General features: G+C 38.3%; 2 protein-coding genes and 2 non-coding genes across 4 annotated transcripts; 2 read left to right on the top strand and 2 right to left on the bottom strand.

The window, feature by feature from the left end:
- Positions 1–6,361: 6,361 nt before the first annotated feature.
- Positions 6,362–68,116, bottom strand: LOC134669310 (adipokinetic hormone/corazonin-related peptide receptor variant I-like). Its single transcript, XM_063526816.1, has 9 exons — positions 67,812–68,116; positions 51,157–51,278; positions 43,058–43,163; positions 36,471–36,560; positions 35,776–35,890; positions 31,635–31,782; positions 30,918–31,105; positions 26,837–26,901; positions 6,362–6,436 (listed from the first exon to the last, which is right to left on the bottom strand). Exons 1-9 carry the CDS (start codon positions 68,097–68,099, stop codon positions 6,362–6,364), a joined length of 1,197 nt encoding a protein of 398 aa, XP_063382886.1. The 5' UTR covers positions 68,100–68,116.
- A 20,637-nt stretch (positions 68,117–88,753) lies between these two features.
- On the top strand, positions 88,754–143,669 carry LOC134669430 (AP-3 complex subunit beta-2). Its single transcript, XM_063527007.1, has 25 exons — positions 88,754–88,982; positions 89,722–89,829; positions 90,400–90,538; positions 91,634–91,794; positions 92,623–92,766; positions 93,115–93,220; positions 93,994–94,100; positions 96,987–97,078; positions 99,593–99,702; positions 107,483–107,641; positions 113,706–113,814; positions 115,731–115,839; positions 119,033–119,144; positions 120,032–120,193; positions 120,675–120,753; positions 121,397–121,560; positions 123,869–123,963; positions 124,747–124,809; positions 126,501–126,615; positions 127,841–128,012; positions 135,314–135,513; positions 136,561–136,699; positions 138,347–138,456; positions 139,703–139,806; positions 142,793–143,669. Exons 1-25 carry the CDS (start codon positions 88,876–88,878, stop codon positions 142,938–142,940), a joined length of 3,114 nt encoding a protein of 1,037 aa, XP_063383077.1. The 5' UTR covers positions 88,754–88,875; the 3' UTR covers positions 142,941–143,669.
- On the bottom strand, positions 100,543–100,624 carry Trnas-uga (transfer RNA serine (anticodon UGA)). Its single transcript has one exon. It is a non-coding gene; the product is annotated as a tRNA-Ser (tRNA).
- Trnas-uga (transfer RNA serine (anticodon UGA)) lies at positions 107,128–107,209 on the top strand. Its single transcript has one exon. It is a non-coding gene; the product is annotated as a tRNA-Ser (tRNA).
- Positions 143,670–144,179: the final 510 nt, after the last annotated feature.

Below are 144,179 nucleotides of genomic sequence, written 5' to 3'. Positions count from 1 at the left end.
CTCTTCGGTCAACCGAGTCAAAATCAAAACGTAGACCTTTGCTATGCTTCGGTCAATAAAAGGCTACCGTTACTCTAACAATACCCATGTCTTATCATAATCATAACTATGATGACACTTTAGCAAAAAATACTGGGAAAATGATTACATTCCCAGAAATGTAAATATTTCAGCAATACATCACTAGTTAAGGTTAAGCGATAAGCCACGCGTAATATCGCAAGCACACACGACTCACCCAGTCACCCAGTGTGGCATGTTGTGGCTAAGGGCTCCTCTACACGATGGGCCAGCGCCGGCCACTCCAAAGGACGCAGCCATGCTGTAGAATGAGATAGCAATATCACTTGCTCCCTCTAACGCATAAATGCGTCCCTTGGAGTGGCCGGCGCTGGCCCATCGTGTAGAGGAGCCATAATATTTTGAAGTTTTTCGGGACTAAGTACCTACACATTGGATACGGATTCGTATGTGTCGCTCCAGCTCTGGTTTGAAAGAATAGTTATTTGTTTTACAAAGTTGTTGTTTAACCGCTCGTGCTAATATTGATACCCGAGCAAGCGAAAGATTCCAAAATTGGTTCGAAAAATGGAATCTTGTTTTACTTAACAATAGACAATAGGATTAGCCGTCGGGCTCTGTTTGAAAGCTACACACTATAACTCTGGGCACATTCTAGGGATTTGACATCGATATATAAGACTTTATGACTTAAGGTAAATTTCACTTTTAATGTACTTTTAACAATAAATGAAGATGGAATAATTTTAAGGAAATAATAAATAACGATATAAAATGATTAGAATAAAACATATAGTGCCAATGTGGAAATACTGATCTTTTAAAAATAAAATAAATTCCTCAAAAAAACACCTTTTTAGAATTTAAGGTGGTTCGCTTTTCATACAAAATTCAATCAAAGCTCATTAAGTAACTACACACTATTAGTACACAAATATTTCCGCATTTATCTTCTTTCGAATATTCGTTTGCGCGAAATTAACAGGAAAACAATGTTTCATACAGAAATCATGCAAAAATCATAGTTAACTTTTCATCAATTTTACGTATGTGTGTGTCACAAATGTCGTGTACAGATACATTTGCGACGTTGCCATACCATTTCCGACGTTGCCGGGCTGACCACGGCTCGAATTTGGAGTGCCGTCATGTTTAGTGCAATTTTGTTGACACTGATATTTGACAGGTAGTTAATTGACCTAAGCGAGAAGTTCGTCAGCTTAGCTAAGAACTATGATGGCGTGTTATGCAAACAGTCGCTTTTTTGCTTGCAAACGGAAGATTCCCGGTTCGATCCCCAGTCATTGTATGCTGGAACATAACTTTTTGTATTTTTGTTACACCTAAATTTCGTATTGTTTTTTTATTTTTATTTAATTTTTCTTATTATCATAAATCGATTATTAAGTATGGGCTACACGTATTCTTTTATTTTTACAAAGATAATTAGAAATTATCTCTCTGATTTTTACAATCAGGACATCCTCACTGCAACAAAAACCGGGCAAGTGCGAGTCGGACTCGCGCACGAAGGGTTCCGTGCCATAATGCAAAAAAAAAAAAAACAAAAAAAAGCAAAAAAAAACGGTCACCCATCCAAGTACTGACCACTCCCGACGTTGCTTAAGGTGGTTCGCCTAGGTTACTCAAAACTTAACTCTCGCTAGATGGCACCACTTTTGCAGAATTTCAGATTTTATTTTTTTGTGAAATGGTCTTGGTATTTGTATACTTAAAAGTATGTTTCGCGCACTCTTTAAGTAAATATTGAACTATTAAAATAAACATTGAATACTTCATTGTGCAAAAACCACCTTTTTAATTCGACGGAGTGTTGCTGTCACGCTTTTTCCTACTATTACTCACACATGCAAACAGTGTTTCCGTGATCCTTGTAGTAGACAATTTCACACAACGTAAGTATGTTGCAATAGCGTAACGGTATGTTCGTGGAAATACGTGCAAGAGGATTGGGGTTCAAGACTGGTGCGAGTAGGTAGGTAATTTCTTTTTGTTTCTCCTTTGTGTTATCTTACCTTTAAACGAGCAATTATTAGATATATAATTATTTATTTATATATTTGGATGGTATCAGAAACGGCTCTAACGATTTAGATGAAATTTGCTATAAGGGGTTTGATCTCTTAGCTAGGTCTATGAGAAAACGCGCATTTTTGAGTTTTTATGTTTTGTAAGCTTTGGTCGGTCTCCCAGATATTCAATCTCCGCTTGGCAACTAATCCCAGAATTGGCATGCGCACTAGTTTTTACGAAAGCGACTGCCCTGACCTTCCAACCCAGAGAGTAAACTTATTTGGATTAGTCCGGTTTCCTCACATTGTTTTCTTTCACCGAAAAATAGGTATCGGTGTATAAATAGGTAGGTATCAAATGCTATTTCGTACAAAAGTTCGAAAAATCATTGGTACGAGCCGGGGTTAGAACCCGCGACCTCCGAATTGCTTTCCGTAACACGCTCACATACTCAGTGTTATCAGGTTTTTTAAAAATCAAAAACTATTACTTATGAAAGCAGAAGAATATAAATGATCGTATTAGATTTATAATTGTTACATATTTGCCGTAACTTATTTTTAAAATGTGTTTTACAATTAAAAGACACGTCAAGATTGTTTACCTTATTTCTAATGCTAAAAAAAACAAACTATAGTAATAATTGTGTTTTTCATTCATAGACAAAATCCATTATTTTTAACCACAGGAAATTTTATACACTTCTTTTTAGGGTTCCGTACCCAAAGGGTAAAACGGGACCCTATTACTAAGACTTCTTAGGGTTCCATACCCAAAGGGTAAAACGGGACCCTATTACTAAGACTTCGCTGTCCGTCCGTCCGTCCGTCCGTCCGTCTGTCACCAGGCTGTATCTCAGGAACCGTAATAGCTAGACAGTTGAAATTTTCACAGATGATGTATTTCTGTTGCCGCTATAACAACAAATACTAAAAACAGAATAAAATAAAGATTTGAATGGGGCTCCCATTCAACAAACGTGATTTTTGACCAAAGTTAAGCAACGTCGGGAGTGGTCAGTACTTGGATGGGTGACCGTTTTTTTTTTGCTTTTTTTTTGTTTTTTTTTTTTGCATTATGGCACGGAACCCTTCGTGCGCGAGTCCGACTCGCACTTGCCCGGTTTTTATTGCAGTGAGGATGTCCTGATTGTAAAAATCAGAGAGATTAGGAAGAGTATAATTTCTAATTATCTTTGTAAAAATAAAAGAATACGTGTAGCCCATACTTAATAATCGATTTATGATAATAAGAAAAATTAAATAAAAATAAAAAAACAATACGAAATTTAGGTGTAACAAAAATACAAAAAGTTATGTTCCAGCATACAATGACTGGGGATCGAACCGGGAATCTTCCGTTTGCAAGCAAAAAAGCGACTGTTTGCATAACACGCCATGATAGTTCTTAGCTAAGCTGACGAACTTCTCGCTTAGGTCAATTAACTACCTGTCAAATATCAGTGTCAACAAAATTGCACTAAACATGACGGCACTCCAAATTCGAGCCGTGGTCAGCCCGGCAACGTCGGAAATGGTATGGCAACGTCGCAAATGTATCTGTACACGACATTTGTGACACACACATACGTAAAATTGATGAAAAGTTAACTATGATTTTTGCATGATTTCTGTATTAAACATTGTTTTCCTGTTAATTTCGCGCAAACGAATATTCGAAAGAAGATAAATGTGGAAATATTTGTGTACTAATAGTGTGTAGTTACTTAATGAGCTTTGATTGAATTTTGTATGAAAAGCGAACCACCTTAACTTTGGTCAAAAATCACGTTTGTTGTATGGGAGCCCCATGGGGGATTCAAATCTATATTTTATTCTGTTTTTAGTATTTGTTGTTATAGCGGCAACAGAAATACATCATCTGTGAAAATTTCAACTGTCTAGCTATTACGGTTCGTGAGATACAGCCTGGTGACAGACGGACGGACGGACGGACAGCGAAGTCTTAGTAATAGGGTCCCGTTTTACCCTTTGGGTACGGAACCCTAAAAAAAAGTGTATAAAATTTCCTGTGGTTAAAAATAATGGATTTTGTCTATGAATGATAAACACAATTATTACTATAGTTTGTTTTTTTAGCATTAGAAATAAGGTAAACAGTCTTGACGTGTCTTTTAATTGATAAACACATTTTAAAAATAAGTTACGGCAAATATGTAACAATTATAAATCTAATACGATCATTTATATTCTTCTGCTTTCATAAGTAATCGTTTTTGATTTTAAAAAAACCTGATAACACTGAGTATGTGGGGGAAGCGCTGCTGGCCTAGCGGAAAGCAATTCGGAGGTCGCGGGTTCTAACCCCGGCTCGTACCAATGATTTTTCGAACTTTTGAACGAAATAGCATTTGATACCTACCTATTTATACACCGATACCTATTTTTCGGTGAAAGAAAACAATGTGAGGAAACCGGACTAATCCAAATAAGTTTACTCTCTGGGTTGGAAGGTCAGGGCAGTCGATTTCGTAAAAACTAGTGCGCATGCCAATTCTGGGATTAGTTGCCAAGCGGAGATTGAATATCTGGGAGACCGACCAAAGCTTACAAAACAAAAACTCAAAAATGCGCGTTTTCTCATAGACCTAGCTAAGAGATCAAACCCCTTATAGCAAATTTCAACGAAATCGTTAGAGTCGTTTCTGATACCATCCAAATTTATAAATAAATAATTATATACCTATATAATAATTGCTCGTTTAAAGGTAAGATAACACAAAGGAGAAACAAAAAGAAATTACCTACTCGCACCAGTCTTGAACCCCAATCCTCTTGCACGTATTTCCACGAACATACCGTTACGCTATTGCAACATACTTACGTTGTGTGAAATTGTCTACTACAAGGATCACGGAAACACTGTTTGCATGTGTGAGTAATAGTAGGAAAAAGCGTGACAGCAACACTCCGTCGAATTAAAAAGGTGGTTTTTGCACAATGAAGTATTCAATGTTTATTTTAATAGTTCAATATTTACTTAAAGAGTGCGCGAAACATACTTTTAAGTATACAAATACCAAGACCATTTCACAAAAAAATAAAATCTGAAATTTTGCAAATGTGGTGCCATCTAGCGAGAGTTAAGTTTTGAGTAACCTAGGCGAACCACCTTAACAAGCAGTACCTATACAAAGCGATTTTGTATAAATATATTTATTTTGTAGAACATTTAGAATTTTAGATGTTGACAGTAACATCGATATATTTAATCGTCGATAAAATAATTTGCTACGTCACTTTATCCCGTTGGAGTTGCCCCGAGTTATCCCGTTGAAGTTATAATAATCAAAACACCGGAAAAAAAACAAACAAAGGGGCATAGTTATTATGGCTATTATCATCTATATGCATCAAATTGTGCAAACATATTTTCTGTTATGTCAACATCCAGAGACGAACTTGATGACTACGGCAGGGGAAGCGGTCGTTTCCTAGTTGACTAGTTTCTTAGTTGCTTAGGACAGCGATGTTGACTTGCGAAGGTCGAAAACTACGAGTAGACTTTGACCCGTATTGGCTGTGTTACCCTAGTTAGATGTGCAGGCTGTATAATTAGGTTATTTCGGTATACATTGACGAAGCAATTTGCAACGATGAATTTGCAAGAGAATACCGCTGATCTTTGCCACGCTATCAAATAGACAAATAGGTCAGGTACATTAAGATGGAAAATAGGTACCTAATTATAATTATAACTATACCTTATATATATTACGTCACAATGTATTGTATTGCAAAATTTATAAATTTATCCTGTAAGTCCTCAAGGGCTTTATCATAACTGTGTGTGTGTGTTTTTCTTCTTTCAAAAATATAATATTAAAGGGGGTATAACAACGAGAACAAGGAAATGAAACAAAATCTGATATCCAAAAATATAATATTAATAACACCTGTAATTCACATTTACTTAATAATATAATATTTACACCATGCAATACTTTACTATTCACATATTTACAGCATATTTCAATCATTTATAAGATTATGGAAGAAATATTATAATATTTGAAAAGTAGGTTCCTCTAGAACATGTTAATATCTGGATAATATGTCTTTTACAAGCCGCGTATCCATTAGAACATTTTCAGGCCGAGCAGCCCCGGCTTGAAACAAAGAACCTCACTGCCTGATTCGAACTGATATGTCAACTAATAGATGTAGAACGACCAGTGTGCGTTGTTAAAAGTCTATATCTGAACAACGGTAGTTTTATCCCTGTTATACTGCGACAGCACCCGGCTCCGCTCGTGCGCGGCGCACGTGAGGCGCGGCGGCGGGCGTCAGGCCGGCGCGCGGGGCGGCGACGCTGCATACAACGCTGTTTCGGCGAAACGCACGCGCGTTTGTCGCCCGTTCTGTGGACAATAGTTTATTATTCAAGTAGCCATATTACAATGAGCTAATGAACGTCAAATAAAGCTACAGCGGCCCCAACCCTACACCTCTGCCTCGAGATTTAAGTCACCCCTCAGTTGGACTGCAATTATCGGCGCGATTCGGAAAGTGAATTAGAGATTAACTAGATACGATATAGTAAAGATATGTGACGTCCCACGGTAAAGGTAGCTTATGGCGGTTGGCGCTTACGATTATTAACGTCGCTCCAATATTATTGCGGCGTTATGCGACGTAAGCGCCAGCCGCCATCAGGTACCTTTTGTCGTGGAACGTCACATAACTTTACTATTTCATATCTAGTGAATTTCTAGTTAATTTTCCGAATCGCGGCGCCAGAGCCGCCATAAGGTACCTTTTGCCGTGGAACGTCACATATCTTTACTATTCCATATCTAGTGCATCTCTTATTCATTTCCCGAATCGAGCCGACTGTATTTTAATCCATATATGTACATATATATTATTGGTACGGTACCTACGTAAATATCGGAATAATAGGAAACTTGTTTTCCGTTTCGGTGAAAACTAGTTTTAACTGAGATTACGGCTCGATTCGGGAAATGAAATAGATCTCTACTAGATCTCAACAAGTTACGATATGGATAATTTAAAGATATTTGTAAGTTAGATATGTCAAATTTGACGTTTTCGCGATTCTGGAGGTCCTCTTGAACGATTTCGCCAAGTTATGACTTAGATATCCAAGTCACATCTAGTCGATATCTAATGTAAATCTAGTTGATCTCTATATCGTCTCTAGATCTTGTGATTATCTCGTTTCCCGAATACGCGTGTTAGTAAAAAAAAAAGCAAAAAAAAAACGGTCACCGATCCAAGTACTGACCCCTCCCGACGTTGCTTAACTTTGGTCAAAAATCACGTTGTATGGGAGCCCCATTTAAATCTTTATTTTATTCTGTTTTTAGTATTTGTTGTTATAGCGGCAACAGAAATACATCATCTGTGAAAATTTCAACTGTCTAGCTATCACGGTTCGTGAGATACAGCCTGGTGACAGACGGACGGACGGAAGTCAAAGTAATAGGGTCCCGTTTTACCCTTTGGGTACGGAACCCTAAAAACTAGTTTTCGTTCTCGCAGAAGTCCCTTGGAGAAAACTTTTCAATTATTAGATAATGAAAAAAGTTTTTAATTACTTATATATTATAGTTCGTTTTTTTTAGCATTAGAAAGAACTTGCAAGAAGGTAAGCGATCTTGACATGTCTTTTAATTGAAAAACGCTTTTTAAAAACCAAAAACTATTACTTATGAAAGCAGAAGAATATAAATGATCGTATTAGATTCATAATTGTTACATATTTGCCGTAACATATTTTTAAAATGTGTTTTCCAATTAAAAGACACATCAAGATTGTTTACCTTATTTCTAATGCTAAAAAAAACGAGGTATAGGTACCTATAAACCAATTCTTCTTTCTTTTCATTTTCGTTTAAACTTAAATTGAGTTATCCCTTGAAAGATAAGTATTAGTCTCGCCTTGTACGAGTAGTAGGTATTCAGGGGCCCATTTTTCAAACGGTATTTAGATTAATAATATTAGTCCACAAACTGTCAAGTGGTATGGAGTTTCCATCGCAACACACTTAAAATATTAGACTAACAATATTCGAGAAATGGGCCTCAAGAGGCGAAAATTAGCCGCATAATTTTTTAATAAGTAACTGGTTAAAGTTTGTGCTTCTAATGTTAAAGTAATTAAATGCTGCCCAGAATTTCTGACATTTTAATGAACAGCTTAATGCCGCAAATTAATTTTCTTCGTGAACGGGGTAGGTAAGTGAAGAGTTGTTAAATTTAACAAGTTGTCAAATTGATTTGCGGCATTACAATTTCAAAAGGCGCAAGGTGCAACTTGATTTCTTATTGATGTCGGCGGCCGATCGTAAGATCAGGCATATCGTGAAATTCCTAGGCATATCGTGAAACGTGAAAATCTTTGACTCGTTCCCTGAGTCGACGGAGCCCCGGTAGCGGGGCTCCTATTTCTAGGCAGTTCCCTTCGGATCTGAAGCAACCTAACGAACCTATCAAAGTCAGTCGTTTGAAACTAGAAAACTTTTAATTTAAAATATCTAAATTTAGAAATTTATCATCGTACATCGCATGCTCTTCTAATGAAACCGTTTCTCGCGTATGTAGTTCAACTACGAGGAATATACCGGGTGTGGCCTGTAACACGAGCAAATAATTAAAACATAGATTGCACTCCTCAAACGGTGACACTTTGGTTTAACAACTTTTAAAAATTATGAAGTATTTAGAGTCCCTATTTTTCATACAAAATAAATATTATCTTCAATGGACGCCATCGCCACGCCATTTATAATTGTGGTTGACGTTGCTTGTCACGCCTTAAACATAACAAAATTCGCAATACATTGCGTCTTAGAATAAAATTTAAAGTCTATTAAAAATCAAACCACAAGTTATTTTTAAAAGTCGCTGAACAAATGTTAGTCAGTATAAGGAGTACAGCCTACAGTTAAAATTTTTGCTCATATTACAGGCCACACCCGGTAAAATAGGTTCTTTTTAGGGTTCCGTACCCAAAGGGTAAAACGGGACCCTATTACTAAGACTTCGCTGTCCGTCCGTCCGTCCGTCCGTCCGTCCGTCCGTCCGTCCGTCCGTCTGTCACCAGGCTGTATCTCACGAACCGTGATAGCTAGACAGTTGAAATTTTCACAGATTATGTATTTCTGTTGCCGCTATAACAACAAATACTAAAAACAGAATAAAATAAAGATTTAAATGGGGCTCCCATACAACAAACGTGATTTTTGACCAAAGTTATTTTTTTTTTAATTAAAGTTACAAGACTATATGGTTGGATTTGGGGTTGAACAAAAGATATTAAAATTTTACAGAAACGGTTTTTTTTTCATCTCTCTAGCTCTAAAAATAAAGATTTTAGACCCGGGTCAAATTTTAATTTTTCTTTTTGATTTTTTTTTGTCCAAATCGGTCCCAAAAAAGGTCTATGTATACGGAAATGCATTAATCGTTTAGTACTTCGTACTAACGTCAGCTCAAAACTGAAGTCCATTTTGCTTTATCTCTTACCGTTTTCGAGATATATCGTTCTGAAGGTACGAATTTACGAAAAAACTTTGCTATTAACTCCATCAGGCGCTGATGACTTTTTGTATGGATATATTGAAATCCGACTCGCACTTGACCGTTTTACATAGACTAAGTTAGCATATAGTAAGTGACATTGGCATAATAGACCAGCGGTGGAACAAAAATGGGTTTTGATAACATTAAAGTTTTTTCTTTTTTGATATGTTATTGTAAGCATGTTAAATAACATTCATGTAAAAAGTTAGAAAATTTTAGGTGGAGCGTTCGGCCATATTTAAATATTTCAATTTTTGCTAAATAACTATGTAAATATAAAATTAAAGTTACAAAAAACTTTAACATATTCAATAACACTTTAATTTATTCACAATATTCGGTTTTTAGAAATCTGGAACAGCTGCTTTCTGGTGAACGTAAAAACATGAATTATTATGCAAATACAGAATTAGAGTAGCTGATATTGCAAAATTACGATATTATCTATCAACTTAGTATACATGTAAAAAGTTAGAAATATAGACAATGTGCTTGTCTAGATATTGATTTCTGGTTAAGCAGTATAGCCAATATTGAATTAAAGTTTGTAGAGATAATATTACACGGTCATAATAAAGATCTTACTTCTCACACAAAAGATTAGAAATATAAAATCACGGCGACACTAAATACTGATACGTAAGTATGCATTCCGAGCTTATATTAAGTTACATTTCAAACGCGCGGCGTTTTCGCGCGCCGCGCTGTGCGCCGTGGCAGGAGGCAGCGATTGACGGTCGCGGGCTAGCGGTTAGCGCGGTGCCCTTAAAAATACGCAAAGCGTTTATAAAATTATTATCAATGGTAAATAGTTATTTTACACAGTACACTAATGCAAACTTACCTTCCCTTATTTATTTCTATACTACTATTTTTATACTATTTATTTCTTTATATACTAGGGATTGCCCGCGGTTTCGTTTACGTAGAATTCGTTATCGTGTTAAGTATAGAAATAATAGATACATTTGAAAATTATTTTAGGTGCATTGTCATACAGATAACTACCCTTGTTAAAGTATTCTTCAAATTCAATACACAGGTGTCATTTCAATATAATTTTGCGTAATTTGGCGCTTTTAGGTTATAAATGACTAGCGACATATATTTTTTAAGAGCCCTTTAATGTGCACACTAGCGCCACTGCTAAATAATCGTGATTATTTAAATTTAACGACAGGTATACTGCGTCAAGCAAATCTTGTCAGTAGCAAACGGCGGCAAATTTGAAAAATCGCGGGTTAGCAACACTGTGTTCGAATAATTCGAAAATCGCGTGTCATCTTTGTTTTATCTGTGGAATGTGGATCGCGAATGACAGCCATCATCTTTGTTTACAATCTGAATCGATTCTATTTCCAGAGATATTTCTGCTGTGTCGCCATTAAATACCAATATATTAAATAAAATTGTGCTTAATCAAAGATAAGGTGCCTACAATGCTTACAGTTCCAAGATATAAATCTAATAAAATATTAAAATCCAATAGGACATCTACCTGCTGAAGCAATGATTTTATTCATTACATTCTTGTTTAACGGCATATTCCACTTCTAATTTTATTTTGAGATCTTCAAATTCACCACACACCGCTTTTAAATTGTCCGTCCATACCATTTAAATGGCATTTAATAACAATTTCAAACATTTTCAATAGAGAATCCACGAGTGACAAATTTGAATTGACGTACGTAACAGGGCGCGCTCAGCGGAAAAAAAAGTTTTAGTTCGATGTACATTGTACATTGCTGCTTTTCTTAGCGCAATACTACTCTTTGAGTGTTGCCCTACTTTAGTTTGCTTTACATTGCTACTGACAAGATTTGCTTGACGCACATATTTAAAGATTGGGGCCGCTACCACAGATTATATAATAGTTCTTACGAACAGATACTTATCTCTCAAACAAAACGCAAATACCTACCGTTTTGATACCTACACAAAAATACAATGGAGTGACCTTCAATGCGCCGCTCCCCGCACCGCGCGCACCGACACAACGCTAGGGTTGCTGACGCTTAGAAATGATTACCTACTTAAAACAGCGGAGTGAAATAAAAGGAAAGCTAAATCTTAAATTATACCTAATATTCCAATTATGCGTTAGTGTTTGCGAAACTTACTGTCGTTAAAATAAACATTTACCAAAATAAATTAACAATTTGCTACCTATTTCAGATAGATATATATCTAAAACTATACATTTGTCATAGGTAAATAATAAACATTACATGTTTAATTAAAGAAATTTAATAGTAGATAGGTACCTACTACGTAGCTTGTAACTATCGTAAAGATTGTCAGTGCGGCGCTCGGTGATGTGCGTACGTGAGCGCTTGTGGCAACCAACTGGCTTGCTTTTCTACCGTGAACGGGAGCAGATTCGTAGGTAAAAATCCGAGCTCGCGCGGAGAGTTCCATAGGCCTGCCGCTACGGACTGTATTGTGTATTTAAGTACCTTTTGAATACATCAAACTAGTTTTTATGTTGCTGGATTCGTCAATCTGGGAACTCAAAACAAAAACGGCCGTTTTTACTTTGGACGCATAGATTGACAAATCCAGCAACATAAAAACTAGTATGATGTATTCAAAAGGTACTTAAATACACAATACAGTCCGTAGCGGCTCCCTTTTTTAAATATCTTTCGTGAAATTTAAATAATCACGATTATTTAGCAGTGGCGCTAGTGTGCATGTTGAAGGGCTCTTAAGAGCGATCATCTCCGCTAATATTTACTTTATCATAAAATCAATTTCAAACTAACGTTATTCAATATTTATCATTTTAACGTCAATATTACCAACCAACTGATCCAATTTACCTACTGAAACAACTCAAAATTTGCATCAAATTAAATGCCACTTTTCTTATCCGTTCCGAACAATCAAGAGGGCCTTTATGAGCTGATGTGGTGAAAATTTTATTTAACCTTCGTCCCTTGAAACCTTCACTACGCTCAAGGTTCAACTTTACGAACCACTCGCTACGCTCGTGGTTCAATTTTAGAATGTTTGAATTTGTGAATGTACTTCCTGCCTCGCACAGCCAAACTGTGGAATGAACTGTCCGATACGACCTTCAAACCTTCAAAGACCTCCATCTTAAAGGTCGGCAACGCACTTGCAACCCTTCTGGTGTTGCGGGTGTCCATGGCCGGCGGTAATCGCTAACCACCAGGTGATCCGTCTGCTCGTTTGCCTCCTATTTATTAAAAAATAATTTTTCGCTTGTTTGGGTATCAATATTAGCACGAGCGGTTAATCAACAACTTTTCCCCTTGTAAAACAAATAAATAAGGTAGGTGAGGTGCAGGCATATGAGGCCCGGCGGGTAACAAGGCCCAGCATTCAAAAATAGCAGTTGCTCCCTATTATTCCCAATTATTCTGAATTTGTACTTGTTGCTAAGAAGGCCCACTGTCAGTGCAGGTAAAAAGGTCCAGTCCCGGGCCTTATTGAACGTATGAGATGAAATATTAGATTAAAATATTTTAAGATAATTTTGAATATTTTTAATCTCTTATTAATAAGGTCGATTTGAAGAAACTTCTATGAAATTATGACTTATAAATAACACTTGCGCTGCGTGGGCTGTCAAAATTGCTGCAGACTTTTCTTGGTCTAACTCTAATAATTTTTCACTTGCTTTATTGACCTAAAGACGTTTTAAAGAATCAAAAAGTCTAATAACATTGAGGCACTTATACTTTTTAAAGGCAGTGACTATTTACGGGTCTCTATTGTTTCCCAAATAGTTTTAAGTCATAATGTATTAATTGTCAGAATTTTCGTTAGTCATAATTGGTTTTTCTCAGAAACGCGTAACTTTTCAGGATTGCCACAAAACAAACCTAACCTAACCTAACCTATCTATAGCATAACCTTAGGAAAATCAGTTTTATGACTAACTGAATGACTAACGATAATATGTCAAACAATACATTATGACTTAAAACTTTATGGGAAACAAAAGGGACCCCACTATTTACAAGTGACTTTTTTTTTGTTAATACATAGGAAGGTATTTACGATAGAAGTGCGAAAAATAGATATTTTGCAACGAGTGACGAATTTTAAAACACGGCCAAAGGGAGTGTTTTAATGTGCTTATTATAGCACCGGTGTCGTAATGTAGCACCAGATGTACTGTAATAATTATGTTAAAATATAATACTTACTGTTATGAATAAATATTTATACTGTAAAAAATTATCACGCCAAACACATTTTCATTTAAATTCTTGCTAAGACGAAACCATAAGACTCGCACTGTCAAAAAGTTGTCAGATCTATTGTCGAGCCAAGCTTCAATCTCTACAAGCCCTAACTTCACTAACTCTACACCTTAGTCAAAATATGTGGCTTGGCTGTTTCGCTACCGCCACATGGGCATAAGGTGAAAAATTTATTAAATTCATTTTTTTTAGGGTTCCGTACCTCAAAAGGAAAAATACTGAACCCTTATAGGATCACTCGTGTGTCTGGCTGTCCGTCTGTCACAGCCTATTTGCTCCGAAACTACTGCACCAATAAGTTGAAATTTGGTATACACATGTAAGTCTATAACTCAAGGACATACATGTAAAGTAAATAACAGAAATTCAAATAAAGGGGTCACTTTTGAGATGAATGATAAATAGAAGAAAAAAAACTATATCTTGTTATATATCAAATGAAGGGGCTCATTGTGAGAATCTCAGATATATTTTATATCTGAGATTCGCAGATATATTATAATTTTAAAATAAATAGTTTAGAAGTTATTTAAAATACAAAAAATGACCATCCCCCTTCCCCCTTATCTCCGAAACTACTGGGTCTAAAATTATGAAAAAAATACACATATTAGCTCTTTTCCTATAGATGACAGGAAAACCTATTAGAAATGTGCAGTCAAGCGTGAGTCGGACTTAAGTACCTAGTTTTCCGATCCCTACGGGTTTTTTAATGGCATTTTACTCACTTTTCTCTAAAAAAAATATATTGTTAAAAATTGTGTAATGTACGGAACCCTTGGAACGCGAGTCCGACTCGCATTTGGGCGGTTTTTGTATTATACTTACATGTTACAATAGTTCTTGTAGAAACGAAACAGCCAAGCCACATACTTTTGGTGTAGAGCTAGTAAAGTTAGAGGGCTTGTAGAGTTAGAAGCTTGGCAAGAGATCTGATAACTTTTTGACTGTGCGAGCCTTATGGTTTCGTTTGGGCAACATTTTACATAAAAATGGTTTTGGTGGGATTTCACTTCTTTTTGTAAGTTGCTTATGACAATCTTCCATCCCCTAATTTAAAGGGTTGGGGTGATTTACTATTAAAAATCCTGAAATAAGTATCTGGGAGCATCTGTTACACGATGTCCTTCTTACTGATTCCCCATATAAACCCTTCACTCCGTAAGGGTAAACTTTGGGGTTGAAATCTGCCTTCACCCCGTAAGGGTAAACTTTGAGGTTGAAATCTATTCTATATCCTTCCCCATACCAATACCTATCTACATACCAAATTTCAAATAAATCGGTTCAGCGATTATTGATTCCCCATACAAAATTAAACCCCCTCTTCGTCCCCTTAGGGATAAAAAATTTCAAGTTTTTGAATTTATTTGTTGTTTGTGTACTAAAACTATCTTACATACCAAATTTCAGCTTCTTAGAGGACTTCAGGAAGTAAACGGTATTGATGATCTTCAAGTGAGTGAGTCAGTGACGAAATCGAAGTTTTTAGATATGAATAAAATCTAAAGTAAAAGAGCTATGCAATTGATATGCTTATAAGTCCGAGAAGTTTGTTTATCTGGTATAATCCAACCCCAAGTTATGAGGGTTCCAAAAAACGACAAAGCGCTTCGAGAAAAGGTAGATAGTGCCCTTGCGCTTTGCTCGTCTTGGCGGGGGCACTTCCGTGCCCCCGGATGTTAAAAGATGATACTACTGTAACTAATAAAGATTTATGTTTAGTTACCCACTATTTTCGCGTAAACTAGCCAATTTTTATATCTTTAGTTATTAAGGCCCAAAATAATTATTTTCACTTATTATAAATAAATCCTCCTCTTAAGTTAAAAACAATAAAATCTGTTATTACCTACTGTCAAAATGATTCTTTTTTACGGGATTAAGTAATACACTGCTAGTGTTCAATAAGGCCCATAATAGGACTTTTATAAAAGGTATATATTCCAAGAGTATCGTAATATTTTTATAACTATTTTGGTATAATTAAGAAACTTAAATAAATGAGAAACCTATTTGAATGAGTTTTTCATACTTCATATCCTGTTCATTAAAAAAAAAATACATTTTAATTTAAGGTGGGCTGTATATAGGCATATACGGCCCACACGGAATATACAATAAGGTAAGTGAGGCCACTTACCTTATTGTATATTCAGGATGTACTTATACCGTGTAATATTGAGCAGTTGGTTTATAATATACAAATAATGATATTGACGTTGAATAGGACAGGACATGACAATAGGAACCAGAAATAGGTATAGTTGGTCAAACTTTTCCAAAGCTTATTATACCACACAGGACTACATGAATGATAATACAACGTGGGATTAATTGTTATTCGAAATGATTATTTATTTATTAGGTATATTTGATTATTGATGAGGAAATGGATATTCCGATGTAATACTATCTACTTACTTGTTTGTTACTTATGCTTTTTTTTGACATTTAGATTTTATTCTAGAAATTCTAGACTAGTATTTTTTTATACAATTTTTTTTTTATGTTTGACGATCCTTTTGTGAAATTCTTAGTGTTAAATTTGATATGTATAATAATCCAATTTTATTATGGAATAGTATTAACATCAATAAATTGCTCTGATAATTAGATTAAGATTAATTACGATTCATAAGAGCTTGTTGCTAGGCCTACATGAATAAAGTATATTTTGATTTTGATTTGATTTTGAAACCAATTTGCCAGTAAATAACAACAAAAAACTATATTCATCCTTTTCTTTTGGGTGCTAGTACTAGTGTAAGTCAAAGATAGTATGATGATTCTCTTTGTCTATGTTTGAAATGAGACAGTCCTTTGACAAACTATGTATAGTAAAAAATAGTTGTGAATATCTTATACATTTTTATTACAATATTAGTCAAGATAATGAAATATAGCTGGTCAAGCAAATCTTCTCACTAAAAAAGGCGCGAAATTCAAATTTTCTATGGGACGATATCCCTTCGCGAATACATTTTTCAAATTTGCCGCCTCTGACAAGATCTGATTGACCAGATGTAGGTATTTTTACGTAAAAAGATATTTTAATTTCACGTAATGTCCGCATCTAATTTATATATGTGCACGGTAAACCAACAAATGAATGATAAGAAAAGACAGACAGTGTTACTGAGCGGGAGGTGGGGCGAGGGGCGAGGTATAGGTAGGCTATGATAGGCTCTCGACCGCCGCGCCGGCGACTGACGGACCAGCGCGGCGTATGTATGAATTTCGCGCCTTTTAAACTAGATTTTACTATTACAATGCAAGCTACACACAGAAATTTCTTACTTTCCATAATATGGCTGCGTATATTATTTTATAGTAATAGACTTATTTTTACAGACTCTAATTCAATATTAGATATTATAGGACAAAAAACGTATATTAATTCTAAAGCATATATCTTATTCTTCTAATTTTTTAGCTTGCCTATTAACTTTAAAATTTAGATATGTTGTTGTGGATTTATTAAACTTTAATTCAATATCGACAAAATAATAAGCTAATTGTAGTTTGACAAAGAAGCACGTTAAAAAAATTTCTAATAATTTTACATTATAAAGCGTCATACATATTATTAACAATGGAACTTAAACATTGCACTTTAATTCAATATTAAAAAAACATTACTAAAAATATATAAATACCTCATTTATATCTAACGCTCGTTCTAACTTTTCATCGTATACTGCAAATATGCTTAAAAATATGTCCCATATGAGATAAGTATCACTTTTTCAACTTTAGAATTATCAAAACTTTTAGTGCAAAAATCCGGTCCCACTATTGAGCTATAATGTATATTGACATAATCTGTCAAACTGTCAAATTTGTTTTTTTTTTTGTCAAATTTAGTGTAAAGTATTATATTTTGTCATAGTTTAGTACTAAATGTCAATGTTGGGTAATTTTTTGTAGACTGCATTTCTCATCTTAAGGGCCGGCAACGCACTTGCAGCCCCAGTGATCGCTGTGCTTATGTATTTTTGGGCGAGTTTTTGGGTTTCGTATGGGAATATTTGGTACAAAGGGACGTGTTACAGTGTCCCAGTGTATATTGACATGATCTGTCAAACTGTCAAATTTGACAGTTTTTGTCAAATTTAGTGTAAGATCATATTTTGTCATGGTTAAGTACAAAATAAAATTACTTAAATATTATTATTGAATAGAATAGAATAGAATAGAATAGGTAATTATATGGTAATCATCATCATCATCATTTTCGCTTTCAGTCGCCCACTGCTGACCTATAGGCCTCTCTTCGTGTACGCCACTTATATACATGCATTTATGTGTATGGTAATATTTAGTACAAAGTGACATGGCATAATGTATATTGACATAATCTGTCAAACTGTCAAATTTGTTTTTTTTTGTCAAATTTAGTGTAGAGTATTATATTTTGTCATAGTTTAGTACTAAATGTCAATGTTGGGTAATTTTTTGTAGACTGCATTTCTCATCTTAAGGGCCGGCAACGCACTTGCAGCCCCAGTGATCGCTGTGCGTATGTATTTTTGGGCGAGTTTTTGGGTTTCGTATGGGAATATTTGGTACAAAGGGACATGTTACAGTGTCCCAGTGTATATTGACATGATCTGTCAAACTGTCAAATTTGACAGTTTTTGTCAAATTTAGTGTAAGATCATATTTTGTCATGGTTAAGTACAAAATAAAATTAATTAAATATTATTATTGAATAGAATAGAATAGAATAGGTAATTATATGGTAATCATCATCATCATCATTTTCGCTTTCAGTCGCCCACTGCTGACCTATAGGCCTCTCTTCGTGTACGCTACTTATATACATGCATTTATGTGTATGGTAATATTTAGTACAAAGTGACATGGCATAATGTATATTGACATAATCTGTCAAACTGTCAAATTTGTTCGTTTTTGTCAAATTTAGTGTAAAGTATTATATTTTGTCATAGTTTAGTACTAAATGTCAATGTTGGGTAATTTTTTGTAGACTGCATTTCTCATCTTAAGGGCCGGCAACGCACTTGCAGCCCCAGTGATCGCTGTGCTTATATATTTTTGGGCGACTTTTTGGGTTTCGTATGGGAATATTTGGTACAAAGTGACATGTTATAGTGTCCCAGTGTATATTGACATGATCTGTCAAACTGTCAAATTTGACAGTTTTTTTGTCAAATTTAGTGTAAGATCATATTTTGTCATGGTTAAGTACAAAATAAAATTACTTAAGTATTATTGTTGACAGATACTGTCAAATGGGATGTTGTTTGACAGAATCTGTAAGAATCTTGAAAGTTGAAAGTTTTTTAATAAATATGGATCTTGCTTACGCAGCGTCTTATGTAGGCGAACATCGCGCGATCTCGAAGCGAAACGGCGGGACGCGGCGCGAGGCGGCTCAATCAATCCTTTGATGCCCATAGAAGTGTCCTATGTAAGCGATCTCGTTGTGACCGCGGTGCGGCGCGATTTGATGAATGCTGATGGTCCTCGTTATTATGCTCAAGGCATTAGTCTTAAATAGTAGGTACTTAAGATAAGGTGTTGTATAGTAATCAAAGTGAATGAGGTTCACTCGGCACGCGTTGATGTCTTTTTAAATTTTGTTTGTTTCATAGGAGTTTCTTTAGGAAATTTTGTTTTTAGGGTTCCGTACCCAAAGGGTAAAACGGGATCCTATTACTAAGACTCCGCTGTCCGTCCGTCCGTCCGTCCGTCCGTCACCAGGCTGTATCTCACGAACCGTGATAGCTAGACAGCTGATATTTTCACAGTTGACGTATTTCTGTTGCCGCTATAACAACAAATACTAAAAACATAATAAAATAAAGATTTAAGTGGGGCTCCCATACAACAAACGTCATTTTTGACCGAAGTTAAGCAACGTCGGGTGGGGTCAGTACTTGGATGGGTGACCGTTTTTTTAGATAATGGTACGGAACCCTTCGTGTGCGAGTCCGACTCGCACTTGGCCGGTTTTTTCTACATGCTCGCTCACAACGACGGTACTCTAAAGCAGCGATCGGCAACCTTTTAGAGCCAAGGGCATTATAATAGTAGTTAAGGAAGTTGACGCGGGCCGCACTTCATTTAATATGTGTGACTTTATCAGACATTGTTGTTTGACAATGTTACATACGAAATAGCCAGGAGGACTCGCGGGCCGCTTATTGCCAACCGCTGCTCTAATCTAAAGAAAAGGCGTTCTTGAGCGTATATCGGCCTGATTCGAATTTTAAGATACGTCAATTATTACAATTATTACGTTTTTTTTTCAAACAAAAACCTCACTTTTTACACTGACATATCTAATCAATATCGTATCTAGCCGTAATATTTGACGTATCTTAAAGTTCGAATTGGGCAGTGTATCTAGGAAACGTGCAGACGAATCGCTCCGTGAGGAGTTGCTAGTGTTACCCTTCTTTATAAGGCGAGTGCGCTCCTTTCAGGAGTTTCAGGACGTATGGGTACAGAAATATAGTATGAATCTTATGAAATGATTTTATCGGCTCGGACCCTGTTAAACAAAAGGTATTGTTTCCTTTAGGCAGTGAGTAAACGGGAACAGGCCGTTTAAAAATCAATTTTACCGACCTATTTATATGGTTCAAATTCAAATTTATGGAACAGCTGATTCGGAAATAACAAGTTTTGTTATTTCCAAAAAGAATGGCCTATTGTTTTTGCCAACCGAGTGACACGAGTGAACGATGACCTTGTCATCATTTTTATAAAAAATATTCTGTTTTTCCGTTTCTTATCGAAAAAATTGTTTTTCGAAACGGTTACGGAATAAAACGCTGAGCTCTGCCTTTAACGATAATTGGTGCTCACGGTCAAGGTCTTATCAAAATAAGATTAAAATAAATTAATAATTATTCAGCCTATACACGCCCCACTGCTGGGCAAGGGCTCCCCTCCTGCGCGAGAGGGCTTAAGATATAGTCCCCCCCACCCTGGCGTTAATGTGGATTGGGGACTTCACATACAGTCATACACCTTTGAATTTCATCAAAGTATGCACGTTTCCCACAATGTTTTCCTTCACCGAAAAGCAGGTAGTAAATATCAAATGAAATGATATTCCGTAAACATAAGTCTCGAAAAACTCATTGGTTCGTAACCAGGATTTGAACCCTCGACCTCCGGATTAAAAGTCTGACATCATATCACTTATATTCACTCGGCCACTACCGCTTAATAAGAAAAATAAGATAAGATTAAAGATTACTCGCAAAATAAGATTAATCAAATCAATGTTTGAAATCAGAATCGGCCCCCAGTTGTACAGTGGCGCTCAAAAGTGCATGGACAGATTACGACAGTAATGCCTTAATATTACGGTTGAAACATCTCCATGCACTTGAACGCCAGTGTACATAGGTAGGTAATGGGTGTCAGCTCAGTTCAATGGTTCTCAAATTCAGACAGCTTAATAAATGTTGCTCGAACTGGCATGCAAGTTTAATTAATTTTAGTGAAGCCTGAAACCACTTCCTAGTAAGTATCACGACAGCGACAAACCGACAATAGTTTAGTATTTAGTAGTAAACACTTTATTGCACAAAACAAGTACATAACACAGAGAGAATACAGTAAATGTGTACAAAGGCGAACTTATCCCGTTAAGAGGCGTTTAGAGATTGAGATTTAATTTATCAAATTATATTGTTATTATATTACCTTCAGCTGAAGCTATAGCTTTTATAATTAATTTGAAAAATCTATTATAGTAACAACACCAGTCATGGGACATTTAAGAGGAAATTTGGAGTATTTATGATATTTCCCTTATACATGTAAATGGTCTACCGCTTAGCGTGTTAAAAGATGAAAGTCCTATCCGTCTTTCATATTTTAGGCGTGTTGTATCAAAGATACTGCAATTAGTTTCCACATATTCAACAAATTAAAACTATGCTTTTTTTCTCCAGTCATGGACACCAAAGCTCCAGTAATGGGCCCCCGGTAATGGACGTGGATCCAGTAATGGGCCCCCTATAACGGATATTGCTCTATCAGTATAAAATATTGAAATGGGGAATAAGTTACGGCAAAAAAAACAATTTTTGGTATAAGCTGAATGTATTTTTCTTTCCACAGCCAATTATTATTGTATTAGATCCATCGAGACAATTCTAATATACCCAAACACAATTAGTTAGGGTTTAATGCGATAAAGTTCCCATGGCCACCTCCTCTCTCCATCATCAGATCAGGTCCATGTTATCATAATATTGCATTATCATCCGATTTGCATACTTAATTACGTACTTACACAAAATTTCAACTGAATCGGAAATCGAAAAGTGGCTCAAATTCAGCTACCAAGATTGGACCCACACTAACTCATAGGGCAAGTTAAATAAAAGTTTGGAAAAACGATATTAATTTATCTGAAGTCCGAGAATACCTCCTGATTGTCATATTTCGTAACTACATTTTACTTCTGTATTGTTTAAACATGAAATTATGGCATGGCAAGCATCATTCTGTCAATTGTCCCATCATAGGAGGTACGCAGTTTTACAGCTCATAATGGGATTGGGCCAAATACCTCTATTATTTTACATCTGTGGAGTCACAACATAATGTGTTGTATACCTTATCTCATGGTAAATGCAATTAACAAAACACATTCTAGTTTTCATCAAGTATTAATTAATTAAAATTTTATAAATTAACTCACCTCTCTTAGCGAAGTTGTTAAGAATTCGTAGTGGTTTTTTTTTTCAGTGACACGACAACTTTTGGGTTGACGCCAATTTCTTAAGAAACAACCAAATTTAATGAAACTTCAAACTGAAACAGCTCTAGGACTCTTATGTATGATAATATACAGCCGGTGTTTATAAACTAGTTTTAGATACATATTTTAGAGGAATTATGTTTTTTTGTCCCATTACTGGTTCCACGTCCATTATAGGGTATACTACTATATATGTATATAATAATATGTATTTCGTAATCCATTTTTCGTTTCTAAATATTCATTTTAGCATCTTGCCAAATCAAAGACTTTCATTATTCGTAGAATTAAAGTAATCTCATAATCCTCTACTGAATTTATTGCTTTATTTAAGTAAGTACCGATAAGCCCAATTATCAGAAGAAGTATTCATAGCTCGGTTGTACTCATAAATAACCTACTTATTTCTAAAATATCTCATTTACTCGGAAAACAAATTACCCACTTAAGTAAAACTCCGCAGTTTTTTTTGTAAACAAGGTCAGTTTGAAAATGGTGGAAAATAAGAGATACTGCTCCTAAAAATACTTATTGATTAACAAGTTATTGTACTGCCATTTGACACAACAATATTTTGACTAATACAGATTTCCGCAAAGTAACACATCGTCGGGTGATAAGCAAAAGTCACTAAAGTACTATCAAAATATTTAAGTAACAATGCACTTTATTACACTTGTAACACGGTTTATTGTCCAATAATTTCAATGGTGTTAGTTAGTGACTTTTGCTTGTCACCCGACGACATGATTCAATAGACAAAAGACATTTCTTCGAATGCCACTGATGACAGATGGCAGATCATATCTACAGCAAATTGATGGCAAAAATTACTATCCGAATAGGTTTTGGAGGTCCAAGGGGCCTAATATGTTCAGCAGTGGACGTCTTATGGCTGAGATGATGATGATGATGATGAATAGGCTTTATGGTCGTTGGTCGCAGGCTTTTATCTCGCTGAAAGTAATATCATTTTATTAACTTATAAAAAAAATCTGAGTAAGCAATTGAACCCCAGTCAATCATCTATCCTATAAAAGTTTTCATGTCAGTCAGAATAAAATAACTCCGATTAATTGGATTTCGTGCAGTTTGGATGACCTTTAAATCATCATTCTTAAAATTTTGATCCCGTTTTGATTTGGCGATCGAAAATGTTTTTATATTCGTCTATGTTTCGCTTACCGCACTCTACGCATAACAATTAACAGCCATTGGAAAAAATAAAATTCATACCATTTTAATATTAAAACATTTGCAAATGACTGAGTTTTTTTAATTACAAGATAAACTATACCATGAGAAAACAAATAACTTTTGTACCAGTAACCTCGGACCGCGTGGAAAGAATGAAGCTAAGTTTAGTTCAGGCGCTACCCTTTTTGTCTTCCGATATGAGTCCTAATAGTATGTATAATTCATTCTTTCACACTTTTATGAATCTTTATAATGCGATATTCACCTCAAAATCGGTCGTAGTTAGTGGTGCATCAGTTTTTAGTGAGTGGGCTACTGCGGACTTACATCAAAGAAGACGTGAACTGTACGCCTTATATGAGGAACGGCGGTTTAATCAGAGTGATGAATTTAAAGAACATGTGAAGGCGTATTCGAAGAAGTTTAAAGTAGATTGTCATATAGCTAAGCGAAATTATCTAAGTCAGAAAATAAAAAGTAGTTCAGACATTATTAAAGCAACCTGGAAAGTAATAAATGTGGAGACTGGTCGTTCGAAACACACAATTAAAGAACTTAAACTAAACATTGATAACAAAATTATAGATTCTAATTTAGAAGTAGCTACAGAATTTGATAAATTTTTCACCGAGGTACCAGTATCTACAACTAAGGATTTAAATTCATCACCCTCATCTGCTGTTACATTATTAAAAGATAACGCTCCAGAGTGTTGTGGAGACCTTCATTTTGAACATGTTTGTACCTCAGATGTAATAAAGGCGTTTAAATCAATTAATGTCAAAAAAACTAGTGACCTCTGGGGAGTCTCTGTCCATGCTGTCAAATCCTTAGTAGAAATTGTAGCGCCTGACTTGGTAGTTATATTTAACAACAGTGTTGATTGCGGCGAGTTTCCTGATCTAATGAAACATAGTAAAGTAATTCCTTTATTTAAATCTGGTAGCAGCTCTGACCCCACTAACTTTAGACCGATATCTGTGCTACCAACATTTAGCAAGATTTTTGAAAAATTAGTTCTTTCTCAATTAGTACGACATTTTAACGTTAATAATTTGATGCATAATAAGCAGTTTGGTTTTACACGGGGTCGCTCAACAACCGATGCTGGTGTTGAGCTAATTAAGCATATTTTCGATGCCTGGGAGGAGTCACGAGATGCTTTAGGTGTCTTCTGTGATTTATCTAAGGCCTTCGACTGTGTTTGTCATGAAACATTAATCAGGAAACTTCATTATTACGGCGTTAGAGGATCGGCACTGAATTTACTTAAGTCCTACTTAAATGGTAGAATACAAAGGGTCGATGTGAATGGACAGCGATCACCTGGGTCATTGGTCTCTATGGGTGTACCACAGGGGTCAATATTGGGGCCTTTCCTGTTCCTTATCTACATAAATGACTTGCCATTCCTTGTTAAGACCCACCATGATATAGTATTGTTTGCAGACGACACCTCACTTATTTTCAAAGTCAAACGACAGCAACAAGCTTACAATGATGTAAACAATGCTATTTCAAAAGTAGTAAATTGGTTCAATGTTAATAATTTAATGTTAAATGAGAAAAAAACTAAATGTATTAAGTTTGTCACTAGTAGTAACGTAAGGCATGTGCAAGCAAGTGTCATTGTGAAGGATGAGGAATTGGAATTAGTTGATAATACAGTTTTTCTTGGTATAACTTTAGATTCTAAACTCCAGTGGGGTCCCCATATTGCTACTCTTTCGAATAGACTGAGCTCTGCAGCTTTTGCAGTGAGCAAAATCCGTCAGTTAACTGATGTGAAAACAGCTCGATTAGTATATTTTAGTTACTTCCATAGCATTATGGCATATGGTATTTTACTGTGGGGCGGTGCTTCAGAGATAAATACCATTTTTGTTCTGCAGAAGAGGGCTATTCGAGCAATATACAAAATGAACCATAGAGACTCACTTAGAGATAAATTTAAGGAAATTGACATAATGACAGTGCACTGGCAATACATTTATGAGAATATTCTGTATGTACATAAAAATATTGTAAATTTTAGGAAAAATTGTGAAATCCATAATATTAATACTAGAAATAAACATAAGTTCGCAGTGCCCTTCACTCGGCTCCATAAAATTAAAAAATCATTCATGGGTAATTGTGTAAGATTTTATAATAAACTTCCAAACCATATTACTGAATTATCTATTAATAAATTTAAAAATTATGTAAAGCGTAAACTTATTTCCAAAGCTTATTATACCACACAGGACTACATGAATGATAATACAACGTGGGATTAATTGTTATTCGAAATGATTATTTATTTATTAGGTATATTTGATTATTGATGAGGAAATGGATATTCTACTTGTTTGTTACTTATGCTTTTTTTTGACATTTAGATTTTATTCTAGAAATTCTAGACTAGTATTTTTTTATACAATTTTTTTTTAATGTTTGACGATCCTTTTGTGAAATTCTTAGTGTTAAATTTGACATGTATAATAATCCAATTTTATTATGGAATAATATTAACATCAATAAATTGCTCTGATAATTAGATTAAGATTAATTACGATTCATAAGAGCTTGTTGCTAGGCCTACATGAATAAAGTATATTTTGATTGATTGATTGATTGATTGATATACTCGGACCCCTATTCGACAAGCGACGTTTGAGAATCGTGTTGATATCCCGTTGATGTGGGAAAATAAGTTCTCGAATACGTCAATGTCAAATTTCGACATTAGCAATCCACAGTTAGGTGACAACCAAACCAAACCGAACTACCCCGAGTTTAGGTTGTACCAAATAAAATTATACATAGTTGATCGAATCAACACTTGATAGAATCAACATGCAATAAAATCAACTGTTGAAGTGTTGATTTGACGTGATGCGAAATCTGTCTAATTTGGCCCCAGTTGGTTTATATGCCACGGGTTAAACTTTGCATCTATGAGTTACACTTCTCAAACAACTTATCGAAGTCTGGAAAGTTTCTTAATTAAGCAGATTAGATTAGAATTAAGACTAAATAACCTTTATCACAAGTGGCGACTCCAGATTAATATTCCTCTTCATCGAACTCGAAGCCGCGGAGTTGCCTGCGGGCAAAGAAATTAAGGATTAAATTCTTGCCTCCAGTTCCAAGCGAAGATGCCTCGAGAATAAAATCGAGAATATAAAGTGGAAAGTTGCAAAATTGCAATCAGAAAGCGATTGGTGAGTTTAGCGATTTGCTGAGTTGTTTCCAAGGGTATAGAACTTGTACGAATAGGTACCTAATACAATTACACAATAGAAGTGATTGTTACTCGTTTAGGGGGAAGTCCCCTAACGCCGGACAGCATCTAGTGCCGGACACACGTAACTATCGCGGCAACTAACAATGCTAGCGATTCAATAAACTAGGTTAATCCTACTTACCTATACATAGACTAAAATTGGACAGGTAGGTATTTTTAACCCTTTACCGCATACGAAGTCATATATGGCGTATATGCAGCTTTAATATTTTCGATTACTGTACTGGCCGCGTAGCCAAGATGCCAATCGCTTACGCTCCGTAGCGATCGAAACGCAACTGTCACTGTCACGCTAATTGGGAAGAGTGATAGAGAGACATAATGCTTTTCGTTGTCGAAGCGATAGCGATTGTAACCTTGGCTAGGCTGGCTGTTCGGATTCAGACTACCCCAGACTACTTTTAAGCTTAAGCGCCTTTCTAATTCTGTGAAGAGCTGCGTTGAGTTTGAGTGTTGAGCTGCTACTTTGATTTTCACCGAGATGCAAACGCCCGGATGCAGCAAACTCCTTAGGTTTTGTTGCTTACCTTTTTTCATAGAGGGCTCTCATTTAGAGCTGTAACACACTGTCGACTAGTCGCCGGCGACTTTGTCTCTCGGCGACCAGAACATAAGGGACAAACGATTATTAACGGCTTGTCAACTTTAGTAAACGTATGTGAATAAGGGGGTAACAGCGTAAACGCCTATATAAACTATAGAAAATGACGGTCGCCATCGACTGAGTCGACAGTGCGTAACGGCTCTTAAGATTAGAGGGATTCACGAGCTAGAATAACCAGTATAAATGTATCTCCAAACGAGCATAGTTGTCAAGTATCTAGGGGTCTAGTTACATTGGTACACTTTCCCCGGCTTTTGATTCTAAATACGGGACACGTGTACTTATTTAATTCTCTTTTGTCAGCGTAAACCGGATAATGATAAATGAAAAATTTTCTTTGTGTAAAATGAAAACTGATATTGGAATATTTTGTGTAAAATGAAGCTGAATTTAAATGGTAAGGAAAATATATATACTTAATAAATATAATTAAATTTGGAGGCTGAATGAAAATGTAGGTCGACATACCGAATTATTAAAAATCTAATAAATGTAAATTAGCATAATTACACCATAAAGTATGAAAAAAAAAAACATTATCACTATAATTTTTATACAAAAAATGTTTAGTTTATGAAATGCCGATGTCGATGCGTTCTTACGAAGAGTCTGTGCGGAAAGAGAAGAGTCGTAGAAAGTATGGGCTCCCATATTTCACGACATTTCTCTTTCCGCACAGACCTTATAAGGGTCGATTTACATTTATATCTACAGACATTGAGCGTGCTAGACACGTGCCCTGCATTTTTTTTCTATACAGTTGTCTGTCCCGTCTGCGCGGCCGTATAACGATAGATATATTATGAATACGTTAATAGACACTGTATAGAAGAATGCGGCACGTGTCTGATACATTCAATGTCTGTAAATATAAACCGGCCTTAAAAGGTGCTGTTTTAAAGGCGGCTATCTAAAAGGACCCCGCAGCAAACATAGGGAAAAAGTGGTTTCAGTTAAATCTCACGAAATTTTAGTATGATGTTAATTTGGCTCTCCTGATTATTTTTTTGTATGGGCACAACTCTCTGAGAAGTATACTTTCAGAAATAATCAAGAATATAATTTTCTATTTACACGACATGTTTTCTAAAATCGATATATTGTTATGACACGCACTGACAGTTATTGACGTTATAAGGTGCAGCCAACAACTGTCAGAAGGAGGAATTACGTAAAAATGGTTAACAAACACATATTTTGTATCAAACAATTACATTGATTCTTTCTGAAAGTATACTTCTGAGAGAGTTGTGCCCATACAAAAAAATTATCAGGAGAGCCAAATTAACATCATACTAAAATTTCGTGAGATTTAACTGAAACCACTTTTTCCCTATGTTTGCTGCGGGGTCCTTTCAAGTTGGGGTATTGTACTTATATCTTTCAGCAAAGTTGAATGCACAGGAAGGTTTTCTCTAATGGCGGCGGACACAAATCAAACAATCCTCTGTCATGCACAATTATTATATTCATGGTATAATATTAAGGTCACACAACGACTGTGAATTACTGAATTCGGAGTTGAAGATTAAATTAAAATTATTTAGGGCGACACAGGCGACTTATATCTTAACGCTCCTCTTCACGTTGGGCCAACGCCAACGCCAACGAGGGACGAAGCCATGCGGTAGAATGAGATAGCAATATCACTTGTTCCCTCTAACGCATAAATGCGTCCCTCGTTGGCGTTGGTGTTGGCCCAACGTGAAGAGGAGCCTTTAAGGCGCTATACTTAGATGTGAAAGAGAATTATGGTCAGGTGACCATAATTCTTTTTATAAGGAAGGAGCATAGACAAAAATGAAAAAAATATTTTTCTAACAATATCGACCGGGATATGGACCGTGATTGCCTTTTGTATTATTTTCGAGCTCCCGATATTACGACGCAGTTAACTGCAGGTAACTGAAGAAGGTGGGTGAGTGAAATTAACCATGAATCATACAAAACTGGAATACAGATGTTACCTAATGAATGATCTGTTGAAATGATGGAAGTATCAAGTGCCTGGGCTATAAGGTTTTAGGGAAAATAATCTAACCCACTAAAATCTGTCAATGACTGAACTTCCTGTCAACCAAAAGTCATTTTGAATTACAAAATGTTCAGATGGACTCTTCCTTAACCCTTAAATGCATGATTTAGATAATTGTGATGTATCAAAAAAGTTATAAATGTCATTTTGTATACCTGCATACGTTGAGCCAAGGGCCATAAAAATATACGATGTAGATCTACATAATAAGGCATAATTTAAGGGCTAAATCAGGGCTCTCCAAACCCCGGCCCGCGGGCCAAAATCGGCCCGCGACGCGTTCCAATCCGACCCGCCGACACCCAAACTATCCGCCCCGCGGGAACTAGGCTCCAGGGGTTCAGCCCTAACAGCAGCAACCAGGGCTATAACCGCGAAAATCGAAGTTCGCAAATTGCGGGGATTTTTCTCTGTCACTCTAATTACGCCTTCATTAGAGTAAAAGAGAAAGATCCCCGCAATTTGCGAATTTCGGTTTTCGCGGTAGTCGCTCAAGGCTCCTCTTCACGTTGGGCCAACGCCAACGCCAACGAGGGACGCAGCCATGCGTTAGAATGAGATAGCAATATCACTTGCTCCCTCTAACGCATAAATGCGTCCCTCGTTGGCGTTGGCGTTGGCCCAACGTGAAGAGGAGCCTTCAGACACACACCCTCTGCGACGTTGGTCCTCAGGTAGGTATTTATGTATGGGCCACTACTTGCCTGAAATAAAGATTTTCATTCATTCATTCATTCATTCATTTCATTCATTCATTCATTCATTCATTCAATCATTCATTCATTCATTCATTCATTCATTCATTCATTTATTCATTCATTCATTCATTCATTCATTCATTCATTCATTCATTCATTCCATTCATTCATTCATACATTCATTCATTCATTTCATTCATTCATTCATTCATTCCATTCATTCATACATTCATTCATTCATTTCATTCATTCATTCATTCATTCATTCATTCATTTCATTCATTCATTCAGGCGCAATATGGCCCTCTGGTAAAAAAGTTTGGAGACTCCTGTGGCCTATTTTATAAAGCTACAAGTTACAGTTTACAAGCGGAAGTCTCGTTCTAACACATAGGGTTAGAAAGAGACTTCCGCTTGTAAATTGTAACTTGTAGCTTTATAAAATAGGCCACTGGGCTAAACTAAGTCCTGTCCTCACCTATGGTATCAGAAGCGCTGGTAGCTACACAGCACCCCTTGCAGAACCTTCGCGCCATACTCCTGAAGTTGACGCGGTAGGAACCGTAGACCAGCGGGTTCATGCAGGAGTTGGAGACGGCCATCGCGAACAGCAGGCTCTGGACGCGGCTGGGGATCTGGCGGGCGGAGTCACGGTCCACCATCCACCTGGGGATACGGAGATCGGTTACTACTCTTCCTAAGTTCTGTTCTGTAAACAATAGGGTGAGCTTTCGTTTGGAACCAAATATATGCCTGTGTGTTGTTCAATGAGGGCCACCCACATTTAGCGTCTTTCGAGCGTCGGCGTCTACAACTCTATGGCCGCTGCTCGACGCAACGTCGACGCAACTGCGCAGCGACGTCATTTTCCATAGCGCTGACCAGACGCCGACGCTCGAAAGATGCTAAATGTGGGGTGGCCCTGACATCAGCACGTGTGAAATTAGACAGAATGCGCGTGATCATAATTATGTGCACTTCAGTTCATTTGTGGTGCGCGTGCCGCGGCCGGTATAGGAGACCATCGCAAGCGCGGACTTCTGGCCGAAGAGTGTGGTGTTTCGGCGGTTCCGGGGCATCCTGGAATCCTACACCAAGACAGACGACGCAACGGAGCCACGCTGTTATGTCATCCGTCGGCAAAAGGCTCTAAAACACAAGTCATTTAATGAGCTCAGTCCGGATGGTCACTAACCACATGCACATGGTGGCGTAGGGCAGCCAGCACAGCGCGAACACGCTAACGATGGTGACGGTCATTCTGACTGTGCGGCGCCGCGCGCGCTGCAGCACGCGCCGGTCCGAGCGGCGCAGGCGCACCGGCCCGCCCGCGCGACGACTGCCTGCCAACAATACATTTAGAATAACAATAGAATTTTGAATAATGTTCTTCATCTTGTTTATGCGTGTATAATATGTACATTGTACAGTTAGCGGCAAAAGTTGCTAAGCGACCGAGGTGTTCAAATTACCTTGACGCGCTCTTATTCTCTTAACAATAAAGTCGCGTCATAAGATAATTTTGAACACCTGGCCCGCTTAGCAACTTCTGCTGCTGACTGTACCTATTAGTTTATATTTTTATTACCTATTAACTACTATAGTTAAATTAAACTAGAAATGTTGATTGTGGAGGTAGATTTATGTTTATTGTTAATTATATTGGTTACGGTGTCCTGCCTGATACTACTTGGAACGGAAAACTGCTGATAAGATTCTAGTTTCTGAGAGGAAACTGAGATTTCCCAGTCACTCACAGAAGAAAGTATCTGTACGGCGTAAAGCAAAGAATATAATACTCATGGCGTAAAGAGTGATCTAATAAAACCCCTTCAGTTTGTACCAAGGTTTGCACTGTTTGCGTACGTGTCCACGTTGATATGATAGCAGATTTATAACTTATAACTAGCGGTGCGATTCGGGAAATGATTTAGAGATTCACTAGATATGAAATAGTAAAGTCATGTGACGTTCCACGTCCAGTGTTGTCAACTCGGATTTAAAAAAATGCTAGACTAATGTCTAGATTATGTCAAAATTATACCACAGTTTTTTTGAAATATATGCTGAAAAAAATGCTAAAATGTCACTTGAAATTAGACACTTAAAACACACATATTTCAAATTAGCCGCCACTTTTTTCTACTGACAAGATCTGCTTGACCAACTTTATATAGTCCGTTGACGTCCATCCATCCACAAAAGTCAAAATTCATATGAAAATAGAACCACATAAGGCGATGGCGCATATTGTTGCGGCCAAGTTGGTGCAAAGTTGGCTTAGACTAAATTATGCTAAAAAATATGCCAGATGCTAAATGGAAAATTTTGGTGCCAAAGCGAGTGAAAATATGCCAGATCTGGTATCATTTATGCCAAGTTGGCAACACTGTCCACGTCTTTACTATTTCATATCTAGTGCATCTCTAAATCATTTCCCGAATCGCGCCGTATAGGTTTGTTAGACTTCACGATTGGCTCGAATTCGTGTGCGTGACTCTGTTGTACTGGCCCGACTCTTATTTCCCGTAAGGCCCGTCGTTGAATACATGTCAATGTGTGTATTATTTCCCCTGTTTGCTGTGGACACCCCTTTTGCTACCTTCTCGCTTTCAATTTCAACTCTTTGTGTTTCAATTCGTCCACCACAGAAGGAAAATAGATTGGACAGAAGTCGGAAACGAATAGAATGCAATATAAAAAATCTTTCAAACGACACCAAAGGAAACAATTCTCTATTTGGGTATATTTTTAAACGGTTCCAGTTTGTGGGAAGTGTGTTAACTGTTCGTTAAGTTAGTTCAACTAGATATGAATAGGTATAAGGTATAATAAAAATAGTGGGGATTCTACAACAATACAAACAAAGTGACCACCTTGTTTGTGAAAAAGCGCTGGTGGCCTAGCGGTGAGAGCGTGCGACTTGCAATCTGGAGGTCGCGGGTTCAAACCCCGGCTCGTACCAATGAGTTTTTCGGAACTTATGTACGAAATATCATTTGATATTTACCAGTCGCTTTTCGGTGAAGGAAAACATCGTGAGGAAACCGGACTAATCCCAATAAGGCCTAGTTTACCCTCTGGGTTGGAAGGTCAGATGGCAGTCGCTTTCGTAAAAACTAGTGCCTACGTCAAATCATGGGATTAGTTGTCAAGCGGACCCCAGGCTCTCATGAGCCGTGGCGAAATGCCGGGATAACGCGAGGAAGAAGAAGAAGACAAACAAAGTGACCACCATATGAAAGCCAAGAAAATTGTGTTGGATGGTGTGGGGCTTTCAAACGCAAATAACGCTCCGTTTTACAGATAACTGAATTATCCGCACTTATCAGTTATCCCTGATCGCATAATAAATGTTGCTGGAACTAGAATGCAGGTTTAATTAATTTTAGTGAAGCCTGAAACCACTTCCTAGTACTTCAGTATCACAACAGCGACAAATCACTTGCCGACATAGTTTAGAGATTGAGATTTAATTTATCAAATTATATTGTTATTATATTACCTTCAGCTGAAGCTATAGCTTCTATAATTAATTTGAAAAATCTATTAAATATTCATTTTAGCATCGTGCCAAATCAAAGACTTATTATTCGTAAAATTAAAGTAATCTCATAATTCTCTACTAAATTTATTGCTTTATTTAAGTAGGTAAGTACCGATAAGCCCAGTTATCAGAAGAAGTATTTAATTCATAGCTCGGCTGTACTCATAATAACAGTGATCGCAATTATCCCAACATACCTTACTGAAACGGAACGTAGTTATATTCCTCAGTAATTATAAAAATATAATTTTCTGCACAAAGGCAAGTTAAAGCAAATTCCAATCTTTGCATAGCGGAAACGGAACCCCTTTCTTTGTTTCTTTTGTAAACAATAAAGTTAATACTTTATTGTTAATACTGTTTCCAAGTTCATTTTATAAAGTTTTGTGTTTGTAATTTATAATAAAACAGTAATCTTGATTGAGGGTTGTTTCCAATAGATAAATTAGATTATTTACAGTGGGCATCATCATCATAACTTAGGAGCTTTGCTCTTGTCGGTGGAGCAATCGCCAATTATTTCTTTCTTGTGCCAGTCTTTTAATTTCCTCATACGACGCATTATTTTTTATTTGGCTGAGATAAGTGATTCTAGGTCTCCCTTTTTCTCTTGTCTTTGCAGTGGGCATTAAATCAAAATAGTTAGAAAGCGCGTCACAGAAATTAGTTAACAAAAAAATCATTTTTCTATGATCTACAAAAGCCCTACGATTTTTCAAAAACTCTAATGAGTGAACCTACTGCACCTTATTTGGCTGATTTTGATGGAAATTGGAAATAGAGTGAAGGCTTGAAGGACGTTTTAACAAGTTCCTTCGCCTCTCGTAGCTCGAGGCATAATTCTAACAAGAATTACTCAGAGAGAATTTGGGGATTTCTGGAGGCTTCGCCGCGAGATAACGCAAGTTTAATTTGATATTTATTTATTCAAGGATAATTTACAGCATCACAGCTAGGGGCGCCAATGCGCTGTGAAATTAGGTAAATATGTAATAGTAAAGCTAAGTAGGTAGGTAATTAAATTATACGATAAATATGACAATAATTAAATAATTAAGCTATAGTAATGATGACTATACTTATGTTGATTTACGAAAACGTCAAAAAACTTCATAAAGTTTATGATGTTTTTCGGTCGGCAAACAAGTGAATATGGTGCTCCATTAGCCATAAAAATGAATAATGCAATATTTGCCACAGAAATTTGAATATTTAGTGTAGGAAATAAAGTTGATTTTGCGTTGTTCAAAAACTGAATAAGTACGACAGGTAGGACATTAGGCTTTAGGTGGTTATGATACCCTGTGCTATAATGACCCCATTACTCACTCCGGTATTGTATTAAAATTCGCCCCTCGGTGCTAATTTCCTATTTATCGCACTTCTATCGTAAATACCGTAAAACGGGGTGAGTAGGTTTCGCGGGGAGAGTTGGGTTATGAATGGGGAGAGAAGGTTTGAGAGGGGGGTGAGAAGGGATTTTAAGGCTACTGCTACAAAAATAATGTATTCCAATTTAAAATGGGGCTATAGTAATACGCATAATAAAAAAAATCGATCCAACAATCTTCCAAAATCACCTTTGTATGAAAAACCCTCTCACCCCAAATACTGTCAGGAGCGCCACCGTGACCGGGCCGTTCCGGGGCCGGGGCGTCAGGGCCACCCGAGCCCCGGTGATCACGTGATGCTCTCCATAGAAAACGAAGCTCCGGAAACTCCGGCCCGGCCACGGCCCGGTCTAGCGTGAGTCATCCTTTACTGTTGTGGTATCAGTGGTGTATCTCACCTTCGATCTCCTTGCTGCTGTGGTGTATCTCAGCAAAGATGCGCACATAGCACGCGGTGATGACTGCCAGTGGTAGAAAGTACATCGCGCACAGGCAGAACACGTTGTATGCCACCTGTTCAAAACACATAAATTAAACTACCTAATTAAAAAAAATACTTTTTAAAAACAGTCTTCATAAAGGATAAAACAAAATATTATCCCTAGGAACTGACATGTTTGAAGTCAGTGCCAAGCAAAGTGCCAAGTGACAAATCTTAAGAGCATCGACGCACTGTCTGGCCGCCCTTGGTGTGGCTCGATCATAGACAAAACATCATCCAGACTTAGCATTAGCATAGTCCCGCTACCCCCTCTGCCACGCATACGGTAATTCTATTCCATGTTCGAGTCGAAAGTGACTTTGTGTGACGTCCGTGTCTTTGAACGGACCAATCACGGCACGTGACTTCGCTCACCTCGTCCCCCGCACCTCCGCATTTTTGGCATCATCGGTTGCATGAAATAATTGCTCTAAGCTCGGTCTAGAGGATTCCTAGTCTATGGGCTCGATAAAAAGGAAAAAAGCTGTCCGTTATAAATGTACAGACTATAATCCAGATTTAATTCATGCCCTATAATTAAAATGAAAAGACGCCCGTATTTGTCGCGGTTAATTTAGAGTATTTCTTATTTTATTTAGAATATGACTGTACCTCTTGGTATGGCGAGCTGAACGCTTCGAAGGAGACACACTGGGAAAACCCGGGGACAACCGGATGCTGTTTCACGCTGAATACCACGCTCTGGAACAAACGGGATTTATTTATTTAAACTGCCGTATTCGAACTTCAAGATATTCACAAGAGACGACACATACTATATCCATTCTAGATACGTTATATAGTTTAGATATCAGCTAGTTCTCTTTTGCAGCGCAATTCGGGCAACCAATGTCACTTTTACGTTAGATAGAGTAAGATATCTATTAGATGTGAATTGGATTTCTAGGTCATATCCTGTGGGAATCGTTCAAGAGTATCTCCAGAATCGCGCAAATGTCAAATTTGACAGGTTAGTATCGTATCTTGGTGATGTCTAAAAGATGTCTAATTGATGTCTATTTCAAAATCCGAATCGGGCCCAAACTCTATTGCACAAACAAAAAACAACCGGCCAAATCGCGCACGAACTTACCATTACGCAAAAAACGAAAAAAAATCACGTTTGTTGTATGGGAGCCCCATTTAAATCTTTATTTTATTCTGTTTTTAGTATTTGTTGTTTTAGCAGCAACAGAAATACATCATCTGTGAAAATTTCAACTGTCTAGCTATCACGGTTCGTGAGATAAAGCCTGGTGACAGACAGACAGACGGACGGACGGACGGACGGACGGACGGACAGCGAAGTCTTAGTAATAGGATCCCGTTTTACCCTTTGGGTACGGAACCCTAAAAAAAAGAGATTTTTTATTAGAAAAATTGTTATTTTTGTCATATATAACTAGGCTAGATTTGTCTACACTAGTTCTGGACAACAATAGTTATTTCGTAGCAAATGTTGTGCTTTGTAGACCAACAGACCAATAAATGTGACTGAAAATGTACCTACGCATGCTATGTCGAATAATCGGCACAATAGGCTGAGAGAGTCGGCGAATATTCATTATTCGATGAAAACCACTATTGGTGGCATCTCAAGAGAACCTCCTCATTGGAATCGGTAGAAAATTGGCATCTGGTAATATAAGGACAAGGATTAGCAAGTAAGCAGTCGCAATAGCAGTAAGTTATCTCTTATTTTTTGTGCTAATAAATATTTCTTATTCTTATTCAGTAGGTACCGTCCTACATACATTCCTAACCGTGCTCAAATCGCATCAATATCGTATTTTCCGGTTTAGTTACGATTTACTTTGGAACCTCCAATTTCCTGGAACGTGTAATTGGCAAACGTGTCCAAGAATTTCTATTTGCCCGGATATTTATTAGGCCCGATCACTCCACACGTCGTAATGTATCGATGTAGTTATAAAAAGTTAGGTACTGAGGGGCTACCGCGAAAACCGAAAATGGCAAATTGCGGGGATTTTTCTCTGTCACTCTAATTACGCCGTCATTGGAGTAAAAGAGAAAGAACCCCGCAATTTGCGCTTCGATTTTCGCGGTTATAGCCCTGTAACCTTAACACGTGTCGTTGTTTGGTTCCAAAGAGAAGCGGTATCATGGCCGCATTTTTATCACTTGTCATGCCATGCGTCACTTTCGTACTTACTTATTTGTTAGAACGTGACAGGCATGTTGTCAAATGATAAAGAGCTGACCACCTTAGCCCTACTGTAACTTACATCTTTGTAAGTTCTCTACAAATAATGGTGAAAAAATAAAAGTGCACTATTTCGTAATAATAATACACGCTCGATTACGGCTGTGTTTATTCTTATTAATGGGTCAAACAGATCACTGTGTTACGTTCTCTCCTGTAGACATACACAAGAGTTAAGGGCTATAAAGGTTAATTTTCTTATTTAACCCTGACCCACGTAAAAAGGTTCTCTTTTTATTTACAGAACTATGATAAAATCATTACTTACATGGCCACAAGCTGTTAACTATTGCCCACAGTAGAGAAAAATGTACAGTTCGCGCGAACACGCTAGTTTTCTCTCCTGTGGGCAATAGTTAACAGCTTGTGGGCATGTAAGTAATGATTTTATCATAGTTCTGTAAATAAAAGGAGAACCTTTTGACGTGGGTCAGGGTTAAATAAGAAAATTAACCTTTATAGCCCTTAACTCTTCTGTATGTCTACAGGAAAGAACGTAACACAGTGATCTGTTTGACCCTAATAATAGTGGGTAAACCTGTGACGTCCAGGCTCCGTTGTGTACTGGGTGACCAAATGAAACAACTGTTACTGGTCGTGCACTCCGCCAGCCACCCGCACGCCATGACACTTCCCCACGGAGTCAAGTTAGCGGGTAGTTGCGTCGTACTGTTTATTGTGTAATCACTACAAAACCGTTAAAAATAATCTTAATATGTTCGAATTTTACGGGAGATTTATAGTGAAAATTGCACTATTTCCGAATCATCCTCAGGCCTTGTACATCTTTTACTGATAAGCAGCATCTGTGAATTATATTATCTAGATTCTAGCGACAGCGTCGCTCATGGCTATATAATATAACCCTTGAACGGCACAATCGCCTACATTTATGACAAATAAAAGTACATTGAGGGTCCGCACTGAGGCGACCCTCATCGCGCATGTGTTTTATTGCCCAGCGGGCCAAGTCTTGAAACCAGGACCTATCACGGGTTTCACGATCTCTTAAGGGCCAACCCCACACTGGCGTCTCTAGAGCTCTAGAGGTCTCGCCAGTGGTCTCGCCAACTCTATGGCTGCTGCTCGACACAACGTTGGCGCAACTGTGTAGCGACGCCATTTTCCATAGCGCTGACGCTTTTTTTATAGACGCCGACGCTTAAAAGACGCTATATTGTGGGATCTGGCTGGAGAGACGAAGTTCAAGACCTGCAGCAAACTCGGTGTCGTCGACTGGACAGAAATGGCTTTGGAAAGAGTAGCCTATATGGCAGGCCAAGATCCACTTCGGGTCGTTGCGCTACAGCAGTAAAGTTGTATCCAGACGAGACAATTTTTCGCCAATCTGGTGAAATTCTCCGATCGAACAGGGCCGTGCGGACGCAAATACCAATTTGATTTCTCGATCACATCAGCAGGTGCGGACACAAAAATGCCAATTTTCATAGTAGAATGCAAATTGGTGATTTAATTTGTGTACGTGTGGACGCTAGATGAGATTGACCAATTATTTTCCTGAACAAATCGACTGAATTAGTCAGTCCCGTCTGGATACCCCTTAAGTAAGTGGGGTCGCTCTAAAAGGCTGTTCCTCCACTCCTGTTGCTATTCCTGCGGCTGTTGTTTGACTACTGGCTATGTTGAATACCAAAAGTACAAAACGAGATTATACTTTAAAGCCTCCTCCACACTCGTGCGCGAATCGCGGCGCGAAGCCGCGAACGTGAGTGTGGCGTCGATTTTCGCAGACAGCGAAATCGATTCCACACTCGCGTTCGCGGCTTCGCCCGCGATTCACGCGCATAGTCTGGAGGGGGCTTAACGATTAGACGATAAGTACAGCTTCGCAAAAAAGAGTAGAAATTAAAAAGTGGCAACCTTGTAGTGTCGTCCCGTTTTCTTATATCAATTGGTTTGAAAGGGACGACACTACAGTGTTGCCACTTTTTAATTTCTACTCTATTTTGCCAGGCTGTACAAATTAGAAATCAGTCTCCATTATTAACTACTTTTTTTTTATTTTTATTTATTAAAGTTCTAAACAATTAAATGAATCGCAGAGTTTCATGTTTCTTAACTGCTAAGCCAAAAATGGCTTGTTTACAGCTAGAGTTCGGACTAATGCACTACATAGGTATGTTATAGAATTGTACACATGTTACATTAAAGTTACGTTTTATAAAATGTATTCATAATTACTAGATGATAACAGGTATTCTTTTACATCTTTAGTTGATTCAGGATTGGTTAGGTATAAATCTTGTAAATGTTTCGGAAGGGTACTTGCAAGGATACATAAAAAAACTTTTGTTACCGCGTGTGTTTGACCCACTTCCCAACATAAATCACTAACGATAGATTGAGTCCCCATTAATAAGCGGCTAGAACAACTTGCCTATTAGCCACAGCCACCCTCTAAGGCTAGGTTCACGCAGGGTACATTTTTCCCGTATACCGTATCCCGTATACGGGATTTTATCGAATACCGTAGTGACAGCAAAATTTGTATAGAGACGTTCAAAATCGTTCAGACGGCTAGACGGCTTTCCCGCATAGACGCTGTGTGAACGAATTTGATCGTTTGCTTACAAATTTGGCTGTCACTACGGTATTCGATAAAATCCCGTATACGGTATACGGGGAAAAATTACGCCGTGTGAACCTTTTTTTTTTTTTTTTTTAAGAGGGGAAATGCTTTACGCATACCACCCCGGCGCGGGGACGGGCCGGGATGGTTATGTGGGACTCCCTGTTGTGGGCTCATGAGACCCCAGGTTTACCCACTAAAACCCCTCTGTTGCCGCCTCGCTGCTATACGGCGAGGTCCCAGGAACGCCGAAGTACTCTTCCGCAACCTCGCCAGACGCCGTGTGAACCTAGCCTAATGGTTTTATAAATAGTACTCGTGTGTATATCACTATTACGTTCAATATTTGTGGGAATTACCTATATTGAATGTTTAGGTCAACTTTAATTTGTCGGGTTATGTTGGGGAAAAAAATTACGTGACGTACGCGTTTGCGTTAACACGAAACAGGAGCTGAGTTTTAAATATTTTAGGTAAATATACCCGTCTCGCTAACGAAAGCGGCTCCTAAAACTAGTGCGATAAGGACAAGGCGAAAAATCTCAAAAATCGAGGTTTCGTACTCGACTGTTTCCTCCTCCAAAACTTAACCAATCGGATCGTAACCCAATTTGAAAATCTAAATGATTATGAAATTATCTGTGTCGGACCGTTTTGCTTTTTTGGCTAATTGATATCAGTTTTGAATACTACGCCTCTCATTGCGGCGTAGTCAATGAGGCCATTTTGGCCATTTTTGAAGGGCTCTAGCGCCTTAAAAAACAAAAATATCAATAAAAGCAAAACGGTCCGCACAGATATTGACAATATTAATCTGTGTTGAAAAAATCATTGCTCTAGCATCAAAACCCATGGAGGAAACAGTCGAGTAGGTACGTTTGCATGGAGAAATGACTACTTCTGTTGGCTCTTAAGTGTCATTATGTATGGAATTTTGAATTTCATAACGTCCCGATTCGTCCCGAAAACAATACACTCCTTTTTTTGGGCAGCCAAAAAATAAACATAACAAATAAAAATAGACATAACGCAAACGCGGAAGCTCGTCACGCTATCGAATGTAATTCCCTACGGCTCTGGATAACCGTGAAGAAAAGTTAGGTAAATCATGTTAAAGAGGTTAAATATATTTAAGTTACGAAACCTTTCGGTATGAAGGGAAGGAAATAGCATTTTATTTCGTAAAATTCTTTTTAATACAGTTGCTCAAAAAGTGCTACTTTACGTAGCTGTTTAGCGTGCGGAAAGTTGGTTATCTCGAACTAGTGCTTTTTACTTTTCCAATTTTTTTAAATTTATACTTGTTCCAATTCACGACTACTTATTGATGAGTGTTAATATTAGTTTCCTTTAAACGTCGTAATCAGCATAAAAACCTACCGTTAATGTAAGAATACGAAAAATATTACATATTTCATATTTAATTACTTACCTCTTCATCATTATAACACGTTTATTTTTTAATATTCAATATTGAAAATTCCGTTCTTAATAAGTTGACTGAATGGAACGGAATAGCTGCCAAACGCCCATAGATATAATATACTTAAAGACGACGTCTAACCGAGCTGTCACTGTTACCACTTTTGTTTAGTGTACGATTAACAATGTTTTTCTTATTTTTTCGCAACTGTATTAAAAAACGTCGTTCGATACACGTGCGGAAATGTCATTCTTCACTCGTCCCGAGTCTTGCCACTCGCCTGCGGCTCGTGGCAAGATATCTCGGTACTCGTGAAGTAATAACATACCTTCCGCACTAGCATCGAAATGTACTATTTCGGTGTCTCGGTTTTCATCCCCAATAAATGTGACGGGGTGGAGCTTTGAGTATGGGGTAAAATTTAGTTTTATTTTTTTCTCAAGAGAATTAGAAAGACATGCAATAGCACTCAACTTTTTAGAGCCTTGCTTTTCCAAAAGTAGGAAGTGTGATAATTATGTTTCCTAAAAACAAAACTCAGGTAGGTATAACCTATTCTTAAAATAGCTCGCCCGAGCTTCGAGTTGTCGAGGTTCCGCTTTGCCTTAAGGTTGACTGGTAGACCGGCCTCAATCTCTCTGCTTTGCCTTAAGGTTGACTGGTAGAGAATGCTTTAGGCATTAAGCCGCCTTTTGTACGAAAAGATTTTCTTTTGTGCAATAAAGATTGCATAAACCCGTTTTGTCGCCTAAATAGTGTTTAATTTTTAAGTTAATAAAATGTATGTATATGTTAGTTTGTAAGGTATTTGTAATATGGGCATTGTTGCCTGATTTAAAATGTTAAATAAATAAATTAATAAATGAATGAATGAACGAACGAAAGAACGAACGAACGTACGAACGAACGAACGAACGAACGACCGAACGAATGAATGAATAAGTAAATAAATGTATATTAACCTGAGGCAAGCTGCAAGCTAGGGCCATGGCCCACGCGCAATACAGCATTTGCTTGCTCCTTCTTCGGGCAGCAGGCAGGCGCAGCGGGTACAGCACCGCGAAGAACCTGTAAAGAAAATCGAAATTTCGATATCTAACCTCTCTATTACTCTTGTATAGTATTGATAGTGTTTTTTATTATGTTGTCCCAGTCACACGATGTTATATAACAAAGCCAAAGTAAGAGCACCATAAGCGTGAGCGAGATGGTTGTGTGACTTGTGTGTCTCGGGACCGCGGATATCATTGTTTTAAATTGTTATTTTTATTTAGTTTTACCACAAAAAAGTAATCGGTAGGTAAGATCGATCAAAAATACATTTCCGCATTTTTAGTAGCAATTTTCATAATTTAAATCTTGTGTGCAAAACATGCTACCGTAAAATGAGGTGAGTAGGGTCAAAACTGAAATTCAAACCTCGATAACATTTTATTTTTACATATGAAAACTGAGTGGTATTATAATAAGTGTTCCGGACGTTTGTATTTTAGTTTTTATTTTATTTTGAGTAGTTCCATTTCATAACTTTGACGATAAAGAGGAAAACCCACCTCACCCCGTAGTGCCTCGTATTTGGGGTGAGAGGGGTTTCATACAGGTGATTTTGGAAGATTGTTGGATTGATCTTTTTTTATTATGCGTATTACTATAGGTATAGCTCATTATTTTTGTAGCAGTAGCCTTAAAATCCCTTCTCACCCCCCTCTCAAACCTTCTCTCCCCATTCATAACCCACCTCTCCCCGCGAAACCTACTCACCCCGTACAGTATATTCTATTATTTCTACGTAAGTAGGTATCTGGAAATAATAAAAAAAAATGATAGCTATCTGCAAATACACAGAGTAAAATTCGTAAACGAGACCATAAATATAATATATAACGTGAAGCTGATGAAAAAATAATTAAAACAGACAAGTTATAAAAATCCAGTATCTTTCCTCGATTTATTTTTAATATTTCGCGCCTTTCCTTTACAGGAAATTGCATAGTCATCATCATCATCATCATCATCATCATCATTTCAGCCTATATACGTCCCACTGATGAGGACCCGGGTATGTCCTTAAACTACGTCCAAGACCACTGGTGGACGGGCAGCAGCGTCCCTCAAATTCGGTGTACTCGACTGCGATCGCCAACCCGCCTGCCAAGCGTGGCGATTATGGCATACACCCCCCAAAAGGGGGAGGCCTATGTTCAGCAGTGGACGTCTTATGGCTGAGATGATGATGATGATGATGATGATGAGCACAGGCCTCCTCTCATGCGCGAGAGGGCTTGGGCTATAGTCCCCACGCTAGCCCAATGCGGATTGGGGATTTCACATACACCTATGAATTTCTTCGCAGATGTATGCAGGTTTCCTGACGATGTTTTCCTTCACCGAAAAGCTAGTGGTAAATATCAAATGATATTTCGTACATAAGTTCCGAAAAACTCATTGGTACGAGCCAGGATTTGAACCCACGACCTCCGGATTGAAAGTCAGACGTCATATCCACTCGGCCACCACTGCTTCTAATTGCATAGTAAAACTTACTAATTTACCTAAATTATAGCGTTCATGAGACAAGGTCAAAAGAAAAGAGGGTTATGAACTTGGCAACCAACTTTAAGTCCTAAGTTGCTTTAGTATGACTTTATAATTACCTATATATTATATTTACCTGCAAAGTATGACCCCCAATATATTAGGTACTTACATATGTAAATACTCTGCGAAGCAATTGTAACTTAGGAAACAGCGCAGCGGCTTGATTCGAACTTTCATATAGGAACGTCAAAAATAGCTCTGTATACGATATGGATCGGATATCTGTGTCGAAAGAGTTCTTATTTATCTATCCGTGGGTGGCACGTGGCGTGGCGTGGGATTGCGGATACGGAAATACTAATCTTACCCATATATTGGAAAATCCAGTCTCAAAATAACAATTTCAGCGATCTCTGGATAAACCCATTCAAATGTTATAGATACGTCTCTAATACGCCGCCGCTAATACGTTCCTGTTACCGACTTGGTCGACATCCGCATCATGAGGATGCTCCGCATCGATTTTATGCGGATGCGGATGCAGATGCGGATGTTGAAAATAATGCGGATGTTCTGCGGATGCGGATGCGGATGCGAATATTCGCAACATCCCTGGTCTCTAATTACCTGTACCTACGCGAAACAATTAGTAGCCATTTCAAGCACGCGTACTGTAGGTACCGTAAAAGTACAAAACTTTGCCCTTTGACATAACTTTGCCCACCGCATCACAGTTCAGAAAGTGTATCAGTACTTTTGAGTTATTTCGTTTTTACAAAAAAGTTATGTTAAAGGGCAAAGTTGTATACTTTTACGGTATATTCCTTACACATTACAATGTCCCCGTGTTTAATGTATATTTCCGATAAACTCAAAACCTACTCAACGGATTTTCATGCGGTTTTCACCTAGCAATAGAGTGATTCTTGAGGAAGGTTTAATTAGTTTTGTGTGTGTGTGTGAAGCGGGGGCGGGTCGCTAATTTACTTATAACTTTAGGATAGGTCCACCCAAGATGGACGGACGACCTTGTTAAGACGAAACAGGAGCTGAGTTTTAAATATTTTAGGTAAATATACCCGTCTTGCTAACGGAAGCGGCACCTAAAAGTAGTGCGATAAGGACTAGGCGAAAAATCTTGCGTAAAAATCTCAAAAATCGAGGTTTCGTACTCCTCTGTTTCCTCCTCCAAAACTTAACCAATCGTAACCAAATTTGGAAATCTAAATGATTATGAAATTATCTGTGTCGGACCGTTTTGCTTTTTTGGCTAATTGATATCAGTTTTGAATGCCACGCCTCTCATTGCGGCATAGTCAATTAGGCCATTTTGGCCATTTTTGAAGGGCTCTAGCTCCTTAAAAAACAAAAATATCAATAAAAGCAAAACGGTCCGACACAGATATTGACAATATTAATCTGTGTTGAAAAAATCATTGCTCTAGCATCAAAAACCACGGAGGAAAACGAGGAGTACGTTTGTATGGAGAAATGACCACTCCTGTTGGCTCTTAAGGCCGCCGGAACACGCTGGATGCGGGTTACTTCCAACCGGTACGAATGGAGGTCCAAGGGGGAGGCCTATGTTCAGCAGTGGACGTCTTATGGCTGAAATGATGAATGATAAAGGTTAGATTTGGATTAGGACTACACCAGCGTTACTGCTGCAGCATTGCTGTTATACATTTTATTTCAGGTTCATAAGCGCATTGTAATATGCCTACTTACCTACTTGAATAAACTATTTTTTTATCTTTATCTTTACATTGCTACTGGAAAATTATATGTATTAACCCTTTACCTACGGGCTATTTAATCGCTCCGTCACCGCCCAATACGGGCATGTTTTGGCGAGAGTCAGCGGTTAGGCATTATTTCACTTACTTGTAACTTTTGATGTATTACAGCTACACACTTAAAACTTCACACACACAATAAGTATAATGTGCTTAATCAATAAATAATCACTTGGAGTAATAATATTCACTATTTTTTCTGCTATCAAGCAATATACCAGTCACTAAGAAATTGAAGATTTTTAAGTTACTACTCGCGGATCTCACAAGTTTACGTTTAAAAACATTAGTTTATAATATACTTAACACAAATAAACACTTAAATAACGATAATTATGAAATTAATGCATAAAAATCAATCACAAAAAACGTTGCACGAAAACAATTTGCCACTTATGGAAAATAGTGATGTGCGTCTATCGACACATTTGTCGATATATCGATAACCTAGTAAATGTTAAACTGAAATTTATAAAGTTAGGATTGTGGTGAAATTATTATTAGGTACAATAGTACCTAATAATGATTTCATAACATGTTAAATTCCAATATTTGAACCAAAAACGGTAAAAAACACTAAAAATAACACTCCAAACACTCCCACGCCGTACTCTCATATCGACAAGAAGTTGACGAAATTTGAAAACAACACTATTGTCCGCCATATTGAATTCAATTATTAGCACCTCTGTAGTACGGGTGTCAACTCCAGTTGCCAGCAAAAAAGCGGTAATTTTAAAATTATGTTTATGTCAGAGCCATCTACCGAAATATTATGATATTTTTTTCTTTGTATCTATACTAATCACAGTGCATAATGTGACCGCTATTACCAAGCCACAAGGTCTCGATTTGTTTAAAAAAAATGTTGAACATGACCATTACTTCGATCAACTATAGTTGACACCCGTACTGCAGCGGTGTTGCCTTACTGGCAACTCTGGTTGACACCCGTAGGTAAAGGGTTAAGTATTGCCACGTGCCGCCTACCATACAAAATTATAGCCAAGGAAGTTAGAATCTTGTTGTATTTTCAATTGGGTTGAATTTCATTTGTTCGAAACTTTTACGAGACAAATGAAATGCTACCTGCTTTGTTTTGAATTAAGGTTGACATTCTATCGAAACTGAGTGTACATCCTAATGTACATTGGGCGGCACGAGGATAGAGGACATCGACATATAAATTCGTCTGCTGCTAACTGCAAACTAAATTGCTTTAGGACACGCCAAAAAGATTATTACAATAAATGCCTATGAAAATATAAATTGCGTTTCTTACAATAATTTATCAAAATATTGCGTCACTTCCACACAATTACCTACGGTGACAAATTCTGTGCAGAGTTAGCTTAGTCTTACTTTTACTACGATACAAAAGCATACATAAGCGCGAAGCGAAGGCGAAGCGCTGGTGGCCTAGCGGTGAGAGCGTGCGACTTGCAATCTGGAGGTCGCGGGTCCAAACCCCGGCTCGTACCAATGAGTTTTTCGGAACTTATGTACGAAATATCATTTGATATTTACCAGTCGCTTTTCGGTGAAGGAAAACATCGTGAGGAAACCGGACTAATCCCGATAAGACCTAGTTTAACCTCTGGGTTAAAAGGTCAGATGGCAGTCGCTTTCGTAAAAATTAGTGCCTACGTCAAATCATGGGATTAGTTGTCAAGCGGACCCCAGGCTCTCATGAGCCATGGCGAAATGCCGGGAGAACGCGAGGAAGAAGAGACAAAAGCATACCTACATAAAATGTATTTATTAGACCCATCTGGCAACCCTTATCTAAAGTGTTTGTTTCGGCACAATCGTGGCGTAATTTGATAAAACATCCCGACCCGACAAGGACCCGACGACAAACTCAGAGGGGCTTACCGCGAAAACAGAAATTCGCAAATTGCGGGGATCTTTCTCTTTTCCTCCAATGAAGGCGTAATTAGAGTGACAGAGAAAAATGCCCGCAATTTGCGAACTTCGATTTTTGCGGTTATAGCCCTGGGCCTACCGCGAACCACGTTTGACGTGTTGCCTCCCTGTCACACTTACGTACGAATTTACAGGTGAGTCGCTTAACTTCAAACTCGGGTAAATCCATCTGTCAGATTATGCGATTTTGGTATTAAGAGCCAACAGGAGTGGTCATTTCTCCATACAAACGTACTCCTCGTTTTCCTCCGTGGTTTTTGAAGTTAGAGCAATGATTTTTTCAATTCAGATTAATATTGTCAATATCTGTGTCGGACCGTTTTGCTTTTTTTATTATTATATGATATTTTTGTTTTTAAGGCGCTAGAGCCCTTCAAAAATGGCCAAAATGGCCTAATTGACTATGCCGCAATGAGAGGCGTGGCATTCAAAACTGATATCAATTAGCCAAAAAAGCAAAACGGTCCGACACAGATAATTTTATAATCATTTAGATTTCCAAATTTGGTTACGATTGGTTAAGTTTTGGAGGAGGAAACAGAGGAGTACGAAACCTCGATTTTTGAGATTTTTACGCAGGATTTTTCGCCTTGTCCTTTATCGCACTACTTTTAGGTGCCGCTTCCGTTAGCGAGACGGGTATATTTACCTAAAATATTTAAAACTCAGCTAGTCAGCTCCTGTTTCGTCTTAAGAAAACGTAATAGGGTAGATATTTGCTGAGAGGGTCCAATGGATTTACCCGAGTTTGAAGTTAAGCATCACGTCGAACGGGGTTCGCGGTGGGCCCTGGGCTAGCTGTCACAAAACGTTTCGTCACGACTTTGAGGCCGTAGCTGTTGACTCGCAACAACTACGAATACGTTCAATACGATTTTGCGAAATTTAGAATTTTTAGGTTATACCTACATTTTCACAGAACACCTCATTTTACTATTGAAAAATACGGTGGTCTGTGTAAATTTCCATACAATCTATAACATAAACCTATAACATTTACATATTATTATAATCTCCGATGGCGATGACACCTGTCAGCATAAAATTTCCAGTTTGAAAAATACTATAAGTAGTGGAAGCTATGTACGAAGTGCGTGGTACTTAGAGGATATAACCAATTAATTAATGTTAATTACTCCGAGGCGTGGTAGTAGAAATACAGGCGACGACAAAGAAGTCAACGAACAAATGTAAAATTTTAATGTTACTTATTAAACAAATGTTATTTATAGGTACGTCATAATTTCATAGAAGTTTTATAGAATCATTCCCAGACAAGCCATACTTTTACTAAAATTATCGTTTACTCTAAAAAAATACATTCCTGTTATATAGAGGTAAATATGCAGCATTCACTGTGTAGTTTTGACGCACAATATGCCTAACATTTAACCAGTAGAAAGTAGCCATAAATTTGTTTATTCAGTCGTGTGTGTAGAAAGACGGAGTATTAACTGGACGTAGTTTAGCGTAAAAGATCCATCCTCTAAAATTTGTCATTTAAATGAATGACTTTTCCCTTTGACAGAAAGTTCAAATTTTACTAACAGATTTTTGTGGATTGGATCTTTTACCCTAAACTACGTCCAACTTACCTAATCACTGGACCGTACGCCGGATAAAAAATATGAGAGTCCCTAGTCCCTACACACACATACACAATATCACATTCAGTGCCTTTCTTCAGAAACCTTTCCTCGTAAAGCTAAACTGTTGAATGAACTGTCGCCCGCGGTATTTCTGGATCGATAATGCCTTCAAACCTTCAAGAAAAGACGTGTTCCCATCTTTGCCGGCAATGCATTGAAACCTTTGCAACTTCGTATTATGTCACAGTAACAATAAATATAAAGTCGCTAGGGATATATTACTCACTGTGACAAGGTACGAAGTAGCACAGAAACATTATACAGACGAAATCATAACTTTTCACATTTTCACCCGTAATGAACACACGAAGTTATCCTACGCCGAGTAGGAAAGTTTGCTCGTGACCAGAATTAAGTAGAAAGAGTTACGGTTGCGGGCGTATATTTTATGAGATCACCGCCTTATCCACTTGAAGGATGGTTACATCATCATCATCATCTCAGCCATAAGACGTCCACTGCTGAACATAGGCCTTCCCCTTTTTTTGGGGGGTGAATGCCATAATCGCCACGCTTGGCAGGCGGGTTGGCGATCGCAGTCGAGTACACCGAATTTGAGGGACGCTGCTGCCCGTCCACCGGTGGTCTTGGATGTGGTTTAAGGACATACCCGGGTCCTGGACGTAGTTTAAGGACATACCCGGGTCCAGGGAAGGATGGTTACGCTTAACAATAACCTGAGATGTGCAAAAGGAAAGTCATCACTATAATATATTTAGCATGACATGAGTGCGAAAGATATAAGTAACAGAGTTTTCACACCGTCCAATCCGATTTTGAATGTCGGATACGACCACACAAAAAGCAAAATTAATAATTTTGCTTCTTTGTGGTCGTATCCGACATTCGACCGGCCAAGTGCGAGTCGGACTCGCGCACGAAAGGTTCCGTACCGTAATGGTAATTACCAAAAAACGGCAAAAAAATTTCGTTTGTGGTTTGGGAGCCCCACTTAAATATTTATTTTATTTTGTCTTTAGTATTTGTTATTATAGCGGCAACATAAATACATCATCTGTGAAAATTTCGACTGTCTAGCTATCACGGTGTATGAGTTACAGCCTGGTGACAGACAAAAGGACAGACGAACAGAAACTCTGCAGTCTTAGTAATAGGGTCCTTAGTAGGGTGTTTAAATTCAATATCAGTTACCTATCAACCGATATACAGACGAGCACGTTAGAGGAGAGGTAGAGGCCGAAGGCTCGCAGCACCAGGAGCAGTTTGCAGCAGAAGTTCCCCGCTAGCCACGCGTTCGTGTACTTCCAGCCGATCTGCGGACAAACACACACTTTCACATTAGACATACATTTTTTTTTATAGGACATTTTTTACACAAATTGACTAAGCCCCACGGTAAGCTCAAGAAGGCTTGTGTTGTGGGTACTCAGACAACGATATATATAATATATAAATACTTAAATACATAGAAAACAACCATGACTCAGGAACAAATATAAATAAATGCCCTTACCAGGATTCGAACCCGGGACCATCGGCACAGAATAAATAATAGTACTACCGTACAGAAAGGAAGCTTCCTACAAAACCGAAGTTTGACAGCGGTTCAGGGTCGAATCATACTATCCCTTTCTAATATATGGCACTATCCCTTTCGGCTATTTAGGGTTGTCAAAATTTAAGTGATTATCTTATCTGTGGTCGTGCACGCAAAAGGAAGTCAAGTGGTGCCAACCCTAAAAATTGCTCGGAGCAATGCTGAGCCGAGCGGAGCCGAGTTAGGCCGAAGTCAGGAGCTTCGCACCCCTCGGCTTCATAGGCAGGGTCACTACCCACTATAGTTCGTTTTTTTTAGCATTAGAAAGAACTCCACAGAAGCAAGCGTGCAGTTTTTATCAGGCTCTTTAATTGTTAATAATTATTGAATTATCTAATGTAGCATGGTCAATACATATAATTTACTTCAAATTATTACCGCTAAAAGTGCCGGATTTGGAACCACAAGCTTACTTCTGCGAAGTTCTTTCTAATGCTAAAAAAAACGAACTATAGGCCAGAGTGGTCGTCAAAAATTACGTCGTAAATTTACGTCGTTCATTTTGGTGTCTCATCACATCTCAAGAGTGACAAGAAGATTTGGCAATAAACGTGCGGTAAAAAATACCTAGCATATTTACTTCATGGGAGCTTTACAATTTTGAATGTTAAATAATTAATAGCATTCATTTGGATTCGATTTGGTTTTTTGTTTGATATCTTACAGACCGAATGGGCACCATAGATCACCCGAGGCAGAGGCAGACCAAAAATGAGATGGCGAAACGACCTGGACTCATTTTGTGGCGACTGGCGGGAGCATGCACAAAGCCGTGACAAGTGGCAAAAGACAGGGGATGCCTTTGCCCAGCAGTGGGACACAATATAGGCTACAAGGGAAAAAAAAATCTTAAAGTTAATATTTTCTTCGGGTTGGTGTGGTGAAATTTTTTTCAGTCGGGGCCAAATTTTGTTTAACCCTCGTGCTTTGAAACCCTCGCAACTCTCAAGATTCTATTTTTCGAACTACTCGGAATCTTTCGCTTCCTCGGGTATTAATATTAGCACGAGCGGTTAAACAACAACTTTGCCCCCTTGTAAAACAAATAACTATTGTTCCCTACTCCCTAGTATGGCACATTGCTTGTTTAGATTAGAATCACATAGGCTCGTTCCCAATCCCACTCGCTTTCGCGAAGCCGTCTTAGCTTGATTGGTATTTAGAATTTAGGGGCCCGATTCGGATTTTGAAATAGATATCTATTAGATATCTTTTAGACATCACCAAGATAATGTGTCGGAAGCCGGTGTTGCTCGAAGCCAAGATACGATAACGATATATTTAAGATCTAACCTGTCAAATTTGACATTTGCGCGATTCTGGAGATACTCTTGAACGATTTCCTCGGGATATGACTTAGAGATCCAAATCACATCTAATAGATATCTTACTCTATCTAATGTAAAAGTGACATTGGTTGCCCGAATTGCGCTGCAAAAGAGAACTAGTTGATATCTAATCTATAACGTATCTAGAATGGATCTAGTACGTGTCGTCTCTTGTGAATTCGGACTTCAAGATGTCCGAATACGACAGTAGATCGATCGGAGACGGGGAGCGGGTTTACAAAAGATTAATATGCAGATATCTGCCAGTTAACGGTTAAATAGAATTCAATTAACGTAGGCAGATTAATGCAAATTTTATTGCCCGGATTAATTTTGCCATGAAAATTAAATGACTAGAAATGTTTTCGTTCGCAAGCCCAATTTGTAGCTAAATTTTATTTCACCAAATCTATATCAAGCCAGAAATACGAGCACATAATGAAATTACTGGCGTAAATTTAATTAATGTAATGACATTAGTTTTACCAACACAGTTGCAAGTTTTTAATAGTGTCGTGTTGCAACTTTTTAATAAAGTAATTAATTTCTTAAATGCAAATCGATTTCGTACCCTGCGCGTTTTTTTATAATATAGGAGGCAAATAAGCAGACGAATCGTCTGATGGTAAGCGATTACCGTTGCCCATGGGCACCTGCAACACCAGATTGTTTTTTAAGTGCGTTGCTGGCATTTAATATGGGGGTACGGTCCCAATAACTCAATTTCACGCCACTAATTTCATAGCGTAACAGCCGTATTCGAACAATGAGATACGTCAAATACTACGATATGGATTGGATATGTCAGTGTCAAACAAGTGTCAAAATTGACATTTCTTCAAACAAAAACTTCACTTTCTACACTTGTTTGACACTGACATATCTATTCCATATCTTTTCAATATCTAGTATTTGACGTATCTCATGGTTCGAATACGGTTGTAGGCCTTCACCTATGAGCAAGCGATAGATTCAGACGTTCTCTCAACAACCGCTGCGTATTATTACATTGCCGGACACCAGACCGAAATATCTAGATATACAGGGTGGAAAGATAAGTCGAGCCCTGGAGGGAAACTACCTTAAATAGTTAAGCTGGCTCATTTTACCTAAAGGAGACATTCCTTTATTTTTAAAAAGAAACAAAACTGCATTTGAAGTATTTTTCTTTTTTTCTTCAATTTGGCTTGTCTAAAAAAATCTTAAGTACTAAATATTAGATTTTATGGATATTTTGTACGACAGACGAGTGTAAGACCTAATGTTTCGTGGAGAAATGTTATCATTAACATTAACTGTATCGACTAGTAAAATAAAATTGCGAGTTTTTATTTTTTTTAATATTTTGTCGGTTCGAGTCCCGGGCGAGGCAAGCGAGTTTTAGAAAATATTTGAATGCAGTTTTGTTTCTTTTTAAAAATAAAAGAATGTCTCCTTTAAGGCCTGAGCCAGCTTAAGGATTTAAGGTAGTTTCCCTCCAGGGCCCGACTTATCTTTCCACCCTGTATATCTATGTATGTCATAGGCTAATAGCCATGTCTGCCTCATACTCATAGTATTATAGGTGTCTGAACGTCACGCAAAAACGGCTAAAGAGCAATATGTACCTATAAGAAGATTACTAAACGGCAGACAGCTTAAAATGTTAAAAGCTAGATTTAAGTACTTTAGTATCCCCTTAGGGAGGATAAACCAAATTATTCTCGTATTCAGAATTAAGGCTGACTCGAGTTAAATCTTTAATGTTTGCAGTACATTACAGCTAGGTAAAATAAAAATAAAATATAACGGGGTCATAATTAAGCGTAACTTAAAAAAAAAACTTCTTATTGTTAGTTAATGATTAGACGGATACCTAAATTCCATAAATATCTGGTTTAATTTATTTATTTTATTTATTTATACAAGGAATTCCAACAGCTATGAATGATGCATTCTTGCTTTTGGTAACTGTAGCTACCAGCTGTCACCCTTATTTTACAATAATAATAGAGGTCACTGAAAAATATCAAGCAAGTGAGTGGGGGGCCCACTGATTAACAGTCCGCCGGACGGTATCGGCCTGTCAGTTGTTCAGAACTGTCAAAATTTTGTTCTGACAGGCCGATACCGTCCGGCGGACTGTTAATCAGTGGGCCCCTTTAGACTTTTTAGATAGCATTACAGAGCCAATTTTAGGAACTCGCAAATAGAAACTGAATATATGATACGTTACACAGTACACGCTATAATAAAAAAGCACAGTACTTATGTGAATATATCAAGATTACAATATATATATATATATGGACTAGCAAGCGCAGCGTAGGACGTCCACCCACAAGATGGACAGACGACCTTATTGTAAGGTCGCCGGAAGACGCTGGATGCGGGTCGCTTCCAACCGGCACGTATGGAGGTCCAAGGAGGAGGCCTATGTTCAGCAGTGGACGTCTTATGGCTGAGATGATGATGATGATGACAATATATATATTAATCAAAATTATCGCCCGTATTGGATTTACACATTGTATATATACACAACACAACTCGTGATTCCTAATACTTTATGGGGACAAAGGAGTGACCCTGATATGGGGTCCTATTTCCTTTTCATTGTACCCTAAAAAGGAAAATATTATCCCTTGAAATTCCATTTTACTATTTTGGACGAGGTTTCGAGGATCGTTCCATTCAAAACGAGATAATATTCCCAAAGAGCTGAAACTCATTACACATTGCATTGATTCGACACGTAAAACCCGACGTGCACCCGATTCTGTTTTTACTTTTTGATACATTCGTTTTGTATCAAACAGAAACGTCTGCGAACGGTGCTATTATTATTAAGTTAAGAGTTGGACCAAGAAAAGTCTGCAGAGGATTTGATAGCCCACGCAGTGCAAGTGTTATTTTATACGCCATAATTTCATAGAAGTTTGGCGTTTAAAATTATAACATATGCACTGCCTGGGCTATCAAATCAGATTTTTCTTGGTCTGACTCTAGAAACAAGTTAAAAGTGGAAAAATCCACTGTCTTGGGTAGGATTTTACTGTTTTATTTAGAAACAAAATAAAGCTGCTTTTCGACTGCAAATTCCCGAAATAAATCCGCCGCGCCGTGACGAATCTGGGGTGGCAGATTTTTATAATTTTTTCGAGCGTCACGACGGATTTTTATTATTTTTTGTTGCCCCCGTATACAGAATACAGGGGTATAAAAAATTGGCCGGTAATATCCGCATTTGGTAGACGAGAGGTTCTATTCATATCAAATTGTTGAATCATTATCGGCCTTGGAATTTAATGGCCTCATTTTCGTGAATGAGTTGAATAATCTGATAGAATTTTTGTGAATAAAGCGGAAAGAATGGAAATTATATATACGATATACGAGTATATAAAAGTGGATAAATTACTGTCTTGGGTGAGAATTTATTCTGAGCTAAATAGCATCGTTTGCAGACGTTTCGGCTTGTTAAAAATAAAGTTTGATATATTGAAGTGATTAAAGTTTTTTACACGTAATATGCTAAAAATCGATACAGCAAACTTACGAGTACAGTTACCTAAATGAAAAGCAGTTTTAATAAGTGCCCTGTAATAAAAACTTGGCTTTGAAATTTTGCTCCCTCTTCAAATTGGTCATTTTCAATTGTTAATAAAAATAAAATACTTTCGATGTAGGTATTTGGATTCGACTATTCCAAATTTCAGATCGATAGCTTAAGTAGTTCTCGAGATATTTAGACGGACTGAGTCGCAACATAAGGGTTCCTTTTGTAGGTACCTTTTTGGCATAGACCCCTAAAAAGGAACGCAAGGGACGTTGAAGGGATTTTGTCCGTCGTCTCTACTCGTATACGCAAATATTTATTATTTATTTTGGGTTCAAACCTCGATAACGGCACTTATTTGTGTTATTACGCATATACAGGGTGATTCCGGGGTCGTGGAGCAAGCGATCAAGGCATGATACACAAGCCCATACTGAACAACTTTTACTATGGGACCAACTCCGAAATCGCGAAAAAAAAATTGGTAGTTTCATACATTTCGGCCGATCACTGTATTATGCCTTGATCGCTGGCTTTACTATGGGACCAAATCCGAAATCGCGAAAAAAAACTGGCCTTCCCATAGGACACGACAACATGTGATCGGCCGAAATGTATGACACTACCAATTTTTTTTTTTTTTTTTTTTTCGCGATTTAGAGTTGGTCCCATAGTAAAAGTTGTTCAGTATGGGCTTGTGTATCATGCCTTGATCGCTTGCTCCACGACCCCGGAATCACCCTGTATATTGCTTATTTATGGATGTTTCCATGTATCTAAGTTTTTCTCAATATACAGGGAGGTTTTGGGGTTATACTGAGCAACTTTTACTACGGAACTAACCCCCAAATTAGTAAGAAACAAAAGATATGGCGCGCCGCGTGAAACTTGCGACGGAAGGTTTGGTGATCGCGCGGGTTTTAACGTTATACCTCAATACCTATGAAAGCATACTTCTGTTTAAAATTTTGCTAGTCAGTTCCAGTCAGTACCCTCGGCTATATATAAAATGTTATACTGCTATTATTATGGTATGCAGGGTAACGATATTAAACATTTAAAATAAATTATAATTTAAGAAAAGCTAATTTATGCTAGCAACACAAATTAAAAAGTCGTAGCTCTTTTTTTAATCAAAATACGGCTGCCATAAATTTAATTGACAATCTTCGGGCCTTCCTCGAGGGACTGTATTGATTTGAGACCTAATATTCGTTCGATAGAAAAATCCACCGACAAGAGAATAAGAGAAGTTAATGACGATGAGAAAAAAATCAATAACATAGGTCTAAAATTTACTTGAAAAAAATTGTAACAAAATGCACGAAAGCTTAATTATATTAAAATTGATTTTAAAAATCAGCAAAATCATATACCGGGTGTGGCCTGTAATATGAGCAAAAAATTCAACTGTAGGCTGTAACTCCTCATCCTCATACTGACTAGGTAACATTTGCTCAGCGACTTTTAAAAATAATTTGTGGTTTGATTTTTAATACACTTTAAAGTTTATTCTAAGACGCAATGTATCGCGAATTTTGTTTTGTTTAAGGCGTGACAAGCAACGTCAATCATATGGCGTGGCGATGGCGTCCATTGAAGATAATATTTATTTTGTATGAAAAATAGGGAGTCTAAATAATTCATAATTTTTAAAAGTTGTAGAACAATAGTGTCGCCGTTTGAGGAGTACAATCTATGTTTTAATTATTTGCTCATGTTACAGGCCACACCCGGTATATAATATGTTTGTCGGAACGTAACGTATCGCTTACTTTTTATTTTATTTAAACTAAAAATATAAAAAATAAAATAAAGCCCGATCTTGAACTCCTAGTTTCTCTTTGTGTTTGCAATAACTGCAATAAGTAATACTAGAGCTTTTGCTTCAAGACTAAAGTAAACCAACTACGTCTTTTATCTTAATTGAAAGCTTATTCGCTCTTACAGTGAGCCACACAACTATCTAGTATACTTTCAAGTATTTTTCATTTTATACCAATGACATAAAGTTCAAATTGTACAATAAACTTGTGTTGCGAAATATATGTAGGTACTTAATCCTCCTTGTAACCTCAAACAGAACTGTAGGCACATGAAATGTGTATTTAAATCATAATAAGATATTACAATGTGTGCTTTACATATTATGTAAAGCACACATTGTAATATAAAGGGCTGAAAATAAAGTAGAAAGTCGTATATAATCTTTACCTATGTAATGAGGTCTCTAATCTTTTCCGTCACGTAAACGAAAAGCTAAATAAATGAAGACAAAGACGCCTCATTGAGGATAAGTATCTTTTTACTACACCAGCTCGTAAAAGCTCTCTTTATTGTTCAAAAACTGATGAGAAAGTTTTATCCACAAGAGTCGCAAAGTAAATTATATACTTAGATGCATCAAGTTGCTTCCTCATGTTAGCTATTGAAATTGTCTTTAATTGATGACTTTGAATGATAGATAAGTGATAGACCTCTACCTATAGTATTCTCCTCGCATTGGTGAGGTGACAATTGCGAAAAGCCCTCGAACCAGTGGTGTAGCTAGCATGGGTGGCACCCGGTGCGGAAATTGTGGGTGTCACCCCAAAATTCAATCAAATTGTAAAATATATTTAAAAAGAGTAATTGTAATTTATGTTAAATAGCTCAGGATTTACTCCAGCGCTTTCATTTTACATGATGTTACGAATTTTTATAGGTGGCACTTCTGATGTTCACGGTCGGGTGTCACCCCTAAATGGGTGACACCCGGGGCAGACCGCCCCCGCTGCCCCCCCCCCCCCTAGCTACGCCACTGCCTCGAACGCTCAAGATTTCATTTATCTTTCCACTTGCTACGCCTGTCGATCAATTTTATCGCTCGATTATCAATATTAGCACGAGTGGTTAAACAACTTTGCCCTTAAACTTGGAAGGAAAGTTGCTTTCAGCGTCATTAATCAGATTATGGGCCCCATTCGGATTTTGAAATAGACATCTATTAGATATCTTTTAGACATCATCAAGATACGATAACGATATGTTTAAGATCTAACCTGTCAAATTTGATATTTGCGCGATTCTGGAGATACTCTTGAACGATTTCATCAGGATATGACAGAGATACAAGTCACATCTAATAGATATCATACGCTATCTAACGTAAAAGTGACATTGGTTGCCCGAATTGCGCTGCAAAAGAGAACTATTTGATATCTAAACTATAACGTATCTAGAATGGATCTAGTACGTGTCGTCTCTTGTGAATATCTTGAAGTTCGAATACGGCAGTATGACTCAAACATCACATAAAGTTATAATTTTAGTCAGTTTAACAACGCGTGCTGAATATAAATGAAATAACAACCTTACATACATAATAACCTTAGAATAAACCATTTTAGCATGTACTTAAGATTATATTTTATAACAATCAATAAGTGTATTAGCATGTAATACATGTATACACGTGATAATGATTTCGAAAGAAATAATAACCCCTTCGTTCAATATCCTACCACCCTTTCCTATTTAAATATCCTTTTTTATTTCCTTGAATTATAACAAAAACCGGCCAAGTGCGAGTCGGACTCGCGTTTCTAGGGTTCCGTACATAAGTCTGACTCACGCTTGACTGAACATTTCTAATAGGTTTTCCTGTCATCTACAGGTAAAGAACTATTTTGTGTATTTTTTCAAAATTTTAGACTTATAGTCTGAGCGGAAAGAGAAGAGTTGTGGAATGTATGGGACCCAATACATTCCACGACTCTTCTCTTTCCGCACAGGCTATAGTAGTTTCGGAGATAAAGGGGGGGGGGGGGGGAATGGTCATATTTGGCTATTTCCTTAAATAACCTCGAACCTATGTATTTAAAAATTATAAAAAAACATGTCCATCTTTGGGTCACTAATTTACATATGTGTACCAATTTAATTTCAACTTAATTGGACCAGTTCAGTTTCCGAGAAAATAGGCTGTGACAGACGGATAGACAGACAGACGCACGAGTGATCCTATAAGGGTCCCGTTTTTTCCTTTTGAGGTGCGGAACCCTAAAAAGGTAAAATAATGATTTTATCGCGTTAGAGCCCTTAATGACATTAATTATTCCTTGAATTAGTTTGCATAAATACAAAGCAGCTACTTTTACTTAGAAAAAGGTTATTTGGAATGGTAGAAGCAAAATTAACTCAGAATATTTAATTTAATGAGGTTTAGGTTAAATACATACTTATACAGGGTGTTGCCTATTACAGGAGCAATATATTAAACCGTGGGCTGTACTCCTCAAATTGACCAACATTTGTTCAGCGACTTTTAAAATAACTTAACTTAAAAATCAATTTATTTATGCAAGTGGGATCTGTTGGATCGCTTTTGCATCGTCAATATCTACATTTTATCTTCAACTTTAAAGTTTATTCTAAGTGCAGTGTATTGCAAATTTTGTTATGTTTGAAGCGTGACAGGCAACGTCGAAAACACTGATTACAGCGTACATTGAAAATAATATAAAATTTTTGTGAAAAAGGAATAATCTGAAGATTTCGTAATCATGCGGAATACCTACAATATATATTTTAATTATTTGCTCCTGTTACAGAAAACATCCCGTATAATTTCCCCGAAATTATACAATTGGTGAACGATGAAATTGTACAAGTTTTTAATTTTGGGGCTTTAAAAGAGTTGGGTAAGCTATCTAATATCTATCTATCGTGGTTAAGTAGTTTTTGTTAGTTTAGGCTAGGTTGTTTACCCAAAAACCCAGCCCTTCATAATTATAGAATGGTTTCCACACTTTAATTATACCTAGTAAATAAGTAGTAACAACTGCCCGCAACTTTGTCCACGTGGAACCCGTTTTTACCCGGATTTCACTTCCATATTAAATAGTTTCAGGAACAAATAGTGTTCATCCCTCACAAGTTTCGGGCATATACAGGCTGCTTCCTGTAACAGGAGCAATAAATTAAACTAAAGGCTGTACTTCTCAAACTGACCAACATTTGTTCAGCAACTTTTAAAAATTATGAATCCTTTAGACTTCCTCTTTTTCATACAAAATAAATATTGCCTTCAATGTACGCTGACGTCAGTGTGTTTGACGTTACTTGTCACGCTTTTAACATAACAACATTTGCAATACATTGCATCTTAGAATAAACTTTAAAGTGTAATAAAAATCAAACCATGAGTTATTTTCAAAAGTTGCTGAACAAATGTTGGTCAGTTTGAGGAGTGCAGCCTACAGTTTAATTTAATGCTCCTGTTACAGAAAACACACTGTATAGGGATGATGACACATGTTGAATTTTATAACAAAATCTAGTAAAATAGTTCTTAAGGTGACAGTCCATTTCCAACGACATCTGCATTATTGTTCATTTTACTATGGAAATTGACAATGACAGTGACGCGTTCAGTACCGGCAGTGCAGCTGCGGTTAGAAATAGAATGTTACCAATAGTTTAATTTATTTTTGTTAGTCATAACATAAGTTGTTTGTGTTGTTTTTAATTATAATCAAAAATGGTAAAATAGACAACAAATGAGTAATTTATCACAATATTGTAAATATTTAAATAATAAATGGAAACGATAAAAAATCTGGACTTGAAAATTACCAAATTTTAACTTTTATTTTTTAACTTTCAGTAAGGTAATATGTACCTAATGGTACCTGTTCATTCCATATATTTTATCAAAAATATGACTGTATAAATAACAACTATATACATAAACGCAATATTTATTGTTTTCTATATTGACCGCTCGATTCGGGAAATGAATAAGAGATGCACTAGATATGAAATAGTAAAGATATGTGACGTTAATAATCGTAACCGCCAACCGCCATAAGGTACCTTTATCCGTGGGACGTCACATATCTTTACTACATATATCGTATCTAGTTAATCTCTAATTCACTTTCCGAATCGCGCCGTGAGATTCTCAGTTGGACGGTGACGTGACATTCATTTATCGTTTTGTTAGGAGCGTTTCGCGAGTGAAGTACGAATGTCGGACTTTGACTATCATTTCTGACTTTTGTGTTGCTTTAATGCAATGGGTCCCATACTGCCCTCCTAAGCTAAAAAGCGGTATTTGCATTATTTTCATTGAAAATACGTCCTTTTAGCTTAGGAGGGAAGGACGTATTTTCAATGAAAATTTTATGCAAATACCGCTTTTTAGCTTAGGAGGGCAGCATATAGGTATATAGACATTTGATCCTAAAAACAAGCGACCGACAGATACCATAATAAATTTGTACACAGTAATGTTGCTCGGAATTGACGATAATCGATTTTCGCGGTTATCCCTGGCTGTGACGTTCGGATAACTAGGTCCCAAGGTGCGGAAAATAAACTCGACACCGATGATGGAAAGCCGTGCTACACTGCTAATCTAAAAAGCGGTATCTCTAATAAAAATGGAATGCAAACATGTACCTTAAATTCTTTGTCTGAAAGTTCAATTTTCAAGCTCGTTTGGTTTTGTGATTGTGCATTTAGTTTAAGTAAGAGGGCAGCGTGGATTTGATGTGGGCAAAAATGCATCATTCCTAATGATTAATTAACAAAGCCCGGTTTGACGGGAGAAATTATGTGCTGACACTGCTGACGTCACAGAATAAATAATAGTACTATTAGGTACAGAAGACTCACTCTCTAACAAAACGCGTCTGTTACGATCAGCACAGATATGGCCGCTAGGTGGCGACAGCGCCACGCGCGGCTTATGACAAACCCCAAAATTGGGGTCGAACGCATGTACTTTTAGCTATCTGTAGCAAAGCGACGAAATCGCGGACCTGCTGACGTCTCAATAGTGCGAGGATACATATTTTATAAGTCGATGTCTACTTAAGGTGACATTCCATTTCCAACTGCAGCTGCAATACTGTTCATTTTCTATGGAAATTGACAATGACAGCGACGCGTTTCCATAGTAAAATGAACAGTATTGCAGCTGCAGTTGGAAATGGAATGTCACTCTTATACAAAAGCACAATGTTTGATTGTACCACCTTTACGAAAATAATTATTTTAGTTGTAGGTACACAACATTAAAATAAACTATTTGTATTTTTTAAATATTTTATGTTTTAATTTGTGACCCATTTCGTACAGTCAACAACAGAGCTATGAATACAGGCAAAGTGCCAAAAATATGTATACACGACCTTAATGTACAGGCAATAAAGTACTGTATACATATTTTTGACACTTTGCCTGTATTCATAGCTCTGTTGTTGACTGTACCTTGTCACAGTGACAATCAATATGAAAATCGCTTGACACCTCATACTAATGTCATTGTGACAATGTACAAAATGGTTCATAAATTGAAACTATCGACTGTACACTTATATTTTTTCTAAATTTACCGAATTAAACTATCGACTTGGTGCCATTAGGCATTAAGTTCGCCATTTGTACATTATTTTTATGTTTTGTGCAATAAAGTTTAAATAAATAAATAAATAAATAAAATCAATTTGAGTCTGAGATTTCAGCCAACTAAAGGATCGTTCTAAATCATCACACACATCTACATCCACATCATCATCACAACCACCAAGCGACCAGCGAACATCTAGCGACCTTCACCAAGGAGGAGTTTTGGCCGAAGGGTGTCAAGTTCCGGCGGTTCCGCGGCCGTTTCCCTGACACTGCGGGGTTGCGAACTGCATCACAGCCATAATTGTGTTTTTAGTTTTAAGATATACTTTGTAATCATATGTATGCTAGTTTTAAGGTATTTATCCATGGGCCAATAGTTGCCTGAAAATAAATGTTTTCATTTCAAATATAAGTACTGTAAGTAGGTAGTAATCGGGGCAAATAGATGGACGGAGTATCTGATATGGATGTCGATAAATGTCGATATTGAATTAAGCACAAGGAAAAGTGCATTACTGCTCTCGTCATACCGGGCTTTAAATATCGACTGAAGTATTATCGATATGGCGTCATTCAAATATTCATCATCATCATCATCTCAGCCATAAAACGTCCACTGCTGAACATAGGCCTCCCCCTTGGACCTCCATACGTGCCGGTTGGAAGCGACCCGCATCCAGCGTCTTCCGGCAACCTTAACAAGGTCGTCCGTCCATCTTGTGGGTGGACGTCCTACGCTGCGCTTGCTAGTCCGTGGTCTCCACTCGAGCACTTTTCGACCCCATCGGCCATCTTCTCTGCGTGCAATGTGGCCTGCCCATTGCCACTTCTAGCTTGCTAATCCGGTGGGCTATGTCGGTGACTTTAGTTCGTCTACGGATCTCCTCATTTCTGATTCGATCAGGTAGAGAAACTCCGAGCGTAGCCGAGCATTTCAAATATTACGTAAGGCAATTTAATTTATATTAGAGACAACAAAACTGGTGCCTCCGTCACTGTGCTACTACTACCTACGTGTAATTTTATAAATATTCACCGTCAATGAGTGGCAGATTTGAAAACACTACTTTAACCTCTTGAGACTAAATGTACATTACAATGTACATACCTAATCGTGCAAAATTTGAACCTTTCATGAACCAAATAAATTAGCTTTTCTTTTGTTTCATTGCTTTTTAAAACAAACAAAATTCGTTCCAATTTACTTATTGAATAAGGTTCAAATTAAAAATATAAAAACTTTATATACTGGGTCTTACGAGGTTTTTAAACATTTCATGTCAATTATACCTCTAGCGGAATAACGCCGCAGACGAAACACACGTCCGCAACAGCGAGGTGCGTCATGAGCAGGCTGACGCGCGAGCGGCGCCGCGAGCGCGCCAGCGTCGTCAGCACAGCGAGGTTCCCCGCCGCGCCGCACAACAGCAACACGAAGTACACCGTCACCACACACGCGCCGTCCGTCTGTACCGCCAGTGACGTGTTGTATGGCGGTTCACTCTCGAAATATAAACATTTATTGTAGATCATACCTCTAGTGGGATGACGCCGCAGACGACACACACGTCGGCAACAGCGAGGTGCGTCATGAGCAGGCTGACGCGCGAGCGGCGCCGCGAGCGCGCCAGCGTCGTCAGCACAGCGAGGTTCCCCGCCGCGCCGCACAACAGCAACACGAAGTACACCGTCACCACACACGCGCCGTCCGTCTGTACTGCCAGTGACATGTTGTATGGCGGTTCACTCTCGAAATATAAACATTTATTGTAGATCATACCTCTAGTGGGATGACGCCGCAGACGACACACACGTCGGCAACAGCGAGGTGCGTCATGAGCAGGCTGACGCGCGAGCGGCGCCGCGAGCGCGCCAGCGTCGTCAGCACAGCGAGGTTCCCCGCCGCGCCGCACAACAGCAACACGAAGTACACCGTCACCACACACGCGCCGTCCGTCTGTACTGCCAGTGACATGTTGTATGGCGGTTCACTCTCGAAATATAAACATTTATTGTAGATCATACCTCTAGTGGGATGACGCCGCAGACGACACACACGTCGGCAACAGCGAGGTGCGTCATGAGCAGGCTGACGCGCGAGCGGCGCCGCGAGCGCGCCAGCGTCGTCAGCACAGCGAGGTTCCCCGCCGCGCCGCACAACAGCAACACGAAGTACACCGTCACCACACACGCGCCGTCCGTCTGTACTGCCAGTGACATGTTGTATGGCGGTTCACTCTCGAAATATAAACATTTATTGTCGATCATACCTCTAGTGGGATGACGCCGCAGACGACACACACGTCGGCAACAGCGAGGTGCGTCATGAGCAGGCTGACGCGCGAGCGGCGCCGCGAGCGCGCCAGCGTCGTCAGCACAGCGAGGTTCCCCGCCGCGCCGCACAACAGCAACACGAAGTACACCGTCACCACACACGCGCCGTCCGTCTGTACTGCCAGTGACATGTTGTATGGCGGTTCACTCTCGAAATATAAACATTTATTGTAGATCATACCTCTAGTGGGATGACGCCGCAGACGACACACACGTCGGCAACAGCGAGGTGCGTCATGAGCAGGCTGACGCGCGAGCGGCGCCGCGAGCGCGCCAGCGTCGTCAGCACAGCGAGGTTCCCCGCCGCGCCGCACAACAGCAACACGAAGTACACCGTCACCACACACGCGCCGTCCGTCTGTACTGCCAGTGACATGTTGTATGGCGGTTCACTCTCGAAATATAAACATTTATTGTCGATCATACCTCTAGTGGGATGACGCCGCAGACGACACACACGTCGGCAACAGCGAGGTGCGTCATGAGCAGGCTGACGCGCGAGCGGCGCCGCGAGCGCGCCAGCGTCGTCAGCACAGCGAGGTTCCCCGCCGCGCCGCACAACAGCAACACGAAGTACACCGTCACCACACACGCGCCGTCCGTCTGTACTGCCAGTGACATGTTGTATGGCGATTCACTCTCGAAATATAAACATTTATTGTAGATCATACCTCTAGCGGGATGACGCCGCAGACGACACACACGTCCGCAACAGCGAGGTGCGTCATGAGCAGGCTGACGCGCGAGCGGCGCCGCGAGCGCGCCAGCGTCGTCAGCACAGCGAGGTTCCCCGCCGCGCCGCACAACAGCAACACGAAGTACACCGTCACCACACACGCGCCGTCCGTCTGTACCGCCAGTGACGTGTTGTATGGCGGTTCACTCTCGAAATATAAACATTTATTGTCGATCATACCTCTAGTGGGATGACGCCGCAGACGACACACACGTCAGCAACAGCGAGGTGCGTCATGAGCAGGCTGACGCGCGAGCGGCGCCGCGAGCGCGCCAGCGTCGTCAGCACATCGAGGTTCCCCGCCGCGCCGCACAACAGCAACACGAAGTACACCGTCACCACACACGCGCCGTCCGTCTGTACTGCCAGTGACATGTTGTATGGCGGTTCACTCTCGAAATATAAACATTTATTGTCGATCATACCTCTAGTGGGATGACGCCGCAGACGACACACACGTCGGCAACAGCGAGGTGCGTCATGAGCAGGCTGACGCGCGAGCGGCGCCGCGAGCGCGCCAGCGTCGTCAGCACAGCGAGGTTCCCCGCCGCGCCGCACAACAGCAACACGAAGTACACCGTCACCACACACGCGCCGTCCGTCTGTACTGCCAGTGACATGTTGTATGGCGATTCACTCTCGAAATATAAACCTTTATTGTAGATCATACCTCTAGCGGGATGACGCCGCAGACGACACACACGTCCGCAACAGCGAGGTGCGTCATGAGCAGGCTGACGCGCGAGCGGCGCCGCGAGCGCGCCAGCGTCGTCAGCACAGCGAGGTTCCCCGCCGCGCCGCACAACAGCAACACGAAGTACACCGTCACCACACACGCGCCGTCCGTCTGTACTGCCAGTGACATGTTGTATGGCGGTTCACTCTCGAAATATAAACATTTACTGTCGATTATACCTCTAGCGGGATGACGCCGCAGACGACACACACGTCCGCAACAGCGAGGTGCGTCATGAGCAGGCTGACGCGCGAGCGGCGCCGCGAGCGCGCCAGCGTCGTCAGCACAGCGAGGTTCCCCGCCGCGCCGCACAACAGCAACACGAAATACACCGTCACCACACACGCGCCGTCCGTCTGTACCGCCAGTGACGTGTTGTATGGAGATTCACTCTCGAAATAGTCCCAGAATTGTTTGTCAATTGTCGAGTCTTTGGTTGAATTGTCCATTTTTGTTACGTTTGACATTTTTGTTTTATTTTTTAACTGTTGAGGAGAAACCAATTTAAATGTGTATAAAAGTAATAATAACATACCTACGCCATACAACCCACAACAAAACATGTAGGTAATCACTGACACTCAATTTCATAAAGCCAATAAGATATATCTTGTATCAATTTAGCATCATATTTAATCAATATATTATAATTAAAGGTAAATATTATCCTCCACATCCCCAGAAGTCAAATATCCAACGTAAGACATATTAAACCAATTTAGAGCTTCTAGAGAGAAGATTAAACATTAATCAATGTAGAGTTAGGCTAGGTTCACACTGCCACAGATTATATAATAGTTCTTACGAATAGAAAGAACAACTTTACTAACAAGTTTATTTTTGAAGTGAAAACTTCTTTAGCGGCGCTGAGCACTTTTTGAGGTGGGGGAAAAATGATAAACTCGAGACAGCGTAACGCGTAACGTGCTGACGTCATGTGTCACGGATAATGTTATTCACCAAAGAACTTTTGTCATAACATATCATAATCAGGTCAATTATTTAAAACTGGACTTTTATATTAAGCAATAAAGCTCAATGTCCTAATCTTGTACGGGCTGAAATACGAGGATCTCACAGTTACATTCTAACTTTATATCACTCCAATATAATTCAACAAAGCTACATCTTGATGAAATCGCTAATAAAAGTTAACTTTAGTACTGGTGAATAAAACTCAACATATCATGACCAAATATATTTAGATGCGAGGTCTGCAAGGTATCTTTACAATTTCTATTCGAATTTTAAACAATTAACGCTACAAATTTAAGCTCACTGGCCAGCAATTTCGGAACTAAAGTTCTTCAATAGAAAGGAGGATGGGTCAATTATACATAGTGCTGCAGACATTTTGGACTAGTCATTGAGTTTTCACATCTGTCGGCACTCCCGGAGTGCAACCCGTTGTTTTTTATTTATTTAAGCGATTATTTGCATGTAAATATAGAAGTAAAGTATAATGGATTAGCGTTAGCGCCAATTAATTAATTGCTAATATTATTGTTTTAATTAACTCAATTAATTAGTTTGTATGACACAATTTGTACCTCATCTAAAACTTTTTTACAAAGTTAGAGAACAATAGCTTTTTTTTTAACTGTATTTACAATGAGACGTTATTTTTCGTACAATTATAAACTTTGTCCATTATCACTTTTAATAATTGTTACTCTCATAAACCAATTATCATACTAATTTTAAAGACACTAAAAAATATTCACCTCTTTTTAATTATTTTTCTTTATACTTATCTATTTTTTAGTCAAAACTAATATTCACTTAGTTTTACTTTATATTAGCACATTATTTTTGCACACTCATCACATTCACTATATTTTGCAACACAACATTAATTTGCACTATCTTTTGCAATTTAAACGCAATTTATTTATTCACTTTTCAATACAAAATATACTTCAAAAATAATTATTTTTATTTCGCGTACTTTACTGTATCGTCACTACGCGAGTGACTTTTGTACGCACGTGGGCGCTACGCGACGTCGTAGCACCGACTGGCGTAGCAGCTACGAGCCGCTACGGAGCTACGAGGCAAAAATGAATGGTCTAACTAATCAACGAGTTGGTTAGTTAGACCATTCATTTTTGTAAGTGGAAAGCTTACAGGCGAATTCGAATTTTAGTTTTTCGATCTGTTTCAGATATGATACAGATCTGTCAAAATTACATTTCTTTAACAATAAGAGATCAGTATCATATCGGAAACAGATCGAATAACTAAAATTCGAATACGCCTGTTAGATTGGCATTCGGTTTTTTCAAACTTGTTTTATTATTGATATGATGAGGTCTTGTGAGGTCAATACTAAGCTTAAAATTTTAAGGAAATGTTTTCAGTATTATCTGCTGTATTATTCATATACCTAATCATTCATAAGCACGGAACCCTCCATTAAGGATGACTCACGTTAGACCGGGCAGGGTCCGGGCCGGAGCTTCCAGCGCTTACTTTTCTATGACATGACAGGCGATCTCGTGATTCTTTCCATAGAAAACGATGCGCCGGAAGCACCGGGTCGGACACGGCCCGGTCTAACGTGAGTCATCCTTTAAGCTTGGTAATAAACAAAATGAATGAGCAAAAAACAAAAACCGGGCAAGTGCGAGTCCGACTCGCGCACGAAGGGTTCCGTACCATAATGCAAAAAAAAAACAAAAAAAAGCAAAAACAAAAACGGTCACCCATCCAAATACTGACCACTCCCGACGTTGCTTAACTTTGGTCAAAAATCACGTTTGTTGTATGGGAGCCCCATTTAAATCTTTATTTTATTCTGTTTTTAGTATTTGTTGTTATAGCGGCAACAGAAATACATCATCTGTGAAAATTTCAACTGTCTAGCTATCACGGTTCGTGAGATACAGCCTGGTGACAGACGGACGGACGGACGGACAGCGAAGTCTTAGTAATAGGGTCCCGTTTTACCCTTTGGGTACGGAACCCTAAAAACGATATTTTCTAGACGCCATTTTGAATTTCAACCGGAAGTCCAATAATATTGCCTTTGTTTACTCGTACCGCAAATATTCCGATCAAAAGTTAAACAAATTACTTACATGCCTACACATATGAAACAAATTATTTGATCAATTTAATCAAACGAACCCTATACAAGCTTGCGTTTGGGATAAAATATTAAAATCGGCTAAGTGCGTGCTCGATCACGCTTGTTTGGTTCCATTTTTTGATTTTTGAAGTGAAAATTTCTTTAGCGGCGCTGTGCACTTTTTGAGGTGGAAAAATGTTAAACTCGAGACAGCGTAACGCGTAACCCTCTCATTCTACCGCGCGGCAAAAATGTATGCCTGAGCCTGCTGTTTCGTTTAGGCGGCGCAGCTCGCACCCTTGTTGAGCTCTGGCAATCTAAAGGCCCCAGTACACAATGGGCCATCGCCGGCCACTCCAAGGGACGCATTTATGCGTTAGATCCCTCCAACGCATAAATGCGTCCCTTGGAGTGGCCGGCGATGGCCCATTGTGTACTGGGGCCTTTACTCACCGGCAGCAATACCACAGAATAAATAATAGTACTAGGTATAGAAGATTCCCTCTCTAATAAAACGCGTAAGTTACGATCAGGACGGATGTGTCCGCTAGGTGGCGACAGCGCCACGCCCGGCTTCTAGCCACCAAAATTGGTGTGGAACGGATGTACTTTTAGCTACCTGTTGCAAAGCGATGAAATCGCGGAGTGAGCCACCTGATAAAAATAAACAAAAACTACCCTCAAATGGCTCCATAAGCCAGTTGTAAAGTTTAAGCTTTCAATGTAGCCCACAAGATGGCAGAACCTACAATGCACAAGGAAACGTAGCAATTTTTCAGTGGCATCGCTGATTGAGGACACGACGAAAGCAGAAGGGTTCCCTTTTTTTTCATTTCGGTTGCGGAACTCTAAAAAATAAATGTTAAATAATTGAAAAAACGCGAGTCAGAATGGAATTTATTATCCCTCAGGCCGATAACGAAACTCGGGGATATTTCCCGGTACAAACAATTTACCAACAAGGTCTGAAAGGTTTAATGTTAATAATAAATTGATAATAAGTATTTGTGGGTCGCCTCTCTACCGCTCGAAAACGAGTATGACCTTTAAATTCCTCGCTGATGGGTCTTCCATTAATTACAACACACAAAATTTCGATTTTATATACTCTCTGTATCGTATCACGTAAATAATTTCTTAGAATAGTCTCAAAAATCATACTACGTATATCTTATTCATTGTTAATTAATGTATTAATGTCTAAGGAATGTAAGATTTCTAGTTTGTGGCCGTTGTGGCAATAAAGTTTTTTTATCTTTTATAAAAATTTCTGCCGCTGTGCACGTTAAAAGTTTACGGCACGTATTTATAACCGGTCAAATAATTAATCTAATTTGGGTAGTTTAAAATAATTAATAATCAAACGAACTTACCTGTGAAGTTTGATTACAATTATACGAGTATCCAAATCCAAGACAACAAATATAATTTACAAGCAGCAGTACATGGAATCATGCCGTCCTTGTCACACATTTTAGAGATATAATATTTAAAAAACAATTTCGCGCTGTTCCCCTACCTCACTACGCCATCGTCCCTCGCCATCCCACTCTAACCCCGCTCCTCAGATACCCGTCATTATTTCAGAGTGGATCTTTTTTGTGTTATGAACAGAGACTATTTTATTTTAATTTTCGGGGTTGGGGGGCGGGAATTTGTTGTCTTGGATTTGGATACTCGTATAATTGTAATCAAACTTCACAGGTAAGTTCGTTTGATTATTAATTATACTTCCTATCCAAATCCAAGACAACAAATATAATTTACAAGCAGATGTTCAGAGCCTTGTATCTAAATACAGGTGCGAAAATAAAATGAAATATCGATATGAAATCAGTAAGTTACGTATACCGTTACTGATATGACTGATTTCAGCTGAAGAAATTTACCTGCAAATGTAATTTTATAGAGTCTGTGCGGAAAGAGAAGAGTCGTGGCAGAAACGGGAACTAACATTTTAAATTTTATATGGCAATCAAACCTTTGACACCTGTCTTGTAAAAAGTAAACAAACTTCTGTCATTGTATATTTTTATTAACAAAAACCGCAAGTTTTATGTATAAAATATTTTCAAAACACGATGAAACCGTACATAAAACCACAAGAAAAATTATATTTAACATTGTTCGGTTTTGTCAGGGGGAAGAAAACGGCTAAAAGCCGACTATCGACTTACAAAAAGTCGCGGAACGTGTTTCCGCTATTCGCGGGTATTGATGTTGTATTTAATATTAAATAATTACCTATTTAATAAGCCCCCTAAGTAACTTGTCTCCGGTACATAATCGGTAAGTATATTCATTCAAAATATATTAATTTTCATAAATATGCAGGTCATTCATGATCTTTAAAATAACTGACAAATAGTCTTGATACTTGCCATTTTATGCATATTTATATGTAATTTTTTTTTCAGGATTGTGTAAAAGTACCTACGGTATCTCGAATAAAAAACCGCTAAGTAGATGATATGCAAGAATTCGTAATCTACGTGCCGGATTCAAGCACATCCAGTTCCTCACATCAGTCCCTGGTTGTTCTGAAGCTAGCTCAAACATAAGTGACATTGAATATTTTAATTCAGACTTCGATTACAAAGAATAAAACTTTTTCATAAAAATATTTCTTTATTTGTAAGTACGTTTACTAGGTTCTGTTAGTTACGAAATTCTAAGTATTTCATATTTAGCAGACTTTTCGGCGAAGTAAAATATCGTGAGATGAGAGAACCGGACATATCCCAATAAGGCCTACCTATGCACTATTTTTATTCATATTCATATTTATTATTAATAATGTACACATACATTACAAGTCAAGTTTACAATGGGTGAAATATATCCCAGATAGTAAAATTACAGTTCTAATGCCCAATTTCTACCTGATCTACCCGGTTTTGTATTAAAATAACTGTTGGACTGCACAGATTAGGTAGTACATAAATGAGACTCTATCTTGTTTGGTACTAAAATTACAGTTGTATTGGGCAGATTCTTAACTAGTTTTAGCAGTTTTGTCAATCGCACTGTCACTTTTTAGTATCTGAGACATAAAAAACAAGAGTGTGTTTTAAAAAGAAAACTAGTGCCTGCGCTAATTCAAAGGATTGATTTGACGAGCCGACACCACCACCAGGCTCCGTTTAGTAAACCGTGGTAAAAAACCGGAACAAAAGGGATACAAGTATCATGACCTTTAGTGTCGTACTATAATCACGTGACCAGTGTTGTCAGCATAGCAAAAACGATAAAATAGCACTGGCGCGCCCTCAAATCCCACGACTCTTCTCTTTCCGCACAGACTCTATAAGTATAGCATTGTAAATTATAATGATAAGCGTCATTGATTAACGGGTAAAATTAGGTACCTTTTATATTCCTTTTTGGTGAAAGAAAAAAATAATCATAAATAAATTAAACTTTCTTAGTTTTTATTGTAATACTATAACTATAACTTTAAAAAACAACTTCTTAAAATTATGGTTATAACTGTTGTATAATGTAATTTTGCCTTTGCTTATGTAGACCATTGAAAGGTGTGTTCAATCTTTAGTTATAGCTCTGAACCAATTTTTATAGCATTTTATACCCATTATATTATTCGAATTTCAATTTAAATTTAACTAAGATATACATTGTTTTAATATTCAAGATTATAATTACTACAACGGTTTAGGTTGTTTTCTGCCAGACACTATACATAATAAATAAGCTGTTTTTTATCATTTAGATTTTACCAACCACTCACTGGATGTAATTATTTTTTGCGTTATGATTAATCTATGAATGTATGTCTTTTTAAGTATTGACAAGTAGAATAAAATATAACTTTATGACAGTTTGCAATGAAGATCCAATACAACAATAAATACCCTCTTCTATACAAAGCCTGTGGGTAAAGGAGATTTTTCTTCATTGTAAGGTTGTCATAGAAATCAAGTTTCTATACATTTAGACTAAGTCCGGACAATGACTAGTAGAAAAGCCTGTAGGTGCTGTTTTGAAACTTATAATTTTTCAAATTTTCAATTATAATTCAGCTTCAAATTATAGATTTATATAGTTGGTCAAACCAATTTGTCAGTCAGTAACAGGAAAACTATACTCATCCTTTCCTTTTGGGTGCTAGTACTGGTGTAAGACAAAGATAGTACGATTCTCTCTGTCTTTGATTGTAATGAGACAGTCACATTCTCAAACGATACGTAAATAGCTAAATAATGTATATAGATAGATTACCTTTATTAATAAATAACTCGTCTTTCTTTACGTATCTGATCGATGACGACTACACGTGATACAAGTGGCAAGCAAACTTTGGTAGATTGTAGTGTAGGTAGTTAGGTCTTAAATTATGATATATTTGTGTATAAGGCATTTACTTGAAATTTATCATTCAAGGAGTAGCTTATAGTAACCTTTTTAAAAAAATAACAATTATACTGTGCAGCGTGCACAGTATTCTTGTGATACACAATCAACAATAATTATTTAAGCTTTCTCGTGTTACGTAGCATTCATACATAGGTACTATAAGTATTTAAATAAATTATTTTACACCATGCATAAAATACACAGATTAGAATTATTGTTAAACACAAGTTCTATTTCATAAATTGGATAGAAATATAACAATACACTCTTTTTGTTTGGGCAGTCGTGTAAAAAGTAGGTGAGTTGACCGTGACGTCACGATCTAATGTTTCATATAAATTCCATGTTAGCAAATCGTTTTGACAGTTCTAAAAAGGTAACTGATTTGTAGTAGTAGTAGTAGTAGTAGTAGGAAAATACCCTATTATAACTGTACAGCAATATAATATGACAACCTAGAGCATTTAAATTAATGACAATATTTAATTTTATTATTGTTGATGGATATCAATCTTTTATTGCGATTGTCAATCTAGCTATTTAGCGATGGCGACTCATGTAACAGGTTACAGCATTTAACTCTGGTTGCATTGTTGTGCAATTGTGCATATTGGTTTTCAGCTAAGGATTCCAGCGTTGATTTCGCGTCGTGGGATATATGCATCAACCACGGTGCAGCCCTTGTTAGTTGCGGCGACGGTCCCCTGAAGTTTAGAGCTGAGATAACCAGTAAGCAAATCGTACTGGATTTGTTACGAGTAGGTAAATCGGGCTCGTTGAGATGCTATATATTTGACTGCAGGACAAAGATGCTGTTTGAAGCTATTTGGAACACATAACTTCGTTATATGTATGTATAATAGTGTGAATGTAAAACCGGTTAAAGGGTTATATCTCCTTCCATATATTGTTTACTCGTCATACAGCACTGTTGGTGTACTTAACAGGATTTTAGGCTGCATTAACACCAGTTAAATTGCTTCAACGTAACTAAAATCTCCTTTGTATTTCACATACGTAAAGTCACATCATCACTATTAAAGTGGAGGCAACATAAAGGTCTGGATGCAGACTATGACAAGTACATTACATTGGCATCAACACTGTTACAGTGGAGCACGGTTATATATCTTTGACTCATTTTATAACGATCAAAGCGTCTGCAGAACAAACATACCGAAGAGCGTAAAGACCGAAGAACGAAGTGACTGAAGAACGAAGTGATCGAAGAGCGAAGCGACTGAAGAGCGTATCATCAGAAGAGCGAAGCGACCGAAGAGCGCAGTATCCGAAGAGCGAAGCGACCGAAGAGTGTAGCATCCGAAGAGCGGAGAGACCGAAGAGCGTAGCATCCGAAGAGCGAAGCGGCCGAAGAGCAAAGCGACCGATAAACCAAATGACCGAAGCAATCGAAGAGCGAGTCAGCCATTATTATGTAGTTTTTGATATTATGCAATTATCATCATAAATCTTCAACACAGTAAATGTGGAGTAAGGATAACCTCGTTACTATTAATGAGGAGCAAATTCAACCTCGACGCTGTGAAAGCGGAGCTCTCGACACAATTACTGTGGAGTAAAAATAGCCTCATCACTATTAAAGTGGGGCAAACTTACCCTCAACGCTGTTAAAGCGGAGTTCTCGACACAATTAATGTGGAGTAAAGATAGCCTCGTCACTATTAAAGTGGGGCAAATTTAGCCTCAACGCTGTTAAAGCGGAGCCCTCGACACAATTGATGTGGAGTAATGATGGCCTCTTCACTATTAAAGTGGGGCAAATTTACCCTCAACGCTGTTAAAGCGGAGTTCTCGACACAATTAATGTGGAGTTAAGATAGCCTCTTCACTATTAAAGTGGGGCAAATATAACCTCAACGCTGTGAAGGCGGAGCTCTCGACACAATGAATGTGGAAAATTTTGCCTCGACTTCTCGTTTGTAACTAAATATTTATCCTATATGAATTTTAATTTATATGTGTTATTTAATGTGCAATATCATAAACTCTCCTTTTGTCATTGACTTTTATTTGGTAACACGGTTTATACCGAGTACTTACCTACCTGTTTGATGATCATCTCGTTGCATAGTATACCTAAGTTTCTAAGTACTCACTCTACGTAAACTACCAAATTCTGAATCCCAGTTGTCATTAGGAGGTTTACTTATATTTCCGATACGATTTACGCATGAGTTTACGATCCTCGACGCTATTGTACTTGCGGAGTATTATTATTTGACGTAGTCCATAATATTACACAAATCAAGTCCCAATACTTTGACCATGATTTATTTCATTCTAAAATTACATTGAGTTGATAATATGCGAGTGTATAAAAAGAAATTGATGTTAGCACATTCATGAGGTTTACTTAGGGTCGGTTGCACCAAACTGTTACGAACGTTAAAGAGTTCGCTAAATTTTTATGTATGGAAAGTTTCATAGTAAAGGCGCGGGGCGCGCCGGCTGACGATGATCAGTCTGTCAAAGGTGGTTGGTGCAACTGGCACTTACTCGTACAAAGATATACTGTTCACACTTGGTACGCCTCCGTTATACAGTACTGTTGTAGAAAGTAACTGGCTATGTGATGTTAAGAGCGCTCTTACAAGAAAAGTCGAAATAATGCAAAATTGATGATACTAGTCGACGAAATTCAGGACTTTGTGCTCATTATTAGAAACAATGAGTACTTGTTCCAGTAAAAGCGTCTTCTTATCTTTTTAAATATCGTTGTAAATATTAGAAAAAGGACTTATTAAATTAGTAATGAATTTTTTTCTGATGGTCGTTTCCGAAAAACCCCGTGAAGCACTGAACGGCAAGCTCTTATTTGGAAATGTTGAGAAGTTTACTCTGCTAAACCTGGCTATTTTGTATTACTAATACCCTGTACTTTAGGCATATCAAACGATATTTTTCCTACATACCTTTGAGAAAGAGAAAATCAAAGTAAAACGAACTCAATTTTCTCTCCGAAACAAGTGTCAATTTCTACGAAAATCTACTTAATATCGAAGTCATTTTCATACTCAAGCAATCTGCAACGTTTGCTTATACTGTTGGTATACATAAGTGTTTATGAAATTCTACTATAATTTTTTGGCAATTTTTTGAAAACTACTCTATATTACCGATGACGCGCGCTCGCCAGCTCAGTGCCGCGGCAGAGCTTGTACAGGCAGGACGTGTGTCGGTCGGCTCCGCACATTTTCAACGGCGACGACGAGGTTTTTTATCATTGTGTGCGGCGGGCGCCGTGTAAAACGCTATACTGTATGCGTGTAAACCGCAACGAGAAACTTTGATCCTAGCACTGTTTTTATAGTATTATAATTTATAATGGTACAGTTTAATAAACTACCGGACAGGATTAAAAATATTTGAAACGACCTGACATTCTATATGTATTTATTTGACTCAAGATAGTACTCGGGGTCTGATGATGGAGCCGAAAGGTGGTTACCGGTACCAATCAACCATGCAACTAAACCACTTCGTGTTTAGGCTCGTTTTATTCGTCTCAACAAGATCTTTGACACAAGATAGTACTCAGGGTCTGATGATGGAGCCGGAAGGTAGTCACCGGTACCAATCAACCATGCAACTAAACCACTTCGTGTTTGGGCTCGTTTGATTCGTCTCAACAAGATCTTTGACACAAGATAGTACTCAGGGTCTGATGATGGAGCCGGAAGGTGGTCACCGGTACCAATCAACCGTGCAACGAAACCACTTCGTGTTTAGGCTCGTTTTATTCGTCTCAACAAGATCTTTGACACAAGATAGTACTCAGGGTCTGATGATGGAGCCGGAAGGTGGTCACCGGTACCAATCAACCATGCAACTAAACCTCTTCGTGTTTGGGCTCGTTTGATTAGTCTCAATAAGATCTTTGACACTGAAGATACACAAGGTTTGATTATGGAGCTGAAAGGTGGCCACGGGTACCAGTCTATCATGTAACTGAACCACTTCGTGTTTAGGCACGTTTTATTCGTCTCAACAAGATCTTTGACACAAGATAGTACTCAGGATCTGATGATGGAGCTCGAAGGTGGCGACGGGTACCTGTCTATCATGCAGTGTTGGCATCAATCTGAACTAAATCAATCCGGATTGATCAATCGAATTGACGCGTCAATCCGAATTGATCAATTCGAATTGATTTAATTCTGATTGACGCGTCAATCCGATTGAATCAATTGGAATTAACGCATCAATCCTCAATTCGGATTAAATCAATTCTCAATCTAGATTAACCTAGGGTCCCTTTCCCTTCCCTAAGATTAGTTTTCAAAGGTGTCCTTTTTAGGAACTTACTTACTGGACTTAAAGTCGATATCTGAGGTTCCCAGAGGTTCGAAAACATGTTCCTGATGTCAATATTGACTGATGTCCCTTTTAGGGACATTTTTCGAAATTGGCCAATTACGTTCATATTCGTAATCGATGTCGACCATAGGTCCCGAAAAATGTTTCTGACGTCAGTATTGAAGGATGTCCCTTCCATGTCGGGACATTTTTTTAAATTGATCGTTGGCACTTTAAAACGATATCTGAGATTTCCAAAGGTTCCGTAACATGTTTCCGACGGCAATACAGACGGAGTTTCCTTTTTTTCTGGACATTTATGGGACATTACTTCCAATTAACCGATTGCGTTCAAAATCGATATCTGAGGTGCCCAAAGGTTTCGAAACATGTTTCTGACGGCAATACCGAGAAATGACCTTTTTTCAGCAGGGTGGCGTAATGCAGGTAGTAAAGTAAGTACGCGGCTAAAGTGTAGAATCTAAATATTGCCGTTGAAACCATATTTTGCACCTCAGCTATCGATTTTGAATGCAATCAGTCACTTTCAAAGAATGTCACTAAAATGTCCCAAAACAGGACACCTTTCAATATTGCAGTTGAAAAAATGTTTAGAAACCTCTGTTTACCTCAGATAATATCAAAAATCAAACCCATCCTAAAGCCAGGCGGGGATCCAAAAAATCCAAGTCAATACCGGCCGATTGCGCTTATACCGTCAGTGTCTAAATTATTCGAAAAATGTATGACAAATCGTGTGTATGAATTTTTCGAAAAATATCATATTTTAGACAACAACCAATACGGTTTCCGAAAACACCGCTCAACATCACTAGCGGTTTACCAATACATATTTAACATCTTATATCACATAAATAATAGATCATATAGCGTAGGGCTCTTGTTAGATATGACAAAGGCATACGAAAAAGTCTCCCATGAAATTCTACTTTACAAACTACACGGGATGGGAATACGTGGTTTGGCTTATAACTGGTTTCAATCATACCTCAAAAATCGCAGGCAATGTGTAGAAATAAATTACTTTGACACTGAATCAAATGAAGTCAGACCCGTTACATCTGATATGCGTTACACGACATGTTCCATTCCACAGGGCAGTGTATGCGGATGCCTCCTGTTCATAGCCTACATTAACGACTTACCGAAAGTCCTAGACACCAACACGACTTGCGTAATGTTTGCAGACGATGTGTCACTACTTTTTAATTGCAAAAATAGCATTGAATGCAACGACCGCCTTAAAAATATTTACAATAATCTAAAAGACTGGCTTAACGACCATAACATAGAAATAAATTTAAATAAAACAAAAATTATACAGTTCAAACCAGTGCAAAAAAAACCTTTGGAACTATACCTAAATGTAAACGCAAGTAACGTACAGGAGGTTGAGGAATTTAGTCTTTTGGGTATAACAATAGATTCCGGAGTAAAATGGAAAGCACATATTCAACAAGTTAAAACTAAATTGTCAAAATTCCTGTATGCGCTTCATATACTAAAATCAAATACAAATTTTGAATGTGCATTATCTGCATACTACGCAAACGCATACGCATGGCTCTGCTATGGTATTGTGCTATGGGGGGGCAGCACCGAAGCCAAGCAACTGTTTGTAATGCAAAAAAAGTGTATACGCGTCCTTGCAAATGTACGTCTTCCAACTAGTTGTAACCCATATTTTATTGAGTATGGTTTATTGACATTGCCCTGTATCTATATACTGCACTCTGCTCTCTTTGTTCGTGAAAATCCCCACTTATTTGAAGTAAAGCAAGATAAGCAGAGAACTAGAGAGCAGTACCGAAATAAACTATTGGTCCCAAAATGTAACCTAGAAATGTATAAAAATAGCCCACACTACAACTGTATAGTCATTACTAATAAAATTCCATATTCCATTAAACAAGAACCTCGATATGCAGTATTTAAAAACAAGCTGAAAAAATTATTAATTGAAAAATGTTATTACTCTGTAAAGGATTTTATTAACGATGACAATTTATTATAAACCTAATTTAATTATAAAATTGTATTTAGAGTATAATTTGACTTTGAAAATTATTAGAATTAATTTATTTTGATTGTATGAAATTATATTTGTTTTAACTTAATTGACTCGAATTTAATTAAATTGATTTTATTATTTTTAATTAGCATTATTTGTAATTTTATCCAATTTATTTTATTTTGTTTTATTGTTTTAATTTAAATTATTTGTTTTTAATTAAATCGAATTTGTTTTAACCTAATTTAATTAGTTTTAAGTACCTATGTTGTGTGCCCTAGCAGGGCGTCATGGACTGACTTTATTTAATTATTTACACCTGTTTGCGTTTATGTACATGATTATACAATGAATAAATGAAAATGAAAAGAATAACGATTTTAAACGCAATCGGGTAATTTCTAGAAATGTCCCAAAAAAGGACATCTCTCAATATTTCCCTCGGAAACAAGTTTCGAAACCTTTGGGCACCTCAGATATCGATTTTGAACGCTATCGGTTAATTTCAAGGAAAGTCCCGAAAATGTTCCAAAAAGGACATCCTTCATATAGCCGTCGGAAACATGTTTCGGAACCTTTGGTAAACTCAGACACCGCTTTTGAACGCATTTGGTCAGTTTCACAAAAATGGCCTAAATAAAAAGGACAGGACATTAGGTAGGTACATACAAAGTAATCGTCAATCCGAATTGACGATTGAGGATTGACCGATCAATTCGAATTAACGATTAGTAATCGTCAATCTTCAATCAGTAGATTTAGAATTAGTTTCGTCAATCGTCAATTCGAATTGATCGGTCAATTCTCAATCGTCAATTTGAATTGATTTTTTGCCAACACTGCTATCATGTAACTGAACCACTTCATGTTTGGGCTCGTTTGATTCGTCTCAACAAGACCTTGGACACAAGTTAGTACTCAGGGTCTGATGATGAAGCTCGAAGGTGGCGACGGGTACCAGTCTATCACATAACTGAACCACTTCGTGTTTGGGCTTCGTGTTTGGTTTATCACCTAGTGTCAAAGATCTTGTTGAGACCAAACAAACGAGCCTAAACACGAAGTGGTTTAGTTGCATGGTTGATTGGTACCGGTGACCACCTTCCGGCTCCATCATCAGACTCTGAGTATCACCTAGTGTCAAAGATCTTGTTGAGACTAGTCAAACGAGCCTAAACATGAAGTGGTTCAGTTGCATGGTTGATTGGTACCGGTAACCAACTTCCAGCTCCATCATCAGACTCTGAGTATCACCTAGTGTCAAAGATCTTGTTGAGATGAATAAAACGAGCCTAAACACGATGTGGTTTAGTTGTATGGTTGATTGGTAATGGTGACCACCTTCCAGCTCCATCATCAGACCCTGAGTACTGTCTTGTGTCAAAGATCTTGTTGAGATGAATAAAACGAGCCTAAACACGATGTGGTTTCGTTGTATGGTTGATTGGTAATGGTGACCACCTTCCAGCTCCATCATCAGACCCTGAGTACTGTCTTGTGTCAAAGATCTTGTTGAGACGAATCAAACAAGCCCAAACACGAAGTGGTTTAGTTACATGATAGCCTGGTACCCGTGGCCACCTTCCAGCTCCATCATCAGACCCTGTGTATCTTCAGTTTCTTGTAACTTGTTTCTTGTAAATAAGCGAGTATCTATAATTTCTTTCAAGTAATATACGTTCATAAGTACGAGTATGGGGCTATTCATAAATTACGTCGTTTCAAATGGGAGGAGGGGGGGGGGTCTGGACATCGGATGATGGTAGCATGACGTAGGAGGAAACAGAGTCATCCGAAGCATGATTTTTGGATGATTTGAGGGATGGGGGGGTCAAAAATAGATGACGTAATTTATGAACAGCCCCTATGTACATTTGCACTGCATTTAGTATTTTCGTACTTACCAAATAACAGTTTTAGGACTTTATAAGTACAGTTAGTGTTGTTATGGTTGATTTCAATATGCTTCGCGAAGGATCAAGAATGTTTAATCCATCATTGTACTGCGAGTGTGGTAGAAGGGATCGGAATACTGAGCTCGCACGGCCTGCCGCAGCGCGTAAAATACCTAAACTCGCTCAACCCCGAAATGTAATAGCACTCTTAAGCATATAGCATTGGTACTTAATAGTGTCAATCAGTAATGTCTATTTATCACAAAGCAGGAGATCTGATGAGCAAAAGGAGGCGACCACACCGACTGGACCCCAGACTCGACGATACTGCGATGTGCGATTAAAACCAGTACCTAATCCGTTTTAATCCTTACGATACATTCACTATGTCGGTATCGGAGCACGCATAGCGCGTGCTCGTCGTATACATCGGTCACTGTCAACAGTCGGTCAAACTATTCTTCAAGTATCTTGTAGATCGTGTATTTAATGAAATTTTTTATGTACCTACATATAAAATGTAGGTATCTGTATACCTACAGGTATGAGGATACCTCCTCATAAGATGCTAATTAAACTTATTGGTTAAGTAAAGAATAAGTCTATTTGCACAAAGACACATTTGCTACCGTGCATAGGCACTTAAATATTACCAATCGGCAAGGATTAATATTGTTACCTATCTTTTTTATTACACAGTAGGGTAGATCTATAATTTTTATTCAATTCGGATATAATTTGTATACCTAGTACCTACTAGTATACAGTATATAAAATCTGTAGGCGAAAGCATGTCAATATAATATAATAATATGGTGTTCGCATTCGTAAACAATTTACTGAGCGAACATTGCATAGTATGAATGTAACATATTTTATTCAAAACATGAAATGTTAGTCTTTGGATTTTGTATTAGTCATATAACTGGGTTAAAGATCATTTTGTGATTTATCTATTTATAGCTCCGTACTTATTTCATCCGTAATTATTTTATTCTAAAAAGGAGGTAGTTGTAACAAGTGATTTCGTACGGAAGCAAAGCAAAGCAAGCAAGCAAGTTTCGTAGCAAAGATTACTTACTTAGTTGATTTATTACGTAATGACTTTATAACGCTAAATGAAAATACGATTTCAAATTAAAGATTACTAGCCATGTAAAGTATTGCAAACGAGACTAGACTTGCCGTGCCGAAAAACCATCCATTTGTTGCTCGGCCACGGCGCGGCGGCCGGCGGTACAAGTAATAATGTTTTGATTCTATAATTATCATTCAGCGCTTAATAGACATATTAAAATTACTCACCCTAACTTCATCAATCGACACACAAACAGACATTTTTAGAGGAACACTATTTTGGCGAAAATACGTGTGATTCGGACTAACACAAAAACATGTAATGACGGGTATCTGAGGAGCGGGGTTAGAGTGGGATGGCGAGGGACGATGGCGTAGTGAGGTAGGGGAACAGCGCGAAATTGTTTTTTAAATATTATATCTCTAAAATGTGTGACAAGGACGGCATGATTCCATGTACTGCTGCTTGTAAATTATATTTGTTGTCTTGGATTTGGATAGGAAGTATAATAGAAGTGGGTACTAAAATTAATAGTTTGGCGACTAAAACGGAGCCTTAAAATATATCAATATGAGTTGTATTTTAATTCCGTTACAGCTTCTGTTTATTTTTAGGCAGGTACCAAATATTAATTTGGCAACTGAATTATTATATTGGAGACCATTTATGAAGCACCTTTTAAAAATAAAACGGCTAACTATTAATTTAGAAATTATGTTCTTTTAAAATATTTTGTTTGGTCACTACACGGTCAACCTAACACGCTCCTCCTTGCTTCGCTCGTCGTCGCACCTATCTTTTGACTCTGGCCGAACACAGTGGTAATGGTAACTATTGAAATTATTAATTAAAATTTTTAAATCTAATGGTATTAAATGGCCATTAGGTGTTTCATGATTAGGAATTTCGACTATAAGTATAGTAAGTATACGTAGTAGGGTATATTAATTTGTGATGTTTTGTGGATTAGGAAATTTGTCAATTTAAAGTATTAGGTATGCATATGTTTAAATTTAAATTATTTAAAAATGGAGTATTTAAAGCTTACGTATAGGTATAGGTAGAGTCTGGCTACTGAAATATTACCCAAAGTTTTGGCGGGAAATTCAAAAAATCTTGGGCTGGTCACACTGTGTGTAGTAGGATTTATAGTTTTGATACTAGAAAATATTTTTGATTTTCCGTGCACACGTAAGGTACCTGATAAAATAAGTTAAATATACGTTGACGTGCACTCAAAGTCAGCTCACATAATTTATACCACTATTTAAAGTACAGTTAACGACAAACGCATAAGTTTACGGTCCAATGTTTTGATTTTATTGATATTTTTTAGAACTTCTAGTTTATCCGTTTTTTTTACACACTTGTTTCAGGTATTAATAAATGCACGTACTTAATCAAAGTTATAGGGAAATGTTAAAAATAGTACTTAAAGTATCAAAATATTAATAGAGCACCAACCTACTAAATTATTTACGACTTGTAAACATTGCAGTTTTTCGTTAATAATCGCTTCACGTCGACTTCGCACATTGTCTTAATTATTTAAGAGCTTAAATAATAGTTTGCGGACCACACTCGGCATAGTCATTATTAATATTATTTAAGTATTATTTAAAATAAACGCCTTATAAACCGCAAACAATTTGAATGAATGACATAAATTGACAACAGACTTTTAACTTTTTTTTAAAGCATAGACAATTGGTGATGCAACAAGGAAATATTTGTCAACAAAATTTGGCTAGCCAGACTCTATCTAGGTGTTTACGTACAAAATATATAACCAACCTTTATGATCGCTTTACAATATTAGTTGCCAACTTATTATTTTAGACGCCTACCTATCAATTCAAGTTCCCTATAATTTTTTTGGGTGGCTTGATTTTGCTGCCAGTTTTTTTAATAATATGTTGCTTAAATTTGAGGCTAATATAAATTTATTGGTGCTAAAATATTAATGCACAGCCAAATTATATTATTGTATGCCCAGTGAAAGTTCCTGTTTAATATTTTAGTTGCCCGGTTAATAATAAGCCAAAGTTTACTGCCCTATTATTGTTTCGTAAAAATATGTGACGTTCCACGGAAAAAGGTACCTTATGGCGGTTGGCGCTTAGGTACGTCGCAAAGCTCCGCAATAGTATTATGACGGCGTTAATAATAGCGTAAGCGCCAACCGCCATAAGGTACGTTTACCCGTGGGACATCACATATTAGGTTAATCATAAGACAATAGATACAAAATTCTTAAGCTACGTTGCTTAAAGATAGACGCTTACGCTCAAAGATGATTGATCCACCTCTACAAAGCTCCCTTTGTCTTCTCTTCAAAGCATACATATTTTGATGTGGGTGAATTGCCACAGTGTAAAAAGTAACAGTGGACCGACGCCTTTGATGTTTGCGTAAATGCATGCCGATGCCGACACCGAGAACACAGTAGGGTTGTCACAGACCTTTACACACCTACACAAATATACCAAACATTTCACAAGACACTCTAGCCTTGTAATTAGTACCGAGCTACTAACAATGGCGAAGTATATAGCTCGGGTGCGCGTAACCATCCCCCCATTCTATATTTAACAAGAACGATCCGACACAGATGGGGGGGGGTATATCTGGTTGCTGCTGTTAGGGCTGAACAGACACCTGGAGCCTGGCACCCGCGGGCCGGATTGGACCACTGTCGGCGGGCCGGATTGGAACGCTTCGCGGGCCGGTTCTGGCCCGCGGGCCGGGGTTTGGAGAGCCCTAGGTTCAAAAACCACGGGGAAGAACACAATCGAGTACGTTTGTATGGACAAATGACCACTCCTGTTGGCTTTTAATAATTTTTATATTTCATAGAATAAAATGACATTAAACTAAAGTGTATTCGGCTACCCTGTATACCTACTTACTATTGTTATATACATATATTTATATTAGTACGTAGCTAACCTTTTCAATTATACTTAGGTACCCGAACTCTTAATAAAATAGTTTTCGTTCGCTTTACACGTGGAATTCTTTTCAATACTCCACTTATTGGAAAATTCGCGAAGCGCAAAATTTATATTTTCATAGTTTACTCGTATAGTAACTAATAATATACAACTTACTTAGATCCGTGTTACTGAAGCAAAGATGAATTTTATCAAAACTAGAAAGGCCATAAAATAAGTATCTGTGGCCTATTATTATAAAGCTACAAGTTACAATTTACAAGCGGAAGTCTCGTTCTCACATAGGGTAAGGCCACTGGTATTGGTAACAAGCATTACAAGACGATAGTTGACGACCACTTCTTTATAAATACAAAGGTAGTCATTTTCCTCCTTAGGTTTTGACATTATACAATATATTTTTTGTACACAATTTAGACCCCATTCGCACGACAGCTTTTTCAACGCGCGTTAAAAAAGCGCTTGAATCTGTCCGCACTCTAAATTCGATTTAACAACCAAGGCTTAAAGTCGAAAATCCAACAACGCTTAATAAAAAGCGCCACCGCCATCGTGTGAATAAATACACATGTATCCATTTGTGCCATTCGAACGCTTTTTTAACGCGCGTTAAAAAAGCTGTCGTGCGAATGGGGGCTCAATGTACGAGTATACCACGATGTACGGTATAGACCACGAAACATCGATCCTTCGCGATTAAATTTATCAGCCGCCTTTTTTTACTGCGCTGGCTTACCAGCGACATCTAGTGTAGAGTAGGAGAATATGAAACTAACTAAGCCTTTATCCAAAAACATAGAAGGTAGGATCGCATAGAAGTGGTATACGCGTGCCTCCGTGAGGGACAAAACATACGCAAATGCGACACTGTGATTGGTCGAATTCATTTGTTGCCCACCATTCTCTATACTAATAAAAAGGTGGGGAACAAACAAAAAGTGAGACTATGACAAGGACAAGCAATAATACCGCTTTCTCTGCTACTCCTACTGAAAGATACATAAGACAATCTCGTTCTGTCAGTCACCCCCTCATGCCAGATCCAGGTATATCCTAGATTCATGTCCAAAAACTAAAATACAGGTCAAATACGATTTCCGGGGAGTACCTACGTTTTAATTTTATAATCTGTTATAGGTTACAGTTTAAAATCGAATAAGTAGGATTTAAAGCCAAAAAAATCTTTTTAAGGGAATGATTTAAATAAAACACAAGTATAACCAAGCAAAGGCTAAACGCAATTTTGACATTTCATGTCCAACGTCACAATGACATAAATAGGTTGGTGATAAATCCTTCGGTTTTTATGATATATGAACAAAATTTGGACGCTAAAATAAACCTTTTCTATAAGCAATTAAGGCTTAAGTCGGCATAAAAGCAGCAAAACACCGACTGCTATTTAGTGTAAATTGTAGCATCAACTTCAAACGTCAAACATCGAAAAGAGAGTGCCGTCTCTCATATTTTGTTTGTGTTAATTATATTTGATTCCGAGTGTCTAGAAAGTTATTTAGTCCAAAATGACGAGTAATTTGTCTTATAATAATGACAAAGTGGTCCAAGGCGAAGTGGAGTATCCTGCTACGGATCCGGCGTCTGGGGCGTTCTTCCAAGCGGATTACAAAAAGTAAGTGAAATTTTTACATTTCTTTAACAAGATGATGTAGCAATGCATTCCATGAATTACAGAATATTCTTCTGTAGTTAAACAGTCGTTTCAACATTACTTTTGTGGACTAAATAATAAAATTGTGGAATATTTCAATATCTTCCCTTTGAAAGTAGGCATTTAAAAATTCACTGTTATATTGTAAGGATCTCCTAACATTTTGACTAGAGGGCCACGGCGAGCCCTTCAGGTCTCCTACTTACTTTTCAAGGGCCAGATTGTCCTCTTAAATCCCTAAAAGGACTAAAAGTAATGGCTTGTTGGAGACCTTATCTTCAGCTTTCTTTATTGCCTAATTTTTAATTTAAAAAAAGAGTTAGGAGCTTTAAAAAAAATGTGTGTGGGTTTGTTTTCCGCTACTAACTTTTATAATTCCTTTCCTCTTCAGCAGGTTTTACAGTAAAACCAGTGCACATTAAGAAAAATAATTTTATCAAGTGTTCCAAGTCCAGACATAAGTAAAACTAACACTTTAAACTCTCGCGTTTTGTACACATATTTAATTACACAAACGGGTCTAACGCGATATAATTTCATTGTTTCCGTGACCACAGCTGGTGCAACTCAGCTGAAACGTCGGAATTAAAGGTAAAAACAATGAAATTATATCACGGTAGACCCGTTTGTGTAATTAAATATAAGTAAAACTAACAACAAAATTATGAATATACTATAAAATTTAGAGTGTATTTTTCAGGAATGAAGATCTTAAAATGATGCTTGATGGCTCCAAGGATTCCTTAAAGCTGGAAGCGATGAAGAGGATCATTGGATTGATTGCTAAAGGCAGGGATGCTTCAGACCTGTAAGTAAAATTAAAAACTAGGTTCTACCCACTCATTGGCGAAACGAAAGGCCATAGACTTCTCAGGTTCGGGCTGTCGAGAGACCATTCTTGAGACAACCAACTCGTGGCTGTCCGGTGGGTAGGCCCAGGTATCGCTGGGAAGACAGTGACGGCAGATCCGCATCATTTCGGAGGCCAAGATTCTTTTTGGATTACTGAGCGAAAATAGTTTAGTTAGACTCTGCCTAACTGCCCATCGTACTCATGTCTCTCATATACTCGTAAAATTTAAAGATATCTAAAGTTTATTTGATAAAGATACTCTTAGCAAAGAGAATAGAGAGTTTTTGTCATATTAAATTTTCTAGTCACAGTAAATTTACTGCCATCTTTCGACAGATCATTAAAACGTTTAGAATGCCATTTCACTTTGATCTTTATTCTTTCACCGATATGTATTAAATTTGTTAAATATCAAAGTGTCACCATCTACATGTGAATAGGCCAAAGGTATGGCACCATCGCCCGAAAATATGGCACCATTTTGTATTATGTTCTATGTTGATACTATGCTTTTTCTTCTTGTAGCTTCCCAGCAGTGGTGAAGAATGTGGTCTCCAAGAATATAGAAGTGAAGAAGCTGGTGTATGTGTACCTGGTCCGGTATGCTGAGGAGCAGCAGGATCTGGCGCTGCTATCCATCAGCACCTTCCAACGGGCCCTCAAGGTATATCATCTTACCCTCTAGCCGGCCAGATATATCACCTTCCCAGCAGTGGTGAAGAATGTGGTCTCCAAGAATATAGAAGTGAAGAAACTAGTGTATGTGTACCTGGTCCGGTATGCTGAGGAGCAGCAGGATCTGGCACTGCTATCCATCAGCACCTTCCAGCGGGCCCTCAAGGTATGTCATCTTACCCTCTAGCTGGCCAGATATATCACCTTCCCAGCAGTGGTGAAGAACGTGGTCTCCAAGAATATAGAAGTGAAGAAGCTGGTGTATGTGTACCTGGTCCGGTATGCTGAGGAGTAGCAGGATCTGGCGCTGCTATCCATCAGCACCTTCCAACGGGCTCTCAAGGTATGTCCTTTTATTACCCTCTAGGTGGCCAGAGGCCTGCGTCCTGTAGCCCGAGCGTAAAAATACGGCTACGGTATCCCCGGCCTGTCGTAAAAGGCGACTAAAAGGGGTTCTCGGGGTCGGAGACGGTCGCAGCTAGGGACTGCGACTGAAAAAAGAGGGGGCCCACAAAGGGGCATAGCGCTAGGACGGCACTGGTGCGTTCATTGGAGATCCCAGAGCCGAAATGCGCCGAGGAGGACAACTGGGAGGTTTTTAGTCTGTGAAAGTCCGACATAACCTCCGCGCTGTCCCTGCGGTGCGGAGGTATCCATAACGGATTTTCCTCCAAAAAAAAAAGGTGGCCAGAGGCCTAACATAATAAATTAATATTTTTAAGCATCTCTCAAAAAAGTGTCTTTAAAATATTTGTGATTTGCTCAAGAGAATGCAGGTTAGCTGCTTAGTTCGTTTCTAGGTTAGCCTAGGTTAATATTTTTGAATAATTAGGCTGGGAGGAAAAAAATGTATTTAAAGGTTTGTAACATGCCATGCCATGTTGATTTGAATATGAAAAAACTGCAAAACAAAATAGTAACAAAATGTGATAAAAACAAATCAGTATCAGTTTGATTCAATGAAGTACAGATGTAGTGCATAATTATTTTCCAAAAAATACAGCTGCCGAATAAAACCTTGTAACAAAAATATTATTATTGCCAAAAAATCTTTCATTTATTTCAATACTGCTTCTCATTTTAGGACCCAAACCAGCTGATCCGCGCCGGGGCCCTACGGGTCCTGTCCTCCATCCGCGTGCCCATGATAGTGCCGATAGTCATGCTGGCCATCCGAGACTCCGCCTCCGACATGAGTCCCTACGTGAGGAAGACCGCTGCGCACGCCATACCTAAACTATACAGGTAATATTTGACCCGAGGGCAGCGGGTAGACCTTAGAGCCAGTTGCATCAACCACAGTTGACTTACTGACTTTTGATCACATAAAATAAGTGAGTAAAAAAACCCTTTAGCTAAGGAGATACTTCAGCGGAAATGGCGTCGGATAGGACACGTTTTACGAAGGCCAAACAACCACCTATCCAAGCAAGGGCTGACCTGGAAACGTCCCGGAAAAAAAGGGTAAGGTCGCCCACGTACCACCTGGAGGTGCACAGTGGAATAAGGTGTTGGCAAAAATTTCATTTTCGGTACAAGCTTTTATCGCTGACTGTACTTTTCTTACGACAGACAACTAATACTCATCGAGACAATTCTAAAAACCCCTAACACAATTAGGTTGCGTTGTTACATCAGAGTTCCTATGGCCACCGCCTGTCTCCATCATCAGATCAGCTCGATGGTACCATAATATTGCATTGTCATCCGATTTATACATGCATGCAAAAATTCAGCTCAATCGGAAACCGGGAAGTGGATCAAATTCAACATGCAAGATTTGATTACAGACAGACAACGGTCAGGTGAAACTAAATAAAAGCTTGTAATAGAGGCGGCACCAGATGGCCTCGGCTGGGCTGAGCTGGAGGCCGCGCTGGACCGCGATAAATGGAAATCCCATCTGAGAGCCCTATATCCCTAATGAGGGATAACAGGATCATCATCATCATCACACATAAAATAATATTATGATTTTTTTTTGTAGTGAGCGTTCCGACTGAACGTCTAGCGACCTTTAGGAGTTTTGGCCAAATAATATTTAGTTACACTCACATTTTCCTTTATTTACAGCCTAGACCCCGAGCAGAAAGAAGAGCTAGTGTCCATAATAGATAAGTTGCTATCGGATAAGGCTCCTCTAGTGGTTGGTTCGGCAGCTATGGCGTTCACAGAAGTCTGTCCCGAACGGATGAGTCTCATACACCGTAGTTATAGGTAAGCGAACTTTATTGCCTAGTAAATAGAGTTTATAATAGACTGACGGCCGTTACTGACTCAGGAGCGAATGAGCCTCATATACAATTAAAACTGTGCTTTAATGCCTTGAAAATAGAATCCATAATAGACAAGTTGCTATCGGACAAGGCGTCTCTAGTAGTCTGTTCGGCAGCTATGGCGTTCACAGAAGTTTGTCCCGAACGGATGAGCTTGATACACCATAGTTATAGGTAAGTGAACTTTAAAGCCTTGTAAATAGAGTTCATAATCGATCATCTGCTAAGAATTTGTCGGAGAATCATTAGGGGCCCAATATTTTATTAAATTATTGTTTTTTTTTTTTAGAAAAATCTGTTCCCTGCTAGCGGATGTGGACGAGTGGGGTCAGCTGACCTTGCTCAACGTCCTGACGGTGTACGCGAAGACTTTCTTCCCGGACCCCAACGATGAGGTAATCCTACATATAATATTATGTGAGTTTGTATGTTGAATTATTCTGATAATTTCTTATATTAATGAAAATGAAAATAAAACACCGCTTTAGGCAAGTCTCGAACTTGAGATCTTTCGGAACATGACGGTAACACTTTTGTTCCTGTATATTATTTACGAAAATATATCTTAACCTATATACCCTCCTTACGAATTCAATGAAATATATTGAATTACGGAAAATAATAATAAAATGTTTGGTAATAAAATGCGTATATAATTATAATTTATCGAATAGTATGAACTGTATAAAAAAAAAAAAAAAAAACGCGCTGGTGGCCTAGCGGTAAGAGCGTGCGACTTGCAATCCGGAGGTCGCGGGTTCAAACCCCGGCTCGTACCAATGAGTTTTTCGGAACTTATGTACGAAATATCATTTGATATTTACTAGTCGCTTTTCGGTGAAGGAAAACATCGTGAGGAAACCGGACTAATCCCAATAAGGCCTAGTTTCCCCTCTGGGTTGGAAGGTCAGATGGCAGTCGCTTTCGTAAAAACTAGTGCCTACGTCAAATCATGGGATTAGTTGTCAAGCGGACCCCAGGCTCCTATGTGAGCCGTGGCAAAATGCCGGGATAACGCGAGGAAGAAGGGAAAGTATGAACTTTATACGCGAAAGTACTAAGTGGGCCAAAAATGGATGATCTCCTTTAAACATTGCGTAATCACTATCGGCCTCAAAGTAGTAAAATGTGTTCCAAAATTATTATTAATCAAAACTATTTATTTTAGCAATACTCGACGGACAGCGATGAGCCATTCTACGAGTCAGACAGTGAAACCGATGGAGTGCCCAAGAAACGACCGCAGCGGGCCGCGCCCTTAGACCCCGACCACAGGTAACATAATGTTACCCCCTTATTCATAAACGTCTACTAAAGTTGACAAGCCGATAATAATCGTTTGTCCCTTTCCGACGTATTCGTATGATGGAAAGGAACAAAGGATTATTATCGGCTTGTCAACTTTAGAGTCTGGCTAGCCAAAAATTGTTGACAGATATTTCGTTGTTGTATCACCAATTGTCTATGATTTAAAAAAAAGCTAAAAGTGAGTTGTCAATTTATGTCATTCATTCAAATTGTTTGCGGTTTATAAAGGGTTTATTGTAAATAATATTAATAATTTCTATACTGAGTGATGTTCGCAAACTATTATTTAAGCTCGTAAATAATTACGACAATGTGCGAAGTCGACGTGTAGCGTTGTATAACGAAAAACTGCAATGTTTACAACTCCTAACCAAATGTAAACAAATTAGGAGGTTGGTGCTCTATAAATATTTTGATACTTTAAGTACTAGTTCTAACATTTGCCTATTACTTTGATTAAGTACGTGAATTTATTGATGCCTGAATCTCATAAATAGGACAAGTGTATAAAAAAACGGATAAACTAAAAGTTCTGAAAAATATCTATAAAATCTAAATATTGGAACGTAAACATATGTGTATGTTGTTGACTGTACTTTCAATAGTGGTAGAAATTATGTAAGCTGACTTTGAGTGCACGTAAACTTTTATTTAGCTTATTTCCATAGGTACCTTACTTGTGCACAGAATACCAAAAATATTATCTAGTATCAAAACTATAATTCCTACTAAGCAAAGTGTGACCAGCCCAAGATTTTTTGAATTTCCCGCCAATTATTTAGGTAAAATTTCAGTAGCCAGACTCTAGTAAACGTTTATGAATAATCACCCTGAGCGACGAAGCCATAAAGTGTCTGATTAGGATTTCTGGTTTCTCGACCTTTTTAATTTCTCGAGGCACGGGAATTCTCGACCAAGATTTCTCGAGTATCTCGAGAAATTTTGAATGTTTCAAAAAACACCATGTTATTTTCATTTATTTGCTTTATTACAAATCAGACTCATAGGAATCGTAGGTGAGGTCAATAATCAAACATAGGGTAAATTTTTAGTTACCATAAATTGTACTTAATAATCAAAAATTCAACAACAAAAAAAACTATAGGTGCAGGCATGCGCGCCGGCGATGTGATATGGTATAATGTATTTATTTAGGTATTTAACAAAATGAAATCAAACCACAATACCTATGGTATTTTATTAGGCAGGAATATTCAAGTCAATAAATTTAACTAGATGTGACAAACTTACAGACATTTTACTACGAAATAGTCAACGTAACAATGAAGCTGCTAAAATTGTGATATTTTGCTAATAGGAATATATCGGGATGATTTGATTTATCAATAGTAATTTATTATATTTGTTATTACATGGCCCTATAATTCGTTTTTAGCATTAGAAAGAAGATAAGCGATTTAGACGAGTCTTTCTATCGAAAAACACTTGAAAATTAAATCACCGCAAATAAATTATGTAACAATTACAAATCATATACGATAGTTTACATTAAGTATTTTGCTTTCATAAGTAGTAGTTATTTTTTTATTTGGTTGGTTAAATAAATGTTTTATGTACCTGAAAATGTAAAAAAAAATTTTTTTATCATTTATTTCACTACCTAAAGAATAACACTTTAGACATATCACGTTTTATACGCGTGTTTTCTTTTTACTTATCACAAGAGATTTATTTCTCGAGTTCTCGAGGCATTGAGTGTTTTTTTCCCGTCTCGACTTAGGGCAAATTTCTCGAGATTTCTCGCCTCGAGAATTCTCGAGCAGAAACCCTATGTCTGATTGGTCTTAGTGTAGACATCTGATTGTATTTGTTTTTATTTTTAAAATATGTTTGCCATACGATTAAATAAAAAAATTAGCGGGTGTATAGGGTATTTGACTAGTATGTATGTATGTATGTATGTATGTCACTTTATTGCACATAAACAGGTTTACATAAAATGGACAAAAACAAAACAAAAATAAAAATGTTATGTACAAAGGCGAACTTATCCCTAAAAGGGATCTCTTCCAGCTAACCTTTGAGAAAATGCGAAAGGATCAGATACTAACAGGTGAAAGACAATTTAATATGACTAGTCAAATCAGTTTCTTTTTTCGAACTGTCAAAACGATTCTGCTGCTATGGAATTTGTATGAAACACTAGAACCACGATCAAATTACCTACTCCGTGTACGTCTAAAAATAACTGCTGTCTACGTTTCTCGATTAATCTTCTGGTGCTTTATTTCACGCATGGTGTAATAGTTATTTGTTTTACAAGGGGGCAAAGTTGTTGTTTAACCGCTCGTGCTAATATTGATACCCGAGCAAGCGAAAGATTCCAAAATTGAACCACGAGCGTAGCGAGTGGTTCGAAAAATGGAATCTTGAGCGTTGCGAGGGTTTCAAAGCACGAGGGTTAAACTAAATTTGCCCCCGAGTGAAACACAAAATTTTTCACCACACCAACCCGAAGCAAATATTAAATGTAAAATATCAAACCAAATGAAATCCAAATGAATGTTATTAAATATTCATCCAAAATCATCATTTAAAAGTCAATTCTACCAGCAAACATTAGAAAACAACTCAAAATTTGCATTGGATTACTTTGCCTCACATGTGAATAAAATGCAACTTTGCTATCAGTTTTTGAAGAGCAAAGTAAGCCTTTCCGAGCCGGTGTGGTGAAAAATAATTTATTAAAAAAAAAAGTCAAATACCCTTTCTGGGAAACAACAGAGATCCGCTGGAAGTAGCCGCTCAATCGCGACAAATGAAAAATTGTTCTGCGAGCCCTATTCCACTAATAAGGAATAAATAAATAATAATTCAATGCTTGATACACAGGTTACTGCTGCGCGCCGCAAAGCCGTTGCTGCAGAGCAGAAACTCTGGCGTCGTTATGGCGGTGGCTCAACTGTTCTACCACGCGGGGCCAGGTAATCAATAGAGTATTCCCTAGGGATGTACCGACTAGTCGGGAAAGCCGACTATCCGGCCTCATTTGTAGTCGGCGATTAGTCTGCGACTAGTCGGCAAAAATGGCCGGCACTTTATAAGTTACAGATAAACAGGGCAAAAAAAAAAACAGCAAATATTTATCTAAGCTTTTCACCTATTTTACCCAAATTCCTATTTAAGGTGCCTACAAAAACGTTTGTTCGAATTATTGGTAGTGTGGTCGCTTTCTTATGTCCGATTGTCTGGTTGTCGTATGAAATATAGCCTTAGGTTTTTTTTTTTTAGTTTTACTTACCACCTCTTTTTACCTTTAGGTAGATAAATAGCGTGACGATAGGGGTAAAACGATTTTATTTAAGTGCATCTGAACCGAACTTATACGAAACTAATGATCTGGCCGACTAGTCGGCTGACTAATCGGCCATCCGAGCGCCGATTAGTCGGCTAGTCGGCCAAATTAATAGTCGGTACATCACTAGTATTCTACTAGTCAAATCAGTTTCTTTTTTAGAACTGTCAAAACGATTTGCTAATATGGAATTTACTGAAAAATCACACAGTGACGTCACGGTCAAGTCATGTGAGAAATATAAAAAATTACCTATGTACTTTTTATATTTCTATCTGATTTATTAAATAGATATTGTGTTTAAAAATAACAGCTATCTACGTTTTTAGGGTTCCGTACCCAAAGGGTAAAACGGGACCCTATTACTAAGACTTCGCTGTCCGTCCGTCCGTCCGTCTGTCACCAGGCTGTATCTCACGAACCGTGATAGCTAGACAGTTGAAATTTTCACAGATGATGTATTTCTGTTGCAGCTATAACAACAAATACTAAAAACAGAGTAAAATAAAGATTTAAATGGGGCTCCCATACAACAAACGTGATTTTTTACCAAAGTTAAGCAACGTCGGGAGTGGTCAGTACTTGGATGGGTGACCGTTTTTTTTTTTTGCTTTTTTTTTGTTTCTTTTTTGCATTATGGTACGGAACCCTTCGTGCGCGAGTCCGACTCGCACTTGCCCGGTTTTTCAAATAATTATTTGGTACTTCATTTCATGCACGGTGTGAAATAATTTATTTTAAATACAGGCAAATACTTAGTGTCCGACCGAAACATGTTTTTTTGCCGAAACCGAAACCGAAACCGAATGTTCGGCTTTGGCTCTAGTTTCGGCCGAAACCGAAACCGAAACCGAAACTTTTGTAGACTTGTTAAAGTCGTTGAAAAAATGACATAAAACCCCTTTTATACACATATTATAGGGCTGTCAACACCCAATATCCTTGAAATTGATGTTACTTAAGCAGTTTTTTAAGAAAGTTACTAGAGTTAGACCAAGATAATTCTGCAACGATTTTGATAACACACACAGTGCAAGTGTTATTTTAAACATCAAAACTTCTATGAAATTATGATGTATAAATAACATTTGCACTAGTTGCACTGCGTATACTATCAAAATCATTGCAGAATTTTCTTGGTCTAACTCTATTTATTCACCAGTCAAGTTAACATGTAGATACAGGGTCAACCAAAATCGCGAGCGTGAAGTTTTTTGTTGACAATATCGCAAGGCCGGGTACCAATCTTCACCTGGGCCTAAAAGTCCGAAGTGCCCCATTGAGGCGAACTTTCATGCGAAGTCAAAGCCGTGCTTCAGGCTTCAGGATAAGTAGTTGAGCACAGACTCCAACCAATGTCCATTGTATTAAAAACCGAGACCGCAGGCCGAGCATGGCGCGGCGAGGCCAAAGGCTAAGCTGAAGTAGAGGACATGGGGAACACCAACCAATAGTAAATTGAGGTAAAACCACTGATTCACTCCGAAACAATCAGTGTGTGCGTTGTAGGTATTGACAGCCTCTTAAGGATGCGTCGACCATCCAGTGGCGCCCTCATTAGTGAAATTGTGTTTTATACTAAACCAATTAATTTCTGTACCTATACATGAATCAGTATAATATGTAGGTGTTAATATTGTTGTCCTACTTATTCCCCAACTTTTGGTCTTATTCCGAACTACCATTTCGTTAGTTTCGGCCCGGCCGAAAGGTTCGGCCGTTTTTTGTAGGATAGGCTAGCATAGGTACAGCCGAAACATGATTTTTTGGCCGAAACTGGCCGAAACCGAAACCGAAACCGAACCTTCGGTCGGACACTACAAATACTTTATTATTACTTACTGCTGACACTGTGAGAATGTAAAATGTAAATAAGTTTTTGGCAAAAAAAAATTGGTATAAGTTGTTATCGAGTGTAATTTTCTTTCCACAGGTAACTAATAATAGGTACTCATCGAGACACGAGAGAAGAGAAGAAGAGACAATCCTAAAAACCCCAAACACAATTAGGTTGCGTTGTTTCATGCCAGAGTTCCTATGGCCACCTCCTGTTTCCACTATGCTACTGTTTCTCGCACATAATATATCAGCTTTGGAAAGAGCAACGACGATTTTAGCTATTTTATTTATTTATTTATTGCAGCGCAAGAGTTAGCACCGGTGGCGAAAGCGATGATACGCCTCCTGCGCGCGCCCGTCGAAGTACAGAGCGTCGTCCTCAACTCCATAGCGTCGCTCACTGTCAACAAACGGGTGAGCGCTTATCACTACTGACGCCCACTTACACAGTCACCATCATATATATCGGAGCGGCCAAGGTGCTCACAAATATCTGAGCACGCCTCTATTGTCAAGGCGTTAGAGTGCGTGTTCAGATATTGTGAACACCTTGGACGCTCCGATATACCTGATGGCGACTGCACCATCCCTCTAACCCGGGGTTAAGCGGTTAAACCGTTAACCTAGTGTCAAATTGTATGGGTAACTATGGCAACCCCAGGTTTAACCGGTTAACCCCGGGTTAGTGGAATGGTGCAAGTGGGCCTGAAGGGTTATAATTTTAGCTGTATCTGTCATAATTTTTAGTATGATATTGTGTGACGTTCCACGGGTAAAGGTACCTTATGTCAATACCATTACGCAAAAAACAGCAAAAAGTCACGTTTGTTGTATGGGAGCCGTTCGCGCGGACTCATTTATAGGTTCGAAATGAGTGCGCGTTCAAGTCAATGGAATTATTAAATTGTTTTAAAATAATAAACAAATACGATTATGACCGTGTCTGTTTCTTAAATCCAATTTGTTTACTCCGAAATCAAGCAATGTTACTATCCGGTATCCGGCCGGATAGTAGGGCACTATCCGGTATCCGGCCGGATAGTAAAATAATGGCCGGATAGGCCGGATACCGGATAGTAACCGGATATCCGGTGCATCTCTAATTATTACCGCTAAAAGTGCCGGATTTTGAACCACAAGCTTACATCTGCGAAGTTCTTTCTAATTCTAAAAAAAACGAACTATACTAAAAATGGCGGTTTGGATATAAAAAAATGTATCTATTAATTTCTTTTTAATTATTGCTAAAAAAGTCGCTGAGGACAGGATTCGAACCTGCGCGGGTAGAACCCATTGGATTTCAAGTCCAACTCCTTAACCACTCGGACACCTCAGCTGTTGCTACATATGACGAATTTTAATTCCTCTTCGTGACAAAATAAAATCATTTAACAGGGAAAAGTGATTTCAAAGTTCTTATTGTGTGTATGTTAAGGTTTATTATCGCACAGTATTTGTTCATTGGCATTTAAAATTACGATGTATTGTTTTAATTGACGATTTTATTTGTTACTGTTACGTAATACCTTTATTGTGGTGAAAACAACCCATATAACCATTCCAGTCGCAGAATCATCAAAGTGGTAACTAAATGTCAGATGTGTCGTAACAGAGTCCACACAATGTGTCTAGAATTGTTTCGAAACAAAGTGTCGTCGCCGTGTGTACACTTTTCCGTAACAAGGTGTCGACACATTTGTGTGCACTTTGCGTGCGGTTTGCGACTAAATCTGACAGAAAATTTGTGACAGCAAATGTCAATATAAAATACCTCTTGAAAACCAAGGTTTGTCAAACTACTATTAGTGTCTCGTGTGCTCGTAAGTAATTCTAGTAAGTCATCATGGGCGATGCAAATGAAAACCATATAAACACCCAACACCCGTCAACCTTTTACAGAAAAGTTTTTAAAGAAATGCAATAAGCTACTTAGGTCAGCCAACGAATGCTCCAAAACGTTGTAGAGGGAAATGCTCGGAACACAATTTTTGACTCTGTAACTTGGTTTGGACAAGTTAGGAGGTGAACATATCAAAAGTCCCCGGCCGTAGCCCTTGAGCAGGGGGAAGAGAGGGGGCTTTGATGGTCCCATTTTCCGGTTTTTCGATTATATCTCGGAAACTATGCATCTTAGCGACATGGCCACTTATACAAAATGAAAGTTAATTTAATTTGTTACAAGTTTATTCAGTCAATTTTTTCGATATGTTGAATAGTTTTTGAGATATCCGCTCTTGAAAGTTTATTTAGGGCTCTCAATATTATCTTGATATATCTACATCAGTGAAGGTGCTAGGCCGTGTATGGTATCGTTTTCGTATAAATCTGGGTTGCTGAATCCATTTAAGGTATCACATTGACACCATTCCACAAAATTAAAAAAAATCTTTTTAGGGTTCCGTACCTCAAAAGCAAAAAACGGAATCCTTATAGGATCACTCGTGCGTCTGTATGTCTGTCCGTCTGAATACACAAAATAGTTCTTTACCTATAGATGACAGGAAAACCTATTAGAAATGTGCAGTTAAGCGCGCGTCGGACTTAATGTACGGAACCCTTAATACGCTCGTCCGACTCGCACTTGGCCGGTTTTTTTTAAACTCCTCTTGACGCTTAACCGCTGAACCGATTTCGTTGAAATTTGGTATAGAAATAGTTTGCGTCCCGGAACAGGACATAGGATAGATCTTATAACCAAGCAACCTTTTGAAGGTGTGAAAAGTGGCGTGGAAATTTGTACGGGAAATCAATAACCGCTGAACCGATTTATATTAAATTTGGGATGGTCTACATCTTTAATTTAGTTAAAAATGATAAAAAAAACATGACTTCAAACCTATACTTAAACAGTATTAACTTCAAGAAGTCAATTCTGAATTCCCCCCTACACCTCATTTCACACCTTTAAAGGATGATTTTTGAGATAACTTTTTATGTCCTGTCTCGGGACTCAAAATATATGTGTACTAAATTTAAATTAAAACTGTTCAGCAGTTTAAGCGTGAAGAGGAGTTTAAAAGAAAGTAAGTTTATATGTTTTTACTTTGGAATGGTGTCAATGTGATACCATAACTAAATTTGGTACTGCGCATTTATACGAAAACGATACCAAACATGGCCTCGTAGCTTTACTGTTGTAGAAGTCAAAATAAAATTGAGAGCCCTAAATTCTTATTACTTGACCAAACTTGTGTAGAAGGAAAAGGAAAAATAAAAGTCTTCGGCAGGAATATAAACACAAATATTTTTTTTTTTTTGCGTTACTATTTCAATCATCAAATATAAACATACCTTGATTATATTATTCTAGTGAGATCCTCATAGATAAACAAAAACATTTACTTAAAAAATTACAAGGTCGAAATGTCACGGAACTTGTGAGAGTAATATGTGAAAAATAAAAACTTTTATGACAAAAAAATCTGGACACAATTTAAGAAGCATCCAATTGCGTCGAGGAATCATCTGTATTTTTGCTTGTTTCATTACCTCCTCGCTTCTTTTTTTGTCCTTTGTATTCTGTAGCAATTTGTTAGATCTGAAAATAAAGATAACTTGCGTCGTCACGGATGTCGATTTATAGGTTTTAGGGAGTGCAGAATTCGAAAACTATGATCATTTTATATTCCAAGATGGCGGCTACGTATTTTGTCATAAAAGTCGTCATGGATATCGTTTTATAGGTTTTAGGGAGTGCAGAATTCGAAAATGATGACCATTTTGGATTCCAAGATGTCTGCCGTGCACTTTGTCATATAAGCCGTCATAGATGTTGATTTATAGGTGTTAGGAAAAGCAGATTTCGAAAATGATGACCATGACCAACAAAACGACATCCATATCGACTTTTAACATAGTGCATGGCCGCCATCTTGGATTCCAAAATAGTTATTATTTTCGAAATCTGCGCTCCCTAAAACCTATAAAACGACATCCATGACGACTTTTATGACATAGTGCATGGCCGCCATCTTGGAATCCAAAATGGTCATCGTTTTCGAAATCTGCGCCCCCTAAATCCTATAAAACGACACTCATGACGACTTATATGACATAGTGCATGGCCACCATTTTGGAATCCAAAATGGTCATCATTTTCTAAATCTGCGCCCCCCAAAACCTATAAAACGACACCCATGACGACTTTTATGGCATAGTGCATGGCCGCCATTTTGGATTCCAAAATGGTCATCATTTTCAAAATTGGAGCCCCCCAAAACCTATAAAACGACATCCATGACGACTTTTATGACATAGTGCATGGCCGCCATTTTGGATTCCAAAATGGTCATCATTTTCGAAATCTGCGCCCCCCAAAACCTATAAAACGACACCCATGACGACTTTTATGACATAGTGCATGGCCGCCATTCTGGATTACAAAATGGTCATCATTTTCTAAATCGGGGCCCCCTAAAACCCATAAAACGACATCCATGACGAATTTTATGACATAGTGCATGGCCGCCATTTTGGAATCGAAAATGGTTATCATTTTCGAAATCTGCGCCCCCCAAAACCTATAAAACGACACCCATGACGACTTTTATGACATAGTGCATGGCCGCCATTCTGGATTCCAAAATGGTCATCATTTTCTAAATCTGCGCCCTCCAAAACCTATAAAACGACACCCATGACGACTTTTATGACATAGTGCATGGCCGCCATTCTGGATTCCAAAATGGTCATCATTTTCTAAATCTGCGCCCCCCAAAACCTATAAAACGACATCCATGACGACTTTTATGACATAGTGCATGGCCACCATTTTGGAATCCAAAATGGTCATCATTTTCTAAATCTGCGCCCCCCAAAACCTATAAAACGACACCCATGACGACTTTTATGACATAGTGCATGGCCGCCATTTTGGATTCCAAAATGGCCATCATTTTCGAAATCTGCGTCCCCTGAAACCTATAAAACGACATCCATGACGACTTTTATGACATAGTGCATGGCCGCCATCTTGGAATCCAAAATGGTCATCGTTTTCGAAATCTGCGCCCCCTAAATCCTATAAAACGACACCCATGACGACTTATATGACATAGTGCATGGCCGCAATTTTGGATTCCAAAATGGACATCATTTTCGAAATCTGCGCCCCCCAAAACCTATAAAACGACACCCATGACGACTTTTATGACATAGTGCATGGCCGCCATTCTGGATTACAAAATGGTCATCATTTTCTAAATCGGGGCCCCCTAAAACCCATAAAACGACATCCATGACGAATTTTATGACATAGTGCATGGCCGCCATTTTGGAATCGAAAATGGTTATCATTTTCGAAATCTGCGCCCCCCAAAACCTATAAAACGACACCCATGACGACTTTTATGACATAGTGCATGGCCGCCATTCTGGATTCCAAAATGGTCATCATTTTCTAAATCTGCGCCCCCCAAAACCTATAAAACGACACCCATGACGACTTTTATGACATAGTGCATGGCCGCCATTCTGGATTCCAAAATGGTCATCATTTTCTAAATCTGCGCCCCCCAAAACCTATAAAACGACATCCATGACGACTTTTATGACATAGTGCATGGCCGCCATCTTGGAATCCAAAATGGTCATCATTTTTGAAATCTGCGCCCCCCAAAACCTATAAAATGACACCCATGACGACTTTTATGACATAGTGCATGGCCGCCATATTGGATTTCAAAATGGTCATCATTTTCTAAATCGGGGCCCCCTAAAACCTATAAAACGACATCCATGACGACTTTTATGACATAGTGCATGGCCGCCATCTTGGAATCCAAAATGGTCATCATTTTTGAAATCTGCGCCTCCTAAAACCTATAAAACGACACCCATGACGACTTTTATGGCATAGTGCATGGCCGCCATTTTGGACTCCAAAATGGTCATCATTTTCTAAATCGGGGCCCCCTAAAACGTATAAAACAACATCCATGACGACTTTTATGACACAGTGCATGGCGGCCATTTTGGATTCCAAAATGGTCATCATTTTCGAAATCGGCACTCCCTAAAAGCTATAAATCGACACCCATCTCGACTTTTATGACAAAGTGTTTGGCTACCATCTGCATGCAAGACATTTCTATTATTTTTACGTACATAAATGGCCCCCTGTCAACTTCCAACCGAGATTTAATCGATAATTTATTCGATTAATGTTCAGATTAATTCAATTTCAATCTATGTTAGGTCGACTAAACTAATCGTGATTAAAATTTGAGAATTAACTTTTTTTATTCCATTAATTAGTCGAATAAACAGTTAATCTATTAAGTCCCATCTCTGACCACGGCATTTTTACACTTTGAGAATATCTGAAAACAAATGAACACAAGGAGCCATTTTGCAAATCCAATAACTTTGTTATTACTTTTGACAGCGCGTGTCATGTGTCTACACAGAGTCGACACAAAGTCGAAACATTTGCGACTACTTTGTGACTGCAATATTTCTCAGCCTTAAACCATATTTATACATCATAATTAACAAGTTTCGTAGTATGTAAAGCGTTATTTCTGTTATTTAAGTATAGTATACGCATCGAAGTACTAAAAATGCATCAAATAATATATTTATGAACACAGGCACTGAGAAGTAAACAATTTCATTTCCGGCTAAACTAAAACAATTTGGTGGCGCGTTGATTATATTACACTTAGTTTATCAAATCACTCGAGCAGTTTAATTCCCCATAATAATTTAAGTCCTATTGTAATATAAATGCAAACAATATATAATTACGTCTTGTAATCCGTTTTAGAGATGGCGTATTAATGTCACTTATTTTTATTTAACTATTTTTCCATCTGACAGTTTCCATTTGACAGGAACAAAATGAACGAATGAACGAATGATTTTGGCATAAAGTAGTCGCAAACTAGTAACAATGTGTGCACACGGCGACCACACTTTATGTCACTTTGTGTCATGTGTCGACCCTTCCCCATTTCTGGTAACTGTGTCGACACGGCGACGACTCTGCGACTGGAATTGTGACCGAAACAGACGGTGTCGACACAAGATGTGTCTACACCGCGTCGTAACGGCGACTGGAAATGGTTGTATGGGAATGGGGCGGTAATTAAAACAAATACGGTTTTGAATTTCTTGTTTAATAATAATAATAATTTTAATATTTACCACAATGGGAAGGTTTTATTTATGGAACTGTTACTACCGAATTATACCGATTTTAGTATCATGACATATAAATAGGTTCTATTTTACTGCTTACAAAAGAGGTTTAAAAACTGCAAAACATAAAAGGAAGAATGGAATATTGAGAGAATATATAGGTCTGAAGTTACCAGTGGCGGCGCGTCAAACATATTCATAGGCAAGCCGGGGCTAGTTTGACTTACATATTTCCTTTACAACTCTGCTCAAACGTCCAAAAACAGGCACGCCGGTGGGAATCGGCTTTTATGGACGCGCCGCCACTGGAAGTTACAAAACACAACTTCATTCCGATTTTTACTATGACATTGATGCATCAAGGCGGTTTGTTTACAGGTGGCTTACCGCGAAATGCGAAAATCGAAATTTCGTTATCTGCCTCTCCATCGATCGAATAAGCAAGAGTGATAGAGAGCCAGAAACCGAACTTTCGACTGTCGTCATTCACGGTAGGCCACGTGAATGAGTTAGTGAAGCCCTCTACGCGGAGTTTTGCTTAATAAATATTCCCTACTGACACACGTGTATGAATAACGCCAAGTTTTCAAAGTAGGTAAATAACTACTCGTTATATAAACAAGAGAAGAAAACAATAGGGCTTCATTAATGGAGTTTTCTTTATGAAAGAGATCGTTAATTTCGTCAGTGGTAGCAATAGCTGAGGTGTCCGAGTGGTTAAGGAGTTGGACTTGAAATCCAATGGGTTCTACCCGCGCAGGTTCGAATCCTGTCCTCAGCGATTTTTTTTTTCATGTTGTGTTGTTTTTATTTTTTTAACTAGTTTTTTTAAGTTGAGGCATTGTAACCTCCTAAGATCCACAGTCCTACCAATAGGGCTGGTATAAAGTGTTTTTTTTTAAACAAAAACATAATTTTCAATAGGAACAGCATTTTATTTTTTTGTTTCAATTTTTAAACAAAAAAAGTACTATGTTTTGTACAACATAATAAATTGATATGTGAATTAAGTTATTTTTATGTCGCACATTATTAATATACGATCTTGTTTCAGACTCTATTCGAGCCGTTCCTGAAATCCTTCTTCGTTCGCAACTCGGACCCCACACACCTGAAACTGCTCAAGTTGGAGATCCTCACCAACCTCGCTACGGAGACCAGCGCGGCTGTAGTACTCAGGGAGTTCCAGACATACGTCACCTGCTCCGATAAGGTAACTTTCACTAGTCACACTTGAACCACGCCCACCAGTAACCCGGACCCCACACACCTGAAACTGCTCAAGTTGGAGATCCTCACCAACCTCGCTACGGAGACCAGCGCGGCTGTGGTACTCAGGGAGTTTCAGACATACGTCACCTGCTCTGATAAGGTAACCTTCACTAGTCACACTTGAACCACCCCCACCAGTAACCCGGACCCCACACACCTGAAACTGCTCAAGTTGGAGATCCTCACCAACCTCGCTACGGAGACCGGCGCGGCTGTGGTACTCAGGGAGTTCCAGACATACGTCACCTGCTCTGATAAGGTAACCTTCACTAGTCACACTTGAACCACCCCACAAGTAACTATAGGACCCTATACTTAAGGAGTTCCAGACATACGTCACCTGCTCTGATAAGGAATATTCGCATCCGCATCCGCGGAACTTCCGCATTATTTTCAACATCCGCATCCGCATAAAATCGATGCGGAGCTTATGCGGATGCTGATGTCGAACAAGTCGGTACAGGAACGTCTTTGCGGCGGCGTAAGACCTTGGTAATTTCGTCATCACCTATAATGAAATCGTCTAGATCCAGAAAAGTCGGCCAAGTTACTGTTTATTAAATATAGTGCACGTATATTCTTGCTCAGATACTAACCGTTTCGTTTTTTATTTAGTAAAAATTCCCATACAACCATTTCTAGTCGCCGTTACGACGCGGTGTTGACACATCTTGTGTCGACACCGTCTGTTTCGGTCACAATTCCAGTCGCAGAGTCGTCGCCGTGTCGACACAGTTACCAGAAATGGGGAAGGGTCGACACATGACACAAAGTGACATAAAGTGTGGTCGCCGTGTGCACACATTGTTTCGGGTTTGCGACTACTTTATGCCAAAATCATTCGTTCATTCGTTCATTTTGTTCCTGTCAAATGGAAACTGTCAGATGGAAAAATAGTTAAATAAAAATAAGTGACATTAATACGCCATCTCTAAAACGGATTACAAGACGTAATTATATATTGTTTGCATTTATATTACAATAGGACTTAAATTATTATGGGGAATTAAACTGCTCGAGTGATTTGATAAACTAAGTGTAATATAATCAACGCGCCACCACATTGTTTTAGTTTAGCCGGAAATGAAATTGTTTACTTCTCAGTGCCTGTGTTCATAACTATATTATTTGATGCATTTTTAGTACTTCGATGCGTATACTATACTTAAATAACAGAAATAACGCTTTACATACTACGAAACTTGTTAATTATGATGTATAAATATGGTTTAAGGCTGAAAAATATTGCAGTCACAAAGTAGTCGCAAATGTTTCGACTTTGTGTCGACTCTGTGTTGACACATGACACGCGCTGTCAAAAGTAATAACAAAGTTACTGGATTTGCAAAATGGCTCCTTGTGTTCATTCGTTTTCAGATATTCTCAAAGTGTAAGACCCATGCCGTGGTCAGAGATGAGGGCATTAATCGACTAACTGTTTATTCGACTAATTAATGAAATAAAAAAAGTTAATCCTCATATTTTAATCGCGATTAATTTAGTCGACCTAACATAGATTGAAATTGCATTAATCTGAATATTAATCGAATAAATTATCGATTAAATCTCGATTGTAAGTTGACAGGGGGACATTTTTGTACGTAAATGGAATAGGATTTGCATGTAAATATTTCCCACCTTTTCGGGACGGGGACAAATGGGAACACACAATTTTTGGATGTATTCCCATTTATTCCCGCAGGGAACAGATGGAATAGGATTTGAAAGTAAATATTTCCCATTTTTTCCCACCTTATCGGGGTGGGGACAAATGGGAACACACAATTTTCGGATGTAATCCCATTTATCCCCGCAGGGAACAGATGGAATAGGATTTGCATGTAAATATTTCCCATTTTTTCCCACCTTATTGGGGGTGAGAACAAATGGGAACACACAATTTTCCGATGTAATCCCATTTATCCCCGCAGGGAACAGATGGAATAGGATTTGCATGTAAATATTTTCCATTTTTTCCACCTTATCGGGGTGGGGACAAATGGGAACACACAATTTTCGGATGTAATCCCATTTATCCCCGCAGGGAACAGATGGAATAGTATTTGCATGTAAATATTTCCCATTTTTTCCCACCTTATCGGGGTGGGGACAAATGGGAACACACAATTTTCGGATGTAATCCCATTTATCCTCGCAGGGAACAGATGGAATAGGATTTGCATGTAAATATTTTCCATTTTTTCCACCTTATCGGGGTGGGGACAAATGGGAACACGCAATTTTCGGATGTATTCCCATTTATCCCCGCAGGGAACAGATGGAATAGGATTGGCATGTAAATATTTTCCATTTTTTCCACCTTATCGCGGTGGGGACAAATGGGAACACGCAATTTTCGGATGTATTCCCATTTATCCCCGCAGGGAACAGATGGAATAGGATTTGCATGTAAATATTTCCCAATTTTCCCACCTTTTCGGGGTGGGGACAAATGGGAACACACAATTTTCGGATGTAATCCCATTTATCCCCGCAGGGAACAGATGGAATAGTATTTGCATGTAAATATTTCCCATTTTTTCCCACCTTATCGGGGTGGGGACAAAAGGGAACACACAATTTTCGGATGTAATCCCATTTATCCTCGCAGGGAACAGATGGAATAGGATTTGCATGTAAATATTTTCCATTTTTTCCACCTTATCGGGGTGGGGACAAATGGGAACACGCAATTTTCGGATGTATTCCCATTTATCCCCGCAGGGAACAGATGGAATAGGATTTGCATGTAAATATTTCCCAATTTTCCCACCTTTTCGGGGTGGGGACAAATGGGAACACACAATTTTCGGATGTAATGCCATTTATCCTCGCAGGGAACAGATGGAATAGTATTTGCATGTAAATATTTCCCATTTTTTCCACCTTATCGGGGTGGGGACAAATGGGAACACACAATTTTCGGATGTATTCCCATTTATCTCCGTAGGGAACAGATGGAATAGGATTTTCATGTAAATATTTCCCATTTTTTCCCACCTTATCGGGATGGGGACAAATGGGAACACACAATTTTCAGATGTATTCCCTGGCGTGACAATGTGACGTAACGTGACAGGTGCGACATTTCGACAAGTCTCATTGTTGCTGACGTCACAGGCATCCATGGGCTACGGTTATCGCTTACCATCGGGCGGGCCGTATTCCTGTTTGTCACCATCATTGTATTATTTTTAAAAACTTTATTATATCGGCAAAAAACAGGTATTTCTCTTGCGATGTTTATGATGATAATGATGAAAATTGTCACAAGATTTCAAAGAACTTTCGGTAATTCTTGAGTTATGTGTCGGAATTTCGTGACAATTGTCGTATTTCTTGTGACAAATTAGCTTCGCAAAATAAGTACTTATGAACTGACGATATAGTGGAGTTTTTTTTAATTAACATGTTGGTGGCAAACAACCACACCGCCCGTCTGATGGTAAGCGATTACCGTAGCCCATGGAGGCCTGTGACGTCAATTACAGTGATGTAGACAATTGTTGGACCTGTCACTTCCTAAAACCTATAAAACGATATTCATGACGACTTTTATGACAAAATGCGTAGCCGCCATCTTGGATTATAAAATGGTCATCATTTTCGAATTCTGCACTCCCTAAAACCTATAAATCGACATCCGTGACGACGCAAGTTATCTTTATTTTCAGAACTAACCAATTGCTACAGAATACAAAGGACAAAAAAAGAAGCAAGGAGGTAATGAAACAAGCAAAAATACTGATGATTCCTGGACGCAATTGGATGATTCTTAAATTATGTCCAGATTTTTTTGTCATAAAAGTTTCTATTTTTCACATATAACTCACACAAGCTCCGTGACATTTCGACCTTGTAATTTTTTTAATGTTTTTTTTATCTATGCGTATCTCACTAGAATAATATAATCAAGGTATGTTTATGTTTGATGATTGAAATAGTAACTCTAAAAATTATATTTGTGTCTTATATTCCTGCCGAAGACTTTTATTTTTCCGTTTCCTTCTACACAAGTTAGGCCAAGTAATAAGAATTTAGGGCTCTCAATTTTATCTTGACTTCTACATCAGTAAAGCTACGAGGCCATGTTTGGTATCGTTTTCGTATAAATTCACAGTACCAAATTTAGTTATGGTATCACATTGACACCATTCCGAAGTAAAAACATATAAACTTATTAAAATACTTTCTTTTAAACTCCTCTTCACGCTTAGACTGCTGAACAGTTTTAATTTAAAGGTACACATATATTTTGAGTCCCGAGACAGGACATAATAAGTTATCTCAAAAATCATCCTTTAAAGTTGTGAAATGTGGTGCAGGGGGGAATTCAGAATTGAATTCTTGAAGTTAATACTTACTGTTTAAGTTTAGGTTTGAAGTCATGTTTTTTATCATTTTCAACTAAATCAAAGATGTAGAATTGTAGACCATCCCAAATTTCATATAAATCGGTTCAGCGGTTATTGATTTTCCGTACAAATTTTCACGCCACTTTTCACACCTTCAAAAGATGATTTTGGTTATAAGATCTATCCTATGTCCTGTTCCGGGACGCAAACTATTTCTATACCAAATTTCAACGAAATCGGTTCAGCGGTTAAGCGTCAAGAGGAGTTTAAAAAATACCGGCCAAGTGCGAGCCGGACTCGCGTATTAAGGGTTCCGTACATTAAGTCCGCCTCGCGCTTGGCTGCACATTTCTAATAGGTTTTCCTGTCATCTTAATAATCGCGATAGGTAAAGGACTATTTTGTGTATTTTTTTCAAAATTTGAGACCTAGTATTTTCGGAGATAAAGGGGGGGGGGGGGGGGCAATGGTAATTTTTTGGGTATAAAATCAATTTGTTTACGTTACATGTCCGTCTTTGGGTCCCTAATTTACATATATGTACCAAATTTCAACTTAATTGGTCCAGTAGTTTCCGAGAAAATAGGCTGTGACAGACGGACAGACATACAGACGCACGAGTGATCCTATAAGGGTTCCATTTTTTCCTTTTGAGGTACGGAAGCCTAAAAAAATTGTTTTTAAATTTTGTGGAACACGGCCTAGCACCTTCACTGATGTAGAGATCAAGATAAAATTGAGAGCCCTAAATAAAGTTTCAAGAGCGGATATCTCAAAAACTATTCAATATATGGAAAAAATTGACTAAATAAACTTGTAACAAATTAAATTAACTTTCATTTTGTATAAGTGGCCATGTCGCTAAGATGCATAGTTTCCGAGATATAATCGAAAAACCGGAAAATGGGACCTTCAAAGCCCCCTCTCTCCCTCCCGCTCAAGGGCTACGGCCGAGGACTTTTGATATGTTCACCTCCTAACTTGTCCAAACCAAGTTACGGAGTCAAAAATTGTGTTCCGAGCATTTCCCTCTACAACTTTTTTGAGCATTCGTTGCCTGACCTAGTAGCGTATTGCATTTCTTTAAAAATTTTTTGTAAAAGGTTGACGGGTGTTGGGTGTTTATATGGTTTTGGTCGATTTTTATCATTCGCATCGCCCATGATGACTTACTAGAATTACGAGCACACGAGACACTAATAGTAGTTTGACAAACCTTGGTTTTCAAGGGGTATTTTATTTTGACATTTGCTGTCACAAATTTGCTGTCAGATTTAGTCGCAAACCGCACGCAAAGTGCACACAAATGTGTCGACACCTTGTTACGGAAAAGTGTAGACACGGCGACGACACTTTGTTTCGAAACAATTCTAGACACATTGTGTGGACTCTGTTACGACACATCTGACATTTAGTTACCACTTTGATGATTCTGCGACTGGAATGGTTATATGGGTTACTACTAATATTTAAATATGATGTTTTTCAAGTACCTAAATATGTATAATAAATATCCGCATCCGCGGATGTCAAAAAATCTGCATCAAGAATGGGCAAGTGGTTTGCTCTTTGGCAGTTTACGCTCTCAAGAAATGTAATATTTAGCATAGTTTATCTTAGATAATTCTATAATGTATTGTTTTTATGTAGGTGTTCGCTGGAGCGACTATCCAAGCTATCGGCAGATTGGCCGTGGCCATTCAAGGCGAGGCCGAGACGTGTCTGAATGGTCTACTGAAGCTGCTCAGCAGTAAAGATGGTGAGTTATAACTGTCATCGTAGGAGCAATATGTTTATAGTAAATGTGGACAGTAAATTAAAATTTAAAAATATTTCCTTTGATTTTTTCTGGGCCGAAATATGATTCTGTTATATCAAAGCAAAGTTTTAAATCTCTATCTCCTCTCTACGATTTTTTACATATGCAGACATAAGTAAAATCATTATAGATCCGTGATAACGCACTTGAAACATCATGCTGCGGAGGCTTCAGGCAGCAAACGCGATGCACATGCCAGTAACGAATTTTAGTACATCTTTGCGGGCCCGTTACGTGACGTGCCGCTCAAGCTATATAGTTTACAGCGATCTGCAAATCGCATGGACACATAAAATTAATCCACTCATAAAGTGACCATGCACCTTTGCGGCTGGATGTACGTCGTCTTGTATTAAACCTTACGTCATGATTGATTTTAATTCGTATTTCCGCACATGTTTTAACTACTTAGCGATTTCAAATTGGCTGTTTCGTTGCAGTCTTATAAACATACATCGGGGCTCATAAGCATTTTCGGAGCGGGAATGATTTCGTGTATTTATAACTATGTTTATTGTAAAACAATTACCAAACTATGAATTAAACGTAGGTAGTAAGGTCCAAATGTGTTTAGAAATGTTAAATTATTATCGTTTTTTAGGGTTCCGTACCCAAAGGGTAAAACGGGACGCTATTACTAAGACTTCGCTGTCCGTCCGTCCGTCCGTCCGTCCGTCCGTCTGTCCGTCTGTCTGTCACCAGGCTGTATCTCACGAACCGTGATAGCTACAGTTGAAATTTTCACAGATGATGTATTTCTGTTGCCGCTATAACAACAAATACTAAAAACAGAATAAAATAAAGATTTAAATGGGGCTCCCATACAACAAACGTGATTTTTGACCAAAGTTAAGCAACGTCGGGAGTGGTCAGTACTTGGATGGGTGACCGTTTTTTTTTTGCTTTTTTTGTTTTTTTTTTTTGCATTGTGGTACGGAACCCTTCGTGCGCGAGTCCGACTCGCACTTGCCCGGTTTTACAGTTTTTACCTGTTATTTGGCTAGTGTAAAACATTCCCGCACCGAAAACCCCGATGTATGCTCATAAACACTCCCTCGGTGGACTTGTTGTACAAAGTAGTAACACAGGTCTTTCAAATTCTGAAAGTGTCATTACGGGATTGTCCATATGACAGCAATGAAACGGCCAAGCCGTACTATTTGACCAAGATGATGGCTTTATACAGTTAGAGCTTATAAAGTTAGGTCTGAAAGAGTAAAAGTCTTGTTACCTACTACGGGATCTGATAAGTGATAATTTTTTAGTGTAAAAGCTTTATGCGCCTAGTCTTGGCAACACTTTACGTGAAAAGATTTGGTGGGATCTGGCCTATAACCACGAAAATCGAAGTTCGCAAATTGCGGGCATTTTTCTCTGTCAGTCTAATTACGCCTTCATTGGAGTAAAAGAGAAAGATCCCCGCAATTTGCGAATTTCGGTTTTCGCGGTAGCCCCTCTGTACTATTTCTTAGAGGATTTTACTGTAATGCGCTATATTATCTTTTAGGTATAACCTCAAAAAGTATTTACTCGCAACCCAACACAGTTTATAACTAAGCGGTCATATTCCAAAAGAGATATGTAATTACATATTCGTGAACTATAAGCAATATTTGTGATCTTTATCTCTCTCTCTATTTCTTTCTAACGTGTTCTGTTTCTATTTATTAGTTTTAAGTTTTAGTTTTTAATTTTGGGTGCCCTGAAAACCAGTGCCGTGTCTTACTGACACTGCTTATGTTGAGCGGCATCCTATTTGGTGTACGTTTCTTTATTTAACTTGATGTTGTACCTAATGTATGTTTTTTACGCCAAATAAATATTTTCTATTTCTATTTTCTATTGTTATTGAACAGAATGGGTAGTATGTGAGGCCGTGGTGGTGGTGAAGCGGGTGGTGGGGGGAGGGGCCACTTCAGCGCGCGCCGCCGTGGCCCGCGCCGCCAAGCTGCTGCGCTCGGACAGGTCAGTGTGTAGCGGTGTTCCCATCATCATCACCTGATGTCAGTGGGACCAATTGTAAACTATACAGTAGGGTGGGCCGATTTTGTATGTAAGAAAATAAATATTCAAAACTCATATCGTAATAGGTATCAAAAGTTGCGTAATAATGCGTAGATTACAGTTCTAGCAAAATAATCAAAATAGGTATTATTTTTAGCCCTCTACCAGCCGACGAAGAAAAAAAATAGGGCAAAATTTAAAAAAAAATAAAAATATTGGATGGCTCTTATTTATTAAAATTATTATAATATAACATAAATAGACCATTAACTAACCTAATTCAGTAGTATTTAGCTCTTAATTTTCACTAAAATCATATACATAATATAACACCCCAACAGTTCATATAAAATACAATTATCACTTTATCGCATGAAATACGAGAAGGGTCGTTAATATATACAATAAATTTTTAGTTTATATTGAATATGAAAGTAGAACTGCTTAAATATGATAAAAACAGTTTTTGGCATTTTTATTATGCATTTTTACAATTATTCCTATTTTTGTAAACTTAGGCAAAAGTTGCGTTTTATGCCAATTCAGGCATATTACGATGTGCTTTTTCTCATTGGTTTGCTATAAACAGTATATATTTTTATGATCTATTTTATTTTATTGTTCACTAATGGGCCTAGAATAGGATTCAAATACAAATTTGGGCGTCTGCCATATATTAAAAAGGTTTTTTCCGAAAAACGCAATTTATGAGTACTTTTTCGACTTTAGAAAAAAATGTTTAGGAGTGTAATTGACGAACGTTAAAATCATGTCGGATGCTTAAGGCATTGCTTTCTTCAAACAAAAAATAAAAATGGAAAAAATTACAATGAAAATTTATTTAAAAATATATATTTAATTTTTACACTTAATCGTTGGTAGAGGGCTCAAAGTAAATAGCTAGATTTTTCAAATTATTTTTCTCATTATCTACATAAAATTACGCATCCTTTTACATTGCTTATTTCCAATATTTACTCAAACGGCCCACCCTACTATACAGGGCGTCCCAAGACTATGGGACATCAAGGGAAAGTACCTTAAATATCGTAGATAGGATATTTTGCTCAAAGAAGACATTATTTTAATTAAAAAAAAACAATTTAAACTGCATTCATATATTTTTAAATAATTACTTAGTTGAACCGGGAATCGAACCCGCTACATGAGAAAAAAAAATCACCTGTAGTTTTATCATACATTGTTTGCTAAGTAACATAGTGTCCCCAGCGCGACAAGTTGTTCGCAGAAATCGCGAAGCGTCTGGTTGACGTAACTGGTGACCGAAGAGCTGGCGGCTACCTCGCACAACGCATCAGCATTGCGATACCGCGAGGAAATGCCACCAGCATTCTTGGTACAATCCCTCTAGAGCCTATTCTAGATTTAAGCTAAAGTCCATTCCAATAGAACTTGCTAACTTTGTAAACAAAAGACGTAACTTTGTTTTGTCACTGTTTCTCCTTGAATTTTCACATCATCTCATCAAACACCATTGAAACACATACACTATATAATAGTAAAATCGGTAAAATACAACAATATATAACTGTATCTTGGATATTTCATTAAAAGTTTAAAATGGTTTCATAAGTTAGGTTATTAGGCCCTGATGTAATGACGTTTTTGTTTCTTTTACATTCTACAATTGTCTATGATGGGTAGTGTTGTGACTAAAGTTGGTGATATACTCGTAAAGCCGCTACACACTACGCGACTCACGGTCTGTACCTGCCAACGCGGTTATATACACTACGCGGTAGTTTGACAATTTTTTTTTCCTCTGATCGTGAAGAATCGTGATTAAACAAATTAAAAATAAGTATCTACTTGTTTTTTACTTTCGGTATTTAATTATTCGATATGGTTTGACATAAAAACCGGGCAAGTGAGAGTCGGACTCGCGCACGAAGGGTTCCGCACCATAAAGTAAAAAAAAAACGGAAAAAATGCAAAAAGAAAACGGTCACCCATCCAAGTACTGACCACGCGCGACGTTGCTTAACTTTGGTCAAAAATCACGTTTGCTGTATGGGAGCCCCACTTAAATCTTTATTTTATTCTGTTTTTAGTATTTGTTGTTATAGCGGCAACAGAAATACATCATCTGTGAAAATTTCAACTATCTAGCTATCACGGTTCGTGAGATACAGCCTGGTGACAGACAGACGGACGGACGGACAGCGAAGTCTTAGTAATAGGGTCCCGTTTTACCCTTTGGGTACGGAACCCTAAAAATGGTAACACACTATCGCACCGCACACCACGACCTTGGTGCATCGCACCCATAAGTGATATATAGTTCGTTTTTTTAGCATTAAAAATACTTACAATCTTTATGTCTTTGTTTTTGATTGAAAAACACATTCAAAAAATAAGTTACGGCAAATATGTAACAATAATGAATCCAATACGATCATTTATATTCTTCTGCTTTCATAAGTAATAGTTACTGATTTTTAATAAGCGTTTTTCAATTAAAAGACATGTCAAGATCGCTTACCTTCTTTCAAGTTCTTTTTAATGCAAAAAAAACGAACTATGGATGCGACGCACCAAGTTCGTGATGCAGTGCGATAGTGTGTTACGGCCTTAAGTAAAGGACTAAGTAAGACTCTTGCCCATCACTAGCAAATTCATCATCCAGAGACAATTTCAATATGGCGGTTTGTTTACATAGTTTGCAAGTTCTATTGAAATGGACTTTAGTTTTTAAAGTCGTTTAATGGTACTTACCACTGTATACAGGGTGATTTCGGGGTCGTGGAGCAAGAGAGCCAGGCATCATACAGAATCCAAAGATGAGCCTAATGATATTGTTAATTATTGTTTATCACCAATAATGATGATTATTTTCCAGATGACAAGTAGGAAAAAATATTTTTGCATACAATTTGGTGACCCTACTCAATGTGACGTCTTTCCATACCGCGTATGTCAAAAGTCATAGGGTGACCATAATTTCTTAGTATAACATTAATTTTACTTGAGAAATAAAAATAATTAAAGTAATTATCTTTTGATCAAATACTACCATATGATAATGTGGATCATTTACAGAGTCAGAAAAAGTGGTTCTGGGTCACGACCCAGAAATCACCCTGTATATCTTGTATGTAAATAAATAGTAAAAGCAATTTTCATGTTGGTACAGATTAGCACCAAATGCACGCGCGGCTGCCGTGTGGCTGGTGGCAGAGCACGGCGCTGAGCACCCCCGTGCGGCTGCCATCTTGGCTCACATGGCTGGCAACTTCGCTGACCAGGTTTGTCACCCAAAACTGATTTAGTAGTTTATAAGCAACTATCTAAAAAAACGCAAAAAAAACGCAAGCTACTGTACCTTGATCATATCATGCGAAACGAGAAGTATGAACTCCTTCAACTCATTATATAAGGGAAGATCCAAGGCAAAAGATCATCCGGACGAAGACGTAACTCATGGCTCAAAAATATCCGAACATGGTTCAAACAGAGCACACGCTCAGTATTCTGCGCAGCTGTGTCTAAAGTTCGTATAGCCCTCATGATAGCCGACCTCCGGTAGGAGATGGCACTGGAAGAAGAAGAAGCAACTATCAGTTTTTTGCAAATAACACTGACAACATTTATTAGGCATAATTAAAAGTAAGGGCAAATCGCCTAGCGTGGTACGGGCATGTGGTGCGGAGGGATGAAAGTCATGTGACGAGAAAGGTATTACGAATAAATGTGGAGGGAAGTACGAGGAAAGAAAAACCGAGAAAAAGGTGGATGGACTGTGTGAAAGATGATATGAAACGAAAGCAAGTGAATGATAAAATGACGGGCGACAGAGAAATGTCGAAGAGAAAGACATGCGCTGACCCCAAGTGAATGGGACAACGGCAAGAGAATGATGAATTGGTTGCATCAAACAGCTAGGTAAAGGCGCACCCGCAAGTACTCGGAATCTGCGGCATTGATTATCTGATTTTTAATATTTTTGGTAGTTATCCATTTCTATATTTTTTGTAGGCACACTCTTATAGCCATACGACGTAAATCGTAGATATATTAAACGATCATCAACACTATTTTTAAGTTTCTTTTGTGTTATCGTTGGAAAGGCTTGTTGAGTTAATGTATAACGGATCTCTCCGAAAAAGGATTATGATACAGGTTTCTGTTTCAGGATGAACTAGTGAAACTCCAACTTCTATCCTTGGCTGTAAAACTGTCCATTACCCAACCCGACACGTTACCAGTGTGTCGCTACGTGATGACGCTCGCACACTACGATGCGAGTTACGATGTACGCGACCGAGCGCGTATGCTGCGGCGTTTCATATTACAGGTAACTCATAAAAACGTCATTATTTTATGGCGTTTCTAGAAGGTGTAGGGTGTTGAAATTTGGCAGGCAGTTGGGTTATTTAATAGAACAACTGCAAAAAAAGTAAAACTGTCTATTACACAACCATACACGTTACCGTGAGTCGCTCTAGACTACTAACTACTGGAAGTACTGGATATATGACGACCGGTCTGGCCTAGTGGGTGTGACCCTGCCTATGAAGCCGATGGTCCCAGGTTCGAATCCTGGTAAGGGCATTTATTTGTATGATGATACAGATATTTGTTCCTGAGTCATGGTTGTTTTCTATGTGTTTAAATATTTATATATATTATATATATATATATATCTTTGTCTGAGTACCCACAACACAAGCTTTCTTGAGCTTACCGTGGGGCTTAGTCAATTTGTGTAAAAAATGTCCTATAATATGTATGTATGTGTATATATCACTGGCTTAAGCTATTATTATTGTTTGCAGGACAACGAGCTGTCTAAACACAAGGCAGAGATATTCCACGTCCACAAACCGAAGCCGCCGAGCCAGAGCAATTTCAAAGGTAATCTCATATACTTGTCTCATATTTACTACAGCCCGCTTGGTAAATATTAATATTAAATTTCTCCAAGTAACATTGTCTTACATTTGTCGTACAAAATGTCTGTAATCTTTCGTATTTTTGGAATTTTTAGTCGTTTCTATTCCTGGAAGAGGAAAGCTTATTTTAAACCACTTTTAATGCAGTTATGATTCTTTAAAAAAATAAAAGAATGTTTCTATTAAGTAAAATGAGCGATTAACTTAAGGTTTTAAGGTGGTTAAAAAACCGCCAGCAATTTCTGATCGAGCGTGCTCGTGTCGCCACCGACAGTAATTGTACCACGCAGAGTAAGGTTGGCATAGTTACGGGAGTTATAAATGTGCTGTAAAAACCGAATCAGATCTTTGTCTTATTTATCAGACTGTGGCGAAATGAGCTGGATATGTAATGTCTTATATATCAGACTCTGGCGGTTAAAGGGTTAAGGTACTTTCGCGCCAAGGCCCATAATTTTATCCACGCTGTATGTCACTGTAAACCATGATCTTAGAACAGGGGCCATATTGCGCCTCAGAATTTTCGCGCGGGCCACCGTCGGCATCGAGAGGGGGGGGGGGGGGGTGTATGTTGACCGCAATAACTCTTTGCTTATGTGTCACAGACCGTGAGCAGTTCATCTTTGGGTCCCTATCCCAATACATCGGAAGTACGGCGGCGGGGTACCGGCCGCTGCCCACGCCACCAGAAACAGCACAAGGTGCGCGACTACGCGCAGAACCGGCGCAAGAGATAGAAGCACCGGCTAATAAACATGTTAGCATTCTCGTGAGTATGGGCCCGATTCGGATTTTGAAATAGATATCTATTAGATATCTTTTAGACATCACCAAGATACGATAACGATATGTTTAAGATGTAATCAGTCAAATTTGACATTTGCGTGATTCTGGAGATACTCTTGAACGATTTCCACAGGATATGACTTAGAGATCCAATTCACATCAAATAGATATCTTACTCTATCTAACGTAAAAGTGACATTGGTTGCCCGAATTGCGCTGTAAAAGAAAACTATAGTTCGATTTTTTTAGCATTAGAAAGAACTCCACAGAAGCAAGCGTGCAGTTTTTATCAGGCTCTTTAATTGTTAATAATTATTGAATTATCTAATGGAGTATGGTCAATACATATAATTAACTTCAAATTATTACCGCTAAAAGTGCCGGATTTGGAACCACAAGCTTACTTCTGCGAAGTTCTTTCTAATGCTAAAAAAAACGAACTATAGTTGATATCTAAACTATAACGTACCTAGAATGGATCTAGTACGTGTCGTCTCTTGTGAATATCTTGAAGTTCGAATACGGCAGTATGGGGCTGTCCATAAATTATGTCATCGATTTTTGACCCCCCCCCCCCCTATAATCATCCAAAAATCATGCTTCAAATGACCCCATTTCCTCATACTTCATGCTACCGTCATCCGATGTCCAGAACCCCCCCCCCCCCTAATTTGAAATGACGTAATTTATGAATAGCCCCTATGTACTTCCACTGTATTCATCCTTCTTACTTGTCCTATCATGTAAACAAACACTTCTCGAAGACATTATCACACTTTTCTCTGGAATTACACAATAATTATCACTTAAAATGTTGTTGTATATTTAAAGAAACTCACAAAGTATGGAAATCAACCAAATAACCACTGAAAAATATCATTTCTAATAAGATTTTCATTAATAATCGCAGTACCTTGCCTAGTAGTTGCCTTTATCTTACGTGGAGTATAAATTTATTTCATAGGAAAAAGACAGCAGAAAAACAAATAAATAACTTATGAAGTAAATACATCTATAAATAATACTAAATAAAAACTAACAACCCTAAATATATCTAAAATAAAACAAGGAATATAAAAACTACTCAAAGAGCCCTCCCCGCGCTACCCCCGGTGCAAAGGTGCCCATCACACTCGCTGCGTTACCGCGTTGAATTGCGATGGACAGCCTTTGCACCAGGAAAAACCCGGAGCGCGGATCAAGGCCCCTTTCTTGCATGCGGCGACCTACTTCCCTAAGGAAGGTTTTTGCCTCGGCACACCAACATGCGGACGTCTCTACGGCTACTGGGACGAACAGGTAGTTGATGAGTGCTGCGTATTTTTAGGGTTCCGTACCCAAAGGGTAAAACGGGACCCTATTACTAAAACTTCGCTGTCCGTCCGTCCGTCCATCTGTCACCAGACTGTATCTCACGAACCGTGATAGCTAGACAGTTGAAATTTTCACAGATGATGTATTTCTGTTGCCGCTATAACAACAAATACTAAAAACAGAATAAAATAAAGATTTTAATGGGGCTCCCATACAACAAACGTGATTTTTGGCCAAAGTTAAGCAACGTCGGGAGTTGTCAGTACTTGGATGGGTGATCGTTTTCTTTTTGCTTTTTTTTGTTTTTTTTTTTGTATTATGGTACGGAACCTTTCGTGCGCGAGTCCGACTCGCACTTGCCCGGTTTTTGGTGTTTATGTAGGGCCGCCACCTCAGCGGCTGCGCCCGCCGTCCGGATGGTACGACAAAGGTGTGAGGGGGCAAAAGTGCTTACACACGTAGCGGCCCATACTAAACACTTGCCTTTTTCCCTTTTGCCTTCATTGGTTTAGGCTGTGCAAATGTGCATTGAATTTCAGTACTTATACAGGGTTACTTTTTTACCGGTACAATACATTTTACCACATCATTGGTATCGATAATAGATCACATTGCACAAATATTTTTTTTTTTATTTCGCGTCAATTAATTTATTCTTCACCAATTTAGTAACTTCTGGTTGCACTAATTACAAGGTGTCAACGGTATGAAATCGCGCGCGATGACGTAAACAAACAGTTGCCAGTTCGTGCGTTTGCTAATTGATGCGTAAGGCATCCACATTTTCTAGTACTTTAGCGGATAAGTTCGGGCATTGGTATTTTTGTTTTTTTGTTCCCAAATAGTAGTAACAAAGAATGCTGGTATTTTTTTATTTTTGGCAACAATTACGTATGTTGATTTATTGTACTGGTAAAAAAGTAACCCTGTATAAAGTGACTGTGAAAACTAAATATTTAGATTAAATTTCCTTTTAGTCACAGAAAGACAAGACCTTCTATTCGGAGCCAGAAAGCAGCGGGTCCGGGTCTTCGTCATCAGAAGACTCCAGCTCTGAAGAGTCTTCAGATGAGTAAGTCCAACATGCAAAATTATTTTAAAGCGGTTTAACTAGGACATGGACCAGATTAGTGCAAAATAAGGAAGAGTGGAGAAGATTGTAGATTTAAGGAAAACTATACATAGATATAGTATAAAAATTTATTTCTGATATAGTCTAAATAAGTCTCTAGATAAAATAATTATCTAGAGACTTGAAATTGACTTGTAAAGTTGTTTATAATGTGTTGCAAATAAAAACAAAATTAACTCACATTTATCAGACGGGTTATGACGAATTTCGCCGCGACCACGACCAGTGAAACCTGCGTCGAAACGTCAGTAAATAAAGGTACCTAATAAAGTAAATTTGCGATAGACCCGTCTATAAATGTGAGTTAATATGTGTTCAAAACGCGAAAGTATTAAATATTTAAAAAAGAAATTTATTGAAAACAATGAAAACTTTTTTTTGTGGCGTGTGTAATTTAATCTTGGTCTGCAGATAAATTGTTTCCTAAACTGAAATAAATGTCGTATACTAAAAAAAATTGACCAAGGCCTCCAGTGCCCCAGTCTGGAATCGAACCAGCGTCCTCTGCAATCGCAGCAGGTGCCTGTGCCATTCGGCCACCGGGCCACAGCGGCATAGGTCGATTTTTTCCAAGTAATGCACTTCTTACTGAAGGCTAATATATTCTGAAATTAATTTGTTCTAATATGTACTTCTAATAAATTGTTTCCCATTATAAATATTCAAACAAATTGCAATAAATGGATACAATAACGGTTGACAATGTTTTTTTTTTGTTTACAGAGAGGATAGCAACGATGCGGAAAAGAAAGTAGAGAAAGCAAAAGAGGCTAACAACTACAACAGGTATGTTGGCGACCAATAAAAATAGTAAAATAAAAAAAGTAAAAACTATACTAACATATGGAAAAGTAACTCAGTCTGACTGTAACTTGTAAAGGTTAGTACGCTATAGGACCGATATTGAAGATATTTGACACGTACATTAAACTATGGAAATGGACATAGAGGCAGGGAGGTGTCACTACGCAGTTTAGGTACATTTGGCCGGCGCGCCGCACGGGCCGGCGTATGGCGGTGGGCCGCCGCGTGCCGCTCGGCTCGCACGATAGTCGTGTCACGTGGCGCTCGCGCAAAATCGAAAATACACAATGGCTTCGAAACCCATATCTCTATCTAATCCGTATAAGACCCGGCCGTGCAACACCGTGCAGCGACCCGCACGGACGGTGCGGACGGGTGCGATGTTCTGTTTACGGATGTCTGAAGAACAGGGAAGCAGAAATAACATTTTTCTCAAAAATGGACGGCAAAGTCGACCTTGCCGTCTAAAAAATAGGTCGCGAAGCGCGTAGTTTATGGTCAGTCAAAATTTAAAAAGTTAAAAACATTGCAGTCTCGATTTTGGGACTGCAATGTTGCATACAAATTCCATTATTTGTCGTGTTCCAAACTTTTTAAAAGTTCTAATGGCCATATCAAATAAAGGCACCGGCCCATTAAACAGCCAAACAGATGATAAGTACAGCGACTATTTAGCTGTCTCAAATAGGTTGGCGTATTTTTGGCAGAAAAATACACTTCTATTTTTTTATTAAAAAAATAAAAAGGCGGCAAAGGCTTTTTTCTGTGAAAATATATACGTAAGAACGTTGCTTTTGTAAAATATTTCTATGATATTTATGTTTCTTGCACCATTTTTGAGAAAAGCACTATATATGACTCGGCTGGAAGGCTACTTGCTGGCTTCGGATTCAATTAAACGGACTCCCAAGGTCGTCCGTTTAAAACGAATCCTCAGCCTGCAAGTAGCTACTTCCGAGCATCGACAATAATGTACTATTATTAGGTCCGGACGATATTGAAAGGTGAATTTAAACTTTAAAACATAACATAAATTAATAACGATTGAATTTTCTGTACGGTAGTACTATTAGTTATTCTGTGACAGAGGGTAGGTAAAATGGCAGAGACCATACCCGGCACGGGTAAAGTTTTGGGTAGTTACAATTCGAGACAAGATGTATGTATGTAAACACTTTATTGTACATAAGACAGGTTAAATTACAATGGAACAAAAAATATATATAATGTACAAAGGCGAACTTATCCCTATAAGGGATATCTTCCAGTCAACCTTTGAGCAATTGAGAGTAAATTAAAACAAACATGATAGACAAACGAACACTATGTACAAAAAAGTAAACTAATAATAAATAAACAAGCTAATATGTACATAACCTTACCGTAGAAACAGAAACACTCTTAACGGTCCATCGGTAAACCTTATGCCTTTTGTAATAAGGTTTACCAATAACAGTTAGTAGTGTGGGCGATGGTACTGTGTTTGCTTTGATGTGTTTAGTGACATAGATGATTAATATTATATTTTAGAAATTTAGGTTTTGCAACCCTAAAAGAATCTCATTACGTTGAAATTACTTAAGTAGAATATAAAATCAGAACCCAGCTTAGTGCCTACGCCTAGTGACTACGGTAGTCAATGGTGCATTAAATCCACAAACATTTTCTCGCAGCAACTCCGGAACTTCTGACAGCGATTCGGACAGTGATTCCTCCAGTTCGGACGAGGAGAGCGACTCTGAGAGCTCGGCGGAGAGCAGCGAGCATTCCACGGAGGCCAAGGAGAAGGTACCAAACTAGATATAGCGGTGGTTGAATGTACAAAGTTAAGTTATGGTTAGGATTCGTTAAGGTTATGTAAGGTTTTCGGTGAACCTGTAGAGGGTTTTAAATACATACTAAATCTGAGAATCACGGCTCGATTCGGAAAATGAATTAGATTTCTACTAGACTCCAACAAGTTACGATATGGGTAATTTAAAGATATTTGTAAGATAGATATGTCAAATTTGACGTTTCCGCGATTCTGGAGGTCCTCTTGAACGATTTCGACAAGTTATGACTTATATATCCAAGTCACATCTAGTCGATATCTAATGTAGATCTAGTTGATCTCTAAATCGTCTCTATATCTTGTGATTATCTAGAAATCCGAATAGGCCTGTCAGGCATATTAAAAATATTAACAACCGGCCAAGTTCGAGTCGGACTCGCGCACAAAGGGTTCCGTAGTATTCCGTACCATTATCAAAAAACTATATGGGAGTATGGGAGCCCCACTTAAATGTTTATTTTTATTCTATATTTTTAAACCTGAATAGTTATTGGGTGTAACTTATGGTTTTGGTATTTCTTTAACACTTTTTTATGGTAGGTATAGGTACTTATCATCCACTAATTAATAATTTAGTTTAATTTTCTTTTAGTCATTTATTGTTATTTATTTTATGTACATAGTATGTTGTAATTAAAAAAAGCTATTGTTAATGCACATAATAAATAATTGTCATTGTTTTATTTTATGTATTTTATTCAGCACCTACCCTTTTTCTATTTACTTACACATTTATATTACTAAAAGTGTGCACGATTTAATTTTATTTACTTATTAAGTAACGAAGGTAAGTTTTTTGGATATTATTTATTAAGATATACCATTATGATTTAACCGCCATTTTAAAGTCCACACTGGTATCAGACTATTCGTTAACTTTATTGTATAAATTCCACCAATAACGACACAACTGCATTTTAGAAACAGTTTCCTTTGTGTATTGCAACTAAAAATTTTGAGTTATTGTCACATTGCATGTGATATTATATTATACCGGGTGGCCATAAAATAAGTGCATTCCCGTTGCCAGGGAGGTTTCAGGATTATACTGAGCAACTTTTACTATGGGACTCCGAAATCGCAAAAAAAAAGAAAAATTTGGCTGTTTCATACATTTTGGCTGGTCCATTTTCTATGGGAGGGTAAATTTTTGACGATACTTTTAAAATATTTGTACAGGTGCCAGAAAAACCAGAATCCAAGTCGAAACCGGAACCTAAATCCAACGAGAAGTCAAATTTGGAATTGTTACTGGAGTTAGACGAAGTTGCCAGTTCTTTACCTACTATGACACCGACGTGTGGAGGTTTCCTGTCGCCGCCCAGTGTTGGGCCTGGGGCTATTGGCGATGGTACGTATGCTAGCTTTAACCTTTTGGACGCCAATGACCGATATATCCGCACCGCAGGTTCAACGCCAAAGACCGATTAGTCGGTCACAGACCACAGAGCAACATAGACCTACGTGCATATGCATAAAGTTCAATTTCAGTTTTGACACTTCGGTGACGTGGCGTCTGAGTGACAGCTTTTGTGTTTGACACGACATGGAGGTTAATAACTACACCTTATAAAACAAACCCCCTGACGTATCTCACTGTCTGTCTGTTCGCGATAAACTCAAAAACTACTGAACGGATTTTCACGGGATTCTTGAGGAATGTGTTGGTTTAGGTATGACTTGTTAACCAGTGCTAATCCGGGTTCGGGTCGCTACCCATATAACCATTCCAGTCGCAGAATCATCAAAGTGGTAACTAAATGTCAGATGTGTCGTAACAGAGTCCACACAATGTGTCTAGAATTGTTTCGAAACAAAGTGTCGTCGCCGTGTGTACACTTTTCCGTAACAAGGTGTCGACACATTTGTGTGCACTTTGCGTGCGGTTTGCGACTAAATCTGACAGAAAATTTGTGACAGCAAATGTCAATATAAAATACCTCTTGAAAACCAAGGTTTGTCAAACTACTATTAGTGTCTCGTGTGCTCGTAAGTAATTCTAGTAAGTCATCATGGGCGATGCAAATGAAAACCATATAAACACCCAACACCCGTCAACCTTTTACAGAAAAGTTTTTAAAGAAATGCAATAAGCTACTTAGGTCAGCCAACGAATGCTCCAAAACGTTGTAGAGGGAAATGCTCGGAACACAATTTTTGACTCTGTAACTTGGTTTGGACAAGTTAGGAGGTGAACATATCAAAAGTCCCCGGCCGTAGCCCTTGAGCAGGGGGAAGAGAGGGGGCTTTGATGGTCCCATTTTCCGGTTTTTCGATTATATCTCGGAAACTATGCATCTTAGCGACATGGCCACTTATACAAAATGAAAGTTAATTTAATTTGTTACAAGTTTATTCAGTCAATTTTTTCGATATGTTGAATAGTTTTTGAGATATCCGCTCTTGAAAGTTTATTTAGGGCTCTCAATATTATCTTGATATATCTACATCAGTGAAGGTGCTAGGCCGTGTATGGTATCGTTTTCGTATAAATCTGGGTTGCTGAATCCATTTAAGGTATCACATTGACACCATTCCACAAAATTAAAAAAAATCTTTTTAGGGTTCCGTACCTCAAAAGCAAAAAACGGAATCCTTATAGGATCACTCGTGCGTCTGTATGTCTGTCCGTCTGAATACACAAAATAGTTCTTTACCTATAGATGACAGGAAAACCTATTAGAAATGTGCAGTTAAGCGCGCGTCGGACTTAATGTACGGAACCCTTAATACGCTCGTCCGACTCGCACTTGGCCGGTTTTTTTTAAACTCCTCTTGACGCTTAACCGCTGAACCGATTTCGTTGAAATTTGGTATAGAAATAGTTTGCGTCCCGGAACAGGACATAGGATAGATCTTATAACCAAGCAACCTTTTGAAGGTGTGAAAAGTGGCGTGGAAATTTGTACGGGAAATCAATAACCGCTGAACCGATTTATATTAAATTTGGGATGGTCTACATCTTTGATTTAGTTAAAAATGATAAAAAAAACATGACTTCAAACCTAAACTTAAACAGTATTAACTTCAAGAAGTCAATTCTGAATTCCCCCCTACACCTCATTTCACACCTTTAAAGGATGATTTTTGAGATAACTTTTTATGTCCTGTCTCGGGACTCAAAATATATGTGTACTAAATTTAAATTAAAACTGTTCAGCAGTTTAAGCGTGAAGAGGAGTTTAAAAGAAAGTAAGTTTATATGTTTTTACTTTGGAATGGTGTCAATGTGATACCATAACTAAATTTGGTACTGCGCATTTATACGAAAACGATACCAAACATGGCCTCGTAGCTTTACTGTTGTAGAAGTCAAAATAAAATTGAGAGCCCTAAATTCTTATTACTTGACCAAACTTGTGTAGAAGGAAAAGGAAAAATAAAAGTCTTCGGCAGGAATATAAACACAAATATATATATTTTTTTTGCGTTACTATTTCAATCATCAAATATAAACATACCTTGATTATATTATTCTAGTGAGATCCTCATAGATAAACAAAAACATTTACTTAAAAAATTACAAGGTCGAAATGTCACGGAACTTGTGAGAAAAATAATGAATAATTTGTGAATGTGAAAAATAAAAACTTTTATGACAAAAAAATCTGGACACAATTTAAGAAGCATCCAATTGCGTCGAGGAATCATCTGTATTTTTGCTTGTTTCATTACCTCCTCGCTTCTTTTTTTGTCCTTTGTATTCTGTAGCAATTTGTTAGATCTGAAAATAAAGATAACTTGCGTCGTCACGGATGTCGATTTATAGGTTTTAGGGAGTGCAGAATTCGAAAACTATGATCATTTTATATTCCAAGATGGCGGCTACGTATTTTGTCATAAAAGTCGTCATGGATATCGTTTTATAGGTTTTAGGGAGTGCAGAATTCGAAAATGATGACCATTTTGGATTCCAAGATGTCTGCCGTGCACTTTGTCATATAAGCCGTCATAGATGTTGATTTATAGGTGTTAGGAAAAGCAGATTTCGAAAATGATGACCATGACCAACAAAACGACATCCATATCGACTTTTAACATAGTGCATGGCCGCCATCTTGGATTCCAAAATAGTTATTATTTTCGAAATCTGCGCTCCCTAAAACCTATAAAACGACATCCATGACGACTTTTATGACATAGTGCATGGCCGCCATCTTGGAATCCAAAATGGTCATCGTTTTCGAAATCTGCGCCCCCTAAAACCTATAAAACGACACCCATGACGACTTATATGACATAGTGCATGGCCACCATTTTGGAATCCAAAATGGTCATCATTTTCTAAATCTGCGCCCCCCAAAACCTATAAAACGACACCCATGACGACTTTTATGACATAGTGCATGGCCGCCATTTTGGATTCCAAAATGGCCATCATTTTCGAAATCTGCGTCCCCTAAAACCTATAAAACGACATCCATGACGACTTTTATGACATAGTGCATGGCCGCCATCTTGGAATCCAAAATGGTCATCGTTTTCGAAATCTGCGCCCCCTAAATCCTATAAAACGACACCCATGACGACTTATATGACATAGTGCATGGCCACCATTTTGGAATCCAAAATGGTCATCATTTTCTAAATCTGCGCCCCCCAAAACCTATAAAACGACACCCATGACGACTTTTATGGCATAGTGCATGGCCGCCATTTTGGATTCCAAAATGGTCATCATTTTCAAAATTGGAGCCCCCCAAAACCTATAAAACGACATCCATGACGACTTTTATGACATAGTGCATGGCCGCCATTTTGGATTCCAAAATGGTCATCATTTTCTAAATCTGCGCCCCCCAAAACCTATAAAACGACACCCATGACGACTTTTATGACATAGTGCATGGCCGCCATTTTGGATTCCAAAATGGCCATCATTTTCGAAATCTGCGTCCCCTAAAACCTATAAAACGACATCCATGACGACTTTTATGACATAGTGCATGGCCGCCATCTTGGAATCCAAAATGGTCATCGTTTTCGAAATCTGCGCCCCCTAAATCCTATAAAACGACACCCATGACGACTTATATGACATAGTGCATGGCCACCATTTTGGAATCCAAAATGGTCATCATTTTCTAAATCTGCGCCCCCCAAAACCTATAAAACGACACCCATGACGACTTTTATGGCATAGTGCATGGCCGCCATTTTGGATTCCAAAATGGTCATCATTTTCAAAATTGGAGCCCCCCAAAACCTATAAAACGACATCCATGACGACTTTTATGACATAGTGCATGGCCGCAATTTTGGATTCCAAAATGGACATCATTTTCGAAATCTGCGCCCCCCAAAACCTATAAAACGACACCCATGACGACTTTTATGACATAGTGCATGGCCGCCATTCTGGATTACAAAATGGTCATCATTTTCTAAATCGGGGCCCCCTAAAACCCATAAAACGACATCCATGACGAATTTTATGACATAGTGCATGGCCGCCATTTTGGAATCGAAAATGGTTATCATTTTCGAAATCTGCGCCCCCCAAAACCTATAAAACGACACCCATGACGACTTTTATGACATAGTGCATGGCCGCCATTCTGGATTCCAAAATGGTCATCATTTTCTAAATCTGCGCCCCCCAAAACCTATAAAACGACACCCATGACGACTTTTATGATATAGTGCATGGCCGCCATTCTGGATTCCAAAATGGTCATCATTTTCTAAATCTGCGCCCCCCAAAACCTATAAAACGACATCCATGACGACTTTTATGACATAGTGCATGGCCGCCATCTTGGAATCCAAAATGGTCATCATTTTTGAAATCTGCGCCCCCCAAAACCTATAAAATGACACCCATGACGACTTTTATGACATAGTGCATGGCCGCCATATTGGATTTCAAAATGGTCATCATTTTCTAAATCGGGGCCCCCTAAAACCTATAAAACGACATCCATGACGACTTTTATGACATAGTGCATGGCCGCCATCTTGGAATCCAAAATGGTCATCATTTTTGAAATCTGCGCCTCCTAAAACCTATAAAACGACACCCATGACGACTTTTATGGCATAGTGCATGGCCGCCATTTTGGACTCCAAAATGGTCATCATTTTCAAAATTGGGGCCCCCTAAAACGTTTAAAACAACATCCATGACGACTTTTATGACACAGTGCATGGCGGCCATTTTGGATTCTATAATGGTCATCATTTTCGAAATCGGCACTCCCTAAAAGCTATAAATCGACACCCATCTCGACTTTTATGACAAAGTGTTTGGCTACCATCTGCATGCAAGACATTTCTATTATTTTTACGTACATAAATGGCCCCCTGTCAACTTCCAACCGAGATTTAATCGATAATTTATTCGATTAATGTTCAGATTAATTCAATTTCAATCTATGTTAGGTCGACTAAACTAATCGTGATTAAAATTTGAGAATTAACTTTTTTTATTCCATTAATTAGTCGAATAAACAGTTAATCTATTAAGTCCCATCTCTGACCACGGCATTTTTACACTTTGAGAATATCTGAAAACAAATGAACACAAGGAGCCATTTTGCAAATCCAATAACTTTGTTATTACTTTTGACAGCGCGTGTCATGTGTCTACACAGAGTCGACACAAAGTCGAAACATTTGCGACTACTTTGTGACTGCAATATTTCTCAGCCTTAAACCATATTTATACATCATAATTAACAAGTTTCGTAGTATGTAAAGCGTTATTTCTGTTATTTAAGTATAGTATACGCATCGAAGTACTAAAAATGCATCAAATAATATATTTATGAACACAGGCACTGAGAAGTAAACAATTTCATTTCCGGCTAAACTAAAACAATTTGGTGGCGCGTTGATTATATTACACTTAGTTTATCAAATCACTCGAGCAGTTTAATTCCCCATAATAATTTAAGTCCTATTGTAATATAAATGCAAACAATATATAATTACGTCTTGTAATCCGTTTTAGAGATGGCGTATTAATGTCACTTATTTTTATTTAACTATTTTTCCATCTGACAGTTTCCATTTGACAGGAACAAAATGAACGAATGAACGAACGATTTTGGCATAAAGTAGTCGCAAACTAGTAACAATGTGTGCACACGGCGACCACACTTTATGTCACTTTGTGTCATGTGTCGACCCTTCCCCATTTCTGGTAACTGTGTCGACACGGCGACGACTCTGCGACTGGAATTGTGACCGAAACAGACGGTGTCGACACAAGATGTGTCTACACCGCGTCGTAACGGCGACTGGAAATGGTTGTATGGGTAGTATTACATAATATTGCACTTTATTTGCGAGATATCTGATCTCAATAGATTTATATTTAGATATTTATTTTCATAATATTATATTACATTATAAATTATATTAGACTAATCTACATTGATTTATATTATGATCGTCATTCATATTTACATAATATTATATAATAGATACAAATTAAAACATCTTACAATAATTAATTAATATCCTCAATTGTATTTGTAATGACGTAAATTGTTTTAGATACCTACGATTCTACCTATTTACTCACTTTAAAATATCCTCCTAAGGCCCAAGGTCCTACCTATAGTACTTATTCAGTTCAATGAAATTTTAATCATATTCGATTGGAACAGAGTTGCTTTTGCTTTGTTTCGTCCAGTTTTTGAACAACGCAAAATGAACTCTATTTCCTGCATTGTAGGTTCAAATTTCTGTGGAAAATTTTGCATTTTTCATTTGTATGGCTAGGCCTTAGGAGGATATGGTAGGTATTATTACATGAAAGAATGTGAAAGGGTAAACTATCTAAGGGTTGTATTCCACTTGTCCAATCTGCATTGCGTCTCACATTTTGTAAGCAAAATTCGTGACGCAAATACACATCGGTCAAAGATCTTGGACAAGTGAAATACCACCCTAAGTAAATTATTGTTTTAAACACAGTTTCGATCCGATGTTTAAGGTCCACCGATGTATAGTAACAGTTTACTTTACGATGTAAAGTAAACTGGGTCCTGTAACACAGGGTTTCCTAGATCAGGACACAGGGACGTGATTTACTGTATGTCTAATTTTATACAGTAAACTTTTATCATTTTCACCGTTAAGAGTGTTGCTGTTTTTACAGTCAGCCAAGAAAGTGGTTTACCACTTTTCAACTCTATCAATTAGATAATAGAGTCGAAAAGTGGTAAACCACTTTCTCGGCTGACTGTACAGATGTAGTGCATATTATTTTCCATAGTATTTTCTCGGAAACGTTCGTATTTGTCATGCTAGTTCAATCAGTGTCAGTACTTTTTGTACCGAGACTGACTGGAATAGCAAGATACGTTCGTACGTTTCCATTAAAATACGATGGAAAATAATTATGCACTACATCTGTACTGTGGCGTCTCCTCTAGCTGTCACTGCCATCGTCGTGCCATAATAATCTAACAGATGGCGTTAGGGAGCTAGAACGCACAAACTACTAAGAAGATAGAACGCAATTAGTATGAGAGACCTACATCGCGCTTACGGAGTTATAATGTCAGTTTCTATATACATATATAACTTCCGACCAACTCTCAATGGACTTCGATCCCCAGGCATAACACCCGCCTGGAGAGAGTACTCTCTATTGCCTCTCCTTTCTATAGTACTAACAATAAAATGTAATTTCTTCTATAGACGCTATAACCCCCGCCTCACCCGCCTTCACCCCCACCGCGACCACGGAGGTGATCTCCCGCGTGACGTCACGCGGGCTGGCCGCCGCGCGCCGCTGGCCGCGCGCGCCGCACCTCTACTCCGCCGCCATGTGCGCTATAGAGATCACCTTCACCAACTGCACGCAGGAGGATATCGGGAATATCAGGATTAATAAAAAGGTCAGTTAAGTGTTGTAAGTGATTCATATAAAGCCAGACGACACGCCATAATATTTGAGTGCGGGCCTAACGCCGGGCGCCTTCTGTGCCCTCATACAGAAGTCGAGCGAATTTTGACAAAAGGAGCGCACTGCGCGCGCTACTAAGCCAGACCGTCATACGAAAAAGGCCGGACGAAGCCAGTAATTTATAGAGATGCAACGGATAGTTGTTTGGCCGGATACCGGATATTCGGCCTGACCATCGGCCGGTTATCCGGTATCCGGCCGCCGAATATTCGGCCACCGGAACTATACCTACATTTTGGTTTTACAGGTGCGCATTCTGCAGGTTTGACCTGTTTCCTAGTGAACGTTGGCACGGACACATTTCTAGGTTCAAAATGAGTGCGTGCAAGTCAGTGGAATGTTTAAATTGTTTTAAAATAATAAACAAGTACGATTATGATTAAGACTGTTTCTCAAATTCAATTATTTTACTCCGAAATCAAGCAATTTTACTATCCGATATCCGGCCGGATAGTAGGTCACTATCCGGTATCCGGCCGGATATTAAAATCATGGTCGGATAGGCCGGATACCGGATAGTAACCGAATATCCGGTGCATCTCTAGTAATTTACCCCCGTCACAACCACGGAAGTGATCTCCCGCGGCGCTTCCCCTGGCGAAAAGCATGAAACAAGAAATTTTCCGTGTCCAAATTTATCATGATCATTTCGGCTAACAATATTTTTTGATTGTTTGTAAGTAAATGAAGTGAAACGTGAATAAACCGATAAATTGAAACCTGTTCCGAACCTTGTTTAGAGCATAGTACCTATACACAGTACCGTCTTTACCATGCGGGCACACGGGGCCCGTGCCCCCATCCTCAGGGGGCCCCGAAGGACAGACAGTAACAGTATTTTTGATTACCCATAATAAATAGAGGACCATAGTAGAAAAATGTTAGTTTAATTCGCTTTCTTTAGTTTCCAAAATAGCCCCAAATTCTTATGTGCCCAAGGGCCCCAGCATAGTTTAAACTACTATCATGTTGTTCACAGACGCTAACAGGGTCCCGTTCCATCCACGACTTCGCGAGCATAGCAGGCCTCGCGCCCGGCGCGTCCGCCAGCACCACTCTCGGAGTAGACTTCCAAGATTCCATACAGCCTGTGGAGTTCACTGTTATCTCCTCTTTAGGTAAGTAATTTACCTATACTCTGTACCTTTAGGCACAGAATAAATAATAGTACTAGGTACAGAAGACTCACTCTCTAACAAAACGCGTCTGTCACGATCAGCACAGATATGGCCGCTAGGTGGCGACAGCGCCACGCGCGGCTTATGGCAAACCCCAAAATTGGGGTCGAACGGATGGACTTTTAGCAACCTGTAGCAAAGCGACGAAATAGCGGAGTGAGCCACGCCTGCTTTAGGTATTTAAATATAGTTTGTCAACGGACTGTCTCATTTCAAACATAGAGAGAATCATACTATCTATGTCTTACACTAGTACTAGCACCCAAAAGAAAAGGATGAGTATAGTTTTTTTTGTTCTTATTTACTGACAATTTGGTTTGACCAAATATAAAAGTAAACATGGATCTGTAACTGAACGACCTGACTTTTGCCCATTGACGTATTATATCTAAGGACTGGCCTTACGGGCAATAAGAATGGGCATCATATATCTAAATTAAAGTCACACCACAGCACACTTTCATTTATAAATAGTCTGTCAAGCCATTTCTACCAGTAGAAAAAAGCGGCAAAGAAACCTCAATATAATTTTTGAAGACCTATCCATAGATAGTAGATACCCCACACGTATGGGTTTGATGAAAAAAAAAATTTTGAGTTTCAGTTCTAAGTATGGGGAACCCTCGAAATTTATTGTTTTTTTTTTCTATTTTTGTGTGAAAATCTTAATGCAGTTCACAGAATACATCTACTTACCAAGTTTCAACAGTATAGTTCTTATAAACAGACATGACGAATCCATAAGGGTTCCGTTTTTTGCCATTTGGCTACGGAACCCTAAACATATGTATTATACAGTGGACCTGGATAATTGCAATCTCAAGGGACCGGCCATTTTTTGTCAATTAACCAGGTTTTTCATTTAAGCAGGTCGCGTCAATTAACGAGGTTCAAAAAATCGTTGTGTCAATTATAGAGGTTGCGTTCTGACAAATTTCTTTTATGGAGGCGCAAATAACCATTTAAAGTAGATTTACATGCTTACGTTCTGGGTTTCTGGTCTATATATTGCTTCTGTCTATACTTGCACTTTTATACTACATTAATTACCACTTTATTTTCTTATCATTTGGGTTTAAAAAATTCCCTTGAATTGTAAAAGAAAGTTTAAAGTTTTATTAGAATGTAAAAAGCATACCTACTTTGTTTTTTATTGATCAAAACTATTTCACCTACTACAGGCTGTGATAGATACCCAATAAATAAATTGAATTCTGGATGGAGATATAAATAAAATGATCATTGCTATTAAAATATTGTTTCTGCTGTCTACAAGTACATTATTTCAATTACAGAGGTAATAAGTAAGACTCGTTTCAATAATAGAGGTAAAAACAAGAGCATAAATAACGGATTTTTTTAGCACAGTGTCAATTATAGAGGTCTTAAGTTGCGATGTGGTCAATTATAGAGGCAAAATTACGAAAAGCACTAAAATATAAATTGCAATTATAGAGGTTCCAAAATTTCAATTATAGAGGCCTTTTGGTCTCAAGGGACCGGGACCGGACTTTTGGTTGCAATTATTGAGGTTTTCCATTTATCCAGGTGCCAATTAACCAGGTTTCACTGTATTTTTGTTTGCAGGCGAAGTGTCAGTGTCTATAACGCCACCTGTCGGAGAACTTATGCGAGCGGTCACCATGTCAGAAGCGCGATGGGACACTGAACAGAAAAGACTTCGCGGCATGACCGAGGTAAGACAGTTTAGACGTACGTGAACTCTAGATGGCAGCACAGATGCACAACCCATGATGACCCATCAGGGCGGCTACCGCGAAAACCGAAATTCGCAAATTGCGGGGATCTTTCTCTTTTACGCCATTGAAGGCGTAATTAGAGTGACAGAGAAAAATGCCTACAATTGACGATTTTCGGTATTGGCGGTAGCCCTACAGAATCCTCAATAGGGAATATTACGCAAAACACTACGTAGAGAGCGTCACTAGGCCAATCACATCGCCTACCGTGAAACACGACAATTGAAAGTTCGGTTTCTGCCTCTCTATCACTCTTGCCTATTCGATCGATAGAGAGGCAGATAAAGACATTTCGATTTTTGCGTTTCGCGATTGGCCACCTGTAAACCAACCGCCTTGATGCATCAATGTCATAGTGAAAACTTGTCAAAAAACTTTTTAAGGCCTAGTATGTATAAGTTACTCTATGGTTTACTAAACGAGTTAGTGCTGCACGTGTCCATGGGCGTCGATAATCACTTACCATCAGGCGATTCCGTTTGCTCGTTTGCCTCCTATATCATTAATAAAAACCGGGCAAGTGCGAGTCGGACTCGCGCACGAAAAGTTCCGTACCATAATGCAAAAAAAAAACAAAAAAAAAGCAAAAAAAAACAGTCACCCATCCAAGTACTGACCCCGCCCGACGTTGCTTAACTTTGGTCAAAAATCACGTTTGTTGTATGGGAGCCCCATTTAAATCTTTATTTTATTCTGTTTTTAGTATTTGTTGTTATAGCGGCTACAGAAATACATCATCTGTGAAAATTTCAACTGTCTAGCTATCACGGTTCGTGAGATACAGCCTGGTGACAGACGGACGGACGGACGGACGGACAGCGAAGTCTTAGTAATAGGGTCCCGTTTTACCCTTTGGGTACGGAACCCTAAAAACTAGTCGTCACTTTTTCGCCGTAGACTAGGAATCCTCTAGACCGAGTTTAGAGCAATTATTTCATGCAACCAATGATGCCAAAAATGCGGGGGTGCGCGGGACGAGGTGAGCGAAGTCCCGTGCCGTGATTGGTCCGTTCAAAGACACGGACGTCACACGAAGACACTTTCGACTGGAACATGGAGTAAAATTACCGTATGCGTGGCAGAGGGGGTAGCGCGACTATGCTAAGTCTGGAGGATGTTTTGTCTGTGCTTTTTCGCATAGTATAATGGACATCTATTTTAGTTTCCTTACTTTCCATTTCAGTGCGATAAAAAAGCGGCGAAGCTGGAAGATGCTGCGGCGATCTGCAAACGCGTTTTCGAAACGGCGAATGTGGCGGCCATCACGGCAGAAGGGGAATTCCTGAGGTAACGGAATATGGGCTGTTTTAAGAGCCAACAGGAGTGGTCATTTCTCCATACAAACGTACTCGACTGTTTCCTCCGTGGGTTTTGATGCTAGAGCAATGATTTTTTCAAACCAGATTAATATTGTCAATATCTGTGTCGGACCGTTTTGCTTTTTTGATATTTTTGTTTTTTAAGGCGCTAGAGCCCTTCAAAAATGGCCTAATTGACTATGCCGCAATGAGAGGCGTATAGTACATATTCAAAACTGATATCAATTAGTCAAAAAAGCAAAACGGTTCGACACAGATAATTTCATAATCATTTAGATTTCCAAGTTTGGTTAAGATTGGTTAAGTTTTGGAGGAGGAAACAGTCGAATACGAAACCTCGATTTTTGAGATTTTTACGCGGGATTTTTCGCTTTGTCCTTATCGCACTAGTTTTAGGAGCCGCTTCCGTTAGCGAGACGGGTATATTTACCTAAAATATTTTAAACTCAGCTCCTGTTTCGTCTTAATACTGCGTTAACCCTTTAACCGCCAGAGTCTTATATATAAGACATTACATATCTAGCTCATTTCGCCACAGTCTGATAAATAAGACAAAGATCTGATTTGGTTTTTAAGGCACATTTATAACTCCCGTAACTATGCCAACCTTACTCTGCGTGGTACAATTACTGTCGGTGGCGACACGAGCACGCTCGATCAAAAATTGCTGGCGGTTAAGAGGTAACGTCGATTTTGTTAGGAAACAGATGTGTCTCGTTTATTTATCCTTTTTAGTTATTGCTTATCTCTAACAATTACCTCTTTAAAGAACTCTACTTCTTCGACGTTATATTGTTAATACAGTCAGCAGCAGAAGTTGCTAAGCGGACGAGGTGTTCAAAATTACCTTGACACGTTTTTATGCTTTTAACAGTCGCGCCAAGATCATTTGAACACCTCGCTCGCTTAGCAACTTCTGCTGTTCTACAAGTAAATATTCGCTCGATACAAGTATTCCAATTCTAAAAAGCGCTGGTGGCCTAGCGGTGAGAGCGTGCGACTTGCAATCTGGAGGTCGCGGGTTCAAACCCCGGCTGAGACCAATGAGTTTTTCGGAACTTATGTACGAAGTATCATTTGATATTTGAAATGAAATGAAAATGAAATGAAATGAAATATTTATTTCAGACACCAAGTATCCATATTTTTGTCTACAAAACTAAGTATTAGTAGTATTAGTAGGTAACAAAGAAATATAAAAACTATACAGATAAACTCTAATATTAGTGTTAGTAAAACATATAATGCTCATTGGACCGAACATGCATTGTCATCCAGTGAGTTATAAGAGGGCTATCGACCCTTTCCGCAATCACCTTCAGGAGTCTGTTGGTGCTGCCCCGCACGCGTTGCCACAGGGACGCCACCCTTTTGCGCAGCACTGCGTGGAAGCCGTCTGTGCTCCACTCGGCGAACATCCCCGACGCGCTGCATCGCCAGGGCAGCCCCAACAAACCCCTGAAGGCGTTGTTGTACTGGACACGCAGAGCACTAAACGTTTTTTTGGTGTAGTTGCTCCACAGGTTGCACGTGTACAGGTTTTGGCAGTATGTTTTGAATAGTGTAATCTTTACCTCACGGGAACAACGTGCAAACCTGCGTGACAACATGTTACCCCTAACCGATAGTGCTCTGCGTTCCCTTTCAACGTCTTCATCATCTTTGAGAGTGTCTGTGACCCAATGGCCCAAATATTTAAATTTTGTAACAGTCTGAAGAGGAGAACCGTCTAGACTAATAGGTGGTATGGAATATGTTTTAGTACCAGATTTAAAGACTAAGATCTCACTCTTCTTGACATTATATTTGAGCCCGTGGGCCACAACATATCTCTCACATATATCCAACAAGATTTTTAATGCGTTTATTGAGGGGCTCAGCAGCACCATATCGTCGGCATAGCTAATATTATTAACAAAACAGCCGTCCACCGAACAACCTACACCAGCACTGCTGAGCTCCTCAATCAACCCATTAACATAAAGATTAAAAAGTGTGGGCGACGTTAACCCTCCCTGTCTCACACCACACTTCATTTTATAAGGGTCTGAGTATCCCCCCGCCCATCTCACAATATTTATTTGATGGTCATACCAAAACTCAAACATATTTATTACCTCATCTGGTAAACTAGTCCCATTGCGTAACTTGTGCCATAACAACTTGTAAGATACTAGGTCAAATGCCTTCGACAAGTCCAAGAAACATGCAAAAACTGGCGTGTTCCGCTTAGTGTAATATTGAACAGTATGCTTAAGACATAGTATAGCCGATTCAGTTGAAAGTCCGGGTCGAAAACCGAACTGGGCGTCATGTAGGTTGATATGTCTATTCAGATACGTGTTAAGCACACTGTCCAATACCTTCGCCAGTATAGTTGCCAACGAGATTGGTCTATAGTTGGACTTGTCGGAGGCATCACCAGTCTTATTTTTTATAACGGGGACCACAATGGTCTTCATGAGGTCTTCAGGTAAATAGTTATGGCGAATACAAAATGTGTAGAACATCGCAAGAATCCTGGGAAGATGAGCACCCGCATGTTGCAGATGCTCGATGCTATTTACCAGTCGCTTTTCGGTGAATGAAAACATCGTGAGGAAACCGGACTAATCCCAATACGGCCTAGTTTACCCTCTGAGGGCCTACCGCGAACCACGTTCGACGTGTTGCCTCTCTGTCGCACTTGTAAATTCGTACGTAAGTGTGACAGGGAGGCAACACGTCGAACGTGGTTCGCGGTAGGCCCTCTGGGTTGGAAGGTCAGATGGCAGTCGCTTTCGTAAAAACTAGAGCCTACTTCAAATCATGGGATTAGTTGTCAAGCGGACCCCAGGCTCTCGTGAGCCGTGGCGAAATGCCGGGATAACGCGAGGAAGAAGACAAGTATTCAAAATAATTGCTTCTTGAACTCTGGGGATAGATAAACTAATATTTTACACCTTTTTCCTCAGATTTGCCGGCCGTATGATGTCATCTCAAGATCTGGTGTTGCTCTCAGTGAGGATCGACTCGGATTCGACCAGGGTCACTGCGAACTGTCCCAACATGGCAATCGCTTCGCTATTAGCCAATCAGGTGGCACAGGCTTTCAATACGTAAATTAATAACTTGTCAACCGGGCTAAATGCGTCACTTGAGGTAAATGCGTCCTTTAAACGTTTCTTCTAAATGTAACGTTTTAGAACTATTGCAACCTTATATTCGAAGTGTGGTCACTGAACTTTTAGTGTAGACGGCTATAATATTTATAATATGTTGCGTTTGGAAGATATCTTCAAAAGACACATTTACCCCAAGAGACGCATATATCCCGGTTAACCCTATATCAAATTTTAATGAATCCATGAGTCAGTAATTGAGTCTTTTTTGTAAAAAACAAACTCGTTTGATGCCAGCTGTTACCGTGGTCTGTATTATTTTTTCAATAGTCTAACACGTTCAATACCACTAAGTGCTACGGGTTACGCTCGTAGCGCGTAGCCACGGTTTCGTCGTATGTAGCGCGTAGTCGCTACGAACAGTGTACCCGACAGTCGGGTTCTTGGTGTTGAATGTGCTAATATACAGCGAGACGGTTGTAACAAACCCAAATGCAAACAGCAAGAAGTCGTTTTTTTTTTCGGTACTCCTACAATGTAGTACATTCAATATACCCCACTTACTGCAGTTGAATGCTATTTTTATTTTATTTAGGTACTGCAATTAATATTTCAATATTATAAAGGCAAATGTAACCATAGAGATAGATAGCAAATCTGAATAAAACACATTTTGGATTAAGATGTAATCTATATTATAAAACGAAATATATCACTATGTATAACATAATTTTTCTTTTATTTAACCTAGAAATTACACGATTTTGTCTGCTTAACTTTTGTTCTTAATTAAATTAATCGTTTACGGTGTTTTAATATTATTTCATAAACCGTGGGACTTTTTAGTACCACAGTATAATTGTGACGTTCCACGACAAAAGGTACCTTATGGCGGCTGGCGCTTACGTCGCATAACACCGCAAAAATGTTGGAGCGACGTTAATAATAGCGTAAGCGCCAACCGCCATAAGGTACCTTTACCGGTGGGACGTCACAATTAATTAATTATGTATATTGTATAAGAACGTTTTTCTCTAACATACGCCAACATATTGACGCTATGTTCCTTATAATAGACCAGGAAACAAAGCTCAAGCTGATTTAGACGGCGCGCGAACTCGCATGCGATTTTAGTTACATTGCGGACTGCTGGTTACGCCCAATTCAACCGACCAATCAAAACCCGCAATGTAATGAAACTCGTATGCGAGTTCTCGCATCGTCTAAATGACCTCTAAGT

This window comes from Cydia fagiglandana, chromosome 12 (genome assembly GCF_963556715.1).
Source record: "Cydia fagiglandana chromosome 12, ilCydFagi1.1, whole genome shotgun sequence".
Classification (NCBI taxonomy): Eukaryota; Metazoa; Arthropoda; class Insecta; order Lepidoptera; family Tortricidae; genus Cydia; species Cydia fagiglandana.
The sequence above is the reverse complement of the archived record's forward strand: the minus strand, read 5'-3'. Positions and strand labels throughout refer to the sequence as shown.

Bases quoted from the DNA above. Each gene is read 5' to 3' on its own strand.
- LOC134669310 (XM_063526816.1), bottom strand. From the start codon at position 68,099: ATGTCAAACGTAACAAAAATGGACAATTCAACCAAAGACTCGACAATT. The intron at 43,164-51,156 runs GTAACTGATATT...TTTTCTTTACAG, and splicing joins GTCTGTATATCGGTTGATAG to GTTCTTCGCGGTGCTGTACC. The intron at 35,891-36,470 runs GTACAGTCATAT...TGTTTTGAACAG, and splicing joins TCAGCTCGCCATACCAAGAG to GTGGCATACAACGTGTTCTG.
- LOC134669430 (XM_063527007.1), top strand. From the start codon at position 88,876: ATGACGAGTAATTTGTCTTATAATAATGACAAAGTGGTCCAAGGCGAA. The intron at 136,700-138,346 runs GTAAGTAATTTA...TTTTGTTTGCAG, and splicing joins CACTGTTATCTCCTCTTTAG to GCGAAGTGTCAGTGTCTATA. The intron at 138,457-139,702 runs GTAAGACAGTTT...TTTCCATTTCAG, and splicing joins GACTTCGCGGCATGACCGAG to TGCGATAAAAAAGCGGCGAA.